The sequence below is a fragment of the Gorilla gorilla genome, chromosome 1 (genome assembly GCF_029281585.2).
Source record: "Gorilla gorilla gorilla isolate KB3781 chromosome 1, NHGRI_mGorGor1-v2.1_pri, whole genome shotgun sequence".
In the NCBI taxonomy this organism is placed as follows: domain Eukaryota; kingdom Metazoa; phylum Chordata; class Mammalia; order Primates; family Hominidae; genus Gorilla; species Gorilla gorilla.
This window is the reverse complement of record NC_073224.2, coordinates 121282556-121399457: the sequence shown is the minus strand read 5'-3', so window position 1 is coordinate 121399457 and position 116902 is coordinate 121282556. Positions and strand designations below refer to the sequence as shown.

The 116902-nt window shown below is 43.9% G+C and overlaps 1 protein-coding gene across 1 annotated transcript; it reads right to left on the bottom strand.

The window, feature by feature from the left end:
• Positions 1-8699: 8699 nt before the first annotated feature.
• Positions 8700-89587, bottom strand: PTGFRN (prostaglandin F2 receptor inhibitor). Its single transcript, XM_031014572.3, has 9 exons — positions 88913-89587; positions 57101-57469; positions 54089-54502; positions 49515-49895; positions 37354-37779; positions 31685-32104; positions 24708-24815; positions 14070-14375; positions 8700-12249 (listed from the first exon to the last, which is right to left on the bottom strand). The coding sequence occupies exons 1-9, from the start codon at positions 88959-88961 to the stop codon at positions 12083-12085; spliced, it is 2640 nt and encodes an 879-aa protein (XP_030870432.3). The 5' UTR covers positions 88962-89587; the 3' UTR covers positions 8700-12082.
• Positions 89588-116902: the final 27315 nt, after the last annotated feature.

The following is a 116902-nucleotide window of genomic DNA, read 5'->3' as shown; positions in this document are numbered from 1 at the left end:
CCCTACCATGTGCTGGACATCCATTAAGGACCTAATTAAGCTGCAGCCTTTGATCTGAAGGAGCTGCTGCTTGTGCCATGTGGCATGGTGGAGGTGAGCAGGTAAGAACTTGACTGTCACATAGGGATATCAGGGAAGGAAGAGGGCATGTCTAATCTGGAGAGAATGAATGGGAGGTCAGTAAAATCTTCAGGGGAAAGGTGGCATTTTAAAGTAAAATTTATTTTCCTAGTGAGAATTATAGTAGAATGGGGTACATTCTACAAATTCAGGTCTGGAAGCATCTAACTTTATCTATCTATCTTTCTATCCATCCATACATCCATCCATCCCTCCATTCACTCATCCATTCTTCTGGTTTTATTCATTAGCAATGATACCTAACAATTAGCCCCCAAGTGATGGTCAAACTACAAATATTGAAGTCTTAAGTGAAAGGCCCTGTACTTCCCTTTTCAAGATACTATGCAAGGCTTGGGGGATAAAAGAGGTGTAAGAGGGCCCTGCCCTCCAGGAACTTGGGATCTAGTTTAATAAACAGCTGAGATAAAAAAAAAAAAACAGCAGCCATATACGGCAAACATGGGTCTGGTATCCGAACTATAGCTCAGGCAAGAAATAACCTGAATTAATAGGCTGAAAAGGCAGGGAACAGTTGCAGTAGGTCATTCAGAAAAGCCTGGTTTTAAAGTTGGTCTTTGGACATCTGGTATGATGCAAATGGGCAGAAAGGAGAAGGACATTTCAGTGTGGACAAATACAATGTACAGAGACAGAGGCAGAGTCAGGGATGTGCAGATTGTATTTAGGGAACAATTAAAGGGCAGTCTGCCTAGGATGGAGATTTCGAACAAACTCTCCAGGCTACTAACTATAAAATCAGTGAGGCTCAAGTTACAGGAATTTATTCACCATTTTAGTTGCAGAAGTTGGGGGTCACCCCCCAGGCACCAACACTTTAAGCAAATGTGGTGAATGGAGTAGTTACTGCTGTGTAACAATCAGAAAACTTCGGTGGCTTGCAACAGCAAACATTTATTTCTGTTGACAGGCCTATGGGTCAGCTGGGTGGCTCTGTTAATGGGGCTGTGTCCTGCTGACAGGAGCTGGATGGTATAGGATGGCCTTGGCTTGGATGACTCAGTTCTCTTCCACATGTCTCTCACATCTCTCTGGCAGGCTGGACTGGCGCATTTTCATGGTAATGTCAGGGGTCCAAAAGAACTGGTGGAAACACAACAGCATTTTTTAAAGCTTCTACTTACATCATGACCACTACCATCCCATGGGCCAAAGCAAGCCACATGAAAGTCCAAAGGCAAGAGATGGGTTAATATATACTCTGCCTCTTTATGGAGGGGAACTACAAAGTGATAGAGCAAAGGGAGAGATTAACACAAACAAACTGAGGCCATCAATGCAATCAATCTGCCATGTGTACTGAAGAGAGAATTATTTTAGAAATAAGCATTGACCACAGAGACAATCATTGCCAATAATAGAGAGTATCCTGTATCCACAGAATATATATAACCCAGTAAATGTTATGCAATTTCTCATTCCTGGCTGTTGCCAAAATATTTTTTCTCTTTCCATTTCAGTGGTTTCATTTCTGCCAGAATTTAACATTGACAGGGTGATGTTGCCTCTTTTCTGGGGGGAAAAAAGAAGCTCTCTGTTGTCAAGAAAAAAAAAAAAAAGAAGAAGAAAAGAAAAAATAGAGCCAGCAAGACAGACAGTTATTCTTCTACCTTGGGAATTGTTGCATTGCAATTGTATCATTTGAAAGGAATGTAAAAATGTAGTTCCTGATTCAGATGGGGGGAGAGAGTACTGGACAAAGAAACCAGGAAGGTACTAAAGGAAAAATTCTGTTCTAGTTCCTGGGAGATTAATAAAAAGTTCTTTTTTTCAGGTTGATATGCTCCAATATTAGTTCCACAGAACCATAGAAATTGCAGGTATTATGTCCTCTGATCATAAGCACTCAGGCCCAAGAAATATTTAAATAGGGACCTTTTACATATCAGGCTCTGTGCAAGGCACTTTACATATACAGTCTTATAGAATACCTAATATCACTATGTGGTAGGTATTACTAATCCCATTCTACAAATGAGAAAACAGACTCAGAGTATATCAATATCATGGCTAGAAAATGGCGGGATTCTAAGGCTGCCTTCTCACTTTTGGTTCAGAGCTCTTTCTAACAAACCTTCTAGCTAGCTACTCATGATTTACAGGAGGCAGAATGTACAATAGTGAATGGCTGGAGGAGGGGGAAAAAACCCTAAGGGGTCAGCAGGAGGCTGATCATTATTTCACCCCTTTCCCCACTTGAGCTCTTTGAACTCAGGTCAAATTGATTACCGTTCCACAGGGCCCGGACTTGCCCATGTGAGGGAGGCCCTGAAGTTGAGCTTCACCTCTGCATGTGTATATGTGTATAACACCAAGCAGTCACACCACAAGAAGGGACCATAGTGATCTCAGTCAACTCCCTCATATAACAAAGGAAGAAACCGAGGCCTTGCATAGGCCCAGCTGGGACTTGGCCCCAGTGATGGAGGATGAAGTCCAGGTCCCAACTCCCCGGCCTCTTTGCCCTTCCTTCCCACTGGCCCAGCTTCACCAGGAGCTGATGAGTTAACCAATTCTGAAGAAGTTTTCAAGGTGGGTGACAACTCTTCCTACCTGTGAGGAAAGCATGAACTAGGTTTCTATGGAGGAGGCAAAGAAGCATGGGGTGCAAAATAGGACGAGTTTAGCTTCCTGGCAAAAGAGGAGAAAGAGAAACAGATGGGATCCTAGGCCATCTCCTGTTTTCTAAGTGAATACTTCCTTGGGAAGGGCTATTCCTTAAATTTCCTATGGAGGGTCAGTTGACAACAAGCTATGATTAAAAAAAAGTTTAGGGGAGGGGATCATAATAGGCCTTAAAGAGAGGCAGAAAGGAGGAGAGGAGACAGGAAGCTCCCTTTACCTAGACCCTAGATCCCTCTTATCCCCTTGGGGCCAGACACCCATCCGTTGCTTACTCAGTCCATAAAGAAGCTCAAGTGTCTCCTATCCTACTAAATAGCCAATTTTTACTCTAGTTCCAAATCACCTCCTTTTCCCTCCCATCTTCAAACTTCTGACAGTTTCCTGGTGTTCTGCGTTCTGTTTGATTTCCTAATTCTCACTGCCACTTTGGACCACTGAAATCTGGGCATGGGTCCACACAGACTTCCTGGGTCACAAAAGTGAACACTGCTCACTTGACCTGGTCTTTCTGTGGCATCAGGTGTGGCTGGCCATTGGCAAACTTGCTTGCAATTCTTTCCTTCCTCCTCCGACACCACTCTCTCCAGGATTTTCCCTTACCCCTTTGGAAGTTCTTTCTCAGTCTGCTTCTCACTGGTTTCTCTTCTCCAGGCCACTTGAAATTATTATCTTCTCCAAGGTTCTGTCTTCAGCCCTTCTTTTCTCACCCCACTGCATCTCATTCCCCATCTCTATATTGACAATCTCAAATAGATCTCCAACCCCAAGTTCCCCCTTAAGCTCCAGACCATCTAGCTGGTGTTGAGTATCTCCACTTGAAGGTTCCTCAGGAAACTCAAACTCGAGTCTAAAGCTGAAATCATTGTTTTCTGTTTTCACTGGTATTGTCCATTATGGTTGAATGCACCAGTATCAGCCCAGACCCATGGCTGGCCTCCATGCTTCACATCCACTTATGAAATCCTATCAGTTCTCCTTAAAATCTTTTATGAATTAATTCTACCCGTTGCCATCACAATTGAGAGCCTTGAGTTTTCATCTGGACTAATGCAGCCCCTTTGGTCTTCCAGCTTTGTCTCTCCCTGCTACTCGGCTGACAGAGTGATCTAAAATACAAACACAGCCATTAACTTTCCAAATTTTTCTTTCAGTGGCTCCAAAACATTTCTAGAGGATCAGGTCCAAACTTCTTGACATGATCTCTGTGAGCTGACCCTGGGGAACACTCTCACCACCCTATCCTTTAACTTTCAACCTTCAGGAATACAGAATCACTTATATTTCTCTGAATGTACCTTACTGTTGTTTCTTTCTTTTGCAAATGCTATCCCCTTTGCTTAGAATCTTGTCCCATTACTACCTGGTAAATGCCTATTCATGTAAAAATTTTAAAATTGGGGTTTGCATCTCCTATGTGAAAACTTTCTTAACATTTTGGATAGAAATCCAAAGAAAGGTTTATGCTATGTCAGTGAATTTCTGTAAGTTTACTTATTACATAGTAACAAAATGAATTATTTATACACTTCCCTGTCTTGTAAGACGATGAATTTCCTAAAAGAAGGGGCTAGTTCTTACTCATCTTTCTATGTATGCAACAAATACTTAACAAATGCCTGGCATATTCAGGCACTGAGACTGGTGTAATGATTTGGAACGTGCATAGACTGTGGAGTCAGAAAGATTTGGGTTCAAATCTTGAGCAAATCACTTGCCTTCTTTATGTCTCAATTTCCTCATTTATAAAAATGGTAACAATAACAGTAGAAACTTTCTTATCTGACACAATTTGGGCTGTTAGTTGATCAATTAAGAGAACATGTCAGGTAAACATGGGAATCATAAAAAGACTTCCATGGATCTTAGACATTTTATTTCTACCTCAACATATACATGCACATTCATTCACCAATCTCTTGACACAGGCCCGAGCCTTCCTGTTGAATATGGGTCTGCTGCCTGGAGTCTCTTGCCACTTTCTTGCATAAACCAAACCTATAATGTCTACTCTACAAATTTCAGGTTTGATTTTTTTAAAATGGAGTAAGAACTTAAGCATTTGTGAAGCCAATGGAGTGTAGAGTCCTCCCATGTTTCTGTTATCCTCCCCACCCCGCTCAATCTTTTACAGTTATTTTGCCCATACCTAAATTGATAGCATTTTTTTTAAAAGCAATTTGCTTTTATGAGTTTTTTCCAGAGAATTCATGTTTTTATTGATACCTCTTACTTTTTAAAATTATGGTAAAAAGCATAACATTAAACTTACCATCTTAATCATTTTAAATGTACAGTTTAGAAAGTATATTCACATTGTTGGGCAATAGATCTCCATAACTTTTTCATCTTGCAACTCTATACCCAGTATACACTAATTTCCCCTCCCCCCCAGCTCTTGGCAACCTTACTTTTCTACCTTCTGTGATACTTTATATGAGTGGAATCATACATGTTTGTCCTTGTGACTGGCTTATTTCACTTATGTCCTCAAGGTTCATCCACACTGTAATGTATGACAGGATTTCCTTGTTAAAGGCTGCATGATATTCCATTGTAAGTACATACCACATTTTCTTTATCTATTCATCTGTTGCCATCAACAAAAGGTCAGTTACCTCTACCGTTTGGCTACTGAGAATACTGTTGTGATGAATATGGGTATGCAGATACCTCTTTGAGATACTGCTTTGAATTCTTTTGGATATACACCCAGAAGTGGAACTGCTGGATCATTTGGTAATTCTATTTAGTTTTTTGAGGAAACTCCATGCTGTTCTCCTTTGCAGCAGCACCATCTTACATCTCCACCAACAGAGTACAAGAGTTCTAATTTCTCCACATTCTCAGTAACACTTGTTATTTCCTATTCTTTTGATAGTGGTTACCCTAATGCACGTCAATTGATATCTCATTGTGGTTTTGATCAGTGCTTCGCCTATGATTAGCGATGCTGACCATCTTTTCATGTTTGCTTTCCATTTGTATATCTTCTTTGGAGAGTTGTTTATTCAAGTCCTTTGCCCATTTTGTTTTAAATTTTTACAGATTTGTGGGGAACAGGTGGTGTTTGGTTACATGAATAGTTCTCTAGTGGTGATTTCTGAGATTTTGGTGCACCCATCACCTTAGCAGTGGACACTGTATCCAATGTGCAGTCTTTTATCCCTCACCCCACTCCTACCCTTTCCCCAGAGTCCCCAAAGTCCATTGTATCCTTCTTATGCCTTTGGGTCCTCGTAGCTTAGCTCCCACTTATGAGTGAGAACATACGATGTTTGGTTTTCCATTCCTGAGTCACTTCACTCAGAATAATGGTCTCCAATTCCATCCAGGTTGCTGCAAATGCCATTATTTCATTCCTTTTTATGCTTTGCCCATTTTAAAATCAGGTTACTTTTTATTGTACAACTGTTACTTATATATTCTGGATACTAGCCCCTTATCAGATACATGATTTTTAAATATTTTCTTCCATTTTGAAGGTTGTCTTTTCACTCTGTTAGTTTTTCTCCTTTGACATGCAGAAATTAAGTTTGTGTAGTCCCATTTGTCTATTTTTCTTTTTATTTTGTTGCTTGAGCTTTTGGTGTCACACCCAACATATTATTCCCAAATCCAAAGTATTACAGCTTTCCTCCTATGTTCTCTTCTAGGAGTTTATAGGTTTAAGTCTTATGTTTAGGTCTTTAATTCATTTTGAGTTAATTTCTGTAGATGGTGTGAGGTAAGGGTCCAGCTTCATTCTTTTGTATGTGGACATCCAGTTTTACCAACAGCACTTTTGAACACCCCTTTGGCATTCATATTTCATTGGTTTACATACTATTCAACAAACTTATTATAATCATAGTAACCAGTACTGTTGGCACAAGTAGGTTGGAGAATGCACAGAACAGGGTGGACTCAGGTGAGCATCACCTCTCTGGGTGGAGCTGAGCCACCCAGGTGTCTACAAGACTCAGTAGTCTACAAGCCCTAAGCAATGAGTGTATGCAGTAATCACCCCTTTTTATTTTCTGTTTATTGATGCTTTAACATCTGGGTCTTGCTAATCCTGGAGAGACTGCCCCTGCCAGGGCTAACCAATTCCTAGAGCTAGTTAAGGACTCTCCTGAGAGAAGCCTTTCATATGCAAACCAACCAATCCAGAGCCTATACTGCACAACCTCCTCCACTGAATTCTTGCACTAAGGACCACTACTCCCTTTCCCAATCACCCAGGATTAGGTACCAGACAACTAGGGACAACCCCTATGCCCTAGAGCTTGCTGAAATTATTCAACCTAGCCAATCCTAAGCCTGCCTACTCTGCTTCACCTATTCCTTCCTGCAAAAACCACAATAAAGCCCCGTGCCCATGTTTCCCCTGTGCCTTGACCCTGGTGCTTCCCTGCGCAGCCTCCCATGGTGGGTTATGTCCCTCCTCTTGGGCTCTATGAATATAACAAACTATCTTTTCTACGGCAATTGTCTCCTGATCTGTTGGCCCTGCCAAACCTAAATAATGCTAAAACTTTTATTTTAAAAGTGTGTCATACACACTGGTCTGTGGGTTAGAGGAAGTGAGTGGTATTTTTCAAATGATCCAGTTTTGTGAAGAACAGGCAAGAGTGCTTCTGCTGTAAATCCCTTTGGGTCACTTAAGATTGCAATCACATCTATGAGGTACTTGTCTTAGTGCATGGCACATTGTAAGAGCCCAATTCACAATTTGGTACTGAAGCCACAGCAATGAATGGTTCCTATCCTCCCATCATTTTCAGACTATCAGACCATCTGTCAAGGGAACTTCATTTTGCCTAGAGAAGGAGATGACCCCTGGGTCCTGAAAGAGAAGTACAAGTTAGGAGGAAGGAAGGCTGGATAGAAATAAGTTTCTAGGCAAGCAGATACTATGTGCCAAGGCCTACAGACAACTCAGCAGCAATTGTGCTTAGCACAATGCCTGGGCACACAATAAGTATGCAAGTAAGTTCCTGTTTTGTTTTTAATTTAGTTTAATTTAATTTAGTTTAATTTAGTATATTAATAACTTAATGTTATTAATATAAATTTAAAACTTAAATTTTAGGCAGGAATGGGTTCAGAAATAGGTGGAGGATTGCTAATGACCAGCTCTGACTGTGTCACCGTTGTGACATGAATGGAACCCTCCCAGTTCACTAAGAAGCATGCAATGATGGCTCATTTCCTAGAGCAGAGCATTAACTGTGCATTTACAAAGTGCAAGTGCCTTCTACATGCCTGGAAGAGTGCCAGTCATTGGGTAATGTTAGTGACTGGGACACAGACCCAGCCCTTGAATAACTCCACAACATGAAGTTGGTCCCTGGAAAGGACACAAAAGACAGAGAACGCAAACGAGGCCAAGAGGAGAGTGAATGGCGGAGGCCAGCCAAGGGCAAGCAGCTGTTCCAGGGGCCCGCAGGGAGTTGGGTTCTCGGTATTCACTCCTGCCCAGGCCTGCGGACGCCAGCGGCCTAGGGAAGAGGATTGTTTTTCTATTACAGGGGCTGCTACCTTCTGGACTGATTTGGCCCCAGACTGCATCATGAGTCAGAAAAACCACTCCGTTCCAGTCACGATATGGTCACAGAACTTTGGTGTTTCCTCAACTGCAGAGAGGAACAATATCTAACTTCTCTCTTTCCTGAGAGGAGTCCTGTAAGGTCATGGGAATTCCCTGAAAGAGCAGAAGACCTTCCGTAAACAATAGGATCCTAGCCCTCACCTTTCCACCTGGTGGGAACTTCAACATTGATCCCATCAAATCCATTTCTTCTCTTATCATCTGTGAAAATCTGCAATGCTTTTACAGGATTCAAAGAGATCAGAAGGTGCTAAAGTTGCTGCTGGAATCCAGTCACAATCCCTCACGCTGAAGATATGAAAGGATAACAGAGGCCAATATCAAGCTCCTCACACAACTTCAATTTAAATTAAACTTCCTTTAATGAAATAAAAAACAAATGGTGCATTGCATAATATTTGTGGTCACAGTATAAAACAATACAATTAGTTCATATAACATTGGATATGGACAAAAATACACAAGATCCTTTCTTTGTCTACGGAAAATTCTGCAGATCCTTATGTGCCACACTTAAAAAGAAAGTCAACGTTTTTTCTTCTAGGGATCTGCACACATATTTATCACTGAGAATTTGGTCAAACAGTGGAGGAGAACTTACCCAAATCCCAGTTCCCTTCTTCCTCTGTTGTCATCGGTGAAGCTAAAAAAAAGTTTTCTGAAAGTAGCAAGTTGTGTAGTATTGCTTATTATTCCTGCCAAAAAGGCTCAGTCTTTGGCTCACAGATGTCAGTGACAAAATCATGGCTGCAGGCAGTCTGCAAAGCAAGAAGCAAGGGCCACCGGGGAAACAAACGAAGGTCTGGGCAGGAGGGGCCTCCTCTACCAAGATCTCAGGGAGCCCCTCAGATGGTGAGGGTGAGGGGGGGAAAGACACTCAAATAAATACATTTTTAAATTAAAATTTAGCCCAGTTGGTGAGTCAGAGTTCTACTGTCCCATGAAAAATCTGAACAGTTGTTAAAAAGTTGATTTGCATTTTTTTTTCAAAGTGAAACGTGTATGTAAACATCATAAAGTAAACAATTTACAGGAATTTCGAGGCTTCTATCTGAACATAGCTTAGGCTCTTTCTGGGGCTATTTTTATGATTAGGAAAAAAATCCCAAACTTTTATAAAGTTCCTTTTTGTTAAGAAGTGCAATTCCACCTGTGTGAGACGCGGCTGGGTCTCTCTTTCATTCACACCAGTGCTGCTGGTAGGAACCTCTTCTAGAAGAGCACTTGTCGCAGGGGTGGGGTGGGGAGCCCTATTTGGTACAACAAAAGAGTGCATCTCACCACATTAAAAATACACATTCCTGGAAATTTATATCCCTAGAAGGAACTAGGTCCTTGGTACAATGCCCTGGGATTTCTCGCCCCTTCCTGCCAGCCCTCAGGTGACATGCAGCTTGGGCAGCCCAGTGGACATGGGGCAGGTGGGTGGAGGTCAATGCCTTAACAACTCCAGCCCTGAACTGCAGCATCAGTATGAAAGGAAAAGGTACAGTGTGTAAGCACCCGTCACATTTACCACCATCGAGTGTCTGCTGTGACTCAGTCCATGGTTTTACACACACCCGGTCAGGTCCAAAGCTAAGCACCCTTTCTTCCTACTAAGAAGGGCCTGTGCCAATAAAATCCTGAATCTCCTTTTAATAGATGCAAGGGCTGAAAGGGCACTGGCTGTTACTAATACAGCACCTGTTTAAATATTTGTTCTCTCTTTAATTCTCACTTGTACAATCACCTACAAGCTGCCTCTTCTGAAACAGCAGTTAGGATATGACATGCAGAAAATACCCAAATCTAGTGCCAACAAGGCCTCGTCCTCTTCCTCTAGTCACTCAGGCCCTGGTGGGGTATACCTGTTGCCCGTCTTCCACCACAGGCCCGGGCCAAGGAAAGGCTACTGTCAATGCAGAATCTAATGTTTCTACCATGTGCATGGTCCCCTTGGTGGGGAAAACTCAATGGGAATCTGCTTCCAGGGGCGACTCGGTGATAAGTGCAGAACCGGCTGTGGGGGAGCAGGGGGAAATGGTGAGCCAGGAGGAGCACAACTCATCCGGCCCATGGTGACAAAGAGCTGCACATGAATGGCCATCGTTTTGTATTAGTTTATTGCTCAAAACAAATGAATCTTTTTTTCCCCTTTGGAAGAGAGAGCAGTGTTAGATCCTTCAAAGTCAAGATAAAAGCAGAGGATTGCAATTAGGGCATGAGTCACCAGCGAGCCTCAGAAAACCCTACTGGGATGCTTCCGAAAGGCCAGTGCTGTGCAGGGGGCGAGACACTTCAGGGAGCGGGAGGCTCCGAGGACAGAGCTTTTGAAGCAGCAGCAGAAGCCTGGGATGTGGAAGATCTCTTCCTGTCTACTCTCCTATTCCTGATGGGAGCAGTCGGGCAAAGCACACCGCTCTTGACTCTGCTCTACAGGCCATTCACATAACAGCAAATTGCTGGGTTTCCTTCATGTCCCTATTAGGAAAGCAAAACATACCACAAAGTATACCCTTTCTCACTAACCCCCTGCAGTGGACCTTAAAATGACCTGAAGGACTGAAAAGGTCATAGAAAAAACATGGTGCTTCTAGGTAATTTCTGATTCCTTGAAGTCAGTCAGTCTTGCAAGTAGCAATTTGCCTTCAGGTTAAGGAGCCCAAGCAGCATGTGAAGGACATGGCATATCTGTGGGTCCCCCTGCAAGACTCTTGGTGACCAATGCCTTTGCCCCCCACAATGGGCAAGAGAGAGGAATAGTGGTGGCTTCTTTAGCCTAACTTGCACCTGGCACCACTCTGACCCTCCTGGCCCCAGCTGCATAAAAATAACTTCGTGGGATCCCTCTTCTGCTCTTCCTGGAGTCCCCTGAGGCACAGTGGCCTCACAACTACTGGAGCAGGTATCTGATCCTTTCCTTGTCCCCATCCTCCCCTTCCTTGCAGCCCTTCTTACTGCCCTGGACAGAGGTGGCTGTGTATTTTTCTTCATATTCATTCTTAAGGCTAAGGTGGCAAGATAAGGTGCTCAGTGGAGAGCCAAATTCTAGATTCCAGGGCCGCCATTTCAGTGCTCTCACAGAAAACAAATGCAAAAGAAATGGAAAAGGGGCAGAGAAGCAAAAAAAAAAAAAAAAAGCATTTGGGCTCAATAAGAAGTTATATACTCCAAGTTTGGATTTCAAATGTAGTCTAAACCCCTGAAAACAGGGGGTGGGGTAGGGTCGTAAAAGCCACAAATTAGCCTTCGGCACAGGTCTGTGTTGTCTGTCAGCCGGGTAGAGGGTGGCGCTCAGCAGCTCTCTGAACACGTGCCTCCAACGCGGAAGCTGGCTCTCAGGCGGGCAGGCACATTCTCACTGAAGATAAAGAACTCCGCATGCCATCACCCCTTCCTCACTACAACCCCGCGAAACAAAAGCTATAAACACACACAAGTCAGAGGATCTATAAACCAGTGGGAGAAAAAAAATTAGATGAAGGTTAACCATTAAAAAGCTGCAGTTGGGAAAACACACACTCGATTGTTACATCAGAAAGTGCCGTGGGAAGAAGAGCCGTGTGCTGGTAAACATGTCCGCGCTCAGAACTTGACATGCAGAAAAGAGAGAGCGCCAAGTCCCACCTGAGATTAGAGAGGACTGGTTTTTAGTGTAACACACTTTGTTTTAAAATATCACTGTCCTCTTCTTGCCCCAATTGCTCCTAGAACGTCCCTCTGTCACTCCCCTCCCGGGCCAGCCTAGTCCATCTCCATCGACATGAGCCTGCGGCGCTCGCGCCGTGTCTCCTGAACCTCCTTCTTACAACACCAGTGGGAGCTGCAGTACCCGATGAGACAGGACAGGAGCCCGATGACCGTGGACAGACCGACGCCGATCAGCAAGGGATACTTGAAGGCGTTCAGCACTGGGAGGGAGAGATCAAAGGGGAAGCCGGTCAGTGCTGCGAGGGAGGCCGCTTTGGGGGCACCCTCGCCTCCCTTCCCCACTGGAGCAGGATCTCCCGAGAGATAAGGTCTCATTCCTCCTGCATCTAGCACCTAGCACACCACTGGAGACAGGAGAAGCTCAGCCTTATCTGTCACAAAAATGAGCAAATGTCTTCCTACCCAGCTCTGCGGGGAGAATAAAAACCACAAAGAAGATTTCACTCGATGCCTTTGAATGTCAACTTGCTTTTTAGGGTTTTGGCAAGAGATTGATTTTTAAAAGTCAGTATAAGGGCACCTCACGTTCAGCAGCAGATGCATCCCTAAAAAAACCATGCATAAATCAATCCTATGCATCAAATAACTGAAGTGTACTAAGGGAGCTATTTTAAGTAACACTATACTAAATTATCTAGCAAAGTGAATAATCACTCCCCTGTTTGTTAAATCTGGGTTTTTATACGGAGTTACTTCAAGCAAGGAATTCCTAAGATGCAAAATATGGTACAGATGATTTAAGTGTCAGAAATGCACAAACACCATTTAGACTCCACCCTTGAAATCCCACCTTCCTTTCCCCATAAGTACCCATGCTCCTTGGGTGGACGCTGCCACTGGGCTAGGTGCCTTACGTTTGCTAAGGTTTAATTTTCGAAATAGCCCCATAGAAGACTATTATCCCATTTTACGAGAGAAAATGGATCAGAAAGGCTAAGTAGTCTGTGGAAGAGCTAGGGCTCCAATTTCCATCTGACTGATCACTAGGGAAACACTCAAAAAGGCTTCTACTCATCCTCGGAGGCCCCTGGACTTTAATTCTCTTTATGGAGTTATTTCGACTAACATGTACTTTCTGAAATTTTCCACAAAGGAGACATGTTTTTTGTAAACCAAGGAACAACTGTCCCCACTCTGGGATGCTCAAGAAACAAAGCTCTGACTGTCTAGTTAGGTTGACCCTGGTGTTCATTGTGGGCCAACGAGGCTGGGAGCTCATCCTCCCATCTTGGGGCTCCATGAAGTACCCACTCTGTGCCACTGACTCCAGAAGGAGTCTCTCTTTTTTTTTTTTTTTTGAGATGGAGTATCCCACTGTCGCCTGGGCTGGAGTACAATGGTGCGATCTCGGCTCACTGCAACCTCCACCTCTTGGGTTCAAGCAATTCTCCTGCTTCAGCCTCCGAGTAGCTGAGATTACAGGCACCCGCCACCACGCCAGGCTAATTTTTTTTTTCTTTTTTGTATTTTTAGTAGAGACGGGGTTTCACTATGTTGGCCAGGCAGGTCTCGAACTCCTGACCTCATGATCCGCCCGCCTCAGCCTCCCAAAGTGCTGGGGTTACAGGCGTGAGCCACTGTGCCCAGCCATGAGTCTCTCTTAAGAAGTAAAACCAGTGGTAGTGAGAGTAGCAGGTCCCTAAGCTATAGCCTCCCCTATCAACCTGAGCCCTCTCTCTCAAGGGTGCTCTCTGCCTGTGCCTAGCAGAATCCATGCCAATCCTCGGACACCGTAAAGCGAGTTTCTATAAATTTATGGAAGAGGCAAAGCCTTGAAAATTTTTCTAATAAGTCTTGAAAATTATTTATCAATGGTGACACTAGCACATAATAGCAAAGCTGGGGAAACTGCAAGGGCTGCTGGTGCCCTTCTGGGTGCAGGCTCAGGCCAGGTCTAGAAAGAAAGCAGGACGTGCTATGGCACATTCCTCAAACTGTGGCCACCTGGGTTCTGTCAGCTACAGCCTGGAACAAGAAGAAGACATTCCCAAACACTGAGAAATGTGGGTGACATTCTTACCATCCATCTTCACAGTTATAAAAACGGGCTTGGAGTGGATCTCTGCCTCCTTCTGCCAGGAACCTGTTGGTGACTTCACCCATGGAGTCACGGAACAGTAGTAGTTGCCAAAGTCCTGGTCCTCAGAGCCATGCACTTGCAGCAAGAATTCCAGCACACTCACGCGCTCCAGGCTGAGGTCGCTCTTCCAGTCCCTCCGGGAGGTGGTCACGATGCCCTTCCGATCCAGGGAAGACAGGAGCACAGGAGCCTTGTCCAGGCCAAAAGAGTGCACCGCAAACCAGGACACATCAAAGGCCATGTCATCTACGGATTACCAAGCCAAAACCCTGGGGTCAGTGCAATGGGCAGAAGTCATATGTATGGCCACATCCATGTATGCGGCCCTTACTACGTACGGCAAGCACAACACTACATGCCTTCGGTCTCACTGGATCCTCACAACAGCCCTATGATGAAGGCACTATCATACTTTTATTCTGCCATTATTGCCAGACTATATACCTGCTCAAGGTCATGTAGTCAGCAGGTAGCAGAGTGTGCAGCTTAACCCAGGGAGCACAGCTCCAGAGCCCAGCCTCTTAACCACTGCACTGCTGCCACCCAGACTAAGGGGCCACAGGAAGAAGAGTCAGGGCCAAAAACTGTCTCCCACAGAGAACACTGATCCGAAAGCTGGTATGCCAGGACACTGCAGGCTCTGCCTCCCAAAGAAAGCCAGCTCCTTTGACAGTTCAGGCAGAAGAACCCAAGACTGGAAGGACACTAAAGTCATATGGAACAAAATGTACATAAAATGAATTGCACCAAATTTAGAGTTATAAACAGTTTAGATTTTATTGTACACTATGGTTTTTCTTTCCTTGCAGAAGTGCTTAAGTTCAAAACAAGAGGAAAAAAAATGTCAAGCTGAGAAAATGGAACACAGTTTAACAGTCCCAGAGAGTAATGCTGAATCGTAAAGTACTCTGCAAAATTAAGGTTCTAACAGCCTCAAATAAATTAATATGGGCATAAGAGAAAGAAGACTTTGGCACAAGTGGTAATGGGAATGTGAAAACAGCACACATCATAAGCCCTTGACCTCTTCCCTTCACTGGTACCAACCATTATCAGCTGTGTCGGCTCTGAGATTCATCCAGCAACAAAAGACAACAGCCACGACACTGTTGTCTTAAATCCACTTGAGAAAGCGTTTTATATAAATGTCAAATAACACAATTTTTTGCCAAACAAGAGATAACATTTATTCATTTAGTAAAAATACACTAATAGCCTCAAAAAGCACATAAGGCAAATAAATTATTTTCAGATGCTTACATATTAAAAAAGTAAGCAGAACTAAAAGCAAGAATTTCTATGAAATTATCCAAATGATAATTCTTCCTTAGCTCACTCTAAACATGTAATATCTTCTCTTTTTCTCCCATTGACCCACTGTGGCACTTGAGCATAATTTTTTTTTTTTTTTTGTTCCCAGTGTCTCTCCAAGGAAACTAGCTCCCTGGGGGCAGAGGGAGTGCCATAAACAGCCTCATGCTCTCACAGTGCCAAGGGCAGAGTGGACACCCGCATCACTCTCGTCTTCAGTGAAAACTCTTAACTCAGTGCTGCTGTCACCTGCAGGTGCTGGGTGGTTGCTGAAGGCAAAAAGCCAAACCGGGTTCCCAGACTCTAAGCCCTGATCCGCGCTGTGCCTTATGGTGTGGGAGCCAGGCTCCAGGGCCAGGCTGCCTGGGCTAGCATCCCAGCACCAGCACTAATGAACCATGTGACCTGGGCGAGTTCCCCAAGTTCACTGAGACTTAGTTTCCTCATCTGCAAAATGAAAATGACAGCACCCAGGGTTAAATTTACCACATTTATTAAAATGCTTAGAACAGCACCTGGAACACAGTAAGTGCTCAATAAAAGTTGGTCACCATGAACAACATTATCTCCACAGCTCAACACACATGCTCCTACACACAGACCTGCTAAGGGGAAGGGCATTACCAGCTGCAGCAAATGCAGCTGGTGGCCAGTCCACCCCAGCTGGTGGGCTGAGCCTCTGGCCACTGCAGGTACTGGCTGTTAAAACTCACACACCTGTACCCTCCCCCTCTCCAGAGGCCGGGCTTAGGCTGATGGAAGCCGCCACCTGGAGGTTATGAACTGCTCTCGCTCCTTTGCTACTCAGCCTGTGGACAATGACTGACTAGTGAAGGGACGGAAAAGCCCAGTCCCCTTCCCTCCGGTGGGCCTACTCTGCAGTACACTCATGCTCCAGAACTCCCCGTGGGGAGGTGGACTTGCTCTGAATTCACACCTCGACTTGCCTTCTTCTCCAGCTCTATCTCAAGTCCCTCCCTCCCTCAGTGTTCTCCTGAGAACACTCCCTCAATCCATCACTCACATGCTTGTCTGTCTTTGCTTGCAGAGAACCTGACCTAAGATACTGCCTCAGAAGGGCCAAAGTCTGCTGTCCCCACCCCTGCTCAGCACAGAGGACCTTGGCCCACAAATCACTTATGCAACATGTCCTTCACAAAAGAGCATTCCCTCACAGCCCACAGCATGTGTGAGGAAAAACTAAATTACAACTTGTGTTTAATAATTCAGTATCTTCCATCCACACAGTCCAAGAGTGCAAAATTCTGGAAAACTGTGATCTGAAAGATAACAGCTACCTATAGCTTTTGCAATTAATTACACTGGAGGAAAAGGCTTTTATATTAAAGGCACAACTGGTGACCTATTAATTTACTGAGAAAGAGCATTTAAAGGATTTATTTTTGTGTGTATCATAAATGAACTTTAAGGGCAAACATGGTATCGCATTTTCCCAACTTTTGAAAAGGATTTTCCTCCCTTTTCCCCGGTAGTCTCTTCTACTTTTACATCACTTTCTCTTCGGAATCCTGCTTTCTGTCCTCAGTCTTCCCCATCTCAGGTACAGGGGTGGCTTCTCATTCCTCTTCCCCTGTGAATGGAGCTAACCAACTCCATGGATGTGGGTGGGATTGTTTCTTTTCCTTTTCTAACATCTCCCATAAACTCTCCTTCTGTTTCCTACCTCTAAAGATCAGCCATGTTCAGCTTCCCTACTAGAGCCAATTTTGGTTCAATCAACTAGTCCAGGGGTCAGTAAATTACAGCCTGCAGGCCAAGTCCAGCCCACCACCTGCTTTTGTAAATAAAGTTTCACTGAACACAGCTATGCCCATTTGCTTACATTATTATCTACGGCTTCTTTCACACTACAATGGCAGTGCTGAATAGTTGCCACAAAGCCCATCTGGCCCACAGGGCCAAAATATTTCCTACCCAGGTCCTTTACAGAAAATATGGCTGACCTGAACATTCAACTGGGAGTCCTGCAGGAGACAGATGTCCATCTGGATGGTGGCGGCATCCAGGCCTCTGCTTCCAGATGCTAGTGTTACCCAGTCCCCTGCTCAGGGGCTCACTGGATTCACTGCAGGCCACCGCCCTTTGCTTAGAGCTTGCCCCTTCATACAGAATGGAAAGCTGCTTTTAGTTTCTTTCCCAGGACACACTTCCAGCAGTCTCCACATAGAAACTTGTGACCTCTGTACAATTTGGCCTTTTCAAGCAGCAGATTTCTGCTGGCAGCCATGGCTCTGCTTGTGATGGGGTGGGGTACTACAGAGTGTCGAGGTCAAAGCATGCAGGAGACAAGGGAAGCCCATAGGGAATTAGGGTCTTCATGAGTTCTTTAGGAAAAGGCAGAGGTGGGTACAGTCCTGCTCAGTAGCAGAGATCCCCTGAGTGCATTTAATGTTCTTTCAAGTCTTAAGGGTCAAAGAGTGAGAGAGGGACATCAACTGGTCACTAAATGAGGCTAAGCAGAAAAGGAGTAAGACTGATGGGTCCCACAACTCTTAGGCATCCTGTTGGCAATGCTAATATGTAAATGCAAAGAAAAAATTTATAATGATTTCCTAAGAATTCTAACTACAATAGCACCCTCTGGTCACCAGCTACTCCTTTGCTCTGCATGTCTTCATAGCATTAATTGCTGGGATATTATAGAGCACTTTATTTCTTGCCCATGTCCTCATCTAGGTTGCCAAGCTCCATGAGGACAGACTTTGGGCATATTTTTATTATTATTATACTTTAAGTTCTAGGGTACATGTGCACAACGTGCAGGTTTGTTACATATGTATACATGTCCCATGTTGGTGTGCTGCACCCATTAACTCGTCATTTACATTAGGTATATCTCCTAATGGTATCCCTCCCCTCCAACCCGACCCCACGACAGGCCCCGGTGTGTGATGTTCCCCTTCCTGTGTCCAAGTGTTCTCATTGTTCAATTCCCACCTATGAGTGAGAACATGAGGTGTTTGGTTTTCTGTCCTTGTGATAGTTTGCTCAGAATGATGGTTTCCAGCTTCATCCATGTCCCTACAAAGGACATGAACTCATCCTTTTTTATGGCTGCATAGTATTCCATGGTGTATATGTGCCACATTTTCTTAATCTAGTCTGTCACTGATGGACATTTGGGTTGGTTCCAAGTCTTTGCTATTGTGGATAGTGCTGCAATAAACATACATGTGCATGTGTCTTTGTAGCAGCATGATTTATAATCCTTTGACCCAGTAATGGGATGGCTGGGTCAAATGGTATTTCTATTTCTAGATCCTTGATGAATCTCCACACTGTCTTCCACAATGGTTGAACTAGTTTACAGTCCCACCAACAGTGTAAAAGTGTTCCTATTTCTCCACATCCTCTCCAGCACCTGTTGTTCCCTGACTTTTTAATGATTGCCATTAAATCATTAAATGTGAGATGGTGTCGCATTGTGGTTTTGATTTGCATTTCTCTGATGGCCAGTGATGATGAGCATTTTTTCATGTGTCTGTTGGCTGCATAAATGTCTTCTTTTGAGAAGTGTCTGTTCATATCCTTTGCCCACTTTTTGATGGGGTTGTTTTTTTCTTGTAAATTTGTTTGAGTTCTTCGTAGAGTCTGGATATTAGCCCTTCGTCAGATGAGTAGACTGCAAAAATTTTCTCCCATTCTGTAGGTTGCCTGTTCACTCCGATGGTAGTTTCTTTCGCTGTGCAGAAGCTCTTTAGTTTAATTAGATCCCATCTGTCAATTTTGGCTTTTGTTGCCATTGCTTTTGGTGTTTTAAACATGAAGTCCTAGCCCATGCCTATGTCCTGAATGGTATTGCCTAGGTTTTCTTCTAGGGCTTTTATGGTTTTAGGCCTAACATTTAAGTCTTTAATCCATCTTGAATTAATTTTTGTATAAGGTGTAAGGAAGGGATCCATTTTTGGCTTTCTACATATGGCTAGCCAGTTTTCCCAACACCATTTATTAAATAGGGAATCCTTTCCCCATGTCTTGTTTTTCTCAGGTTTGTCAAAGATCAGATAGTTGTAGATGTGTGGTGTTATTTTTGAGGGCTCTGTTCTTTTCCATTGGTCTATATCTCTGTTTTGGTACCAGCACCATGCTGTTTTGGTTACTGCAGCCTTGTAGTATAGTTTGAAGTCAGGCAGCGTGATACCTCCAGCTTTGTTCTTTTGGCTTAGGATTGACTTGGCAATGCGGGCTCTTTTTTGGTTCCATATGAACTTTAAAGTAGTTTTTTCCAATTCTGTGAAGAAAGTCATTGGTAGCTTGATGGGGATGGCACTGAATCTATAAATTACCTAGGGCAGTATGGCCATTTTCATGATATTGATTCTTCCTATCCATGAGGATGGAATGTTCTTCCATTTGTTTCTATCCTGTTTTATTTTGTTGAGCAGTGGTTTGCAGTTCTCCTTGAAGAGGTCCTTCACATCCCTTGTAAGTTGGATTCCTAGGTATTTTATTCTCTTTGAAGCAACTGTGAATGGGAGTTCACTCATGATTTGGCTCTCTGTTTGTCTGTTATTGGTGTGTAAGAATGCTTGTGATTTTTGCACATTGATTTTGTATCCTGAGACTTTGCTGAAGTTGCTTATCAGCTTAAGATTTTGGGCTGAGACGATGGGGTTTTCTAAATATACAATCATGTCATCTGCAAACAGGGACAATTTGACTTCCTCTTTTCCTAATTGAATACCCTTTATTTCTTTCTCCTGCCTGATTGCCCTGGCCAGAACTTCCAACACTATGTTGAATAGGAGTGGTGAGAGAGGGTATCCCTGTCTTGTGCCAGTTTTCAAAGGGAATGCTTCCAGTTTTTGCCCATTCAGTATGATATTGGCTGTGGGTTTGTCATAAATAGCTCTTATTATTTTGAGATACGTCCCATCAATACCTAATTTATTAAGAGTTTTTAGCATGAAGGACTGTTGAATTTTGTCAAAGGCCTTTTCTGCATCTATTGAGATAATCATGTGGTTTTTGTCTTTGGTTCTGTTTATATGCTGGATTACATTTATTGATTTGCATATGTTGAACCAGCCTTGCATCCCAGGGATGAAGCCCATTTGATCATGGTGTATAAGCTTTTTGATGTGCTGCTGGATTTGGTTTGCCAGTATTTTATTGAGGATTTTTGCATCGATGTTCATCAGGGATATTGGTCTAAAGTTCTCTTTTTTTGTTGTGTCTCTGCCAGGCTTTGGTATCAGGATGATGCTGGCCTCATAAAATGAGTTAGGGAGGATTCCCTGTTTTTCTATTGATTGGAATAGTTTCAGAAGGAATGGTACCAGCTCCTCCTTGTACCTTGGTAGAATTCGGCTGTGAATCCATCTGGTCCTGGACTTTTTTTGGTTGGTAGGCTATTAAATATTGCCTCAACTTCAGAGCCTGTTATTGGTCTATTCAGGGATTCCGCTTCTTCCTGGTTTAGTCTTGGGAGGGTGTATGTGTCCAGGAATTCATCCATTTCTTCTAGATTTTCTAGTTTATTTGCGTAGAGGTATTTATAGTATTTTCTGATGGTAGTTTGTATTTCTGTGGGATCGGTGGTGATATCCCCTTTATCATTTTTTATTGCGTCTATTTGATTCTTCTCTCTTTTATTCTTTATTAGTCTTGCTAGTGGTCTATCTATTTTGTTGATCTTTTCAAAAAACCAGCTCCTGGATTCATTGATTTTTTTGAAGGGTTTTTTGTGTCTCTATCTCCTTCAGCTCTGCTCTGATCTTAGTTATTTCTTGCCTTCTGCTAGCTTTTGAATTTATTTGCTCTTGCTTCCCTAGTTCTTTTAATTGTGATGTTAGGGTGTCAATTTTAGATCTTTCCTGCTTTCTCTTGTGGGCATTTAGTGCTATAAATTTCCCTCTACACACTGCTTTGAATGTGTCCCAGAGATTCTGGTATGTTGTGTCTTTGTTCTCATTGGTTTCAAAGAACATCTTTATTTCTGTCTTCATTTCATTATGTACCCAGTAGTCATTCAGGAGCAGGTTGTTCAGTTTCCATGTAGTTGAGCGATTTTGAGTGAGTTTCTTAACCTGAGTTCTAGTTTGATTGCAGTGTGGTCTGAGAGATTGTTATAATTTCTGTTCTTTTACATTTGCTGAGGAGTGCTTTACTTCCAACTATTTTGGAAGTAAATTTTGGAATAAGTGCGATGTGGTGCTGAGAAGAATGTACATTCTATTGATTTGGGGTGGAGAGTTCTGTAGATGTCTATTAGGTCCACTTGGTGCAGAGCTGAGTTCAATTCCTGGACATCCTTGTTAACTTTCTGTCTCATGGATTTGTCTAATGCTGAGAGTGGGGTGTTAAAGTCTCCCATTATTATTGTGTGGAGTCTTAGTCTGTTTCTAGGTCTCTAAGGACTTGTTCTATGAATCTGGGTGCTCCTGTATTGGGTGCATATATATTTAGGATAGTTAGTTCTTCTTGTTGAATTGATCCCTTTACCATTATGTAATGGCCTTCTTTGTCTCTTTTGATCTTTGTTGGTTTAAAGTCTGTTTTATCAGAGACTAGGATTGCAACCCCTGCCTTTTTTTGTTTCCATTTGCTTGGTAGAATTTCCTCCATCCCTTTATTTTGAGCCTATGTGTGTCTCTGCACGTGAGATGGGTCTCCTGAATACAGCACACTGACGGGTCTTGAGTCTTTATCCAATTTGCCAGTCTGTGTCTTTTAATTGGAGCATTTAGCCCATTTACATTTAAGGTTAATATTGTTATGTGTGAATTTGATCCTGTCATTATGATGTTAGCTGGTTATTTTGCTCGTTACTTGATATAGTTTCTTCCTAGCATCAATGGTCTTTACAATTTGGCATGTTTTTGCAGTGGCTGGTACTGGCTGATCCTTTCCATGTTTAGTGCTTCCTTCAGGAGCTCTTGTAGGGCAGGCCTGGTGGTGACAAAATCTCTCAGCATTTGCTTGTCTGTAAAGGATTTTATTTCTTCTTCACTTCTGAAGCTTAGTTTGGCTGGATATGAAATTCTGGTTGAAAATTCTTTTCTTTAAGAATGTTAAATATTGGCCCCGACTCTCTTCTGGCTTGTAGAGTTTCTGCTGAGAGATCCGCTGTTAATCTGATCGGCTTCCCTTTGTGGGTAACCCAACCTTTCTCTCTGGCTGCCCTTAACATTTTTTCCTTCATTTCAACTTTGGTGAATCTGACAATTTTGTGTCTTGGAGTTCCTCTTCTCGAGGAGTATCTTTGTGGCATTCTCTGTATTTCCTGAATTTGAATGTTGGCCTGCCTTGCTAGGTTGGGGAAGTTCTACTGGACAATATCCTGCAGAGTGTTTTCCAACTTGGTTCCATTCTCCCCATCACTTTCAGGTACACCAATCAGACACAGATTTGGTCTTTTCACATAGACCCATATTTCTTGGAGGCTTTGTTCATTTATTTTTACTCTTTTTTCTCTAAACTTCTCTTCTCGCTTCTTTCATTCATTTGATCTTCAATCACTGATACCCTTTCTTCCAGTTGACCCAATCAGCTACTAAAGCTTATGCATTTGTCACGTAGTTCTCATGCCATGGTTTTCAGCTCCATAAGGTCATTTAAGGACTTCTCTACACTGGTTATTCTATTTAGCCATTCGTCTAATCTTTTTTCAAAGTTTTTAGCTTCTTTGCGATGGATTCCAACTTCCTCCTTTAGCTCAGAGAAGTTTGATCATCTGAAGCCTTCTTCTCTCAACTTGTCAAAATCATTCTCGGTCCAGCTTTGTTCCGTTGCTGGAGAAGAGCTGCGTTCCTTTGGAGGGGGAGAGGTGCTCTGATTTTTAGAATTTTCAGCTTTTCTGCTCTGTTTTTTCCCCATCTTTGTGGTTGTATCTACCTTTGGTCTTTGATGGTGGTGACGTAGAGATGGTGTTTTGGGGTGGATGTCCTTTCTGTTTGTTAGTTTTCCTTCTAACAGTCAGGACCCTCAGGTGCAGGTCTGTTGGAGTTTGCTGGAGGTCCACTCCAGACGCTGTTTGCCTGGGTATCAGCAGTGGAGGTTGTAGAACAGCGAATATTGCTGAACAGCAAATGTTTCTGCTGATCGTTCCTCTGGAAGCTTCGTCTCAGAGGGGTACCCGGCCATGTGAGGTGTCAGTCTGCCCCTACTGGGGGGTTCCTCCCAGTTAGGCTACTTGGGGGTCAGGGACCCACTTGGGGAGGCAGTCTGTCCGTTCTCAGATCTCAAGCTGCGTGCTGGGAGAAGCACTACTCTCTTCAAAGCTGTCAGACAGGGACATTTAAGTCTGCAGAAGTTTCTGCTGCCTTTTGTTTGGCTATGCCCTACCCCCAGAGTTGGAGTCTATAGAGGCAGGCAGGCCTCCTTGAGCTGCAGTGGGCTCCACCCAGTTCGAGCTTCCCTGCAGCTTTGTTTACCTACTTAAGCCTCAGCAATGGCGAGTGCCCCTCCCCCAGCCTCGTTGCCGCCTTGCAGTTCAATCTCAGACTGCCGTGCTAGCAATGAGCGAGGCTCTGTGGGCATGGGACCCTCCGAGCCAGGTGCAGGATATAATCTCCTGGTGTGCCGTTTGCTAAGACCATAGGAAAAGCGCAGTATTAGGGTGGGAGCGACCCAATTTTCCAGGTGCTGTCTGTCACAGCTTCCCTTGGCTAGGAAAGGGAATTCCCTAACCCCTTGCGCTTCCCGGGTGAGTTGATGCCTTGCCCTGCTTCGGCTCATGCTCAGTGGGCTGCACCCACTGCCCAACAAGCCCCAGTGAGATGAACCCGATACCTCAGTTGGAAATGCAGAAATCACCCGTCTTCTGCATCGCTCATGCTGGGAGCTGTAGACTGGAGCTGTTCCTATTCGGCCATCTTGGAACTGCCCCCTGACTTTGGACATTTTGTTCACTCGTCTATTCCCGGTATCTAGAGCAGCACTTGTATACCAAAGGAACTCAATAAATATCTGAATGAATAAATGAATGAAAGACACAAGAGAAGGAGCTAGACTCTGCCAGTGGGTTTCAAATCAGCCTGAAATAGGCCTGGAAGTGACCCCACTGACTGTCTTGACAGCTCAGATTCAAATGTCTGGATGTATTTCCAAACCGTCTAGCAGATAGATGCATCCACTCAACATGTATTTATTAAACACTTAATGAGTACAAAGTACTGGGCCAGGCAGTTAGGGGATAAATAGATAATCCTATCCCTAACCCACATCTGTGTAACACAGTGTGGATGATATGAGAAACATTTACAGAAAGCAACATGGAGAAGGGGTGAGGATGGAGTGAGGTACCTGGATCCAGTGCTGCTCCCTCGACAGTGATGATACAGAACAATTTGATCAGATCTCCCCGAATGACTGATGGTGTGTCTGAATGCACAGAAGCATTAAATATAGGACCTGGAAAAAAAGTAATGCCAGCCTCATTATTCTCTTTCATGCTTTTGTCAAATTCCATTCTTTGCACTCTAAGGGGCATCAAAATGTAGTTCTCTTCCCTGGGAACTGGTCTAGAAACTCATAAAATAGGTGTTCCAAGGTTGCCTCTCTTCTATTCAGAGAGACATGGGCATTAGGCACATCCAAGTAAGCTTCATCTTAAGATTACAACCAAAATAGAACTCTTCTGAAAGAATTACTTTTGCTCTGGCTTTTCTTTCTGGTGGCCACAGTGACCTCATTCAAAAGCTACCCTCCACCCTGGAACAGCCTGGGCTGGTTCTAGTTCAACATGGTTCACCTCTAGGCCAGGGTGGCTTAGGGATCAGAGGAACAGGGACTGAAGCAAGAATGCTTTTGGTCCCAGTGGAGTGAGTGGTCTCACTGCACTGTGCTGGGTGCTGGGGAAAGGGGCCCTGTTACCAAGAGGCTGAAATCTGGTAAGAAGACAGACATGCCAACAATGATATTTCTATGAGGTGTGGTGGTAGCACTCAAGGCACAGCTTCAGCATGCCAGGGAAAATGGAGGCAGCCTGGATATGCCTTTTTCCTTTTTTTTTTTTTTTTTTGAGATTGAGTCTTGCTCTGTCACCCAGGCTGGAGTGCAGTAGTGTGATCTCGGCTCACTGCAACCTCCACTTCCTGGATTCAAGTGATTCTCCTGCTTCAGCCTCCTGGGTAGCTGGGATTACAGGCACATGCCACTACGCCCCGCAAATTTTTGTATTTTTAGTAGAGACAGGGTTTCACCATGTTGGCCAGCCTGGTCTCGAACCCCTGACCTCAAGTGATCTGCCCGCCTCCCAAAGTGCTGAGATTACAGGTGGATATGCCTTTAAGAGACTACTGAGGTTGGGGAGGCTATGTGTTGTGGGAGGGTTGGGAGTATATGGAAACTTTCAGTACTTTTTGCTGAAAAGCTGGGAACCTAAAACTGCTCTAAAAAATAAAGTCTGGGCTGGATGCAGTAACTCATGCCTGTAATCCCAGCTCTTTGGGAGGCCGAGGCAGGTAGGTCACTTGAGCCCAGGTGTTCAAGACTAACCTAGGGAACATGGCAAAATCCCGTCTCTACAAAAATTAGCTGAGCACAGTGGTGCACACCTGTAGTCCCAGCTACTCAGGTGACTGAGGTAGGAGGAGGATTGCTTGAGCCTGGGAAGTTGGGGCTACAGTGAGTCAAGATCGTGCCACTGTCTCAATAAATAAATAAATTAATTAAATTAAAATAATGTCTGGTTAAAAAACAAAACAAAAAAACCCTACTCAAACTGGGTTTGTCTTACATGCCTCCCTGAGAACGCTGCAGGCAGAATTATTATTTTTAACTCACTTATGAATTCCTCTTAGGTGAGAACATTCCATAGCTTTCAGCTTAGCTAATCCTAAGAGTTCAATGTTTACTTTATCCCAACTCCTAAAATCTAGGAACAGGCAAACCTAAAAGAAATTCACAGAACATCAATGCTATGGGACTCCCCTTGGGTTTCCTGGGAAGCAATGATTGAAGGCCCTAGGTGCTGACTGTAAAACTCATTAGAAGTTAAGAATATAGGTATTACTACTTCTTGTTCAGATTGCCAGAAAGAAACAAGAATCCTAAAGTATCTTTTTTAAACTTGCAGAAGAAATGGCCATGACAGAGGGAGTAACATGATGAAAGGGCTATATTTTCATTTCGACATGATGACTAATAAGATGAATTCATCAGATTGCTTTCCTAACCAAGTATATAAATATTTTGTGTTTTCCTGGGAGAAAGGTAAAGGATGGTTATAGAATATTGAACCCTAGTGGGGGTTAGGCAGCTCTGGGTAGAAACTGCTGAGAGTTCTGATTATTCAGGGAACAGCAGGGGCGTACGTAACTCTAAGGGGATAAAGAATTGACAGAATGGCTGTTCCAGGAAACGGGGAAAGGGATGAAAGCAAAGACAAGGAAGCCTGACCTACTTCTGGACATCATCCCCTTCAATTAACTCAGCTCTCAGCCCTGGCTCCCTCGGGCCTTATACCCCGGACTTGCTCTGCCTGGAGCAGTGAGGTGGGGCAGGATCAGGCCAAACTGCCTGGAGTTGGCTCTGTGTGGTGACTGGGGACACTTATGCCATAGGCGGCCATCTGTCAGTGAGTACAGGTTAGCAGCAACCACGGTGAGCAAGGGCGGGCAGGGGGGTCACATTTTTCTCAGATTAGAAATTTCATGGTAATACACAGAACTACACTGAGGGGCTTTTCTAGTGCTCAGGCCCCTTCTAAGAGAACATAAAATGACAAAACATTAAGAAATTCTCATGGGTTTATCTCATGGATTATCTATTTAATTTGAAGCAGCAAAGAAGACTTACTTAATTCGAACAAATTTCGCTTTTTCTTTATGTTTCCAAAGAAAACCCAAATACCTCCTAGGTCACGTTACAGTTCTCACTTCCCCTACTGGACGTGGGAATCAACAGAGCATTTGTGCTGCAGCCCACAAGGCAGACAAGGACTGGGGAAAAGGCCTGCATTGTGGTGAGCTATTCACAGGAGTGGATTTCCTCCTAATGAAATCAGCAGCTCACTGTTAATATGGGTCATTATCCCAGGCTTAGAAATATTTTCATTATGGTCAATTTCTGTGGTAATTCTGTTTTTGTGAGGGGATTTGTCTGGTTAACTTCACAGATGACAGGGTATGGTACAGAGAGTTTAAATGAACAACCGGAGTCACTAGGGGTCCCCCAATTCCTAGTCTGCAGAGAGTACAGGAACTACTTAACTTTTAAACACAAACATTGACATAAACCATGTTCCAACCTTGGCCTCTAAAAAAAGCTGTTAGTGGCAGTTTTTTTAATGAAAGCAAAAGTTACAGACCATCTGCATGTCCATCAATAGGGTAATGGCTAAGCAAATTCAAGTATGTAAAGTCATCAAACGTGGTATTAATGTTTACCTAGAATTGGTTACAATATGGAAAGTGCTGATCTTATAACACTAAAGGGAGAAAAGCAGGTCCTAAAATTGTATGTACAGCTTGATCTCAAAGTCATGAAGAAAACATACAAGAAAAACATTCTAGGAAGATGAACAACACAAGTTAACAGTCTCTGGTAGGATGATGGATAAGTCTCTTTCCCTTCTTTCTACGTTACTATATTTTCAAATTTTCTATATATTACGAAGAAAAAAATTTATTATTCTTCTTTTAAAAGGCCAAAGCCTACACTATCATATTTAAATACCATTTTCCTCTTGACACTTTGAATCAGTAAAACCCAGCACTCAGTAGGGCCCCTTGGTTTTTAATACCAAAAAGCAGGTGCCCTGAAATCAGGGGACAGGAAGGTGAACATGGGAAGAACCCCTTTGTTGCGTGTCTTAAGGTATGTCACTGATTTTTAGGAAGCAAAGGCTGTTCAGTTTCAAATCAATGTTCGCTGGTGGCTATTCAGGGCTATAGTATTGTTCTGGGTGCTGAATTTGATGGCAGCTTCTCCTAATTGAAATGTGAACTGGCCATGACAACTCTGTGGATTAAATAAAATAAAACCTTAGGCAATCTATTCAACCTGGAAGCTACAGCGGTTTTATCTGTTATGCTGAGATTTAAAGAATTGAGGAATAGACTCAACATCCATTCCTCACCCAGAAATAGATACAAAATACTCTGTCTCCCCTTTTCCATATAAGAGTTTAAAAGAAAGATCAAATAACAAATGTAAAACAAGATGGAACAGATTCCTACAGACAGCAAAACAAATACACAAATAAAGGACAAAAACCACATAATAATCTCATCTCAACAGACAGAGAAAAAGCATCTGACCACATTCAACACCTTTCCATGACAAAAATACTCAACAAACTAGGAATGAAAAAAAAACTAAGAATGGAAGGAAACACACTAGGAGTGGAAGGAAACTTCCTCAATCTGATAAAGGGCATCTATGAAAATCCCACAGTGAACATGATACTTAAAGGTGAATGAGACTGAATGCTTTCCCCCTATGATCAGAAACAAGACAAGAATGTCCACTTGTGCTACTTCCATTCAACACTGTATTGGAGGTTCTGGCTGGGCAATTACTCGAGAAAAAGAAATAGAAGATATTCAGCTTGGAAGAGAGAAGTAAAACTAGTTCTATTCACAGATGACATAATCTTGTATTTTAAAAATTGTAACAAGTCCCCCAAATTTAGAATTAATTAGAATTAATAAACAAGTTCAGCAAGGTCACAGGATACAAGATCAATATACAAAAGCCAGTTGTACTTCTATGAAACTGCAATGAATAAACAAGCCGAAAAGTAAATTCAGAAAGCAATTCTATTTACAATAGCATCAAAAAGAATAAAATACTTACGATAAATTTAACAAAAGAAACAAGATCTGTACACTGAAAACTACGAAACACCATGGAAAAAATTTAAATACCTAAATAAATGGAAAGATAGCCCATGTTTATGAACTGAAAAACAGTATTGTTAAATGGCAATGCTTTCCAAATTGATCTACAGAGTTAACACAATCCCCATCAAAGTCCCAGATGCCTGGACTGTAGAAATTAACAGGCGGATCCTAAAAGTCACATGGAAGTACAAGGTATCCAAAATAGCCAAAACAATCTTGAAAAAGAACAAAATTGGAAGTCTCCAACTTCTTGATTTCAAAACTAACTACAAAGCTACAGTAATCAAACCATGTGATACTGGTATAAGAAGAGAAATCTAGATCACTGAAATAGAATTGACAGTCTAGAAATAAACCTTACATTTATGATTAAATTATTTTTGACAGGGGTGCCAAAACAAGTCAATGGAGAAATAATACACTTTTCAATAAATGGTGCTAGGACAACTGGCTATCTCCATGCAACATAATAAAGTTGGATCCCTTCTTCTTAACCACATACAAAAATTAACATGAATCATAGCCTAAAATGTAAGACCTAAAACTATAAAACTCTTGGAAGAAAACACAGGTGTAAATCCTCACAGCCTTAGATTAGGCAGTGATTTCTTAGACATAGCAAAAACACAAGCAACAAAAGGAAAAAAAAAAAAACAGATAAAATGGACTTCATCAAAATTTAAAAATTTGATGTTTCAAGAGACATCATTAAGAAAGTGAAAGACAACACACAGAATGGGAGAAGATACTTTCAAATAATAATCTTTATGGCAGCACTATTCATAATAGCCAAAAAGTAGAGATAGTCTAAACGTCCATCAACAGATGAACAGATAAACAAATGTGGCATATCCATACAATGAAATATTATTCAGCCATGAAAAGGAATGAAGTACTGATACCTGCTACAACATGAATGGACCTTGAAAACATTATGCTAAGTGAAAAAAAGCAAGTCACAAAAGTCCACATATAATATGATTCAATTCATATGAAACACCCAGAAGAGGCAAATCTATAGAGACAGAAAGTAAATTAGTGGTTGCCAGGGGCAAGGGCATGGGGGCATGGGAATGATTACTAATGAGAGTGGAGTTTCTTCTTGAGGTGATTAAAATGTTCTGGAATTAGATAGTAGTGATGGTTGCACAACTCTGTGAATATACTAGAAACCACTAAATTGTACACTCTATATATAGTAAATTTTATAGTATGTGAGTTATATCTCAATAAAGCTGCTATTAAAAACAAACAGATACACAATAAAGGAGGCCTATGCTTTCTCCAAATCTAAGGGCTTAAATCAATATTTACCCTTTAATTTAAAGGTCAAGAGATCTTAGAAGATTATTTCACTATATACCATAAAAGGCTATAATAATAGAAAATAATATTAATAGAAAAACTTTATTAGATTCTAGCTTACCTTTAATATAAATGCTAATCATTTAATTCAACAAATATCTTGCATTCATTGTACTGATTCAATTGATACCTGAATTTTTACAGATAAGTATTAATTTATACATTCAGAAATTTCTAACTAAAACCCAGGAACCCAGGGCAGAGTTAGTGAAAACATTTAGTATTAAACTCATAAATGATAATCCTTTGCATTGATATTCTAAATAAGATTGGGGTTTAAATACTTTTAAATCATCTTCCTACTGAAACACACACATACACAGACAGAGGATGTTAAAGATCTTCCACTTTGGCAAGTCATTTAACACCTTGGGAGGCTCAATTCCCTCCTCTCTTTCTTTACACTCCACTATGTTCCCTAAAGTATTTGAAGTAGCTGAGCTTCAGCTCATTTTCTTAAAATGAAAGCAGAAATGAAAACATACATTCATCAAAAATTTGTACATGAATGTCCACAGCAGCATTATTTGTAACAGTCAAGAACTGGAAACACCCAAATGTCCATCAACTGATGAATGGATAAACACAATGTGGGATATCCATACGATGGAATCTTATTCAGTCACAAAAATGAACAAAGCACTGATACATGCTACAATATGGATGACCCTTGAAAACATTTTGCTCCAAAAAAGAAGCCAGATAGAAAGGCCACATATTATATTCCATTTATGTGAAATGTCCATAATAGGCAAAATGTATAGAGACAGAAAGTAGATCATGGTTGCTGCAGAATGGGAAGTGGGGAATGGAGTGTGAATGGAGGGTATTGGCTAAGGGGTCCAGGTTTCTTTTGGGGTCATGAAAATGTTCTAAAACTGGTCGTGGTGATGATCACACAACTTTGTGAATATATGAAAAGCCACTGAATTACACACTTTAAACAGGTACATTGTATGGCATATGAATTGCATCTTAACAAAGCTGTTTTAAAAAATGAGGGCATCTGATCAAAACCCTAGGGTCTCTTCTAGCTCCATCTATGATTCAACAGGGCTCACTGCTCACCTGAGGTTTGGAAGTCTATCTCAATAGGATTGGAGAGACTGGTTGCTGCTTCTCGCCAAAGGCTGCCCCTGACAGGAGACCAGGCTGTCACCATGCAGCGGTACAGCCCTGCGTCTGAGACCTGAGTCTGGTACATTCGATAGCGGAACTCATCCTCCTGCACTTTTTCTAAAACAACGCCATCCACCCGTGATGCATCTGTCCAATTCTCCAGCTTCACCACAGAATCCTGGTCCAGAGAGATGATGTACTTCGTTTCATTGGGACTGGAGAGGTCGCCGACAGGCTTCTCAGCCGTGATGAGAACAGAGTAGCGTGGCGACTTAATATTCTTGGAAGATACTTTGCAAGTCATCTCAAATGTATTTCCTGCAGCAAAGAAAGGCTTTGGCTGCCTCGCCTTCACCACAAGCACGGAATCTGGAATGAAGGACCAGAAGGATGTGATTTCCAACAAGATCAGTTAAAATAAAAATGCAACTAAAAGCAAAATAACCAAGAAACAGAAATTTATTTGCAAATTGCCACACAAAAGCACCTATGAAAATCTGGAAACTCAGAAAGAAAATCATGTGTATCTATAAGCAGGCTAAAACCACCCCATTGGAAGTAATAGTCTGAAATGAATCAATGGGTGTCAGGAGAGAGGAAATTATGGTGAGAACTGGTTTTAAGGATTTTTAAGTCCTTAAGAAGTTTCACCAGGAAGAATCTGGGAACCCGCTATTGGTGCTCCAAAAGATGCAAGGCAGAGGACACTCCTATAAAGGTGGGAAAGACATGGTTGAACACAACACCATGACCTCCGAGCATACCATTTGCCTCTCCTCCCCAGGGGTCTGCTAAATGCAGGGGAAGTGCCCCTAGCTAAGCTAGCCTGCAGGGAGGAATGCAGCAAGGGAGAAATGAATTCTCCCTGTTTAATCATATGATAGTGACATTACAGAACAGATGTATTGCTAAAATGACTGTAGCGTATGTATTTGCAGATCTAATAATTTCCACTTGGTTTACACTTTAATTTCAGAAATGCTGTTTAAACATTTTGAGAGGTGTCTATGGCTACGCTAACTTTAGGTTTAAGTGGATTACTCCTTGTGTCTCTGTCAAAACAACAATGCCTATGCATGTACACATTAGAATTCATCTATTATAGTAGCACAACGTCAGGCACTTGGAAGGTGCTTAAATATTTGTTGAGTGGATGAATAAATGAATTAGATACATTCTTTTTATCCTTTAATAAGATGATTAATCCTATAATCCATCCAGTTACAAGATGAGATTTTTACGTTAGATTTTTTGGAACACTTGTTCCACCAAACCGATTAGCAGGACATATATATTATGAACTCTCTCCGGAACCACTGACTGCTGAGCTTCTACTGAGCCACCACATTCTTTCTTGACTTTCCTGTGAGTTCAGTCATTCATTCATCAATTTAAACATGTATTTATTGACAGCCTTCCATACTGCAGGTACTGGAAACGTAACGGTGAACAAATAAATACAAAAATCCCTCCCTTTATATGCCAGTGAAGGAAGACAAATGAAATAAACAAATAAAATATATGGTATGGTTATATGGTGATAAATGTTTAAGAGATAATAAGCAGCCAAGGAAGAGAAAAAGTGTGGATTTGTATTTGGAAGGAAGGTGTGTGTGCCACAACTGTAAATAGAGTGATCAGGGACATCCTCACTGAGGAGGCAACATTTTAAAAAGAACCTGAGCTGGGTGTAGTGGCTCATGCCTGTAATCTCACTGATTAGAGAGGCTGAGGCGAGAGGATTGCATGAGGCCAGGAGTTTGGGATCAACCTGGACAACATAGCAAGACCCCGTGCCTCTAAAAATAAAATTAAATAATTAGCCAGGCACAGAGCATGTGCCTATAGTCCCAGCTACTTGAGAGGCTTGAGTCCAGGAGTTTGAGGCGACAATGAGTTATGATGGTGCCACTGCACTCCAGCCTGGGTGAGAGAGCCTGGGTGAGAGAGCCTGGGTGAGAGAGCAAGACTGACTCTAAAAAAATAAAATTAAAATTAAAAATAAAATAAATAAAAAGGACCTGAAGGAGGTGAGGGAGCAAGTCCTATCTATCTTGGGAAGAGCATTCTAGGCTGATGGAACAGCAGGCAGAAAGCTACAAGGCAGGAGCACACTTGGTGTATTTGAGGAGCCTGGAAGGGCAGAGTGGCTGGATGGAGTGGGTGCTGGGGAGGGTGCTAGGTGAGGCCAGAAGGTAATGTGACCAGTTGGTACAGAACATCTAAGACCACTTAGAGGACTCTGGGTTTTGCTCTGAGTGAGATGGGGAGGCTTTGAAGGTTTAGAGCGAAGGAGTTTCAGGACCTGACTCATATTTAACAGGATTGTTCCAGCTGCCGTGTGCTAGGGCAGAGCAAGGAGACGATCTGGGAGGCCAGGGATGTAATCCAGGCAAGGGTGGCGCCATAAATGGCAGAGTGTGAAAAGTAGCCAGATTCTAAGTCAATTTTAACAATGAGGAGTCAAGGATGAAGGTTTTGGGCTGAGCCACTAGAACAATGGTGCTGGAGAAAGCTGGGAGAAGAGAGCTGGCAGATGTGATGGGAAGCGTCCTTTTGAACAGAAGCTTGAGATGCCTGTTAGTCAAGTAGTGTCAAGGAGGCAATGTAATATTGAGTCTGGAGTTCTGGAAAGAGATCCGGGGTAGACATGTAAATCTGGAGTCACTGGTGTCTAGATGGTATTTAAATTGATGAGATCAGAGACATCACCAAGAAGGTGAGGTTAAATAGAAAAGAAGTCCAAGTCCAAGGACTATGTCCAAAGACTATGTCCTGAGGTAGTCTAATGTTTCCGGGTCCAAAAAATGAACAGAAGCCAGCAAAGGAGGCTGAGAAATAGCTAATAAAGTTGGAAGAAAGCCCTGAGAAGGCAGTGTCCCACAAGCCAAGGGAAAAACCAAAGCATTCCCAGGAGAAGGGAATCACCTGTGTTAAATTCTGCTAAGTCAAAGGAAATAACTGACAATAGGATTTTCCAATATGATGATTACTGGCCATCTTACCACAAGCAGCTGAGGGGAAAGCCTGATTTGAGTAGGTACCAGAGAGAATGGAAGGAGAAAAACCAGACACACTGAGTATATATACATCAAATATTGTTGTTATAAAAGGAAAAAGTAATAAGTAGACAAATGGGTGTGGGAAACAGAAAGACGGATGAAGAAGCAAGATCAAGATTAGCATAAAAAAAAGGCGGGGGGGTGACTGGCACAGTGGCTCATGTCTGTAATCCTAGCACTTTGGGCGACTAAGGCAGGAGGATCGTTTGAGGTCAGGAGTTCAAGACCAGCCTGGACAACACAGTGAGACCCTGTCTCTACCAAAAAAAAATAGCCAGGCATGATGATAGAGGCCTATAGTGCCTCTAGTTCCAACTACTCAGGAGGCTGAGGTGGGAGGATAACTTTAACCTACCTAGGAGGCTGAAGCTACAATAAGCCATTATCATGCCACTGCATGTCAGCCTGGGTAACAGAGCAAGACCCTGTCTCAAAAAAAAAAAAAAAAATTAGCTGAATGCGGTGGTGAGCACCCGTAGTCCCAACCGCTCAGGAGGCTAAGGTGGAAGGATCACTGGAGCCCAGGAGGTCAAGGCTGCAGTGAGCTACAATCACACCACTGTACTCCAGCCTGGGCAACAGAGTGAGACCCTGTCTCTAAAAACAAAACAAAACTAAAACAACAAAAAATACCACAACCCTCACTCCCCCCCCCCTCTAAAAAAACCCAAGGAAACCTGGATCTAACAGCACATTGACAGACCAATGGGAAAGGTCCAGAAGCGAGAGAATTACCAAAGACATAAGAGAGAGCAGCCATGGTCTAAGTAGTGAGAGGGGCTGGCCTCTGCCAGGACATATGCCACGTGACCTGGTCTTAGCCCTGGGGCAGCGTGAATGGGAATTCTCCTGATTATTTCTACTTTTAGCAGAATAGGAAGCAGGGCCAACAGCTGAGAGAGAAGCTGTGGGAGGAGGTTTGCAGAGACAGAAGGTGGTATGCAGTAATCACTTAGGAGAGTGGGGAAATAAACAGACTAAGGAAATGTAGAATAATTCCCACGCAGTGCCAAGAGCCCACTTGTCACAAGTGACCACTACTTTAAAGGGAGACCAGTCAACATGTTTGAATGTTTCTCTCCAACCACATTAGCTCTGTGGGCACAGGTAGGGAGGCTGTAGAAAGCTGCCTTTGAACTGGGTTGCGGTTTGGCCACAGTCTAATGCAAACCGAGAGGGGAAGGAAGCTAGGGGTGTATGCAAGGGAGTGATTAAAACTGACTGGGAATTTAGGCTAGGTAACAGTAGGTGACCACATAACTTACCCCTACCTCCCAGCCTTAGCTCTGAGAATGAAAGAAGGTGCTATCATAATGTACACCATTCCAGGTGTACGCTGGACTACAAATGGGCACCCTAGTGAGAGAGACGTGAAGACACAATGGCAGTGAAGGACGATGTCAGGTGGTAGGATTAACAGATTGTTGGCCCCAGTAAGGTTGGGGGATTGTTGCTGGAGTACTAGACGGAGCGGTATAGAAAGACAGGAGATATGTTTAGAGAACAGGATGCTTGAAATTGAGACTGTGGAAGGGTTTCAGTTATCAGAAGGGAGACGGTCTAATGTAGCATATAAGCATGTAAGTGTAGGACCAAAATAGGATAGAGGACATGATGACTACAGAGAGGAGGACAAGCAACTGAGAATGACAGGATTAACTGTATTAGAGCTCGCCACCTTGGCTGCACATGAAAATCACTGTGGGAGCATTTAAAAATTCCAGTGCCCAGAATGCATATACTTCAGACCAACTAAAACAGAATTTCTGGTGGGACCCGCCTGATCTCGTCTGATCTTGGAAGCTAAGCAGGGTCAGGCCTGGTTAGTATCTGGATGGGAGAATTTCTGGTGGGACAAAGCACCAGCATTTTTTTTAAGTTCCTAGGGTGCTTCCAATTGTGACCCAGTGCTCTACACAGATACTGAAGTTAGCAAGATGGGAGCAGTGTCAGGCAGAGTGGCCATGAAACAAACGCTAACATCTTCAAAGAATGAACGGAGGACCTAGGAGGCAACAGGCAATAGTAACAAGAAGAGGTGGTATGGTGTGATGATGACACGAGATTCGAAGCTAGATATTTTTAGGAGTGAGCGAAAACGACCTGGAAGCCGCAGGGAGGATCAAGAAGGGCACCTGCCCCACACCTCTAGGCCCAGTTACGAGAAGTGTGGGAAGAAAATGGGCACCACTTAGGTGGGCTCTGGGGGAAACTGTCCTCAGAGAGGTAACGGTTTCTCCAGGGGAAATAGTGTCCTCAGAGTCATCATGTTTAACACAAGAAAGAGAAAAGAAACATTCAGAGGTAAAGTTCAGGAAACAAGAGACTTGGCTGATTGACAGTGAGTTGGAGAGGGACCTCTCTGGGGCTTGGGGACAGAGGAGGGGTGATAGTGAGTCCAAAGAGCACGTGCAACGGGTCGCATGGCGATCAATGTCCAGGACACACATTCCTAGTGTAAGTGATAACCTGCAGAGGGTGACTGTGCATCAACACACAGCGGCACGACTTAAGCAAAGACAAAACAAAAATGAATAACAAGAAAAAAGTTCCTACCTTCTAATGCCCAAAATATGTTAACAGGCTTGGAGAAGACATCCTTGCTTTTCACCCAGCTGTTGTTCCGCTGTTTGGTCCAGGCAGACACAACACAGTAATAATTGCCTCTGTCTTCCTCTGTAGTCCTTTGGATCCGGAAATTGAACGTGTCTGTATGTTCCTTAGAAAAAATAAAGTCTCCATCCTGGGCCCGCTGCTTGCTCCTCTCTCCATATTTTAGCGTCCAGTCCCCGTCCATGACTGCAAGCAGCTCGCTGGTCACCACATTGTCGCTGCGCCGGTTCATCCTGTAGTACCACGAAACCGTGAATCGGACATTCGCCTCCCCAGTCTTCGTGTCCACCACCCGGCATGCCAGCTCTGTGGGGTCATCCGCAAACCCGGGGACCTTGGAAGCATTCAGGTACACCTGGTAGTCTGGTTCTGAACGAGAGACAGAAAGGCCAGGATAGGAAAATAATTAGAGTAACATGGCAAGAATTAACAAAAGGAATGAGACAAGGACTGCTCTTGTTTTAACAATTAAATGCTTCTCCTGCCGGACTAGAGAGACAGAAATCAGTCGTTGCATTGGATAGGATCCTAGAACAGTGTTTTTGCAAAACTTGTAAAACACCGTTTCTCATACCTCCCACCCCAAGAAAACCTCCCAAGGACAGAAGCCCAATGTCCTCGGCCAGAATCTTGATCCTTCCATGGCACTGGGGTCTGCTGTCAGTTTCCCCAAGAGGTTAAGGTCTTCTGAGAAGAATCTCTTAAGAAGCTCAGTGTCCACCCCCTACCAAGATTGCTCTGGAATGCCAAGCAAGCCCACAGACCTCCAACACCCCCACTGGAACAGTATCGGAAAACCCCACCCAACAGTAAATTCCAGAACTTGAGGCCCATCAGTGGCACAGTGGCTCAGCTTCCTGTCATCCTTGGCCATGCCCTAAATGCAAGGCCCTCAGGTCATCATTCCCCCTACATATTTCTGTCCTCACTTTACCGTTCCTCTGACTTTTTCTGCGGAATCTGTGTTCAGTGGTCAATAAGCACTCCCATCCTCAAACTCTCCCACAGACATTCTCGCTACTGCCACATGTAACTCACCTGTGTCACTGTGAATCTTGCCCTAGTGAGCACCCCATGTGCCTGCAGAGAAGGGTGGGAGGGAAGCTAGCATTCTCCTAGCATCCCCTTGCCTCTGCCACAGTCCTGTTTCCACTGGGAGAAAAACCCCTCCTTCCTCTGGGGTTCACTGCATCAATTTAATCCATTTCTGCACCTCCATGGTTCTGTCCTCCTTTGCCCCAAGGCTTCCTCCATACCTGCCAAGGAGCTGATGTTGGAATCCTCTTGTGGCTTCCTCTCCTTTCCCCCAGCTCCTCTACACCTGATTACTCGAGGTTCTCCAGTCTCCACACAGTCTCACGCCACTGTGATCATGTGAGATGCACTACAAACTTCCACTTATTCTTCAATGTCACCTGGTCCTGGGTCCCCAGAAGGGATATACTCTGTGCTCCCATAAGCCATCTATGCACTTTTGTATGCCAGTTAGCCCACTCCACAATGACTCTTTGCTTATAGTCTCATCCTCAAGCTCCAAATACACTGCCTTTTATGCAGTAGGCACTCAGTAAATGTTTACTGCCTGAATGTTCAGGCTTTTAGAAAAGGCTACATTTTTCTTCTTCTTCTTTTTTTGTTTTTTTTTTTGGACAGTCTTACTGTGTCTCCCAAGTGGAGTGCAGTGGCGCGATCTCAGTTCACTGCAACTGCCTCCCAGGTTCCAGCATTTCTCATGCCTCAGCCAACCAAATAGCTGGGAATTCAGGAACACACCACCACACCCAGCTCATTTTTGCATTTTTTTAGTAGAGACAGGGTTTTGCCATGTTGGACAGGCTAGTCTCAAACTCCTGACCTCAAGTGATCTGCCCACCTCAGCCTCCCAAAGTGCTGGGATTACAGGAACGAGCCACCACACCCGGCCTATAAAGGGCTACGTTTTTCTTCCATAGCACTTTGCCTTCTGGGAGAAAAATACTACTACCTAAACAGAACTCTCCATTTATCAACACTATCTTTATCTGCATCACCTTGATCAAAGTTTGGTTTTATTTAACATTGTTTTCATTTATGACATACAGATTACAAACTGCTGAGGTCAAGGAACTTTTCTTGTGATTTACACTTCTAATGGAATTTATAACATCATGATTTCTCCAAGAATGATTCAGTGGACCAGAAAATGCAAAGAACTCAAAATCCTAATTCCTCAAATGTCATCTTCGCAAGTATTTAATTGCTTGTGCCCATCCATGGGAGTACATCGTACTGTGATGTGGACACCGTAGAGAAATCCACAGGCTGTGGGACTGCCAGGGCTAGAGAGGAATCCACTGGCCATCCTGACTGCTCATTTTACAGGCTCATATGCTGTCACACTGCTAGGGGATGTCCTGAACCTGGGCATGGTGCTAATACACCACACCACACATCACCCTAGCAAAAACTGACTGAAGGACACACACCACCCAACTGTGTTTACACCATCATATGCAAAAGATAAGGAATGCTCAAATTACTCCACATGTAAACTTTCATGTCGAATTCAGGATGCAGCAATGTGGGTGCAGAGCAGGATAACTAAGTCCATCTCATGTGGAAAGGGCAGATTTGCACCAGCTGTGCACAGAGCAAGACTGCCCCAGAACACTGAGCATCAACTATCTGTAGGCAGCAGCCAGCAGTGGCTCTTACATGGAGCCTCTAGTCCATTTCAAGCACAACACATAAGACCCTTCCTGTGTGGCATGAGACTGTGTGGGGACTGGAGAACCATAACCCTGAACAGCAAACTGTGAGGCAGCAGAGAACAGTGGTGAGGAGCTGAGGTCTGGAGCCAGACTGTGTTCAAATCCTGGTTCTGCCACTTACTTGCTATTGACCTTGGGTAGATTACTCAGATCTCTGGTGCCTCACCCATACAAATGGGGATGACAGTAACTAGCTCATAATGTTATTGTGAGGGTTAAGAGTTAAAATATACTGTACTTAAAATGCCTAGACTGGTGCCTGGTGTGTGTGTGTATGCAGGTACACACATATTCATATACACATACACGTGTATATATTTGTGATCACTATTCACAGTTCCCATTTCTGAGGGGAGAGCTTTAAAGAAGTTAGTGACTTGGCCACACAGTTCAAAAGTGGCAGATGGGAACGGAGCCCTGTCTTCTACCACCTTTCAAGTGCATCCTTAGCTCACAGATGAACCAAACCTACTGTCTTCTAAACTTCATATTTTCTAAGTTCCACTGACTGACACATGATTTTTAGGAATGCTGAGTGCAGTGCTGCCATGACACTAAGTTACTGCCACAGGGAATGTGACCCAGAAGACAGCTCCCTGCAGGCCCTCGCCTCAGCCTGACTGACCAGTGTGATCCAAAACACCATGAAGTTGCCTGTGGGGACTCCTCTTCTGTCTCCTCACAGGTGACAGACCCTTTGATCCTTAATGGTTTATTTCCACCCCTGTGCAGATTCTTTCAGAGTGGCACCTTTTCAAAGGCTGTCAAAATTATGATGAAAGACGGTAGATGTTCATTGCAGCATTATTCACAAGGGCCAAGATATGGAATCAACCCGTGTCCATCAACAGATGAATGGATTAAAAAAACATGGTATATATACACAATAGACTACTATTCAGCCATAAAAAAAAAAAAAAGAACAAAATCCTGCCATTTGCGACAACACAGATGAACCTGGAGGACAGTGTTAAGTGAAATAAGCTAGGCACAGAAAGACAAATACCACATAATGTCACTCGCATGGGGGAGGTCAAAAAGCTGAGCTCATAGAAACAGAGAGTAAAGTGGTGATTACCAGAGGCTGGGGGATGGAGGGGGAGAATGCTAGGCAAAGGACGCAAACTTTCAGTTAGACTGGAGGAATAAGTTCCAGAAATCTATTGTACAACATTGTGACTATAGTTAATAACCATGTATTGTATACTTGGAAACTGCTAAGAGAACAGATCTTCGACATTCTCAGAACAAAAAATTATAGGTATGTGAGGTAATGGATATGTTAATTAGCTTGATTTAGCCATTCAACAATGTATACATATTTCAAAACACCATGTGGTACACCATAAACATATATAATTTTAATCTGTCAATTAAAAAAACATGTTCGAGTGACTTGACTGACCTATTAGTGGTCAGATCACAGAACACACAGAAAAGGTGGTCAAAACTAGCTCCTGTGCCAATCACCTGGGCAGCTCTCTCTCTCCTCCCACTCCCTGGCCTGCTCACACCCCAAAGCTCACTCCCCCAGACATGAAAACCCAGCTCTTCCTTAGCCTCCAGACCCAAACACTGGCCTGAGCTGAGGTCTGGGCATTCTAACTGAGCATCCATGGCACCTTTACTACAGCACGCTCACAACCGAATTCACCTCACTCCACATCTGCTTCTGCAAACACACAAACACAAACACACACACACACACACACACAGTGAGCCAGCGAGAGAGAGAGAGAAAGAGAGAAAGAGAGAGAGAGAGAGAGAGAGAGAGAGAGAGAGAGAGAGAGAGAGAGAGAGAGTGCTAAAACCTTGTTCCAAACACAGCCAGCCCCACCTCCAAACTTTTCAACAACCATTCCTGCTACCACATTCCCGCCACTCATTCTCAAGGTCACTCAGTGTCAAAGGTGTGCCATCTTCAACGCTCTCCCTTCCCTTCCACCTCTCCACTCTGAGGGTTCCTAAGTCTCACACATTCTACCTCCTCAGTGTCTCTTCCATTTCTTTGTTCCCAGGCCTGATGCAGAGTAGACACTTTATGAATATTTGCAAACAGAAGTGAAAACCTCATGAAGAACACCTTCACCCTGGCCCTCACTCCCTCTAGCCAAGACTATAATAACAACCTCCCAATGCCACCTGACATGACTGACATGACTGCTCGGGCATCTGCTCCATAAACCTCCCGTGGCTTCTTCCCTCACCTACTGAGTTAAGAAAATGCTCCCCAGCCTGCCATTCGAGGCCCTCCACTGCGTGCACCCAGCCGCAGCACCCACTGCCTTCTCAACTCCACTCAGATGGCACCTCTCACCATTCCCTAGCTACTCCTATGCTTCCAGTTTCTCTGCCTTCCTTCCTGCTGCTCTGTCTGCCTCAGCACCTGGGCCACCTGCTCAATAAGTAGTTTAAATAATGACCGAAGAGATTCTTTCATTCTACTCCATTCTCCACCCTGAAATGAATCTGTTTGAATCCTACGTGCCCAAACAGAGCGGAATGAGAGTACGGGGGACTTGCACAATGTGTGCATCTAGCTATAGGAATTCCAGCTTGGAAGGAAAGAAAAATCTCTTCATTGACCTCAACAGTTGGTCTCTTCATTCTCTCTTAAAACTAACCTTAGGCCTCAGAAAAGGAGGCCTCAGTTTTAATGCAAAGGCAAACAAAAACAAGTGGATTCTTGGCTTGTGAACTTATGAGGGGCAGGTTCATTTGAACTATCCACCAGCCTTGTAGCTCAACTTTAGACTTACACTCCTGGAGAAGATATGATTCCACCATGTCAGAATGGTAGGAGTAGGAGCAGGTTCTGATTTCGTTTTTGTTTTGGTGCATGGACAGAGATTGTCCTTTAACATTGTTTTACAATTTTAAAAATGGTTTGCAGAGATTGTGCCCTTCTTCAAGGCCTGTCATGCACATACCTCTTCTGTGTATCCTCTCCTACTCAACGGAGAATGCCTCCTTTGAACTTGCATGTCACACTCCTATTTCGTATTCAACAAATCCCACCACCTGCCAAGCTCCCTGCTCTCTAAGGGTTTTATGTGAATCCTGCCTTGAACTTTGGTTATTTGTATGTATGTCTTATGGGCTTTCCACAGGACTCTTCCCAGGGCCAGGGACTGCCACCTTGATTCTCTGTACGTGCTGTGCATGCAGTGCCTTGTACATAAAAAATACTAACATACTGGCTGAATTGAACTAAATTTAATATTTTGCATTAAAATGCTCATTTTGGGCACAGGCATTTCACCACTGATTACTGCTACATTCTGCTTGATCTCATCAAGAAATCAGCTAAGAATGCAATGGTGGTTATGTTTAAAAACTACTTATCATTAAAGATGCATACTAAAGTGTTTAACAGTAAAACGACATGATGTCTGGGATATACTTTATACTCTTCTAGAAGAAAAAAGTGTGTGTTTTTGTGTGTGTGTGTCTGTGTGTGTCTGGTGTCTGGAATAGGGAAGAGAGATAAAATAAGATCAGCAAAATATTGATTATTGTTGAAGTTGGTGGTTATTTCTTCAACTGTGAATATTTGTAAATTTCTATTTTTAAAAGTTAAAAACAAACAACAACACACACTGTAAGCCCTCTCACAGAATACTGAGGCCAGTCCAAGTGCGGCATCACTAACATTCTGAGAAGCAGGGATCTGCTCCCTAATCTGGATGCCAGGAAGGTGTCTGCTCATGTCCACACCATCTCCCAAGCTATGCACAGACTCCAAAAGAGTGACCCTCCCCCAAAGAAAGGCTTTAAAAATAATGGCTCTTAGACTCCTTTGTCACAACTTTCAAAACAATGAAAAGCTTTCAGAATCACTGGCTAATTTGTAAAAACAAGTATTGTGGGCCTACTATGTGCAGGAGCCTGATCTAGAGATTTTCATACAAAATACCTCCTTTTACTCTCATGACAATTTTGTAAGGAAGGTATTATTATCCCCATTTTACAATAATAATGCTAAACAACGAGCATTTATCAAGGGCTTTCCATATGCCAGGCACCACACTATATACTTTCCTTGCATTTTCAATTAATCTCCATAACAACCTTATAAGATTGGTACTATTTTCATGTACATTTCCAAATGAAAAACAAACAAAAAGCAAAAGTTAGAAGAGCTAAGTTAGAAGACTAAGGCCTTGCAGAGTGTGTGAGAGCAGAATTATAGGACAGGCTTTGGCTCCGTGGCCTGGCTCCTACTATGATCAAATTGTGCAACCTCCTTACACATCCAGGTTACTAATCTTTCTCAAAGCCTGCTACGTCCCGGAAGACAAGAGTGATGACAACAGCTGAAGCACTAATCCTGAACTGTGTACAATAGGACCATGTTCTAATACCCCCTCTGAAACTTAGTTAACTTGGCACAGCTAATTACATGAATGGCTGCATGCACCAGTCAGAAGAAACAGAAGGAGTACTCAGCCTCTGCTGATGACAGGGTTTTATCATTTTGAATTGGGTGGGTACTTTAGAGGCAGCTGAGCATATTGACCAATCGTCAAAATGACACCACGATCATCATTTGTATAACAATTAAATATTCACCGACATTTAATGAGTGAAGGCTACAAATAAGGAGCTATTGTTGTTGGGAGGGGGTGGGAGGGGAGACTCATTACCTTACTGTGGCAGAACCATTATGAGGATGGATGGAGCACTAGCCATTTCAGAGCAATAAAAATAACATCATTTGAATGCAACATCTATGCCCTGCACCCAAAGAAATACTCATGAAGGGCCAGGCACGGTGGCTCACACCTGTAATCCCAGCACTTTGGGAGGCCGAGACGGGCGGATCACCTGAAGTCAGGAGTTTCAGACCAGCCTGGCCAACGTGGCGAAACCCCATCTCTACTAAAAATACAAAAAAAAATTAGCCGGGCATGGTGGCGGGCGCCCTGTAGTCCCAGCTACTTGAGAGGCTAGGGCAGGAGAATCGCTTGAACCTGGGAGGCGGAGGTTGCAGTGAGCCAAGATCGCACCACTGCACTCCAGCCTGGGCGACAGAGCAAGACTCCATCTCAAAAAAAAAAAAAAAAAAAGAAATACTCATGAAGTTTTTCTTTCTTCATCCTCATTTGCTCCTCCCAGAGAAGGAAAAGTGAATTACTAGCTTTGAGGGGGAGGAAAAGGGCTGGGTGTGGTCAGCTCAACCCCTTTCTCTAGCTCCTCTTAGGAGCAGCTGCTTTTAGGACACACATGTTCCTAATTCCTCTATGCTGGGCTCCTCCATGCGCTAAGACAAACTCTTAGGTCTTAACTGGTTAAGAACTTGGTGGGGAAGACCCTCAAACACTAACAAATCATCATCGCCACCACCAAGAAAATGCAGTGAGCATTTAAGAGCCAGGCACTGTACTAAGCACTTTATATGCATTATCATATTAAACCAGGAAACCAAAACTTACTTGGAAATGTTCATCGACACACCCGAGGCAACATACCTAGAAGGAGGACTAACACATGTCTCCTGACTCCAACACTTGGCCACGTGCACTTCTGCCTTCCAGAATAATCTTGGACAGACAGCTGATATTAGTTATCCTTAAAAAACCTACAGGTCTAAATCTTATCGCCTATAAATGGCCCAGAACTCTAAAGTTTCTACCAAGTACTTAGCAGATTAACAGCTCTTTTAAATAAAATAATTACCTTCGTTGCTGGCACATTGCTGAAGAGGGGCCAGTCCTTTAGTGGGGGAGAATGCAAATCAGGTTCTTAAGACTGAACAGCAGAACTCAACTCTGCCTCCTCCAGCTCTTATATCCAAAGCCTGTGGAACCCCTTCCAATTAACACCACAGAAGTCTGGTACTTGGGGCAGAGAGTTCAACCATGAACTGATTAGTATCCAACTCTTGCCAAAGGCTCATTTAAGACATCTGATAGCAGAAGGAGATGGCTTAATGTGCAGATTAACTAGCCATTCTGCTAGGTTCTCTGTTTTAGACATATACTAAATTGGATCAACACAAAGCATCATTTGTCCCCCATAGTAATTGAGCTTCTTACAGAAACCCTTCACACACTTAAGATTTATGTCCTCAGCTTTTATAGAGGGTGGATATAAGAAACATCCATTTAAACAATCATTTAGGGCCTTCTGTAAAAGAACAGTTGAAAGCCCTGTCCATTATGTTTTCCAATGCCCCAAAATGAAAAAGCACATGATAAATTCAATGCCAAGAGAAAGTTTGTCTCACTGAAAGAGTTAATGTTTTCCTTCCTCAGAGAACTGTATAATCACATCTTTTTTTTGTCTCAACTCTTCAGAACTTCAGAGGCAAATTCAGTGCTCAAATATAATAACTAATTCATACCAACCACCTTGCAATATCTATTCTTCTTTTACCCTTTTGATCTTGATTTTATTTTTATGTCTCCTGCTTTAAATTGTACCTCATTTTGCAAGCCAACTTAAATCTTTTTTTTCTTTCCCTTCAAAGTAGGACATACATTCTAAGTAAAAGAGGTTTTTTCTCAACATCCAAAAAATTATCATGATCCTCTCAATGGCTGCAAGTGCTCTGGACTTGCCAGGCCCATTCACGTCATTGCCCCGTCTTCCTGCTTAGCACAGTGGAACTCTAGAAGACCCCAATCAGCTTCAATCCCCTCACCTAGCTCAGTACACAAGCCCCAAGCAAATGAAGACAAGAACTACCCAGCTCTTAGGACTATGCTCTGGAGTTTCAGGAGTGAAGCTGAGTCCCAAGGCCAAAAATATTTTCACATTGAACATTTAATGCATATAAGCTCCTTAGTCCAGTGCCTGGCACACAGTAGATGCTCAATAAATGGTAATTATTCATTTTAATCTGTCAAGTGGCAAAACTGAGTTTTGCATTTTACCTGTGTAGCAAACCAACTCTCTCGAAAACTTTTCTGTGACAACATTCCAGAGTTACATGACCTAAGACCACCTGTATCAACAGAGTGCTTGTCAGGTTGTCTGTCTATCTTTTTTGGTCACTTCTCGGTTACCATATATTGGTCCCAAGTTGTATGTGGTATGGTATCCGTACGCATATACATGCACGTTACATATCTAGAGACAACCATGGAGTGTCAGGCCAGGCTCACTGACTTCTGGACAGAGTCCAGCGGGGAAGTCTTTGAGAAGGGTCTGCTGCTATGCTCATGCCCTACCCGCTCCTGACAAGTGTCCAAGTAGCTGTAATGGACTGAGTCATAGGCACAGGGAAGGAGGAGAAGTCTTCAGAGGAAGAAAAAAAAAAGAATGCAATTGTTTTTCATACTACTCGCTCTTTCATTAGGTTTACTCAGGGGCAAATATCTCTGAATATCCTAGGAGTTGAACATTACTGCTTTCTTAGCAATTCTAGCTTTCCTATGCACATATTTTAACAAAATCCATGTGTGGGTACTGGTTTATTTACCCATTCAGCTAATATTTATTGAGTGCTTATTACATGCAAAGCAGCAGGGAAGGTGCAGGTTCTATATCTGTTAGCATCAGTCAGGAAAAGCACACTGATGACTTTCACAATGGTAGTAGCACTCCAAAGGAAAACAAATGACGGGATCCTTTGGATAGTAACTGAGCCTTTTCCACAATTTAGTCTCTTTATTTCTTTTCACTCTCTGGAGAACACAGCTACCAACAAATCCCTTCCAGTTAAAGGAGCCCATTCCTCCTAGAGCTCCGCTCCTGTTGTCTGACAGTCCCTGCATATCCCCCCGGGTATGCCGGGATCAATGAACAAGTACTTCAAAGAAGCCTCAAATTGGAGTGCAAGCAGCACTTTCAATAAAAAAAAAAAAAGTCCTCGAGCTGGGATTCAGAAGTTGAAGGGGGAGCGGGTACGGAGAGCCAGTGCTGGGATTTGACAGCACCATACAATACACCAAGGATCAGAGCTGTGAGACAAATTCAGCTCCAGAGATGAAAAATCTTCTTTTGGTGCTGACAACATCTGTTTTATTTTGAAGGTTGCTAAGGAGAGTTCTAGCTGGGCCAACATTGTTCCAGTTCAGTACTTCATAGTGACTCTCTTGCATGGGGTTCAGACGGCAGGAATAAAAAGCTTGCCAGATAAACCCCGCTTCTTTTACTTTTCAGATATCAAAGGATTACTTTGCTAACAGGGCTGATGAACACCCTGCCTCGTCTCCATCGGAATCGGATTGTCCCTTCTGCTTACTCTCATTGCTCTTCTTCTCCCTGCCCCCTCTGTCTCCACCGGCCAACTCCCTATCTTTGCCAAATAAAGGCTTACTGGGGAGGAAAAAAAAAAAAGGAGAGTGAATATGCCACTAACCCAAGAGAAGATTTCCATGCAGAGATAAGGAATAGATAAGTATGAGTTGGAGGTCATAGCAGAAGAATCAGACAAAGGAGGAAATGGTTTCCTGGCCTTTAAAGATCTGTTTTGCCTGCTAATAATCAGAGCAATGCCAAATGCCTTTCTCAGGGCTCAGGCACTCATGGACAGTAGAGAGATCAAAACGGGGGAATGTGATGGAAGGCCTGTCCCATCTCTGTAATAATGGAGGTGGGGAGCGAAGCTTTCCACACCCAGCTTGACCCCATCCCTCCTTTGATTACTTGCAATTACAAGACATAACAAAAATTAGGAAAAGTTAGTGTACATTTTGCCCAGAGGGCAAACATTTAGGGAAAAAAGAGGTAGGGGAAAAGGAGCTTAGTATAAAGTAAGAGGACATGCCAAAGATCTCCACATACACGGCAGGTTGTTATAAAATGGGTGGCAAGGTGGTCAACACTTGAGAGCTACTCTGCTCTTCCACTGGGGAAATTACACCTGGGGGGAGAGCATCCACAAAACAAGCCTACAGAAGCAGGCGGGCCCTTTAGTTGTAACTGGTATATACAGATATATTGTGGGATTCCAGGGCGTGACGTGAAAAAAAAAATGCTTTCTAATAACTGAAGGAATTATCTTTCTGCATTGGGCTTTGGAAAAGCACCAGCTCCTGCCAGGGAGCACCTAGGAGTCTAAGAGAAACAAACGAAGAATGGCAGTGTTCTCCCTCCAACAAAGATTCATTTCAAAGAGCCATTCAGCAGTGCCCTGACCCTGCAAATGTCGACAACAAAAGGAAACTATATACTCTCAAATGAGGGTATTGAGACAACTGAGGCCACATTATCTAAACATTTCCCTTGCCTGCCAGATTCTATTTCATCCCCAGCTTGGGATCTATCTGGGCCAAAGCATGCATGAACCAACAGAAATAATGTCAAAGTCATGCAAAGCGCAGAGCCTCCTGAGATAACTCCTTCAGATAACTCCGAGGAGGGGTTAAGCTGAAGAGGTTAAGAGTCATTCTCCAAACCACTCACCTAGCCAGGTCACACCCACACCAGCTGGGGAAGACACGGCCTCTGCCACTTTGTGCCAGCTCCTGTTGTGTCCGGGTGCCCACAGGGACACGTGGCAGAAATAGTAGCCAGAGTTTTCTTTGCTAACATCCCGAACCAGTAAATGGTAGGAGCGTGCATCCACATGACTCAAAGCAACATGAGGCGAGCTGTGCACCAGGGAATCACGGTCAAGCCGCGCCAACACACGGGAGCCAGGTAGGGTGCTGTCAGGCATCCTGCTGAAGGACCACGTCACCTCGGGCCGGATGTCATCTGCTCGGTCTGTTGTGATGTTACAGGTCAGGTCCAGTTCCTTTCCTTCAGCCACAGACACATTCTTGGGCACAGCTGCTCGCAGAACTTGAAAATTAAAAACAAATACATCTAGGTAATCTGATTATGTTTGCCCCTTCTATTCTCCACCCTCTTTAAAGCATCTCCTTTTAAGTTCTTATTTACAGCATTAAAGTTAGAAGGCTTTGTACAGTTGTAAGTGCTTGAGAAATATTTAATGAATAAATTAACAGAACATACCACATTTCTTTTTATTTTATAAAAACAATAGCCGCAAACATTTACATATATCTGCTATATATGCCAGGCAGTGTTCTGAGTGCTTTACATATAATAATCCTCAAAACAACCCTAAGAGGCCTAATTTTACTGATGAGGAAATTGAAGCACAGAGAAGTTAAGTAACTTGCCCAAGGTCACACAGCTGATAGGTGGCAGAGATGGAATCCAAATCCAGGCTATCTGCCTTTAGAAACTCTGCTCTTCACTCTTATGCTATCTTTTGATAAGCAGTCTATTGAAGACTGTAAAACTAAAATTATACATCCTCCATGTGCATGATGAAACTTAGGTGATTTTACAGAAAAGGAAGACTTGCTTCTGACTGGTACATATTGTTAGCTGGGGGCTAGGCAATAGGGCAGCAGAAGTGAGGGTGAAACTGTCTAAGGGATAAAAGGGAAAAATCCTAAACAGAAGGGCCAGGAAAGTGAAACCAGACAATTTTCCTTGAGTCAAGTCTTCAAAATGTAATGTACTGAGAGTATAATTTATTTCTTAGACATTCCCACATAAAAGCCAATCATAAAACATATTCTAAAACAAAAACACGATGATTTTTGGATTATCTGCACTACTGTCCTTTCTCATTAGTGTGGATAATTAAAAGTAGACTATATTTAGATGAAGCACTGAAGTATTTGGTGTCACAGACTCAAGGCAGATCTAGTTCCAGCATTCCCCTGTCAAAGCTTTCACATGGAAACATTTTATTCTATTCAGAAGATTTTAAAAGAGCATCTGTAATCTGAGTAGAAAAACATCAACTTGTGAAATGTCCGGGAACAATTACTTAGATGACAAGTACCAAGCACTTCCCAGGGGATTCAAGCGGAGGCACAGCCCTGGCTTTCTAGCAAGTCGCTGGCATCAACGGCATGGCGCTGGCCCCAGTAAGCTCAGGGACCCAATTCAGAAAAGACCAACTCCAAAGCCCGTGCTCCTTGGCGTAAATTACTTTCATATGAATATGTCCAAAGCCTGACAATATTTCAAACAAATATTTCAAGTCAAGTTCAAGATCCAGCTAGACAGAAGACAGAAAATAAGGTGGGCACAGTACTAGAAAAGGGAATTTAAAAGTTCAATTTCTCCTTCCACCTAGTCTTCTAATTCTTTCTCTTGTTCATCTCTTTAAAAGGGCCAAAAGTAGCCTGAGTACGGTATCATTTGTGAGGACTAAGTATGGAAACTGCTGCCCTGAGCCAGGCTCTGCAGTTTGAACCATTCTACAGTCAAAGCTTGTGGCCAGAAACCCTGGAATCCTGCTGGAGTCACCTCTGCCAGGACTTCAGCTACTGGAAGTAAAAGACGACTCAGGAGGGAGTCGGGTCAGTGAAGAAGTACTTAACAAGCAGCTGTGGACTGTATGGATGGAGAAAACAGAGTCTCAGGTTCAGAAAATATTGGCAGGGATGTCTCTTCAGCTGTGTAGTTCACTTTGTAATTTTCTCTGTGCAAGTGGCTCAGTATCTTGTCACATCACTAACCAGAGGTCCCACACATTCTGGATTTGGGAGTTTACTGCTGAGAGACAGGATGGAGTAGGCTAAAGGGAAAAAAAGGACCAGTTCTAAGTATTTGTAATGAAAGAAGGGACCTCAGACAAAGCCTGTGGTGGGGCAGGTTCTGTGTCTCTGAATATAACTAAATCCATAAATCAGACAAAGTTTGCAGCAACCAGACCACTCCCATGACAGGGAGGAGGGGCTGGGGAGGAGGCTCCCTGACACATGGGTAGCACAGCTTCAGTCTGTGCCATTTATCATAACAATATGATAAGAATATATAAGCAGCCAGCTATGGATAGTGCAGGTGTGGACAAGAAGAGAAGGACCATCAGCCTAGTGTGATGGTTCTTAGCCTGGAATCCACAAAGAGAATTTAGAGTCTGTGAACTTGGATGGGAAAAAAACTTCATCTTTATTTGTATTACTCTAGTGTGATGGTTCTTAGCCTGGAATCCACAAAGAGAATTTAGAGTCTGTGAACTTGGATGGGAAAAAAACTTCATCTTTATTTGTATTACTCTGTACCTGAAATATAGCATCTCCTCCCACTGTGAAAGTAAGCAACAAACCAGTGTAGTATTACCTGTGTCTGGGACTACCCCAAATAGAAATCACATTACAGTTGCTGCAGATATCCTGAAATATCATGTATACTCATTACTATTCAGAAAGTACAGTTCTTAAGCCTGCCACTATCTTATTATCAATGCATTAATAAAGCACCATAATATTACTACAAAATCAATTTGCTTTACAAGTATTTTGATAACGATTTCTATATAATTATTTTCCTTTGTCATCTTGTGTACTGTATTTTATGAATTAAAACATGTTAATTCTGAGAAAAGGTCTGTAGGTTTCAAAAGGCTGTTGAAAAGTCTCATGGCACAAAAAGATTATGAACCCTGTCTCATCTGAGAGCCAGATATTACCTGCCTAATAAATTCAGTGTTCAAGTCTCTTAGCTAGATATTATAGGTCTCATGGTGTGTTTGAAACAAAAAATGTCTTTACAATTCAAATTCTTCCAAAAAAGCGTAAACTTTCTACACAGCTGAAACTCTTAAGAGTTGTTTGATGCAAGTTTAATATCTAGAGGTTTCTTAGGGCAGATTGCAGAGCGATCATTTCTGATCAGGAAGGTAACCTAAGTCCATCTGGAAAGCGATTTCTGCAGCCAGTGGAGCCCAGACTGACCAGTAATGAGCAGCTCCTCTCCTCGATGGCCACAGTCACTCAAGAACCTCAGACCTGCTTTTCCACCACCCACTTTTCCAAATCCAGGTTCTGTGCTGTGGTGTAAGTGCAGAGTAAAGAGCTCAGGACAATGCAGCTTCAGAGACAAAATACTCCCCCTGCATGTTGTTTCCTGCTTTCCTTCCCATCTGAGCAACAGAGCCACCACATATTCACATTCATGCTCAGGAAATGAGTCCAACAACCAAGGTCTTCCCAGTTTAAAAAACAGAAGGCAGCAGCAACAGCAGCAAAGTACTCTGAGATCTGAAGATGTCAGACTCGCAGAAAACCAAGGACATCCACTCATCCTGAGCAATGACATTGCCCTTCCTTGGTCTCTTTACACTGTCTCTGTGAAGCCTAAAGCTCCACAGGGCCTGGGAACAAGCCTCAAATACCTCTGACCCAAGGGCCCAGAACAGAGCTGAGCACACAGTAGGTCCTCCATTGATGCTGGCTGGACAATGAGTCAACAAGAGCATGTTTTCCTTTTATTTTTATGTGTTTTCTAAAATGCATGTTGTATTTTGTTAATTACTTCTATAATTGCAGTAGAGGGTTTGAAAAAAAAAAAAAAAGCTGATTCACAGACGACAGGACAAAGGGCTTCTTGTATAGACCCCAGGACTGGATGCTCCTGTGGTCTGTATGATACAGGAAAGCAAGAAGCGGCCCTGCCCTAGAGAGCTCCTTCCCCTACCAGGAAAAGCACATCTGAGGGGACCGAAAGGCAGGCCTAGAGGATACAAGTTAGATGAAAGGTTTTGGGATGAGCCAGGCACACACTCCAACAGCTGCAGAGAAAGGCAGGTCAAAGGACTCAGGAAACATCAAACCCGATAAAGTTTAGGGGCAGGGTGTGGCACCTTCACCCCAAAGCCCCACTGAACACCAAGCCCTACCTAATCTGGCTGAGGGACCACAGCACCTAAACTCTGAGTGAAAGATCTGCCTTCGTGTTATGTGCAGGCTGTGGCTTTCCACGGACATGAATTTAGATAAAAGCAGCTGCGAAGCAAAACGACAGGCATCCTCAGCACAAAACAAATGTAACCCCGCCCACCTCCAACCTCTCAACACCCTACTCCCTTCACCCCTAAAAATAAGGCCTCACATGGGAAGCAGAAACAGTTCTTGTCAGAAGGCCATGGGGCTCCCTGGCCCAGTTCTTTATACCACTATCATTAGTCACAAAATAACATCACCTATAACGCATCGTTTCCAGCTCACCTGTCGGCTGGATCACCACGGTGGCAATTTCCACGGCCTTTTCTTGGATTTCCTGCCAGTTGCCCTGCTCGGCGATCCACTCGCTGACGATACACCTGTAGGAGCCCTGGTCGGCAGACAGAGCCCGGGACACTGAGAGGCGGTAGGCGTCGCTGCCCACGGTGTCGAGGCGCACGTCCCCACTGTGGTAGCGCTGCTCGTACCCCAGGCCCGGGTGGAACCTGCCCTCGTGGGTCAGGGCGAGGACGCTCCGCCTGGCCGGGCCGCGGTGCACCTCCCACAGCAGCGCCAGGTGCGTGTGCAGCGGCGAGGCGGAGGCGGCGGTGCAGCGCAGCTCGAAGGGCTCCCCCTCCCGGAGGCTCAGGCTCGGCGGGGGCCGCGCGCTGGGGCCCACGTGCAGGGAGTCGGCCAGCACTGCGGAGAGAGAAAGCTAGGTCAGTAGCCCGTCCACACCGACCCCAGCCGGCAAGGGCCAGTCCACCGCTGCAACCACAGACAATTTCCTCCTCCCTTCCCCATTCCAAGACCCGGATGGGCACGTTTTCCCATTTGGATTCATCTGTAATCTCAATTGACTTTCTGACTTGAAAAAGAAAAATAAAGGTACCAAAAAAACCCCATGCTAGAAGTGGGTGGTAAAAACTCCCTGTGGGAGTCGTGCCTTGGGGATGTGATGTGCTTCTGCTACCCTTAAGGCAAGTTACTTTACCCCTCTGTGCCTCAGTTTCCTAAAAGGAGGATGACAACTGGACCTTCGTCATAGAGTTGACATGAGAGTTAAGTTAAACAGGGTAAGTTCCCAGGACCGTGCCTGGCACTCAGCTGTCATGATAAATCATTGGGTATGACTGTCAAACATTTCTTTGCTTAGGACCAGGGCTAGGCTAGGGAGCCTGCAGAATCTGCAGATAAGGTGACCTTCTAGACTTAAAGTAGCAAGATCCACAGGGGAGAAAGGATGGCATGAGCTGCCTGTGGCTTGCAGCCTGGGGAATGCCCAAGAATGTCTAGGGTGAACACAGCATATCCACATGATAGGAACAGGCCCAGGCACTTCTACAGAGTCTAGAAAAAGGGGACCGCGATCAAGGAAGTATGGGTGGTGTACTCAGGAAAAAAGCAGTAGATGGATACTGCTATTCTGGTAACCAGAAAGGGGGCCACTACCAAGCAGCAGGGAAAAATCTATCAGGCTTGTCGATGAGCTGGCTAAGAGGACCCTCCAACACCACTATTCATCATCTCTTGGTTTTTTTTTTCCCCCAATTCCATATTCAGAAACTAATTCAGTGTCCTTGAGAAGGGGCTATTCTAGATAACATTTAAAAGCTGCTACATTTTTAGGAGGACACATCCTGAAGACCCATCTCTACTGCAAAATAAATATAATGACCTTCTAGTACATGTATCAGTCTGTGAGTCTGGCTAATATGACTCAGTTCTCAAGGCCAGCTCATCTCTCAGAGCACAGATGAATAGTTTCAAAAGCCATGAAGCTGAAGGCCGGGCAGATCCTGGACCACACATGGCAACCATCAGAGGCTCCACCTGGGCAGCAGTCAGTCTCTCTCATGGTCATCCATTGCTTTCCTCACCCAAGAAAGGCCTCCTCTTGTGTCTCCTGCCTTCCAAAGACAGCAGAAGAGGCTGAAAGATACTGGAGGAGCGGGGTGGGGGTGGGGGAATTCTCCCCTTACTCTCCCTCCCACTCAAGAGGAGACTCCAAGGGGATACAAGGGTGCATCTGGCTTAATGAAAAGGTGGCATGTGGCATTATTTAGCTCCAATACAAGAGTGTCTTTTTCTAAATAACATGTTCGGGATTTTCTATAGGAATAAAGAGGTAGATGGGCTGTTTCATTACCTCCTTAATGGACAGTTTTATCCCCTGATGAGTCTAGTGAGGGAACAGTCTCTGAGCTATGGTAGGGTTCTACAAGTCATGAGGGAATGAATGCCTCAATCAACCCTCGCTTTTTATATCATCATGTGCATTTTCTACTTTCTGATAATTACATACATTCTGACCCAGACATAAATCCTTTTGGGAACAAGGCAGGGTACAAATAAATGCATAATTAAGTAACAATAACAACAATTATAATGTTTCTATTTTCTTAGCCCCAAATTAAAATGGTTTGTTCTTGCTTGTTTACTAATTAGCTGTGTGATTTTAGGAAAGTAATTAACCTATGCTCTTCCATTTCCTCATGTATAAATTAGGGAAATATTCTGCCCTATTTTGATTGGGTTCAGAGGATTGAATGTGTGAGTAAATCTAAAAGGACTTGGAAAATGAAACAAACAAACAAAACCCCCAAAACAAATCCCAAAACATTCCAGGTACATAAGGTGTAATATTTGCAAAGCTAGGTCAATAAGCTAGCAGAGACCACATTACATATAACACATAAAACATCTGGTACAAACAAGTACTTAAATCATGAAAGCCACAGAGAAAGACATGAACTTTGAAGTGCCTGTGATTCCCATAAACCTGAGCATCATTAACGTGACCATCCCCTTCCTGTCACTAACCACTGAATGCTTACATGGCACTGCTCTAAGGCTTTACACCTGGTAACTCAGCTGTCCTCACAACCTTTAAGGTTACAGAGGAGGAAGCTGAGGCATGTAACATGCCCACAGCCATGCAGCTGACAAGTAGTAGAGCCAGCAACTAGACTAAACAATCACAGGCAACCTGGCTCCAGAGCCAGCTCTCCAGCACCGCATCATGCTGCCTCCACCTCACTGGGCATAGGGTGGCTCAGAAGCATACTGGAGTGAAGAGAAAGGGCCCTCTGAGGTCATCTGGCCCATCCCCTGCCTTTAATCAGATAACAATGATTTTTAAATTTTAAGACATGATTATTTAAGACATGATTATTCCCCTGGACAGAGGAGGGAGCAGAGCCTCAGAGAAATTAAGTCTCTTGACAAAGTCAACCACAGCCCAGGGGCAGAGAAAGTTCTGGCCCCTGGCATAACAAGCCCATGTGAGGACTGTACCTTTAACCTGCACTGTGTCCTCATAGTTTCCCTGGACAGTGGCATCTGTGCTGGGGGTTGAACATTTGTAGTGGCCTTGGTCTGAAGGCTGGACATTCTTTATGTGGAGCTCCACGGCGTCGTTGGCAGTCCGCCTTAACAGGATCTCGCCCCTCTGCAGCCGCTCCTGGTACAGCTGGGCTGGGAACCCTACCTCCCAGGTGCTTGCAAGCTCCACAAAGCTGCTCCCCAAAGATGAGAAGCTCCAGTCAAAGTTTTGCTCGCTGGGGCCATCATAGTCACTGACGTTGCAGGGGATGACCAGCTCAGTGCCCACCACTCGAACCAGGGTCCCTGTGGGGACTCTCACCACACGCCCTCGACAAAGAGCTGCAATGATAAAAGATGAAAGGCAGGTCTTTAATCACAGAAAGTCTTCCCAGGACAAATGTGGCAAACCTGTGGATGCTCCTGCTCACAGGCATGGCAGAAACGTGACAGCCAAACTACTAGGGAAAATGTGTCTATGCAGAATGTTAAGCCTAACCCTTAAATAATGAGCCAGGAATGCAACCTCAAAATGAGCATCTCTCACACAACCAGTTTCCCAGGACCAACAGGGAGGAAGATAAGCATTAAAAGCAGGCTAACTGTAAACCTCAATAGCTTCTTCCCTCCAGTTACTATTTAACACACCCTAACCACTCAATGTGATGTAAAAATATTTTAGGTTTTGTGTGAAATAAAAGGGCACAGCCAGTCAAGTGTTTACATTTCTGCCCAGCCTATATCAGCCCTCATCCCTAGAGACCATTCCCTGGGGCTCCTGAGACCTGATTTACAATGACGGATGCCAATTTTTAAATCCTAGAGCAGCCTGCTGATAAAATGATTTAACTCCTGTTATCTGACATTGCCTATAAATTAATTTTAAAATATGATGATTTTACCAAGTATTAATTTTCTATTTTCTGGCTCATTTCCTTCTCTACTCTTTGTTCTGATCTAAATTCAGAATGAGGATGGGGAAGCACAAAGGGAGAGAGGCAGGTTGGTTGCTGGGTGTTCCTAGGAATGCAGCAGCTGGTTGCCGGGGATAAGCCCAGTGGACACAGGCAAGACTTCACTGGCTTTCCCTTCCCTAAGAGTGTGCAATTCCCAGCCCTCTCTGGTAGGGACCCTACAACTGGCACCTGTGAGTCCTTTAAGATGTCTTCATTGCAATGAACTTCAGCATGATTTTGCAGTGTATTTACTACCTGTTTAGCATTTCAATTGCACCAAATAAACACATATGGCTCCTTTGTGATGTTCTTGCAATAACATGTAAAAGAGAAAGCATGTCTGAAATCAAGAAGACCTAAGTTGCAATCTGAGAGACCTCTCTTACCTTTGACTTCTGCCACTATGAATTGGGACAAGGCAGCTTCACTGAGTTAATGAAATAAAATGTCTAGGTGAGAGTCTACCATGTAATAAGGGCTCCAGGAAATGGGAACCTTTTATTAATTTTGTATTTTTATCATGTTATAGGTTGAATTATGTCCCCGTCCAAAATTCCTTGTGGAAGTTCTAGCCCCCAGTACCCCAGAATGTGACCATATTTGGCAACAGGGTTGTCACAGATATAATTAGTTGTGATGAGGTCATACTGGAATAGGGTGAGCCCCTAATCCAATACGACTGTATCCTTAAAAAGTGGGTAATTTGGACACACACATGCCCACAGGGAGAAAGCCACATGAAGATAAGGCAGAGATTAAGTGGATATGTCTACAAGCCAAGGACCTCCACAAATTGCCAGCAAGCCACCAGAAGCTAAGGGAGAAGCGCGGAACAGATTCTCCCTCTCAGCCCTCTGCAGGAACCACTCCCCGACACCTTGATCTTAAGACTTCTGGCCTCTGGCATTGTGAGGCAATAAATGTCTGTTTAAGCAGCCTGGTTCATGGTACTTTGTTGCGGCAGCTCTAGCAAACTAATATACTACTGCCACTGTTTTTTCACTGGTTTAATTCATGTTTTGAAATTCTGGGTTCCCAGGAAAACGTGGGAAAGTTTGGAACTTCCTAGAGACTTGTTGAATGGCTTTGACCAAAAGCCTGATAATGACAAGGTCCCAGCTGAGGTGGTCGCAGATGGAGATGAGGAACTTGTTGGGAACTGGAGCAAAGGTGACTCTTGTTATGTTTTAGCAAAGAGAATGGCAGCATTTTGCCCCTGCCCTAGAGACCTGTGGAACTTTGAACTTCAGAGAGATGATTTAGGGTATCTGGTGGAAGAAATTTCTAAGCAGCAAAACATTCAAGAGGTGACTTGGGTGCTTTTAAAGGTATTCAGTTTTATAAGGGAAGCAGAGCATAAAAGTTTGGAAAATTTGCCTGACAATGTAATAGAAAAGAAAAACCCATTTTCTGAGAAGAAATTCAAGCCGGCTGCAGAAATCTGCAATAAGTAATGAGGAGCCTAATGTTAATCCCCAAGACAATGGGGAAAATGTCTCCAGGGCATGTCAGAGGTTTTCATGGCAGCCCTTCCCATTACAAGCCCGGGAGTGGAAAAAGTGGTTTCATGGGCCAGGTCCAGGGTCCCTGTGCTGTGTGCAGCCTAGGGACCTGGTGCTGCTCCAGCCATAGCTGAGAGGGGCCAATGCAGAGCTGGCCATAGCTTCAGAGGGTGCAAGCCCCAAGCCTTGGCAGCTGCCACGTGGTGTCAAGCCTGTGAGTGCACAGAAGTCAAGAATTAGGGTTTGGGAACCTCCTCCTCAATTTCAGATGTATGGAAACACCTGGATGAAAGGCAGAAGTTTGTTGCAGGGGCGGGGCTCTCATGGAGAACCGCTGCTAGGGCAGTGAGGAAAAGGAAATGTGGGGTCAGGGCCCCCACAAAGAGCCCCTACTGGGGCATGGCCTAGTGGAGCTGTGAGAAGAAGGCCACCATCCTCCAGACCCCAGAACGGTAGATCCACCAACAGCTTGCACCGTTCACCTGGAAAAGCCACTGACACTCAATGCCAGCCTGTGAAAGCAGCCGGGAGGGAGGCAGTACCCTGCAAAGCCTCAGGGGCGGAGCCTGCCCAAGACCATGGGAACCCACCTCTTGCATTAGCGTGACCTGGATGTGAGACATGGAGTAAACGGAGATCATTCTGGAGCTTTAAGATTTGACTGCCCTGCTGGATTTTAGAGTTGCATGGGGCCTGTAGCCCCTTTGTTTTGGCCAAATTCTCCCATTTGGAATAGCTGTATTCACCAAATGCCTGTACCCACATTGTATCTAGGAAGTAACTAACCTACTTTTTATTTTACAGGCCCATAGGCAGAAGGAACTTGCCTTGTCTCAAATGAGACTTTGAACTGTGGACTTGTAAGTTAATGCTGAAATGAGTTAAGACTTTGGGGGACTGTTGGGAAGGCATGATTGGTTTTGAAATGTGAGGACATGAGATTTGGGAGGAGCCAGGGGCAGAATGATATGGTTTGGCTCTGTCCCCACCGAAATCTCATCTTTAATTCCCACATGTTGTGGGAGGGACCTGGTGGGAGGTAATGGAATTATGGGGGCAGGTCTTTCCCGTGCTGTTCTCGTGATAATGAGTAAGTCTCATGAGATCTGATGGTTATAAAAAGGGGAGGTTCCCCGCACAAGCGCTCTTCTCTTGGCCTGCCGCCATCCACATAAGATGTCACTTGCCCCTCCTTGCCCTCCGCCACGATTGTGAGGCTTCCTCAGCCATGGGGAACAGTAAGTCCAATTAAACCTCTTTCTTTTGTAAATTGCCCAGTCTCGGGTATGTCTTTATCAGCAGCGTGAAAATGGACTAATATTCCTTGGCCTCCCAGGGTGCTGGGATTATAGCATTATAGCCACCATGCCCAGCCTACTTATGTTTCTTAAGGTAAAGGTAATTTCTGTCACTGGCAACTCAAAGAACGTTGAAACAATATATCACTACCCAGCAGTGACTAATTCTCTGAAGCCATCATTACCACAGTTCACAAAGAAATGAGGTGATCACTTTTTTACATTTAATTTTTGAGACAACCAGACAATTCTGAATCTCCCAATGAGATCTTCTAGAAGAAAGCATCACGGTGGAGACTCTTTAGAGGCAAAACAGCCTTGTGCTTAACCCTCTTGTGCCTCAGTTTCCTCACATGTGAAATGGAGACCATGGTCACCACCCTCCCTGAAGGCTGTGGTAAGGATTAAATGAGGAAATGTACTTACAGCACTCACGATCCCTGGCCTATGGCAAGGGGCTGTGGTTATGTGCTGGGCAGGCCACCTCTAGGATAAACCTGATCATAGTCATTCACCTTGCTTCCTTGGCTAGGTTTACAGAGGAATTTCCTAATGTGTTAATCTTTTCCATTCCTATCCCTTGTCAAGAAGCTGGCCAGGGTGGACAACCTACCCACAAGCATGAGAATGCATCCTTGTAAGGTCTCTATCTTTATCCTTAGTGATGAGAGCTTTAGAAACTAATTCATCTCCTTGTCTGAACTCTCCAATCCTTCCACAGGGCTGCCAAAATCATATTTTCCACATACAAATCCGATGTCACTTCACTGATCAAGTCTTTAATGGCTCCTTATCACCTATAGGACAAAATCAACCCATCAGCCACCCCCAGTGCTGTCACCCTGGCCCCGGCCAGCACCCGTCTCATCTGCATTACTGCAGTGTCCCTTACTGGTCTCCTGGCTTCCATTCTTGTTCTCTAGTCTCAATACAGCAAAGTGATCTTTGAAAAATTTAAGTTGGGTTATATCTTACTCTGTTCAAAGGTCTCCAATCACTTCCCATCTCATTCAGATGAAAGCTGAAATCCTTATAGAGGCAATCCTTACAGGACCTGGCCGTTTTTGTTTCTTGGACTTCCTGTCTGTTCCTCTTCCTCCACTATACTCCAGCCATGCTCTGCTCCCAACGTTTCACCTACTGCAACCTCAGGGCCCTTGCACATTTCCTCAGCCCAGGACACTCTCAGACATTCATCCCACTAGTTCCTTCACCAGCTTCAGATCCATATTCTAATGTCACCTTCTCAATGAGGCCTTTCCTGAGCACCCTAAAGTGGCACATCCCCATTCTTGCTCCTGCCAAATTTTCTCCTTATCAATTATTACTAAAATACTTTATGAACACTTATGTTTTCACTATTATTTGTTTTCTTTTTCTTTTTTCCCCAGTAGAATGTAAGTTCCATATGAGTAGTGATTTCTGTTTTGTCCATTGCTGAATGACAGTGCCTAGAACAGGACCTGGTAAAATAGTAGTTGTTCAATAAATATTTGTTAAATGAATGAATGAATGAATAAAAGACATATAAGACCACTCATGATCTGGCTCATAGCTACCACTTTAGCTTCATCTCCAACTGTTCTCCCACTCTCTGATGCTTCTATCCCACAAAACAAACATCTCTTCACTTTCTGGAAATGCCATACTCTCTGGTGCTTCATGGCCTCTGCTTTCATGCCTCCATCACCTGGAATACCCTCTCATCCATCTCTTCACCCTCTTGTAAGAGGCAGCTGCAGCACCACCTCCTCTGTGAAGCCTTCCCCAACTCCCCTAGGATCACTTAGGTACTCCTTCCTTCATGTTCCAACTCAACCTGCAAAAGTACCTTCAACATTGGCTATATGATAGCTCCACTGGGAAAAGTAAAGCAGATATGAACAGATGCTTGAAAGATCAAATTCTAATCTGAAAAGATATAAACCTGAGCACTGTCTTGCATGCAGAATTAGGATGTCCCCTCATCCATGCAAATCAAGATTTTAAATTTTGGTAACAGAATTTCAAATTGCCACCAAGCAATCTGGTATTTAGCACAGATTTCTTGTAATATTGTTAAATAACAGCTAATGATATTTAAAAATAAATATAACATGGAAAAAATAGAGCATATGGCTCTTTTCAAATCAAAAAGAATATCTACATAGCCACATGTTGCCAATTTTTGTCAAAACCTTTTGTAACAGTTGATAACTGAGGGAAAAAGAGGAAAAGAAAGTTTTCCTCTATTTTTCCAAGTTCTACCAGTGTTTCAAACTGAAGGTCCCAAACACTTCTTTACCTGAACTGTATTAGTTTAGTTCCCCATTAAAATGCCGCTACTAAGTAACAATCTTGAATTATGGCTTCATTTGTTTTCAGGAGTCAATATAAGAAACCTTCATATGAAAAACATTTATCAGCCTTAAAAGTCCTATTGAGGACACTACTGGGTTGTTCAATGACACAAAAATTCACATAATAAAATTCCATTAAAATTTAATACCAGAAAAAAAAAATACCTGTTGATGGACCATTGTACATTCTTTCGAAAAAACAGGAACTACACAGGTTTCTCTTACCTCTCGGGGCAGTTACCACAGCCTCAGAGTACCTTTGATACCCAAGACAAAATAAGGGCACTTTAACTCTCACCTTCGTGCAGTGTTTACGTATATGTATGTGTATTTCATTGGAAGTTGACTCAAATATTTGGGGGTGGTAAGCAGAGTTTAAATTTCAAAAGACCAATAATTGAGATTTCTACTTTTAGATTTTTGCTTTTTGCTATCATAGAGTAGCTAATATCAGATCACTCCCCACCCCCTGCCCCCACCCTCACTCCCACTACAGAAACCATAAAAGATAGATAAAAGCTAACTGAATGCAGTGGTGAGCAACCAAGGCAGCCAGGCTCAAGGGTCCAAGCTCACAGAAAGATACTGAAGTGGACTCAACAATACCCACTGCCTTTTCTCTTCAGATATTTGCTATTTTTAAGTGGTGCAGGCTAGAAAGCAAGTAGAAGTAAGTAACTCAGAGCTTCCAGCACCTTGTGGGGCCAAGAAGACAACTGAAGTTCAAGGATACTAAGAAGGTCAGAGTTTGAGGTGCAAGATCCTAGGAAAAAAAGGCAACAGCAGAGAAGTGAGCTTGACATACTACATTGTTTTCCCCCTCAAGGTAACTGACATGAAAGATACATTGAAGAGTATGGGGAGGTAGTAAGTGGCTGAGAAGCTAAGCAGAAAATAAACACTAGGGGGCTAAAGGTTAAGCAAAATTTTTGACCATTTCACAATATGGGGAAACAAAAACTAGAATTCTGGGTCCACAAAGGAAGGTGGTAAACACTCAGATTCTCAGTTACAACCCTGGAAGGGCTATGCTCTTGGAATAAGAGCAAAGCGGAAAAAGCAACTAGCTCTCATCAAGACTAAAAGACAGTCTCAAAGCATCTCAGTTCCTCATGGATAAAGATGAGCTTCTCTTACTCTACTGGCCTGTTACGAAAAAAGTAAATCTTCTCAGATAGAAGATGACATCATACAGAGCCACTACAATTTTTCAGTGCTCAGTTAAAACTTACCAGGTATTCCAGATGACAGAACCAAATAAACAAAAACAAAAGAGAAAAAATAGACAATAGAAACAGACCTCCAGGGATCCAGATATTGGTCTTATCAGACATAGACTGTAAACTAACTATAATTAATTTACTAAAGAAATAGAAAACAGGATTTCACCCAAACTGAAATATATTGAAACAATCAAATTGAAACTTTAGAACTAAAAAAAAAAAATACAATATCCGAAATTAAGAGGTCAATAAATAGGTTTGGCAGCAGATTAGATGCAGCACAGAAGTCAGCAGCCAGGCACAGTGGTTCTTGCCTATAATCCCAGCACACTGGGAGGCTGAGACAGGAGGACTGCTTGAGCCCAGGGGTTCAAGATCAGCCTGGGCAACATAGTGAGACCCTGTCTCTAACAACAACAAAAAAAATTAGCCAGGCATGGTGGCACACATCTGTAGTTCCAGCTACTCAGGAGGCTGAGGTGGAAGGACTGCTTGAGCCCAGGAGATGGAGGCTGCAGTAAGCCATGACTGTGCCACTGTACTCCTGCCTGGGCAACACAGTAAGACCCTGTCTCAAAAAAAAACAAAACAATCACAAAAACAAAACAAAATAAAACAAAAGTCAGTAAACGTTATTCAAACTGAAGCCCAGGGTATAAAAAAGAACTAAAAAAGCCAGACAAGAATCTATGAGACACGGTAAAAAGGCCAAACATATGTGTCATAGAGGCCCAGAAGGACAGGGAGAGACTGTAGTAGAATTAGGCATAATTTTTGAAGAGATAATGGCTAAGACTTTTCTTAAACCAACAAAAGACATCATGCCACAGATTCAAGATAAGATATGTATCATAAACAGAATAAATACAAATAAAACCACACCTAGGTAAATCATAGCAAAACTACTGAAAGGCAGAGAAAGGAACAGGAATACAACTGATGGCTAACTTTCAACGGAAATGATGCTCATGAGAAGACCACAGAATGACATCTTTAAAGTGATGAAAGGAAGTAACCGCCAACCTAGGATTCTATACAGAGAAAAAAAATCCTCAAATAGGAAGGCAACATAAACATGCTTTCAACCAATTCTCAACAAGGGAAAAAGAATTAATTGCACCAAAAATAAATACTAAAGGGGGTTCTTCAAATAGAGGGAACATAATCCCACTTGAAATCATGGAAATGTGAGAAGGCAAAGTGAGCAACAGAAAGAATAACTATGTGGGTAAACCTACTGAATATTGACTATAAATACAATATTAGTAATGTCTTCTGGAATTCAAAATATATACATAATTAAAACATATGACATCAATAGCAGAAAAAGTGAGGGGAGGGGTGGAATACATTGGAGCTTAAATGTTGTAAGGTCTTTCATTATCCTGGAAGTGGTAAAAGGATCACTAGTAAACACTAACAGATCACTGATACGTGTTCTAATCTCTAGAGTAACCACAAAAATGAAAGACTGAACAACAAGCTAATCAAAGACCCCATAATTTCAGCTAAAATCATATAAGCATTTCTCATAGTATTTATTTCATGATGTATTCAGTTTGATTTACTATCAAGTCTCCCAGTCTCTCTCCACAACAATATTAGAATTGAGTAAGAGGAAGAATAATAATGTACAGTGTTTCTTACATGGCATGCACTGACTGAGCCAGGCACTATCCACAAATTGTCTTAATCCACAGAAGACAACCATAAGGTAGCTATTACCACCCCTATCATAGATATGAGGAAATTGAGAATCAAAGAAGTTGAATAACCTCCTGAAGGTCATAACAGCTATAATGTGAGGGACTCAAACCCAAACTTGATAGTGCAGCATAAGCCAAAGATGGGATGGATTTGGTTTGCCTTCAACTGCATTATATATTATCATCCTGTTGATTTTTTGTCTTTAATCTGAGTAGGAAAAAGAAACAGCTTAAAATTCCCTATATTTCATATTCTCCATGGGCAATGGAACCAAGATAGGCAGCAAAGTAACACAGAAATGAGTCATTGAAAGAAGAAATATTATATATTTTCAATGTGAAGTAGATAGATGAGAGAAATAAGAGAAACTGGATTGTTAAAAATTTCTTCAAAAATTTTTCTGATGTACTACCTTTGTTATTTTAAGTGATACCAACTTTAACACCACACATATTTATACTCAAAAATGGTGCAGAGAACTTTATTCCAAAATCATACAGGAGGGACTTTTAGAAGTCCTCTGCTCTGACTTCTCAGCAGTAGAAAATTAACAACCAAGAGTTAATTGTTTCCCGATTACCATTTCCCTACCTCTGGAATACTCAAGAAAGTAATTAAATGCCTTCGACTTTCTTCTATCAGGTGGAATCGATGGGAACAGGTAGAAAAAGGCAAGTTCTTCAAAGTAAACAACTACTCCTGCAATGTTTATTTAAATAAGTGCTATTGCCAACCATGAGGAATCATTAAGAAAGACAAGGCAATGAAGACTACACTTCATTTATCTATGCTTTTCCACCTCCTTCTGATATCCATGGGAAATGGATTTTATTTCTCAGGTTATCATCAACATTATTCTAAATCAAGACCTGCAGAGTATAGCATATTTGCTAAAAATTCTTCCAATTGTTTCTATTTCTGCTCAAATTTTATTATTTCACTGAGCTGCCTAGAAGCAAACAATCTGACTTTCCAATCTGAACCATTTGTAAGATAAGTATCAGCAGTTATTGAATCCAGTGGTACAGGTGAGTTGAAATGCTGAAACTAAAGAGCTTATGGTTTTCAGCATGCCTTGTAAATGGGTGCCTAATTCCCACTTCCCGAGTCCTTACAAGGCTTTTAGGAGAGACTCGGGGCCTATGGATTGCCACATGGAGTTCCCAGTCCACATGTGAGCTAGAAATGAATGCACAGAAAGTCAAACTTATAAAACCTTATAGTGCCTTTACTGGAGTACCTGACTCAACAAATGAAAAACCTTTGTCTCCTCAAGTCTGCCACTGAGAGGTCTGACAGGAAAGGATCATGCCAACTTTCATCTAGACAGTCCCTAAGTCATGAAAATGCAGCAAGGCACATTAAACAAGCTATAGCCAGCAGAGAACGTGTAATAAAGTCACATATGGCAGAACTTCAAAACCCCATCCAGAAGCAAATAAGGTTCTACTAGAACAGTGCTTATAATCATTAAAAAAAAAAAAAAAAAGAAAAAGTTCACCTAAGACCTCACTGAGATACACTAGACAAATGTAAGATAAGATAACTCATTCAACACACAGCTACTGAGCAAAAAGTCCCTGTGCTAGGTGATAAGTGAGAGTGAAAGGTTAGTCAGCTTGTGGATCTTCTTTTAAGGCACGTATGGTATGCTAAGAGTCAGGAGGTGTGTAACAGTGCAAACTGTCATACAGGCTGTATATCCTTTATTCAAAACGTTTGGGACCAGAAGTGTTTGGGATTTCAGATTTTCAAATATTTGCGTTCTTACCAGTTAAGGATTCCCAATCTGAAAATCCAAAATCCAAAGTGCTCCAACGAGCATTTCCTCTGAGCATGACCTCTGAGAAACGTATCAGTGCTCAAAAAGTTTCAGATTCTGGAGCATTTCCAATTTTGGATTTTTGAATTAAGGATGCTCAACCTGTATAAGGAAGGATATAAATAATCAAAGAGATGCACTAACAGGTGCCTCAGGGGTCAAAAGAGAATGAGGACATTTCCATCCAAAGGGATTCATAAAAAGCTTCATGCAGTGTCAATATTCGAATTTGGCCTTTGAAAAATGGTTGGATGAGGGGGAGGTTTAACAGAAGACATGAAGGAGGAAAGTGACCAGAGATAAGGGGTGTAGCATAAGCAAAGACCTAAAGGAGCCATGGGGGACACAGGCAGGTAGTGGTGAAGATAGGGTGACTAAAACAGTGTATCAAGAGCAGACTGGAGAGGAGACATGGAGGCCCAGAGATCATTCAGGGACCCTCTATCAATGGTGGGGAGAGGTAATAAGAATGAAAACAAGGGCAATGACGGGAATCAAAAGGCAGCAGCTCTGAGAGCCACAACAGAGGAAGGGTCAACTGGTAGACCTGTGAGGGGAGACAGAAGCCAAAGGGAAGCTAATCACTGGTGAAATCTATTTTCTTATAGTAAGATTTTGACCAGTAGAAATGTCCACTGGACAGTTGGAATGGAAACCCCTAGAAGATATTTGAGCCTAACATCAATGTGGAGTCACATGCACGGAGGGAGGGGGGGTAAAAAGGAAATCTGCCCAGCAGTGAAGATGTGGGAGTCGATGACACCACCAGGAGACAGATTACTGTACAGAAAAGAGGGAATGGGACAAAACCACAGCAAAGTCCTATGTTTAAGGCATGAGCAGAAGAAAAAGAGTCAGCACAGAAAAAAGAAATAGTAGCCAGTTAGGAAGAAAACCAGGAAAGGCTTATGCCCTAGCAGCCAAGGGATGCAAGAATTTCAAGAAAGGGTTTGAAGTAACACTTACTGTTTCTTTATGAACATACTCATCTACTTGCTCCTGGCAGACTGCAAGCTCCTTTAAAGCAGGAGCTGTTTCCTACCCATATCTGCATCCTGCACAATATCTAAAGCAGACTCCTACTATATGCCTTTGTTTGAAAAAAATGAACAACAATGTCAAACATGCAGAAAAGTCAAGGAAGGTGGGTGCTGAGAAAAGAGAAATGAACTGATGGCTAAGTAATCACTGGCAACCTCCAGGAAGGCGCATTTTCAATGACGGGTATGGGATCTGGAAAGTAAGAGCCAGGAGAGAAGGAACAAAGATGTAGGGAAGAGAAGGCACAACCATGAAAAAGGCACTGAAGCAGCAAGCAGGGGGTTCATCCTGCAAAGTCAGCCAGTCAGTCCCCCAAAGCACCTTCTAGGCACTGGGGACACATGGCCACCAGTCCCTGCCTGCAAGAAAACTGTGTTCTAGGAAAGAGACAGTGATGAAGTAGACCCACTGACAAATGCTATTCAGTTAAAATATGACAATATGAAGTGTGGTCAGGAAAGGCCTCTCTGAGAGGGTCATGTCTGAGTTTAGACCAGAATGACGAAGAGACAGTGATTGAAGCTCTGGGGCAAAACTGCTCCAGACACAGAACAGCAAATATAAAAGCACTGTGATGGAGCAAGCTTGGGTGTTTAAAGTACAGAAAAAAAAGATCACTGTGACTGATCACAGTGAATGAGGGGGCAGGGGCCCTGGATTCTGGTTGAAATGGGAAGCACATCAACGAGAAAATCATAGAGCCTACTTTCTTTGTAGAAATTTCAGTCTGACTGCTGTGGGAAAGACAGATTATATGGGGCCAATTTGGAAGCAAGGACACCAGCATGGGGGAAGTTTCTGTAGACCAAGCAAAAGCTGATGAACACCGGCCTTGGTTGACAGTGGTGGTGACTCTCAGGAGTAGTCAGATTCAGGACTTAACTTGTATATGAATGAAAAGACAAACTGACTTTTTGAATGTGGGGAATGAATAAGAGAGCAATCAAGAATGATCTAGGCTTCTGGCTTGAGCATCTGGCATACAGGGTGATGCCACTTACTGAGACAGCAAAGTAATTAGAGGGAAGCAAATCTGTACCAAGGAAAGCAAGAGTTGTCTTCTGGTCATTTTAAATGTGAGGTCCCTATCAGACACCAAGTGGAAGTGCAGTGGAGTAGGCAGCTGGATGTTTAAGTCTGGAGCTCAGTGGGGAGGTCCAAGCTGGAGATACTCACTAGAGAGTCATCAGCACACACAGAGTATTTAAAGCCACAGGTTGCCTGGGGTCACTTAGGGAAAGAATACACATAGTGAGGAAAAAGAGCCAAAGATAGAGCCCTTACTTTTTTTCAGGTTAGACAGAGAAAAGGAGTAAAAATATTAAAAAGTTTTGAGGCAAAAGCTTGAGGTTTCTTTGCTTGGTCTCTATTGTCTCAGTAAAATAGTAGAAAGGAGTTCAGATGCTAAAGATCCTGACAAAGGTTTAGAATAAGCATCAGAAGAAATATAATAGGAAACCATCACAAAAGGAACACAAAGGAGAGCTGAGCTGCGGTAAAGATGCCAGGACTTTGCTGGAATCTCAGATGGGCAGACTTTGAGATTTTCCCCAGCAAGATCATAAAGTTCAGGCTTACAAACTACGATTGGTGTGAATTACTGAAATGTAATACAATGTGAGGTCTGGCAAAGAAATATGACAGAGGGTCCCAGGTTGTTAACAAGCTCACTGCTGAAATGCTGACCACCAGAGTCTACCCTGGATTCAGAGCCAAGTAAAGTGAGAATGGCCTGATGGACTGAAAAGGAAGAATGTTCAAAATCAGGGAATCACAATTAGGATGAAGAATAGGTTCAACAGATAGGAGGGAATCTGAAAGGAGTAAAGCAAGGAGGTTGTGGTCACAGAGGGAAATATCAGAGTTGACAATCAAAAAGGTGAAAGAATACTAAGTGATGACAAGGCCCAGGTGTGGCCATTAAATCTCACAAAGTCTGTTATTTTCTCCAGGGGCTAAAATTATCACAGCAGGCACTCTCTGAGTCCTTGTTAGCCTGTGCCTGGCTACAGAAACACGAGGCAGGGGCAGTGTGACCAACAAGCCACAGGGGGTAAGAAGGGTGGTCCAGAGACTTAAATCTTGTTTCTAATTGACATTTACATGACAGTTCTGGCTCTAATGTTATCTATCCTGCCATTTATATCTGGAAATCTTCTTTCAGCCTTCATACACATGTTCTCCAAATCAAACAAGATTAGAAAGGAGGCGACAAAGACTTTGCATTTCATCAGTACTGACAGGCTCTTCACAGTCAATGCAACTTTTCTTAGTTTTTGCTGCCAAGACAACCATTACCTCCTGCATCACACCTGTAATCCCAGCACTTTGGAAGGCTGAAGTGGGAAGATGGCTTGAAGCCAATAGTGCAAGACCAGCCTGGGCAACACAGATCTCGTCTCTATAAAAAAAAAAAATTTAATTAGCTGGGCGTGGTGGCATGTGCCTATGGTCCTAGCTATTTGGGAGGCTGAGGCAGGAAGATGGCTTGAGCCTGGGAAGCAAAGGTTGCAGTGAGTCATGATTGCACCACTGCACTCCAGCCTGGGCAACAGGGAACAGGTCGAGACCCTGTATCAAAAAAAAAAAAAAAAAAAAGGTAAGCAAGGCAGAAAGACATACAGTGCCACCAACAAGTGAGGAACAAAAATGCACGGTACTTCTTCAAGACTGGATCATTAACTAACTGAATTCCTTCTTACTAGTAAAGCACTAGATCATATAACTATGACATTGCTTCCAGTTTTGTGGCCTTTGAGAGATCCTGGGAGGCCAGAACCATGTCAAACCTTTAATTCTACATTATGAAATTATGAGGTTTTGTCACCTGGCTAAGCTGTAACTACATATCCCAGAATCCTCTTATCTGTGTAGTTCCAGGTTAGGGTTGGACAAAATAGAACTTCATGTCAGATTTGGGAGATGGAAGTCAAGCGGCAGCCAGTACTTTGGTATATGGCTCGTGGTTAAAGGCAGTGTGGGACAGATGTTAAGGTGCTAGTAGACACCCGTTTGTCCTTGCTCTTTCTGCTCCTGTTTTCTTCCCAAATGCTATTCTTATGGACCAACATGACCCCAAGACCACTAGATGCTTGGCTGCAATCTCGGAGCTAAGTGATTACCCTTCTTCAGAACCCTAAACCAGCCCACTCTGCCTGGCTTCCAGATTCCTCTTCACGCTTCAACTTGTCCACCTGCCAGTGCTTCAAGACAGCTGACTAGTGACTTTTCCCTGATACTTTAACTCTCCTTTTTAGGCCTTCACTTCTCCAACTCCTTCCATAATTGTGTAAGGTCTAATTCCTCTAATACATGTGTTATTCCACAATATTTATAAGGGTTCTGCTTCCCTAATGGAATCCTAACACAGTAAACCAAGTATTGAGTAGACAATTTGCCCTTAAAGACTCAGTAACCGGCAAAAAAAAGACACCTTACATGCATAGCATTGCTTTATAGTTTGCAAATCCTGTTCATATGATTTAATATTCAACCTTGAGAGTATTAAATAAGGAAACTGAGGTTCCGAGAAGTTATGTGACCAAGCGATAATAAAAAAAAAGATGCAAAAACCACTTAGAGGCAATCTGTACTGATGATTAACCAAAATAACTCAATAAACATGAAATGATTTAAACAATTCTCTGTCCAAGGACCAGAGATAGAAAAGGCTGAGGCAAGATCTATCCACAAGGTTTATTTTAGCGCATTCTATAAAATTAACAGCTGCTAGAGGCCCAAGCACCGCTCAGCATCCCTCCCTGCTCAGCCATTTTCAATCCTCTCCACGTTCAAACTGGCCAACATCATCTGCCAAGTTCTGTGTGAACACCTGGTCCTCTTTTTAGCCTCTAGTTTAAGAGAATGGGAGATTCATATTGTGTTTAAACTTGCATATGAGCATAAAAGGCACCTGAGATAATTGGGGAAACTCCCCACCAACCCGACTCCCTTCCTTGGGCAGCTCTGTCCTCTCTCCCCTTATTTGACTGTTCCCTAGATCCACTGTCTGCTCCTCCTTTGCCTCATCCATCCCTCCTCCCCAACAACACTTTAAGCCTGCCCTTCTCATTTGTAGACACAGTGCTAGAAGCCATGGGTGATGAACGGTCTATGCCGAGCTTCCCTGATGAGGCTCAGTAAGGAGTACAGTGTTGTTTAACAGTTTGGCTTGCAGGGAATTAAATTAAAAAAGACTCTGGGTTCACATGCCCTTTAAGGAACACTTTAACTACAGTCTGATACTTCATTCCTTCATTCAGTATTTTTTTGCTGCACGCCTACTGTGTGCAGAACCACATAATCATGGAAAGTTGATGAGCTAACACCTGGCCAAGTGTCAGAGTCGATAAAGATGAAACAGTATGTTGACTTATAGAAAAGTTGGAAGGAGATGAGTCCCCAATAAGATGAGGACCTTTTAAAACATCAAGTAAATAAAGGAAAGGAGAGACCTCCAGCTTTTTAGGGTAGGCAGAATCAGGAAAAAACAGACACATTCATCTATGATGTTAGACTTAAGCTCCTTCAGGTGACACACGGGCTCTTTACACTCAGGACTTTCTCTCCAGTCTCAATCCTTTCCCTCTAAATGACCCTACAACTCAACCCTCCACACTAGCTGCAAAAAGTCTTCCTCATTTATTAAAAACCAATATCCTCTTATGAATGGTTTTATCTTTTTTTTTTTTCTTTTTTTTTGAGAGGGAGTCTCTCTCTGTCGCCCAGGCTGGAGTGCAGTGGCAAAATCTCAGCTCACTGCAACCTCTGCCTCCTGGGTTCAAGCAATTCTCATGCCTCAACCTCCGAGTAGCTAGGAGTAAATGTATGTGCCACCATGCCCAGCTAATTTTTGTATTTTTAATGAAGACAGGGCTTCACCATGTTGGCCAGGGTGGTCTCGAACTTCTGGCCTCAAGCGATCCGCCCGCCTCAGCCTCCCAAAGTGCTGGGATTACAGGTGTAAGCCACAGCGCCAGCTGGTTTATCGCTTTCTCTGTGCTCTTCCCTCTGCCTAAAGTAAACTACCCACCCCTTCTCTGCCAGACAAAAACCTACTGATCATCAGGACTTAATGAGTTCAAATGAGTCCAGCTTGCTGAAGGCTTTCCTGATCCTTCCCCACCTCAGCCCCCAGCTCAGGCAGAGTTTAGAAGGTGCCCACTGCGGGTCTGCTTGCCACCACGATCACCTGGAGCCAACTGCCTGTCAGCCTCCCTGTGAGACTCTGGAGGGACTGCTCATCACCACACCCCCAGCCCAGCAGCATGCCTGCTGATGCAGTGACTGTGATCACTCCTATCTCAATGAGCTTCTGGAATGTTAGGGCCAGAATTGATCTTTGGATCATCATCCAGGGGCTTAACAAAAAGTACATAATGTCATTAATTTCAGAAACAGCCCTTCATCAATGAATTTTCAAAAATAGCCCTTCACCAGGCTCAATACAGAAAGCGCAGAGCATGTGGCTGGGGCAACTGTGACACACAGCGTCAATCAAGGGACCAGTTCTCAGCACCTTGGGAAGTGACACAATCTCAGGATTCTAAACCCCAAAACTCACCTCATCAATTTTATTTACACTCTTCTTTGGGGCTAGTAAAAACCAACTATCTGGGTGCTTTGGATCCTTACAAAAGTCCCCAATCCAGACATGGCACTGATGCCTTTAAAACTACATGCAGGTTGGGTGTGGTGGCTCACGCCTGTAATCCCAGCCCTTTGGGAGGCTGAAGCAGGTAGATCACGAGGTCAGGAGTTCAAGACCAGCCTGGCCAAGATGCTGAAACCCCATCTCTACTAGAAATACAAAAATTAGCCGGGCGTGGTGGCAGGCACCTGTAATCCCAGCTACTCAGCAGGCTGAGGCAGAGAACTGCTTGAACCTGGGAGGCGGAGGTTGCAGTGAGCCGAGACTATGCCACTGCACTCCAGTCTAGGCAACAGAGTGAGACTCCGTCTCAAAAAAAAAAATACATGCACAGGTAGAGACGAGACATAGGTAGTGATATAAACAGGTACAGGAGATCATACTTACCTTTTCTGCAAAAACACCTCTGCCTAAAGTACTCCCAGAATGCTCTCCCTTTTCTTTAATGTTCAGTTTGTTTCCCCTTTCGTTTAACAATCCTTGGATGACACTTCGTCCATGCCACCTCTCTTCCTGTGTGTGTGTCATCCTCCACATTTAGACTGGTTGCTGGAGGAGTCAAAGGACTGTGTCGATCTATGTTTTTAGGTGCCCCCAGATCCAGAATAATGCTCGACATGGGGCAGATAATAAATAGTGGTTATTAACTACGCAGTGAGACCAGGCCCACGCTACAGGCGGCAGTACTACTGCCCCTTTGCTCAGATGTGGCTCAGTGTGGGCTGCTCCCTAGAACCGTGATGACAAGCAGATGATCCATGGTTTGAATGAACCCAGCCACGAAGCACTTGACGCATACACTGGGACTGAAGAAGTCTGCTTCTCTAGACTATGACCAACCAGGACGAAGCCCAAGAACGGAGCCTATGCCATTCTGGGGTGGAAACGGTTGTATCAATCCTGCAAAGGGAAGGGGTGGAGGCAGTGGAGAAACAATAATGAGAACTCATGAGTCATCTGTCTTCCACCCAAGCTGCCAAGGAAAAAAACGAGAAAATCCACAGGAAGAAGAATGGAGACTTTTCTCACCCCTTCTTTTTCATGTATAGATTTCATTTTTTCCTACTCTACCACAAAAACCTGTCTTAGAAATGAAGTCACACACAATTCTTTCCAAACAAAAGAAGATAAATAAGCACACATAAGAAAGACAGTAAAAAGGACACATAGATATCTTCTGCCCCCATTATAACTTAACGTCCACAATTTTAAATATATATAATATATACACCTTATAGGCATTTTTCTAAGCACATACGTTAATTCAATTATTCAAAGATTCAAGTTCCTACATGCTGGGGTAAGCAAAAACAGACATGATCCCGCTTTCGAGCTGCTTACGGTTGGGTGAGACACACAAATGCTCATCCTAATAAACAGATCATCACAAACCGATGGCTGTGCTCTCACGGAAGGTGGCTGAGTGACAGCCCATCACCAAGAGCTGACGCAGGCTGGCCCATGCTGTAGGCGGCAGCACTCCTGGGTCCAACATGTCCTCATTTCACTGAGGAAATGAGGCTTTACTTGAAATCCAAAGAATCAAATAACTGGAAATAATTCCAAGACAAATAAATAAACCAAAGAAAGTGTTGTGTGCATCTATCTTCCAGTCGTTTCTAAGGACTGGTGGGAGGGGTACTTGGGAAAACCTCAAGAGGGGTCACCAACACTTGATTATGTGCTCAGTTTTCACACTTCTTTGTCTTGAGGCCCAAATGCCTTAAATGAACATACCGGACAGAAAGCAGAGCTTGCCTCATCACTGCTGTTTTCTAATGACCCAAACTCACATCCTGCTGCATGATAACTACCTTGCAGCCTGTGGTGTGAGCTAACTCGGTGCTGGAATGTGGGGTCCCTGAGGGTACCACTGGGCAGCATATGCCACCTTGCTACCTCTGTGGCCCTCCCTAGATGGGCTAACAAAGGTACCTTCCCCAATTATTTATGAGCCACGTATGACACTAGGCTTCCTGGGATTCATACTACTGTTTCCGCTGAAACTTGTTTGTGGGATAAATGGTAATGAAAGTGGGACTCCGATGAATAGATCACATGATTGCATAAACCTTGTTTCCATAGAAAACCAACTAAAATTCCCATCATTGCTCTAAAACTTATGTGTCTCTTATCAGGTCACAGTCCTTTGAAATGCTCTGATAAACTATCTGGGGGGAACATCAGTAATTGTTTTGTGAGCTGTTTTTCTCATAAGAAACAACCAAAAATAGGATTATGGCCTGACTTATCACCTTAATTTAGCAGGCTGGCTTCCTGTAAGCTCCAGCGGACCTCTCCAGCCTCACACATGCCGGCTCTTAGCTGCTCTGTGGGCGCTGGTGATGCTGCCAACATCTTTCAGGGTGACTTTGCTCACATTCTTCTCCACCAACCTCCCTTCCCCAGAGTTTAATATCCATGTCCCCTAAGGTCTCTATTACTTTTCCAGCTGAAGTTAGCTAATCCCCAAATGGGACACCAACCTGTACACATTTATCTACTCCCACCTCTGAGAAACCGTACTGCCCACTTTCATACCTGAAATGCATTTCCTCCTGCTCCTGGCTCCCGACTCTCCAGCCCCACCTGCTCCATGGAACTTTTCAATAATAACAGCCCCTGGCCTCAGTTTCATCTCTATAATTGTGACAGTCCCATATGTACAGTGATCTAATAACTCATTCACCCAGGCCTTTAAAAAAAACACCTATGATCCATTCTGCCATTCACTTATAACTGGTTCCATTCCATTTTGGACTTTGTAATCTTGCACAATGTCAGAAACAGAGTCAATATTCCCTTAATGCTGCGGAAGTACTAAAAAAAAAAAAAAGATTACAAAGCAAAGTAGCAATGTCCTGTATTGAAAAGTAAAGTTGGACACAAATAATTTACTCCTTCAAGGGTCATAACTGTTTTTACTTTGACTAATGTGACTCAGTACCCTGTGCTGTGTCATGCCGTGAGTTACACACTATGGTCTTAACTTGGAACTTACTGTAAGGATTTCTCAATCAAAGATGATGGACTGTAATGTCTTCTAATAAATAAGAAAACGTTTCAATGCGCCAGCCTTCAGAAAATGGGAAAACGAATAGTTGTGCCAAAAATGTGTGTGTTTTTTAACTCCTCGCTGCAACATAAGCAAAGTAGTGTACACTGGACAGACACCAAATCAGCTAATATTCTCTTCTCAGTACATCCTAAAGGGATAAGCCTCAAAAATATCTGCATCCAAAACCACTGAGATGAAATCACTAGGCTTAGCAGCAGCATCAACAGTAGCACCTCAAAGTAGCCAGGGAGGGCCAGGCAGCAGCCAAGATGCAGTAAGGACTGAGCTCATACACATAAGTTTCTTCTGTAACATGTAGACTTTCTAGAATGTATCCTTTTAGTAGGTGGTATTTATCCAGCATCATTTTGAACCTTCCTTGTTCAGACCAAAGCAATGAAAAGGAAGAAATTCCCCAAATACTAGGGGCACATTTTTTAGCCAGCTGAGTCTATTGGTTGGAGATATCAGAATTTCAACTCTTCGGCTGGGCGCGGTAGCTCACACCTGTAATCCCAGCACTTTGGGAGGCTGAGGCAGGCGGATCACTTGAGGCCAGGAGTTCAAGACCAGCCTAGCCAACATGGTGAAGCCCCGTCTCTACTAAAAATACAAAAATTAGCCCGGTGTAGTGGCACATCCCTGTAATTTCAGCTACTTGGGTGGCCGAGGCATGAGAATTGCTTGAACCCGGGAGGCAGTGGTTGCAATGAGCCAAGATTGCCCCACTGCACTCCAGCCTGGGCAACAGAGCAAGACCCTGCTTCAAAAAAACAAAAGTATTTCAACTCTTCTACCCTTCAGGAAGGGTGTAAAAGCCAAAGTAGTAGCAATATTTATACACATCTCAAGATGTCTGTGTCTCTTCTCACTGTGGTCTGGGGCATACTGGGAAAAGGGCAACCTGTGGAACATCTTCCAGGCTCTTTCCTAGGCTGAAGGGAGAAGACGCAAGTCACATTTGTGAGGGCTGAGGCTTGATTGGTCAGCCCCAGCTTACTCATGGCTGATATCCTCAATCAAAACTTGCACACATAAAAAAAAATCGGTAATGATAAGAAACAGTCTGTCATCTAGAAATGGCTTATTGGTTTTACTGTTTCTGTGACTTCCCCCAGGGGTCTGCCTGAAAGCCCAGTTAGCCTGGCGGTGGGGACACTTCTGTACCCTAGAGAACCACAGGGAAAGATCCTTAGTGCGCAGGAAATGGGCTGCAATCAGGCAGCAGTCGCGTACACAAGGACCAAACAATTTCCAGAGCCCTCAGAGGCACCAACCCACTGTTGTGAAGAGGCACCAGCCAGGTGAGAGACAACAGGCACAGGCTGCAGAATCATAAGGAGTGCTCGGAAGATGGGCAGGAAGCCAGGGCTGGGCCAAGAGGCCACATGGCCAACAGCAGGGGTCAGCATGAATTCAAAGAATTCTGGAGATGGAAGGGGAGACCTTTGGGATCAGCTAGCCCAACCCTTATTTTACAGGGGCTGAGAGCTATTCAGCAACTTGTCCAAGGTCACAAAACTAGTGAGTAGAAGGACAAGGGCCAAAATCCAAGCCTCCTGTCTTGAAAGACAAGGAAACAAATGTTATTACAATTTAGCTAATTATATCAATTCCTTTCAGTGTTTTCAAAGATATATTTTGACTAACATGGAAAGACAGACTAGTGTACTGTGGTTATGAACCCACACTCTGGAGCCAGACTACCTGGGTTTGAATCCCAGGTCTGCCACTTACACTGTGACCCTGAGCAAGTGACTTCACCTCTGTGACTCAGTTTGCTCATCTATTAAATAGGGGTAACAACAGTGCCTACTCTCATGGGGCTATGAAGCCTCCTAAATAAGTTCATCTATGGAAACTGCATTTGCTGGTTCCAGCTGCTGGGGAGGCTGAGGTGGGAGGATCACTTGAGCCTGGGAGGTTGAGGCTGCAGTGGGCTATGACTGCAACATTACACTCCAGCCTGGGTGACAGAGACCCCCTCTCTTTAAAAAAAAGAAAAGAAAAAAAAAGCGTAGTGCCTGGCACAAAATAAATGCTACAAAAAAGGTAGACAGGAATTTATTGGGAAGGAAAGAACCCTCATATTGGTTTCTCTTGCATCGCACCTGGTCCCCAACCCCCAATTCATCTTAGTCATAGGTTACTGCCTTTTCCCCACAACGCCTAGGGCTAATGCTTCTAAGTCACACCCCTCTCTCCTAATCCATTCAGGCCCAACCCAGTCAGATATTAGCTCAACCAGCCAAAATGGTGGAAGAGGCAGAAACTCTGAATAAATGCTTATGTCACTACTAGCCATCCAGCCTATCTCCCCTTAGATCTCTGCTGCCAAAACCCTGAACTCAGAAGTTACCTCTCTTGATCCTCACCTCCTACTTTCCTAGACTACCCACTCCCTTGCACCTCAGAATCTGCTTTTATGCCATCATCATGCCCTCCAGGCCCTCAAACCTTCTGCAGGTGCATCAAGCCTGGAAGCCCCACTCACCTGCCTATCCCACGTGTACTCCTTGGCTAATCTTTCCTGTGATGTTCTCATCAGTTCCCTCGGTTCCTTTATCACTCATCCTTCCACTCTCATTCCATGGAGAGACCACATGATGCTGTCCCTCCTAGGCTGCCAAACTTGGTGGGATAAAGCCACGAAACTAGGCCCACTGCCTTTACTACAGACCTATGCTATCCTCCATCCTTCACTGCTAACTGAATGACTGTCACATTCCCATGGGGTCCAGCCCCAGCCCACTCTCCTCCAGCTCAGACTCTGACCATGGCTTTGCCTCAGTCCCACTGAGAAAGCCCAGACTACCAAGTAATTTGTATGCCAAACCTCCTCCAGACATGCTTCTTAAACTTTAGCATGCATTTGAATCCCCTGGGGATCTTGTTCAAATACAAACTTTGATTCACAAGTTTGGACCTGAGATTCCCCCAGGTGCTGCCAATGCTGGTGGTCCACAGAACACAGTTGGGGTAGCAGAGTTCTAGGAACTTACATACACTAATGTTTGCATTCTTCTAAATATATTGTTTTTAATCTTCATGGAAAAACCTCCAAGAGAGGTATTATTCCCATTTCACAGAGACAGAAAGTGAGATTCAAAGAGGTTAGAAAACCTGTCCAACGTTCACACTGAGGGAAGACAGGATTCAAATGAAAGGCTGATTCTGAAGCCTGAATCCTATTTTTTCCTCTTTTAATTGGGAGATGAAGTAAGGCTGGAAGGGTATAAAGAACAGAAGTAGATTTTAAAAACACACATGTAATGGTTTATTTGTAATACAAACTATTAAAATCTTCTTAGCTAATGTGAATAAGAGAAAGATGAATTATAAAATGCAAGAGTCCCTGTGCTAGAGATTCTGCCTAACAGCCAAAGACCTAAAAGCTATCAGAGAGTAAGTTAATTCCACCAATCAACACAGAAGAAGACATCCAGAGGGACACAGAGGAAACTTTATATGTGTGCAGATAAAGAAAGGGAACATACAGGCCGGGCGCAGTGGCTCACGATATTTTGGGAGGCTAAGGCAGGAGGATCACTTGAGGCCAGGAGTTTGAGACCAGTCCGAGAAACACAGCAAGACCCTGCCTCTAGAAAAAAGATAAAAAATTAACCAGGCCTGGTTGTGCAGTCCTAGCTACTCAGGAGGCTGAGGTGGGAGGACTGCTTGAGCCCAGGAGTTTCATGCTGCAATGAGCCGTGATTGCACCACTGTAATCCAGCCAGAGTGATAGCGTGAGACCCTGTCCTAAAAAGAGAGAGACAGGGAACAAGGGAACATATAGAAAACCTCTAACTAGCATGTCTGGGGAAGCTTTGGGGCTACTCTTAGGGCTGAAAAGTCTGAGATCACTGCAGAGACTGCATGCCATATCACACTGCTCTCTCCATGCTCTCCTCTCCCTCTCCCTTCCCTCCTCTCCCTCTCCCTTCCCTCCTCTCTGGCTCTTCAAGGCTAGGGCTTCTATTTGCACCCCAACCCCCCTGTGCCAACTTCTCTGGAGTCCACACCCAGTAGTCATGCCTGCTCACTGCTCTTCAGCCTGTCCTTTGCCACCAGAGTCTCCCAGCTGGCCTGTGGGCCTGCTTAGAGACGCCTGGATCCTGTTTAAGTTGATCTGGTTCTGCCGTGCCCTGAGCCACTACCCTCACAGTGGTCTTCTGCTCCACACCACTTGAAAAGGTGGGCGATCGTTTCTGACTCGGAGTTCCTTCCCCACCCCACCCACTTCTCAAGTTCTGTGATTTCCCTTCCTCCTTCACTGGGCATACTTCACAGTGCCCATATCCAAGGGCTTCTCTGTCTTTATCCTTCCAGTTCTGTAGCAGCATGTGACCAATCCCTCTTTAACAAGTCCACTCACACCCATCTCTGCTTGGCTTCCGACAGCGTGCTCTCCCAGTACTTCTCCCGTTCCCTGACTACTCCTAGAACTCTCCCTTTCATTTCCTGTCTCCTCACTGCAGGCATTTCCAAGAACCTGCCCTTGACCCTCATCTCAATCGTCCACTTTCTGACATCTAGTGCATTTTGTCCAACTCTTTGAGGGCAGATCTGAGTCTGCTCTGCTCATACAGCAATCCTCAGAACAATGCCCGGCGTGTAATAGTAGGCGCTTGCTCAATATTTGCTGAATAAATGAGCTGCTAGCTGTGTTACTGAGCTTCTCACCTTGCATCTTCAAACAGCTCATTCCAAAGCTAGGGCTAAAGGGCTGTAGTTCACCAAGTGAAGGAGAGAACTGCCATCCTTCGTCAAATCATGGCACACACAGGAAATGATAATATCTGTATAGCTCTCTGGGTAAGCAGGCCTTTGGATTTAGAGGCAGCCCCTGCCCTGTGGGTATCAGTATCATGACAACCCACCTGAAATCCATGTGAGTCCCTTACTGAGGCCCATAAGCTGGGGAGTTCTGTCTAGTCCAGCTCTAAAGAAGAGCAAGGAAGAGCCATTATCAGAATATTCTTGGCTTGGAGTCACTTTTAAGCTCCAAGAAGTAACTCATCTGTCTGCCCACTATCTCTATTTCATTAGGATTCCAAGGTAGCACCCACTCTGAAATGTGCCTGGAACCCTTAGGCACAATTCCACTCTTCACTATTCTAAGCCAAATTCATCCTAGACAGAGCAACAGTAGCCACGGGTTCTTCTCCACTCCTATGAAATACCCCAAGTGAGGTAAATATTTTCACATTCCAACTGCTTGTAAAGGTGTGAAACAGGATGCAATTAAGGTCCCAGAACATTTTACTTAAACTTGAACCATGCTGCTTAGTGACACAATACAGAGTATTGTGGAGAAATCAGCCTTCAAAGAACACAAGCGAATGCACAGAGCCATGATCTCCAGCCTACTGGAAACACATATTGCTGGGACACGACAGTGTTAACTTCTGGGTCTAATTCTGTTGCTTCCCAAAGACTACAGTTGGTGTGGGGAGAAATAGTCCAAGATCGAAAAAACCACTGACTGTGCCAACTGCAGCACTTCACCTTTTCCAGAAGATAAATTATGAAGAATTTTTGCCAGTTCAAGTTATTTTCCCAAAGCAGAATCAAATGACCCTTGCAACCCTGCCTTTAAGAAACCAATGCAATTAAACAAAACAGCTATGAACTGCCTGGACAGCATCCTTCCAACTTCATTTGATAAAGTGAGATGCAGACACACATCGACAGACAAGCACACACCTTATTTAACTGTCAGACGCAGTGCCAACATGAAAATGTACATTCAATCTATGGGGGGAAAATCAGCTCAGCAGCTCATCGCTAAAACAAAATAGCCACATAAATGCCGACTAGCCTGCTGCCTTGTAAGGAATGATCACTGACAACTAGAGTTCCTATTCAGCAGGCTAATAAGAATAATTATAGCCAGGGCAGGCATTAATCAGCTTGGCAGATACAGGAATTCTGTTAACAAGGCTAAAATAAGTGCCAAAGAATCTCTGAAGGCCACAGCACTTCAAAGACTGTTAAAGCTGGATGGATTCACTAGGGTTCCTCCCACTGGCCTTCCTCCTCCTTCAGTGCTTTCCAGAGGCAGTTGCATTTCGGACCGTCCTCAGAGCCGGCATGGCCACCTGCTAGGGTTGCAGAGATGCCACACCTCTGAGGTGCATGCTGGCACTGCCCTTCCCTTCAGGAAGTGTACCTGGGCTGCACTAATCCTGGATCCTCCTATTTTTAAATGCACTTTCACTTTCAAACCACTATCATCTTTCTTCACCTAAGCTAATCTCAAGCAATACGCAGCATAAGGTTTAGCGAACATTAGTAAACTTTTCCTTAGCAGAGACAGAATGGAGTCCTGAGATCAGATCCTAGGTCTGCTAGGAAGAATCTGTATGTCTCTAGACAAGTTAACTAACTTTTCTGGGCATCAGTTTCCTTATCTGTAATAAAGACAAAATAATAGTGACTTTCTCAAAGTATTGCTGTGAGGAATAAATACCAGAATGTACGTCAGAGCTTGACGCTTGATATGCAATCGAGAAATAGTAGCTATTATTAGTCTGTGCCTATTAGGTGCAGAGCCTTGTACAGAAGCTATGAGGAAAAAAAAAAACCAAAATACTCAGTATGCAGAGACACACACACGTTAGACAGGAGTGGCTATGCCTGGGCAGGAGGGTGGACACATTTTTTTCCTTTTTTTTTTTTTTGAGACAGGGTCTCGCTTGGTTACCCAAGCTGGAGTGCAGTGGTGTGATCATGGTCCCCTACAGCCTTGACCTCCCAGACTCAAGTGATCCTCCCCACTCACCCTCCCAAGTAGCTGGAACCACAGGCACATGCCACCATACCCGGCTAACTTTTCTTATTTTTTAGTAGAGATGGGGGTCTCACTATGTTGCACAGGCTGGTCTCGATCTCCTGATCTCAAGCAATCCTCCCACCTTGGCCTCCCAAAGTGCTGGGATTGCAGGCATGAGCTGACGTGTTTAGCCCAGATTTTTCTTTTGACCTTATATCCTTTATAAGTAACACAGAGACTGTTAGCTGTTCCCTCAAAATCTGTCTTTCCCTTCTTCCATAGTAGCTGGCACATGGCTTCCCAGCTTTCCTTACAGCTAGTGTGGCATGGGCCCAAAGTCTCTCCAATAGAACGTGTGCAGAAATGATGTGTGCCACTTTCAAGTCTGACCCACAAAGACTCCAAATATTCTACTCCACGCTCTTTCCTCCTTTGTAGGGGCTGGAATGGTGATGACGACTACCAAAGTGATCTTAGAAACTGTGAGTTGAAGACAGCAGAACTGCCACCAGCTGGGGAGCCAGAATGACTGTGTAAAGCAGGGTTCCCACCCAACCCTTTCCTCTGAAGCATCTCCCTCACATTGTTATATAAGACACATCTATTGTCTGAACCACTATGCTTTGAGTTTGTTAGAGCAGTTTAGCCTACCTGATTAATACAAAGTCCTTTTATATTATTTGAATTTTAAAATACAGATGTAATGCTTTTGACACTTAAAAAAGTATCTCAATAGATTTGCAAAAATAAAGACATAAATAAAGAGAATGTGTTAATCCCACCCTACAATCTCCATGCCTTGTACTCTCCAATTCATGTTGCACTAGTTGAGGGTTTATCCTCCTCAACACATTACCCTGTCCTGTTAATCTCGCCCTACAAACTTTTAATGGCTACCCATTCCCACAGATAAAATGACATATATAAGTATTCAGTCAGCCAATATGTATCAAACAACCAGTATGAGTTATATATCCTATTCGTAATAGGGACATTGTAGTGAACAAAATCAATGTGGCCCCTGCCCCCAGGGGAAACAATCAGAGTAGGGAACAATTACATACAATGAAGGAAATATATGCTCTGATGACAGGGCACAGACTGGCTGGCAGCACCCAGAGCACCAACAAATCTACCCCTCCCAGTCCAGACTCCTTAGCACAGCATGCAAAACCTACAGGATCTATCCCAAACCCACCTTTCCTCCCCTGTTATTTCCTCCTCCCCCAAATAATTGCACCCCCATTATTTCCTCCTCCTCCCAGCTCCAGCTACAGGGAACTTACGTGCCATTTCTCAATGAGCCATGTACTTTCACTCATCCACACTTTAGGCTTTTCCCCAGAGCCCAGAATGCTCTTCTATCCTTTCTTTCAAAATTCTAATTATCCTCAAGGCTCAACTCACATGTCACTTCTTCAGCAAAACCAGCCCCAACCCCCAAGTCAAAATTAATCATCCCCTTCCTTGTTTCCCACACTTGGTTTCCATGTCAGGTATTTCATTCAGTCCTGTGGTTAGCTATTTTATTCTCTGTCTACTCACACCCACAAGCCGCTTAGGGAGATGCTGTGTCTTTGTCATTTGTCTGGGACTCCCAGTATTGAACACACAGTTGCACACAGAGTGGCCACTCAAGAAATGCCACATTGAGTGGACGGGCAAGACAGGTCAGACACAGGCAATGGATGTGAAACGTGCTCTATGCGGCTGGGTGGGTTCTGGTGTGATCATGGTAGGTAGGCTTAGGAAGGCTTCATGGAGAAAGTGAGTTTCAAGGGAAAAAGGAAATATTAATACACAGGTAAGAGGTGAGAAGTAGAAGGGGCCAGAAGGTTTAATATAGTCTACATAAAGGAGAGCAAACAGGTTAGTTGGAACGAAGTGTCTGAGCCAGAGAACACCAGAGGGGAGGGACACACGAGGGGCAACATCTCCTTGGAGGAAACTCATAAGGACCCAGTGAGAAAGGTGGGAGCCCCAAAAATGATCATTTAGGAAAAGGATGAGCTTAAAAGGGAGGCTGGAGGAAATAATCAACCAGGAAGACACCAACTGTGCGGGAAACAATCGGGACCTGGGCTAAGACAGTAGCCGTAGAAACAGGAAGGAAAGAAAGAAGCTGGAGTCTGTGGTACGGGGAGAGCCAACAATTGAGAGACTACGTGAATGTGGAGGTCAAGAAGAGCAGCGATACCACGATTATACCCAGGTTACACCCCAGGAGGAAAGATGATCTTGTTTATCAACATATTACATTTCAGGGATCAGTACAGTGCCAGAGCAGTGTAACACAGCGAGACCTTCCCAGAGGTCAGGCTGAAGCCACACCGAGTGAGATTCTGTGACAGCAGAGTTATCAGGAGGGTCATCAATGGTTCAGAGAACTGTTAGGTGAAAAGGTACTGGCTGGTGACACCACAGAAATTCCCTGTGTAATTCATAGGAGGCATCCAGCCAGGACAGGATATGCTGGAGTACAATCAAGATTTCCCCAAGCTGTGCTTTCCCCACTTCTATTTTGTTTTTGTCAGTCTCTCTTTGCCCCCTCCCCTCTTCTCCCTTCATTATGATTACTCAAGGGCATTGTTTTCAAAGTTCTACCTCATCCCACCCTCATAACTGGTACCCAGGTTGTTCAGAGAACTGCACAACTCTAGGGGGAGTCATTCACACAGACTACAAAGTGAACAGCAGCTCCCGAAGTTGTACAGTGCACAATCTGTGCAAACCTAGGCCATGGCCCTGCTTGACCCAGACACATAAAGTCAATTAATGTGTGTGGACTATAACAGCAGTGCGCCACTAACATACAACTTACAAGGGTCCCAGAGTGAAAAGTAAAGATTAAAAGCACTACCACCGGGTGTGGTGGAGCATGCCTGTAATTCCAGCACTTCAGGAGGCTGAGGTGGGAGAATCACTTGAGCCCAGGAGTTTGAGGCTTCAGTGAGCTGTGGTTGTGCCATTGCACTCCAGACTGGGTGAAAGACTGAGGCTTTGTTTCAAAAATAAAAATAAAGCACTAGGATCAGGGACTATAGAAAAGATGCAATAAAACTAAGTGGAAGATCTGGAAGCTTTCTACACATGGGCTGAAGCTGAAGCAATGTGGCTGGACGAGCTCTCTGAGGGAGTCAGTTCAGAAAATCCCTTCAAGGTGAAGGAAGAAAACACAGCAGCCAGCAAGGCTGGTTCATCAGCAGCAGGAGTCATGGGGGTTAGAGCAGTGTGGGCCCCGGTGTCCCCAGCAGGGGAGTGGCTGTAGAAGGCCTCCTCTGCAACCCTCTGACCATAAGTGCAGAGTAATCATTTGCCCTGTATGCAGCTGGGACCTGAATGGCACGGACACCGCACATCATGCGCTCTGTGAAAGACTCAGAGCCGCCTTCTCTAGGGGCTTGGAAGAGAACCCCAGGCCAGGTCACAGGAATCATCTTGTCCTGGTTGACACTGACAACAAGGATCCAAGAATATCAAAGCATTTAAGAGTCGGCCCTGGGGTACCATGGTGGGCACTTAATAAACATATTTCCGTGGCTGGCTAGGATCACCATGTGGATCTACGTGAAGATGGTGTCTGTGTATGGAGTGAATGGAAAATGGAGAGGGAAAAAACCCACAAAAGATTCCTTGGGTGGGGGGAGGGCGCTGGGCCAAAACCTCACGGGGCACCCAGGGTTTCCGGAGGGTGGAAGACGAGGGGATAGTAAGGGAGGGAAAGTAACAGGTAGAAAAAGTTGGAGAAGCCAGGCTCTTAGGTCTTTGTGTATAAATACGCAGCTAGGCAGCTTCAAGAAAAGCTAAAAGAAAAGACTGAGGCAGAAGATCTAGCCACGACGAAAATGACGGCAGGACTCGCCCGCCGATTTCCATTGTAACGCTCCAGGCCACCCTGTGACCTTCGTGGAAGGAAGTTGGAGGATTCTCTCGCTTCCCTGGAAAGGCAACTCCGCGCGGGTTGGGTGAAGAGCGACCCGGCCGGCGGCGGCTATGGCGGGGCATATCAAAGGCTCACATTTCCGCTCTCGAGCCGAGGACCCGGGCCGGGACCGCAGCACCTTCCGGGCCGGGAGTTCAAGGTGAGCCGGGCTCCCGGCGGCCAACAGGTAGGGAGACCTGGGGAAAGACGGCCCCGGGCCACTCCCCCCGGCACATGTTGGGGGCGAGGCTCGGCCTGGCGGAGCGGCCACTTGCACCCCGCGCGCGGGGCCCGAGCGGATTCGCGCCAGGCTCCGGGCGGCCCCGCGGCCGTTCCCCGCCGGGCCGAGCAGCCCGCGCACCCCGGCCGGGTTTCCCCGGAGCAGCCCGGGCACCCTCGGCGCCCCAGGCCGCGCGCTGCAGCCGCGCCCCGCCGAGCCCTCCAGGGCCCCGCCAGTCCCCCTGTGCCCCGCTGAGCCCCGCGCACACTCACCCAACGACAGGAACGCCAGCAGCAGCGGCCTCGAGGCCAGGCGCCCCATGCTCGCCCGGCGGGAGCGACTCTCCCCCTCCTCCTCCTTCCACGCCGCCTCTCCTCCTCCTCTTCTTCCAGCTCCGGCTGCTCCAGAGTCGGCGCTCCTCCGCCTGGGCCGCGCGCCTGCTCCGCTCTCCTCGCGAGCCGATAAATCCCAGCGCTGGGGCGTACGTGCGCCCCTGGCTCCGCTCGCTCCCTCCCGCCTCCTTCCCTCCCTCCTCCAGCCGGCCGGGCCCGGGAGCCGGCCCCGCCGATCCGAGTGTGCAGCCCCGACCGCTTCCCGAAAGCAGAAGGGAAGAACCGCAGCGCCCGCCCGCGCCTCCCATCCGGCGCTTTGCCAGCAACAAACACAAACTTTCCCAAGCCCCTCCCCGCTCCAGGTAACGGAGGAAGAGCCGGGGCCACCCGCTTAAAGGCGAGGAGGCGTCGGAGCCCACCCTGCCATCCCCTCTGGGCCCCCACCCCACGAGAAACTTTCCTCCGACCTTTAAAAGTTGGCCTGGGAAAGACTCGTCTGGAAATCCCATCGCTTTAGCCCTATCCCGGGACACCCCGCGTTCCATCACGCTGGAGTCACCCACGCGTGTCTAGTCTATCCTCAGCCAACTCTCCGCTCGTTCGGCCTCTCGTCCTGAGCTAAACACCCCACCAACCAGCCGCTTGGCCTATGCCAAAAATTATGCAGATGGGAGCGAAGGAGCTGAAAGGACTTTTAAAGGCCACGGATTCCAACCTCTACCATACAGAGGCCTTAAGTGTTTCGGTGAGGTGCCCAAGGATTCACAGGGAAGGGGCAAAATCAGAACCCCGCTCTCCTGACTCTGCCTACTCCCCGGTGGCTAGGGTGGGCTTGCCTCCTTCCTTACCCAGCTCCCTCCCTCTCCTCGGCGCCTGTGGCACTGATTAGAAGAGCACCCCACAAAGACACCCATTTAAAAAACAAACAAAACCCAAGTGTATTAATAGCTATAGTACTTCATATAGAATGTACTCTTAAGACTTCATATTTATTGCTCTAAGTGGACACCACTGGTTGCCAATAAAGACTCATTTTTCCCCTACAATAGAGTTTTGTGCTTTTGATTTGAATACAAAAGGCCCGACTTGGTTGGGAGAAATGGAGCATTCCTTGCTTGAAACTTAGCAAGCATGATTCAAACACGCAAGGAGCAGCACTGGTGCCCACTGCCCGTCACTGGGCTTTCATTCACATGCAAAACGGATCGCAGATGCTTATGCGGAAACTGCCCACACTGGGGAAGAACACTGCTTTTACTCTCATGCATCCGTCTTTCAACCAACAAATGTTTCTTATTTCCCCACTATCAAATGTGTGATTAGCCAGGTATCTTTGGAAAGAGACTTAAAAATTCATTCCTGGTGGTGCAACGTTATTGTACTTAATGCCACTGAATGGTACACTTAGAAATGTTTAAAATTGTCAGGCCTGGTAACTGGTACTTGTAATGCTAGCTACTCAGAAGGCTGAGGTTGTGGGGGCAGGGGGAGGCGGGGGCAGGGATGGTGTTGCTTGAGGCCAGGAGTTTTTATTTGTTTTGTCTTCTTTCTTTCTTTCATTTTTGAGACAGGGTCTCAAAATGAGGATCTGTCACCTAGGCCGGAGTGCAGTGGTGCGATCAGGGATCACTGCTGCCTTGACCTCCCAGGCTCAAGCAATCCTCCCACCTCCACCTCTCAAGTAGCTGGAACCACAGATGTGTGCCACCACACTCTAGCTAATTGTTTTTATTTTTTGTAGACACTGGAGTCTCCCTATGTTGGCCAGGTGGGTCTCGAACTCCTGGGCTCAAGCGATTCTCCCGCCTCGGCCTCCCAAAAGACTGGGATTACAGGTCTGAGCCACTGGGCCGGCACTTTTTCTTCTTTTTCTTTTTTCTTTCTTTTTTTTTTATTTGAGGCTAGAAGTTTGAGACCACTTGGGCAACATTGTGAGACACCGTCTCTAAAAAAAAATTTTTAAGGTTAAAATGGTAAATTTTGTGCTATGTACATTTTACACAATAATTTTTTTAAAATTTATTTCTGCCGCCAAGCCTTTCCTGGTTCTGTTCATACACACTGTAATTCCTTTCTCTTCCCCATCCCAATTCTTCCCTAGAATCTCACAGGGAAGTTTCCCAATTTCATTCAATCAACCTTGAATTCAAGCCTAATGTTAGGCCTTGGAAGATAGTGGAGCTCCAGAGAAATGTGAGGCCTGGCACCTTCAGAAGCTCAGATTTCAGCTCATCCTCCATCTTTCCTTTTCTTAACCACCCAGAACGCTTAATGTTTGAACCACACATTGTGGCACTTGGTCACATTCAGTTTAGCAAAATGTATACACTACCCCCATCTCTGTCTAATAATGCATGGGCCTAAGAGGCTCTCACATTTTCACCTTGTATCCCACCTTATGGCAGAGTAGATGTTTTAAAAATTCTTTTGTTTAATAAACAATGTGTGTCAGGGACTGTGCCTAGCACATGGTAGGTCCCAATGTATATTTATAGAGTGAATTAATGGCAGACACTGGGCTAGATCCTGGGGGTACAGGGATGAAGCAGACAGTTCTTGCCCTTGAGGAGTCGACATTTTGTGCATTGTGATTGCATATGCAAGGTAGAGTTGTGACACCACAAGGGAGCGGCCAGTCCAGGAGGAGCCTGTCAGAGAAAGCTTCACAGAGGGGATGACTATGCAACGAGTCTTGAAAAATTGGTAGGTCTTTAGCTGTGGAGTGTAAGGATAAGCTTACAATAGATGTTGTGTATTTAATATGATAGAGATTCTTCTCACCTCACCCACCCCCAGGTATTATTAAATTAATGGTGTATCTTACAATCATGGAAATAACAGTGGTTAACCATTGAAATGATGAGAATAAATAAAATTGTCTAGGTAAGGCAGGTAGAATGAGGACTGAAGTGGGTAGCCTGCTGGTGGCTGGCAGTTAACTGTCATGGGAGTTAACCAAAGAGCCATTTTGTAGCAAAAAATAAGCATAAATTAATAACTCTAGACTGTTGGTTATAACCACCACACCCTTTGCACCTTCCTGACTACCAATGGATAAAGGAAGAAACACAGCAGACTGGCACAATTTGTTAATTCATGACTCTGGAATCTGATGATGCTTTTACTATGAAAGATATTTATTTACCAGAGTGAGTAACCTTCTATACAGGTAAGGCTTTTGCCCCAACCAGTTGTTCTCCTATCTTAGTCTATAGGCTTGCCTGGGGCAGGAAGACTCACTCTCCAGCAATTCTAATTGATTCACGCCTACCCCCAGGGAGAGTACGGACATGGGTTTCTTTTCTCCAATCATAGTGCCCCCAAGGGGCACTGGTCACAGCAGTCAGACATTATGGTCTTTTGGTCACACATGTCTTTCTGCAGGTGATACCCCTAAAACCTCACAAGAGTCCTCATACTGTTACGCCAAACAAGTTTTCCCTGCTGAGATCAGGCAAAAACATCATCATATTATTTAACTTTGTGAATGAAAATGTTAAAAGATTCCCAGTGAATGAAATTGCTGATTGTTCTAAGATTCACCTAGACTTGGAGTCGTTGGCCCTGCCACCTCTGGCAGCCTGTACACGCACACAGTCCAAATGACCCCGACCCCTACCTACTTCAGCAGGGGCTCAGGGGAAGGAGTATATTCCATGGCAACATTTCATTCCACTAATCATTTTCACTCACAATCTTCCTTGTTCTGTGTCCAGATGTATATTTTCCCAGTTAAAGTTAAACAGAGATTACTAAACAAAAAGAAATTTAGGATTATATTATAGAATTAGAAAATGAAATTAAAAGTTAGAAAGGGAGGGGTGGGAAGAGGAGGCCTTTATTTCCCCACGAGTGAGAGTCCTGCAATACTGGTGAGATTAGTGGGGAAGCTGTAGAATGCTCATGTGACAAGTTTGAAAACAGCAAGGGACCTCATCTGTTTGGTATGGGCTAAGCAGGGTCCTGCCTGAGGGCTGGCTGGTCCTGCTCGTCACCACCCAACTATCAATCCTCCCCATGTTTTCTTCAGCCCTAAAAGACTAAAGTGGGACATGGTGGAGAAAGTGTTCTTAAATGACTTAGAGCTGTTCCAGATTCCACCTCCACCAGGCCAAAAGTGTCTCCCTGGGAACCTACCCCACATAGCATCACGCCTGCAGGAACACTGGGGTGGAGAAGTGTGAGGAGAAAATAAGGAATTGGACGGAGGTGAGCCTTTGACAATAAAAGCTCTCCCCAAGACTGAGGCTATTTCCTATGTTACGAGCAGACAGGGCCCTTGCCCTGGAGGGGCTTATCATCTAATTTAATGCATGAAAAACCTGGAATACAGTGAAGGACGGGGAGGAGATGGAAACCACAAGAGCAAAGGAATTGAAAGAAAGGTAAATGGATAAGAGAGACACAAGCCATTATGTGTTGTATTCTGCAAATATGCCATCATCTGGGCTGAAAGTATCTCTTCAAATGAATGGAGACAGCAGTCCCTTGTGCAAAAGAGGGGCTAACACATTAGAAATAGTTGCAGGCGCTATGGATGTTGGAGTAAGTTCTTTACCTAAGGTCAGGGCTGCCAAGTAGGATGCTGCCCAAGGGTGCCCCATCGAGCCAACATTGTGCCCTGTCTCTGACCTGCTATGCCCAGGAGAGGCCTTTATCACCTCACAGGAAGGGAGTTTTATCTCAGTCTTCACACATAAATTGGGAGGGGGAGGGAGGGAGACAAGGGTGAAGATGTCCTCTTCCTTTCACCATTTCCCCACTTGCCTTTCTCACCCCACGTGAGCTGCACTTCTGTGTTCAACTAGAATATTATCTTAAGTTCTAAGCATTATATTTTAAAAACAACATTTACAAACTAAAATGCATACTGAGTAGGGAGGGTTGCTAGCCAAAATACAGAATGCCCAGTAAAATTGGAATTTCAGATAAATAAGAAATATATTTTTAGTATAAGTATGTCCCAAATATTACACAGAGCATACTTAACACTAAAAATGTATTCATTGTTTATCTGAAACTCAAATTCAACTGGGCATTCTATATTTTTATCTGTGAAATCAGGCAACCCTCATCAGGGGAAGAGTTACCTTATATGGAAAGAGGTTCTTCTGGAAGACTTGGAGAAGACAACAGGGAGCTCTGAGGAGCTGTCTTCAGTTGTTTTGAAGTGTTGCACTTTAAGGGAGGGGTAGACTTTGATTCGAAGTCTTAACTCTGAGTCACTGTGTAAAAATTGCTAAGAGAAAAAATTGGCCTAGTTTGTGATAACCACTTAGCTCAGTGATGAGGAGAGTTAAATTATACGGTGGTATCCTCTCCTCTCGAGGTAAAATGTTTACCTCCAAGGCATTAAGGCCCCTCTAAGGGGACATTAGGTGGAGCCATGGACAAACTGACCTTGGAGGAAATCCTTTCCAATCTCAAGATTTCGAGATTTACCTAAATCCAGCCAATTCTCTTTTCTAGTCCATCTTCCAAAGTTCAGTCTTTGTCCTTGCTGCACTTCTCTGTCTCTAACTTAGGGCTGAGCCATAGGTGTGCTGTGCAGCACTAGAGAACAGAGAAACTCATAGACAGATGACATGGCTTTAGTATGAAAAACTGGGATTACAACTCCTGCTCCCTGTGTACTCTCCACTGGAGAGGACTCACAGATCGATTGTTCTAAAACGGAGCCATCATTTTGGTAGACATGGCTCCATTTTTTATCTACTTTATAACTCATAATCCCCTTCAGCCAGTCACTTGTTGCCCAGATACACTTTGCAACATTTTGCAACTTTGTCTATCTTGGAGGATGTACATGGAATGGCATTTTGCACAGTCAGCCATGTCATGGGTACTTTAATGAATGGTTGTTCATCCACCTGCAGCAGAAGCAGGTTTGTTGCACCTGCTTTAATATTTTTTCCAGCTTAAAATTATTGTATCCATGCTTTATGATATAAACTTTATGAGGTTTCGATCACCCATTGACCTCTGGGTTGGAAGGCAAAGTTACTTTCTGAGGAGAATCTAGGGCGCCCTCCCCATTAAAACACCGAAGGTCCACTTCTGAGTCACAGCTGGCTGTCCTGATGTGGCCCCACCTAGAAAAGTCATCATCTAGATGAGGATTTCAAACGTACTGCCCCTCAATATTTTTTTAAATGCTCAGCTGGGAAAAAATAGTATTTATGGAAGATTATTGAAGTAAATGCAGTCGTACATTTTTCTAGACACCCAAAGATCTACCCCTAAGTTATGAATTAAGTAGAACATCAGTAAGCTTAGTACCTGGATATACCATATTGGCACCCTCATAAAGTTGCTTTTACTGAATTGCATTTTGTCATGATACCATCAGCCTATACTGAGGGATGTCCTAAGAAACAGCTTTGTGCGCTTTGTCGTTTTGTTTCCCAGAAGGACAGGTTTACACATGCTCTTCGTTAAATCAGGCAGCAGCCTCTCTGCTTAGGATGCATGGAGGAATTTTACTCTCATCTCAGTACCACAAATAGTTGTGCTTTTCCTTAGTGACTAGTTTCTTTTTTCGTATGGAGTCTGTAAATATTGTAACTGATAGTATTTTCCTTTTCATGGTAGTGATTGGGAAGGTTATGTTCAATTCTATGACCTCCCTCTAGCAAATGAATAAAACTTTTTTATTTTTTTTTTGAGACAGAGTCTTGTACTGTCACCCAAGTTGGACTGGAGTGCAGTAGTATGATCACAGCTCACTGCAGCCTCGACCTCCTGGGCTCAAGTGATCTTCCCACCTTAGCCTCCCAAGTAGCTAAGACTACAGACATGCACCACCATGCTCAGTTAATTTTTTTTTTAATTGGAAAGTATCTCTTTAATGATGTCACATAAGATTATTAGGTTCTATCCATATTAAACAACTTTAAGTTTTGCAATGGTGAAGGAATAAAAGAAAATATTTGAGATAAGCCCTGTCCACAGTCCAACAATCACACTTTTTTACATGTCTATATATAATATACCCAAAGGTTGTGTCTCCATTGTTTAACCCCTTCCTCACCTCTCAGGAATGGGCACAGAGAAGTTTAGCCTAACTCACTGACAATGAAGGCTCTTCAGATCTACATGAAGTTTGAAATGTTTGTCTAGAACTTTATGATATGGTATCTTTATGCATGTAGGATTTGGAGTAAATAAAACTTAATGTAACCTATCTTGAAATTTGACATTCTGATTTTAATTATTTAAATGTTTAAATCATTTAACAACAACTTCAATTTGGAAATATAATATTCACTTTTATTGGCACAATCACTTCCTGACTACCTCATTCTAACTACAATAATGTCCCCCACACGCTATTACATTTTCTTCCTCAAAATTCACTTGCCATTTTTGTTGCTCATGGATATAAGTGATTTCGTTGGTTGACTGTTCACATGATCTTAAACACTTAACTGTAATGCACATGTTGTAAGCTATAGAGTGGGCTGGTTATCAAAGCCCACTTTGTAAATGGAATGGCTTTTTATATTTGTAACTGGTAGTTTTGCTGTTGTTTTGGGTGTTGATCATCATTGATACTAACACAGTCTATAGGCATGGTGGCTTTCTACATTGCTGCTTGAGTGAATTTAATGTCTGCATGTGCTTTTAAATTCTGAGTAAATATTTAGCACAGTTCACTCCTTTCCATGAATTTTCCCTGTCACATATTTCTGCTTAATTTGATTGTATTTTGATATGTTTTAATATTTTGTATACAATTAGTACACTTCCTCTGTGTAATTTTATTTAGAAGTTTTTTGAGCATTAAACCATTAAGCTAGGATAGATGTCATTTGTTCACACTTTCTTTTTCTTTTCTTTTTTTTTTTTTAATTGATCATTCTTGGGTGTTTCTCGCAGAGGGGGATTTGGCAGGGTCATAGGACAGTAGTGGAGGGAAGGTCAGCAGACAAACAAGTGAACAAAGGTCTCTGGTTTTCCTAGGCAGAGTGTTTGTGTCCCTGGGTACTTGAGATTAGGGAGTGGTGATGACTCTTAACGAGCATGCTGCCTTCAAGCATCTGTTTAACAAAGCACATCTTGCACCACCCTTAATCCATTTAACCCTGCGTGGACACAGCACATGTTTCAGAGAGCACAGGGTTGGGGGTAAGGTCATAGATCAACAGGATCCCAAGGCAGAAGAGTTTTTCTTAGTACAGAACAAAATGAAAAGTCTCCCATGTCTACTTCTTTCTACACAGACACAGCAACCTTCCGATTTCTCAATCTTTTCCCCACCTTGCCCCCTTTTCTATTCCACAAAACCGCCATTGTCATCATGGCCCGTTCTCAATGAGCTGCTGGGTACACCTCCCAGACGGGGTGGTGGCCGGGCAGGGGGCTGACCCCCCCCCCCCACCTCCCTCCTGGACGGGGCGGCTGGCCGGGCAGAGGGGCTCCTCACTTCCCAGTAGGGGCTGCGGGGCAGAGGCGCCCCTCACCTCCCGGATGGGGCGGCTGGCCGGGCAGGGGGCTGACCCCCCCACCTCCCTCCCGGACGGGGCGGCTGGCCTGGCGGGGGCTGACCCCCACCTCCCTCCCAGACGGGGTGGCTGCCGGGCGGAGACGCTCCTCACTTCCCAGACGGGGTGGCAGCCGGGCGGAGGGGCTCCTCACTTCTCAGACAGGGCGGTTGCCAGGCGGAGGGTCTCCTCATTTCTCAGACGGGGCGGCCGGGCAGAGATGCTCCTCACCTCCCAGACGGGGTCGCGGCCGGGCCGAGGCGCTCCTCACATCCCAGACGGGGCAGCGGGGCAGAGGTGCTCCCCACATCTCAGACGATGGGCGGCCGGGCAGAGACGCTCCTCACTTCCTAGATGGGATGGCGGCCGGGAAGAGGCGCTCCTCCACTTCCCAGGTGGGATGGCGGCCAGGCAGAGATGCTCCTCACTTTCCAGACTGGGCAGCCAGGCAGAGGGGCTCCTCACATCCCAGACGATGGGCGGCCAGGCAGAGACGCTCCTCACTTCCCAGACGGGGTGGCAGCCAGGCAGAGGCTGCAATCTCCGCACTTTGGGGGGCCAAGGCAGGCGGCTGGGAGGTGGAGGTTGTAGCGAGCCGAGATCACTCCACTGCACTCCAGCCTGGGCACCATTGAGCACTGAGTTAACGAGACTCCGTCTGCAATCCCGGCACCTCGGGAGGCCGAGGCTGGCGGATCACTCGCGGTTAGGAGCTGGAGACCAGCCCGGCCAACACAGCGAAACCCCGTCTCCACCAAAAAAATTCGAAAACCAGTCAGGCGTGGCGGCGCGCGCCTGCAATAGCAGGCACTCGGCAGGCTGAGGCAGGAGAATCAGGCAGGGAGGTTGCAGTGAGCCGAGTTGGCAGCAGCACAGTCCAGCTTTGGCTCGGCATGAGAGGGAGACCGTGGAAAGGGGAGAGGGAGAGGGAGAGGGAGGAGGGAGGAGGGAGGAGGGAGGAGGGAGGAGGGAGGAGGGAGGAGGGAGAGGGCATGCTCAGTTAATTTTTAAATTTTTTTTTTTGTAGAGACAGGGTCTCCCTGTATTGCCCAGGCTGGTCTTGAACTCGGGCTTCAAGCAATTCTCCTGCCTCAGCCTCCCAAAGTGTTGTGATTACAGGCATGAGCCACAGTGCCAAGCCTTGAAGAGGACTTATAGCATGAGTTTTGCATAACCTCTAGCATAACCTTCTAGCTCCTAGTTTGGCATAACTCTAGTTTTGCATAACCTTCTGGCTCCTCCTTACCTTGCCATCATTATTTTCCCTTTCCCTCATTTACTGTTTTTTCATTTTCATTTCTTTTATTATGTTCATGCAGTTGCACAATGCAGCAACTCCTTCTTACTGTAAAATTCTAGTGCACTCCTCCTGCCCTTCAACGGACATTTTAAATTCTAACTCCTCATTTGCCGATTAAATGCAATGAGGTAATAATCACAATGAGCTCTGCTTCCAGGGAAAGACTGGAATGTGATGAGGCTGTGTCAGCCACCCTAGAACTCAAGGCAAAGTGTGATGAGAAAGGGCACTGCCATCCACTAGAGTCACAGGAGCTCCTGAAAGGATGTTGTTTCCAAGAGCAGCAGATAGTTGCCTCTCCTAACCCTAGAAAACTGCACTGCTCATCTGTCTGCACTGGGTTAGCAAATATTAGGGTTCATTTGCTTTCTCTAAGCACACAGTGGTTGAAGGCTGGAGTGGCCTGCGTGTCCAGGGCAGATGAATGGGAGTGTGCCCGATTCTATGCAGTCAACAGCTCAGGTGGTATGGTCCAGCCAGCACCAAGCCGCTTATGGCTCCTGTGTACTCTGCCATCTCCTGCTGTCCCCTCCCTCAGAAATGCCTTCCACATGTCACATGGCTACTCCTGTAGGTTAGGTTCCCTTGAAAGCAAAGCGTGAGACACTGATTTGGCTGTGAGTTCTTTATCTGGGAAGTTATCTCAAAAAGCAGTGTTGAGGGAATGGGAGAGCAAGTCAGGGAACAAGAGAAAGTCAATAAATATGTGTTATTGAGGTAAGCACAGCTGTGAACAAACTGTGTAGAATGTGCCTTCGAACTGTCCCTCAGGGGACAAGAGGCTCAGGTATTTACTCCCTGATTCTCCTGCCTCAACAGCTGAGCTTGGCCCCTACGGCATTCACTCCTCCTTGTCTCCTGTCTGTACCTGTCTGAGTCTAGAGCCCTGAAGCAGACAAGTGGAGAGACAGATACGTGTGAGGTGGGCCACTCCAGCATACTCTGAACTGTCCACATGGCTGCATGGAAACCCCAGGAGGGGCCGAGGGATACAGCTACTCATTACTCCCCCAAGAGCTCTCCCTGTTTCCCTAGCTTCTGTCTCCACCGTGTCCATGTCACCAGTTCTGCATCTGATGCTTGTTTCAGGGTTGTGTATCTGTACTAGTTTATGTGTCTGTTTCCTCTACTAGAATGAAAGTAGAGGCTGTGTTCCCCTCAGCTTTGTTTCCCAGGCACCTAGCACAACGTTCGAAACATAGTAGGTCTGCTTAATAAATGCTTCAGCTATACTTAGAATACTTCTGCTTTGATCTCTTTTATATATTGGAGTGCCACATAAAATTTTATTTGAGGAAAAAGTCATCCAAAACCACTGATCTAGCCCAACCCGCTCATTTTACAGATGAAGCATCTGAGGCTCAGAGAACCTAAGTAACTTCTCCAATGTTACACAGTATATTAAAATGATTATGGAATATTAAAATGACTTCACAAAGTACATCAAATGCAGACAAGGGAGCCGACTGGAGTTACAATGTGAATTATTAGCACTTCAAATGGAGGTTTGTGCTTGATTTTCACCAGGAAATTGCTTAAAATAAAATAGCCTGGAAAGCTCCTGAGCTCTGATTAAAGAAGTGAATGGCTTGAGTGAGGCTTTCTTCTCTAGGGGAAGATATTCACCCACTGTAAACACATTTTCAGGTAATGTACCAAGAACTTTGAATCAGAATGAACTCATTTTGCATTCTCTTCCTCCAACCTGTTCATCTAACATGGCAGCTATAGGGATAGTAGCATTTTTTCATTTGTAATTTAAAAATGAAGTCTGGCATGTACTACCATCTCAATAAATTGTGTTAGGTTGGCTGCCATTATTTTTAATTGCAAAAACCACACTTACTTTTGCACTGACCTAACAAAAGTCCTCTCCCAGACCTGCCCCTTTCCTGTGCTGCCTTCCTGCCCCTAGCCCATCCTTGTGCTGCAGCGTTTGACACATGTGTGGCATACAGAATGCCAGGGACAGCCAAAGCTTATGATGAAAACCGAGAAAAACAGAAGCGTACCACTTCTCACTGTGTGCTAGTATTAAAAGAAAGGTGAAATTTTTGATATTGGGGTGGGGGGTGGTGTCCTGTGAGTCGTGGAAACTAGTCATTCCTTCCCAGTGAGAAAGTTAGGATTTATTTGAACAGACATACTCATATGAAACCTTTCTTATTTGCCCAGACATGGGTCAACATTGCTCCAGAAAAGAGTGGCTGGTGTAACATTTCCATGATCCTTGATGCCATGATGAAAAAGCACTTGGTGAGTGTGTGGCAGACACCTGTTCCTCATCTGTGTGGCCCATTCTCAAAGTGTTCCTTCTGACACTCATCTGAGCCAAATGATGAAGAGCGATTCAGTGAAATTTTTCATCAAGCAATGCAGAATAAAGGTTGAGAGAAGCAGACGTGGCGTCACAGACCCTGGGGGAACATCCTGGCTCTGCCAGTTACAAAAGCTGCTGACCTGGGGCAAGTTATTTAACCTTTCTGTGTGCAGTTTCCCCATCTATAAAATGGAGACAATGTTTATGGCAAAGGATTATTCTGGGGATAACTGAGAAAGGATTTTAAAAAGTATTTATGTAGGCCAGGCACAGTGGCTCATACCTGTAATCCCAGCACTTTGGGAGGCTGAGGCACGCAGATCATTTAAGCCCAGGAGTTCAAGACCAGCCTGGGCAACATGGCAAAACCCAGTCTCTACTAAAAATACAAAAAATTAGCCAGGCATGGTGGCATGTGCCTGTAGTCCCAGCTACATGGGGGCTGAGGCAGGAGAATTGCTTGAGCCCAGGAGGAGACTGCAGTGAGCTCTGATCATGCCACCTCACTGTCGCCTGGGTGACAGAGTGAAATCCTGTCTCAAAATAAAATAAAATAAAATAAGTATTTATGTAATAGAAGCTGTTGGGTTGTCTCTCAAAATTGCTTCCACCTCTACCTCCATCTTGGCAGACAACCGTCTACCAGAATACCAATGTGTCCCATTCCACAGTGTGGTGATATCAAAGGAATCGGCTCTCCTGCTAGGGGCTATATTTCCAGCTCCCTTTCCATCTAGATGTGGCTGCATGGTTGGTTCTTGACAGTGAGTGTGAGGAGAAATTATATGTGTAACTTGGATAGAAGGCAGGTTGAGAAGTAGTTGTGTGGCTTCTCCATACTTTATTCCTTGGCCTGCTAGTTAGAAGCAGAGGCCAAAGATAACTGAGCCACAAGATGGAAGAGAAATAAGAGTCCCTGAATCTCCACATGGAAGAAAGCTGCCCCCAACAGGAACATCTGCATTGTTCTGTTATGGCAGGGAGAAGTGAGTTTTGATGATGTTAAGACACTGAAATATGGGGGCTTACTTGTTACATCTGCTACAGCTACCCTAAGTCATACACTTCCCTTCCTCTTTGAATTTTCTTCTTCTTCTTTTTTTTTTTTTTTTTTTTTTTTGGAGAGTCAGGATCTTGCTATGTTGTGCAGGCTGGTCTTTCAACTCCTGGACTCAAGTGATCCTCCCACCTTAGCCTCCCAATGTGCCGGGATTATATGCCTGAACCACTGTACCTGACCACCTCTCCTGTTTTCTAACAGAACCTCAATGTTATTGAGGGGTCCACCCAACCTCTATTGAGCCATCTGCCTCAGGGGAGACCGGCTGAATCCCTAGTCTGAGTGGGTGATTCCTGAGTGCCCTATGCCTGAGCACTACAGGGTCCTAAACTTCAATTCTTCCAAATCTTATTCCTTGTCAGTGATCAGCTTAAGCATGAATATATGGGGAAATTCTGGCTAATGAGATGTGAGGAAAAGTCTTCTGGGAAGGATTTGTAGAAAGGTCTTCTTTTTCCCTTTTCTTTTCTTTTCTTTCGACACAGAGTCTAGCTCTGTCGCCCAGGCTGGAGTGCAGTGGCATGATCTCAGTTCACTGCAACCTCCACCTCCCCGGTTCAAGAGATTCTCCTGCCTCAGCCTCCTGGGTAGCTGTGATTACAGGTGCCCACCACCACATCCAGCTAATTTTTGTATTTTTAGTAGAGACGGGGTTTCACTGTGTTGGCCAGGCTGGTCTTGAATTCCTGACCTCGTGATCTGCCCGCCTTGGCCTCCCAAAGTGCTGGACTGCAAGCATGAGCCACTGCACCCGGCCAGGTCTTCTTTTTCTTATATTAATATAGCTACTCTAGCTTTCTTATGATTATCACTTTTTTAAAAATTGTTTTTGTTTTTTATTTTTAGCTTTATGTAGGTATAATTTACATATGATATACCAATTTAAGCATACAGTTTGATGAGTTTTGACAAATGTAGACAGTCATATAACCACCACCACAATTACGATAAGGAATATTTCTATTTCCTCCAAAAGTTCTCTGTGCCGTTTTGTAGTCAGTTTCCTCCCTCCGCACCCAGTCCCTGGCAACATCTGATCTGCTTTCTATTACGATAATTTTGCCTCTTCTAAAATTTCATATGAACTGGATCCTCCAGATATATGGCTTTTTTCACACAGCATAATGCTGTTGACATTCACCTACATGGTTGCCTGTGTCAGTGAATTGTTCCTTTCTGGTGCTGAATAGTATTCCGTTGTGTAGTTACAACACATTTGTTTATCCACTCACCAGGTGAGGCATGTTTGGGTTATTTCCAGTTTAGCCTATTATAAATAAAGGTATTATGAACACTTATGAGCAAGTTTTTGTGCAGACATATATTTTCATTTCTCTTAGGAATAAACCTGGGAGTGGAATTGTTGAATCATAGGGCAGGTTTATGTGTAAGTTTTCAAGGAACCACCCAACTATTTTCTAATAGTTAGGAATATATTGTTTGGCATTTCCACCACAAACATATGAGAGTTTCAGTTCTTCTGCAACCTTGTCAATACTTCGTATTGTCAGACATTTTAAATTTAAGCTATCCTAATGAGTGTATAATTATGGTTTTTATTTGCATTTCCCTAGTGACTAATTATGTGGAACATCTTTTCATGTGTCTTTTTGCCATCTATATATCTTCTTTGGTGAAATATCTATTAATATATATTGCCTATTTTTAAATTGGATTGCTCTTATTAATGAGTTATAAGAATTCATTATATATTTAAATACAAATCTCATCACATACATGTTTTGCAGATTTTTTTCAGATTCGTGTTTGTATAGTATTTTTTTTTTTATTCTTTTACCTTTACCTATCTGTCACTTTATAATTAAAATGCAGTTTTAGTAGACAATACACAATATATAGTTGGGTTTTGCTTTCTTTTTTTTTTTTTTTTTTTTTTTGAGACGGAGTCTTGCTCTGTTGCCCAGGCTGTAGTGCAGTGGCCCCATCTCGACTCACTGCAAGCTCTGCCTCCCGGGTTCACGCCATTCTCCTGCCTCAGCCTCCCAAGTAGCTGGGACTACAGGCACCTACCACCATGCCCGGCTAATTTTTTGTATTTTTAGTAGAGATGGAGTTTCACCGTGTTAGCCAGGATGGTCTGGATCTCCTGACCTCGTGATCCGCCCACCTCGACCTCCCAGAGTGCTGGGATTACAGGCGTGAGCCACCGCGCCTGGCCGGGTTTTGCTTTCTTACCCTTCCTGACAATCTCTAACTTATAGTTGAGGCATTCGAAACATTTACATTTAATGTGATTTCTTTTCTTTCTTTCTTTCTTTCTTTCTTTCTTTTTTTTTTTTTTTTTTTTTTGTAGAGACCGGTTTTTGCCATGATGACGAGGTTGGTCTCAAACTCCTGGCCTCAAGTGATCTGCCTGCCTCAGCCTCCCAAAGTTCTGGGATTCCGAGCATGAGCCATCACATTCAGCCTAATGTAATTTCAATATTGTTGAGTGTTTAAGTCTATGATACTAATGTTTTTTTTTGAGATGGAGTCTCCCTCTGTAGCCCAGGCTGGAGTGCAGTGGCGCGATCTTGACTCACTGCAACCTCTGCCTCCCAGGTTCAAGTGATTCTCCTGCCTCAGCCTCCCAAGTAGCTGGGAATACAGGTATGTGCCACCATGCCCAGCTAATTTTTTTTGTATTTTTACCAGTAATGGGTTTTCACCATGTTGGCCAGGCTGGTCTCGAACTCCTGACCTCAAGGGATCCACCCACCTCGACCTCCCAAAGTGCTAGGATTACAGGCATGAGCCACTGCACCCAACCGATACTGATATTTTTAAAGTTTATTTTAATTTTATTTATTTGATTTTTATTTGTTTTTACAGACGAGGTCTTGCTCTGTCACCAAGGCTGGAGTGCAGTGGTGCAATCATAGATCACTGCAGCCTGGAATTCCTGGTCTCAAATGATCTTCCCACCTCAGCCTCATGAATAGGTGGGACTACAGGCACACACCACTGTACCCAGCTAATTTTTTAATTTTCTTGTAGAGGCAAGGTTTTGCCATGTTTCCCAAGCTGATCTCAAACTCCTGGGCTCAAGCAATGCTCCTGCCTCAGCCTCCTGAAGTTCTGGAATGAGCCACTATGTCCAGCTGATCCTACTATTTGTCTTGTTTCTTTTTTTCTTTTTCTGCCTTTTTTTTGGATTGTGTTGTTTTGTTTTTTAGTGTTTCATTTTATCTCTTATTTTAGCTTTTAGCTATATTTCTTTGCTATTCTTTCTAAAAGTGGGTCCTAGGCCAGGCATGGTGGCTCATATCTGTAATCCCAGTACTCTGAGATGCTGAGGCAGGCAGATCACTTGAGGCCAGGAGTTCGAGACCACCCTGGCCAACATGGCAAAACCCCATCTCAACTAAAAATACAAAAAATTAACCGGGCATGGTGGCACATGCCTCTTATCCAAGATACTTGGGTGGCTGAGGCAGGAGAATCACTTGAACCCAGGAGGCAGAGGTTGCAGTGAGCTGAGATCATGCCACTGAACTCCAATCTGGGTAACAGAGCAAGACTCTGTCTCAAAAAAAAAAAAAAAAAAAAAAAAAAAAAGAAAAAGGTGGGTTCCATGCTTACAATCTGCATCTTTAACTTGTGGTCTACCTGTACATCATATTATACCAGTCATGTATAATGTGAGAGCCTTTCTTTTTTTATTTTTTCTTTTTGAGATGGAGTCTCACTCTGTCGCTCAGGCTGGAGTGCCGTGGTGCGATCTCAGCTCAATGCAACCTTTGCCTCCCAGGTTCAAGCGATTCTCCTGCCTTAGCCTCCTGAGTGTCTACAGGTATGCACCACCACACCCGGCTAATATTTGTATTTTTAAATTAGAGACAGGGTTTCACTATATTGGCCAGGCTAATCTCTAACTCCTGACCTTGTGATCAGCCTGACTTGGCCTCCCAAAGTGCTGGGATTACAGGCATGAGCCACCACGCCTGGCCAACATTCTACTTTCATTTCCTCTTCCCCTCCTTTGTTGCTGTTGTTTTCATTCATTTTTCTTCTACAGATGTTGTAAATATCAGACTACATTAGTGTTATTTTTGTTTTAGTCATTTCTCTTTTTTAAAAATTTCAAAATAAGAAAATAATATCTGTTATATAAATCCACATGCTTACATTTCCAGAGCCCTTTATTTCTTTGTATAAAGAAAGTACCACATTTCACCTGGTACTGTTTTCCTTCCACTTGAAGGACTTCCTTAACATTTCTTGTAGTGCATTTGCTGGTGATAAATTCTCTCAGCTATTATTTACGTGAACATGTCTTTATTTTGTCTTTATTTTTGAAGGATACATTTCCCCTGGATATAGAATTCTAGTTTATAAGGTTTACTTTTCTTCCAGCACTTTATAGATGTCATTTCCATTGTCTTCTGGCTTACAGTGTTTTTGACAGGAAGTCAGCCATCACTACTATTTTTGTTCTCCTGTATACAAGGTGTCCCTTTCTCTAAGTACTTTAAAGATTTCCTCCTTATTGCTGGTTTTCAGCAATTTTATTATGATGCATTTTGCTGTGATTTTATTTGTGTATATCCTGTCTGGGGTTTATTAAAAACTCAAGATCTGTGGTATAAAATTTTCATCAAATTTTGAAAAAATTGGCAATTACTTCAAAAAAAATTTTTTTGCCTCCACTACCCCTTTTTCTTCCTGAGACATCAATTATATGTATGTAAGTCTCTTGATATTATCCCATAAGTTACTGTGGTTCTGTTCATTGTTTTTCAGACTGTTTCCTGTTTGTGCTTCACTTTGGATAGGTGTTATTGCTGTCTTTGAGTTCATTGATCTTTTATTCTGCAGTGTTGATTATGCTGTTAAGTCCATCAGTGAATTTTTCATTTCAGATATTGTATTGTCAGAACTAGGGGTTCCATTTCATTATTTTTACAGTTTCCATTTATGTCTTTCTCATCCTTATATTTTACCTTGAACTCTTAAACATATTTATAATAGCTGTTTAAATTATTTTTTAGAAAATTCCATCATGACTGTCACTTTTAAGTCTGTTTCCATTGATTTTTCTTCTCATATGGGTCACATTTTTTCTGCTTCTTTACATATTTTGGTATCTATTGTATGCTAGGCATTATGACTGTTATACTATTGAGTATCTAGATTTTGCTGTCTTCCTTTAAAGAGTGATGAGCTTTGCATGGATAGTTACCTTCATATCAGCTTAATTATTCTGAGGATTGTTTTTAAGCTTTGTTAAGGAAGAAAGCCTTTACTCTAGGGCTGGTATAATCTTACTACTAAGGCATGATCTTTCTGGGGACTCTACTGAATGCCCAGGTGTTCAGTGATAACTCTCCACCTTAGCTGACTGGAATACTAACAGTTATCATTCCTGTGTGAACACTGGGAATTGTTCAGTTTACAGATCTTCAACGATTATTTTATTGCCAGTCCTTGTGCAGTTTTAATCCAAGTCTATGCAACTTAGTATTCATCCAAAGATTTACAGGTTCTCTTTATGCATATTTCTGGGGGTTCTTTCCCTGTGTAGCTTTCTCCTTTCCAGTATCCTCCCCACAACATTCCAACCTCTACCTCCCTGAACTCAGATCTCAATCTCCCAAACTCAGAGAGCCTGCTGTGCTCTGCTTGGGATGTCCTAGTGCTCTGTGGTCCAGAAAGTACCCCCAGGAAGGGAGTTGGGCAAATATCAGGCTCATCTAATCTGTTTCCCTTCTCTCAGGGATTACCCTGTAATGCCTGTGTACGATGTTGGAAAACAGTTGTTTCATATATTTTTTCCAGTTTTCTAGTTGCTTTGGCAGGAGGGCAAGTTTGATACCAGCTACTCTTTCATGGTCAGAAATGGAAGAGTCTTTTTTTTGGAAACGGAGTTTTGCTCTTGTTGCCCAGGCTGGAGTGCAGTGGCGTGATCTCGGCTCACCGCAACCTCCGCCTCCCGGGTTCAACTGATTCTCCTGCCTCAGCCTCCCAAGTAGCTGGGATAGTTCAATCCCAGGCTCCCCCTGACTTCAAAATTACACTGTTATTTAGTCTTCCTAATGTAGATGGTCTGTGGATTTAATCTAGATTATAGGTTTTTTTACTTAAAAGAACCCATTGATTAATGAAAAAAGTACCTTACAGGACACCTGAATGTTTGCCCAGACTTAGGGAAAAAGAAAGTTATAATCTGAATCCTGCATCCTAACTTTCTGCCTGCCTATTTCCAAGAAGAAAGATGTGTGTGCTGCCTGCTAGGGTAGCTAGCTTAATCATAATAAAGAATACCTGAACGGGAAAGCTAAGCAAGCAACTGAGAATTAGAGTTAGGTCTCCAGAAACATCAGAAGTGCAGCAATGTCAAAATATACAGCCTGGGAGTGTCACCAGGGCCACATGAGCTGAAGGAAGTTTTCAAGTCAGCGTCAGTGACACAGGAGATGAGAAACAACAGTGGCTGGGGAGAAGCCCCCAAGACCCATGTCATGATCCTATTATGGTCAAGAACCTGAAGGTTGTTAGTTTAGAGATGCTAGAAAGAGCCCATGGTCTCTAAATCTTACCCTGTCTCTACCAGGAATGCCAAGACAAGAGCAAAACTCTGTCTCAAAAAAAAAAAAAAAAGGAATGCCAAAGTCATCTTTTTTGAGACAGAGTCTCGCTGTGTCGCCCAGGCTGGAGTGCAGTGGCACAATCTCAGCTCACTGCAACCTCTGCCTCCTCGGTTCAAGCGATTCTCCCACCTCAGCCTCCTTAGTAGCTGGGATTACAGGTGCCCGCCACCACACCCAGCTAATTTTTATACTTTTAGTAGAGATGGGGTTTCACCGTGTTGGCCAGGCTGGTCTCAAACTCCTGACCTCATCCACCCGCCTCGGCCTCCCAAAGTGCTGGGATTACAAGCGTGAGCCACTGCGCCTGGCCCAAAGTTATAGTTTTAAGACTTGGGGAGATATAAAAAATGGAACACATTGTGGTGGCATACAAACACAATAAATCTCCTAGTAAATTCTTACCCTAGCCACTTAGTGTAAGTGAAGTTTCTGAGGGCTATTATCAGTGGGGAGGAAAGGAGAGAGGGAACTCGGGAGCAAGGAAAGAAGACGGGGACTGCTGAGGTGGGCAAAATGCCCGGCGCTGGAGCTCTATGAGGCAAACATCACCACTGCATCCTTCTGCAATGTTCAACTCTAGAACAGGCATAAGGCTAAAAGGGCACATTTCTGTTCCTAACTGGCACCTTTCCCATAGAAGTTAGACAATAACTGGAGTGAGTGATAAGTGAAAACATTACCAACCAAGAAGAGGGCACCTGGAGGGTGTGTGTGTGTGTGTGTGTGTGTGTGTGTGTGTGTGTGTGTGTGTGTGTGTGTGTGTTGAAGGGGTGGTGAGAAGGAAGGAGACTCACCCTTCTCTCCTCCAATCCCAGAAACCTGAAAATGACAATAATTTGGGTAGAACTGCCTTCAGAAATAGGAGTAGACAAGAGAAATCTAGGCATGACTGATGAGTAAAAAGAGCAGCAAAAAGTGCATTAGCCATAAATGAGAACATGGAAAAATGGAAACAGTGAATTTGTGTGTGGGGGAGGGGAGATGATTATAGATGATTTTTTAAAAGTCTGTTATTCCAATAAATAGCTTTTTAAAAAAAGACATCCTGTGTTTGAAAGTCAGGTTTCTGTCTGGATATTCCTGAGTCTCCCATTCCAGGAATGTAACTCCCTGCCCTACAGGATGGCAGCACTTTAAATTAATCCTAAGAACAAAGAAGGGAGACTTTGCCACATTTTAATGGCCTCCAGCTGCAGACCAGCCCCTCCCCAGCCTTGGCCTTAGCCGCACCCTCTGAGTGTTCTGCTTTGGTGCTCCCCGAGGTTTGGCTGCCTCTGAGATCAACCCCCTGGAAAATGTTATGGCTGGTGTCACCATTTGCAGAAACCATCCAGCCTCTGGTATGAGGAGTCTTGCTGGCTTTGCTCTTCCCGGGTTCTCCTGTGATGAGAAACCCACGCAGCTTTGATTCAGGGCCATCTCTCTTCTCAGCAGCTGTAGGGTCAGCAGAGAGACTTTGCTGACAGAGACTCTGATAAGTTATGACCTGGGCTGGTTGGTCCAGAAATCTGAAGGCCTGACAGTCCCATCCACTGGCCCATCCAGCACAGATGAAATGATGCAACATATAGCTCCCTCCAGCTTCACTTTCACAACATCTCATAGGGAAGGTACAGCCAGCAAAACCCATTTCATAAATTACCAGATTCAAAGGTCACTCCCATGTTCTCCCAGCAAGGAGAATCTAGATTCTTAAATTATTTCCTATATTACAAACGATGAAGTTTTTAAATTTAAAAAATTAAATGAAATGGTACGGTGGTTCTTCAAAAAATGAAAATAAAATTACCTTATTATCTCGTAATTCCATTCTGTTTTATTTACATCGTATTTACATTGTATAATTCCACTTCTGGATCTATACCTGAAAGATTTGAAATTGAAAGCAGGTACTTATACAGATATTTGTATTCCTATGTCATAGCATTACAATAGTTAAAAGATGAGAACAACTCAAGTATCCATCAATGGATGAGTAAACAAAATGTGATATATATACACACACACAATGGAATATTATTCAGCCTTAAAAGGGAATGAAATTCTGATACCTGCTACAACATGGATGAACCTTGAAGACATGCTACATGAAATAAACCAAACACAAAAGGACAAATGCTGTATGATTTTACTTCTATGAGGTACCCAGAACAGTTAAATGTATAGGGACAGAAAGTAAATAGTGGCTACCAGGGGCTGGGGAGAGCAGAAGGATCAGGGAGTTAGAGTGTCAGTTTAGGATGATGAAAAAGTTCGGCCAGGTGCAGTGGCTCAAGCCTGTAATCCCAGCATTTTGGGAGGCCGAGGCAGGCAGATCACGAGGTCAGGAGATTGAGACCATCCTGGCTAACACGGTGAAACCCCGTCTCTACTAAAAATACAAAAAATTAGCCAGGCGTGGCAGCGGGTGCCTGTAGTTCCAGCTACTTGGGAGGCTGAGGCAGGAGAATGGTGTGAACCCGGGAGGTGGAGCTTGCAGTGAGCCGAGATCATGCCACTGCACTCCAGCCTGGGCAACAGAGCCAGATTCTGTCTCAAAAAAAAAAAAAAAATTTCTAGCAAAAGGTATGGTGTTGGTTGCACAACCGCATGAATGTATGTCACTAAGTTGTCCACTTAAAAATTGTTAAAATGGTAAGTTTATGTTATGCATATTTTACCATAATAAAAAATGAAATGTAGTAAGTAACTAACTCATTCTGTCTGGAAGTATTTATGGAGAATTTATTCGCCAGCACTGAACTAGACAGAACACAAAAGAGAGTAAACAATCTGACTGCCCCAGGGAGGTTGCCATCCAAGGTGCTAAATATACAATCTTGCCAAACTGCCCTCATTTCTTCCTAGACCCTGTCAAGAGAATCCATGGATAAAAAATCCATTGATTTCTGCAAGATTTATTTTTAGCCTTGGTCCCCTCTACTCAGTCCCTTTTCCCATGCTTACGCACATCTATATGTACCCATATGAACACTTGTAACACTGTGATATAGTCACTGGCCTGTATATTCATCTCCTCTTCTTGACTCTCATCTTCCTAATTCACCTGTCCCTAGACTCTAACACCGTGAATGCTGTGCTCCTGAGTCAGGTAGAGAATGCGGGATGGAGCTTGCCACTCGAAGTGTGGTTTGAGGACCAGCAGCAGCAGCGTCCCTCGGGAGCTTATTAGCAATGCTGACTTTGACCCACTCCAGACCTATTTAATCAAGGTCTGCACGCTAACTGGATCCCCAGCTGACCTGTATGCACATTCCGGTTTCAAAGCCTTGGGTTAGAGGCTAATACAGGTAGATGGTGAGCTTGTGTTTGGGCATGTGAGTTCACACATGCTTTTTATGGAGTCTGACCTCCCCAAGAGGAGGCCCTAAATGGTATCCTCTGAAAACATCCTCTCTGATCACTCACTCTAGCTCTAGGCTCGCCCACAGCTTTGTTCCAAAACGGTGGCTAAACTGGGCTTATGTAAGAAGTAGAGGAAAATGAGCCACAGTAAAGAGAGGATCCCAGCCTGCCTGGGTGGGGCAATGGAACCATTGCTACTTCCTCAGATCAAATCTTATTACCACAGCAATATTTTCATGGCAAAATCCCTTGCAGAGTAGATTTCTAAATTCCAGCTTACTTCTTATTTCAAAAAAGAACATCAAAGATTCATATGATTTTGAAGGCACGCAGTTAACAAACATTTGTTAAGCTTCTACTTTAATTCCTTTCACAGAAGAGCAAGCCAAAGGCCGAGTGAGTTTGGAGATGCCTGCTGTGATTTGCCCTCTAGGATCAGGGCTAGACCAAAACTGCGAGCATCCTGGAAGGCTAACAAGTTGGTGCCCCTTAAAATGGATTTTTTTTTTTTCTGAGACAGAGTCTCCCTTTGTCACACAGGCTGGAGTGCAGTGGGGTGATCTCAGCTCACAGCAACCTCTGCCTTCTTTGTTCAAGCAATCCTCCTGCCTCAGCCTCCGGAGTAGCTGGGACTACAGGCATATGCCATGATTCTCAGCTAATTTTCAAATTTTTAGTAGAAATGAGGCCTCTCTATGTTGGCCAGGATGATCTCGAACTCCTGAGATCAAGTGATCCACCCGCCTTGGCCTCCCAAAGTGCTGAGATTAGAGGCGTGAGCCACTGCGCTCAGCCTCAAATGGATATTTTTGAAATATTTGTTCAACATGTATTTAGTGACTTCAGAAATAAACTGATTTTCTATTAATAAAAGTTCTATGTTGAAACAGATTATTAATTTATTCCCAGCAGCCAAAACAGAGTCCGGGTACTGATAAAACTTGGCAAAATATTTTTCCCTTTTCTGATGTTCTTATTCTTGCTTCAGCTTTCCTTTGCAATTTTCTAAACAAGGCAACTTCATGATAGGAGTATGAAAGGACTTAAAATGTAAGTAAAAATAATTAGATTACTTGATCTCAGTAAGTAGCACTATTGGGGTTCAAAACCCTATTAGGTTTCAAAACTTAAGCAATTGTGATTTCCAGTTTCAGGGTATGGTTGCATCAGGCCTCTTACACATGGACATGGTACATCTGCATGTGTTCCACAAGGATAGATCAACTCTGGAAGAGTGGTTTTAAATTGACCACTTACAGGTGCTGTGTCCTGGGAGAGAAACCAATGTTCACATGACTGGGGGGAATTAAGTGGAGTCATTCAGATTTATATCCATGGTGTTCTGGCACCCTGGGCAGTTGTTTGTCTGGATCCTCTTAATCCAGCTTGGACTGAAATTCAGATGCATCAAGGCATATCTGGAGGATTAAAGGGGCAGGCCACCAGAGACTACTTAGATGGAGGGCCAAGAAGAGTTGGAGAAGAGGCTATTGGAAAAGGAGTCATCCTAAAGAAAGAGTCAGACGCAGAAACTTGTCTCAGTACCTCTTGTTCTCTAACGAGAGTTCTTCCTGCCCCAGGACAACAGTAGGGGCTGCTGGAACATTTCCTGACCCCCTCCCCTTCCCCTTATCCCTGCAGAACATTTGAGTTGACCCAAAATGGTGGCTCTGGCACTGAGCACTAGTTCCATCTTCCCGGTTGCAGGCACCAGCAGTAAGCCATCATGGGACTGATGGAAACCAAAGAAGGAGGGGAGGGGAAAGGAGGACCACAGGGCAGCTGAAAGGGCTTGTTCATGAGCATGCACAAATCTTCCTAGGGTCTTAAGTAGGAGAGATTGAGGCTGACTTGGGCGCCAGCAACAGTGGTCTGAGGGTGATTCTGTTTATACTTTAAAGCTTGTTTGTTCTGATAGAATAAGCAATAAACCAGGAGTCATGACCTCTGCTCTTTCCTAGTTGGGTGACTGTTGGCAAGCCAGCGACCTCTGAGCATTTGTTTCTTCATTTATAAAACAGAGCATTAATAACTGCCTAACCTCCCTGTATTCAGCCATTCTTGCATCGCTATAAAGAAATACCTGAGATTGGGTAACTTATAAAGAAAAGAGGTTTAATTGACTCATGTCATGGTTCTGCAGCCTGTACAGAAAGCCCTGGGGCATCTGCTTCTAGGGAGGCCTCAGGTAGCTTTTACTCATGGCAGAAGGAAGCTTGTGTGACTTGTGGCCAAAGCAGGAGCAAGAGAGAGAGTTGAGGGGAGGTGCCACACACTCTCTAACAGCCAGATCTCACGTGAACTGAGTGAGAGCTCATTTATCACCAAGGGGATGGCTGAAACCATTCATGAGAAATCCACCCCCATGACCCACACACTTCCCACCAGGCCCCACCTCCAACAATGGGGATTACATTTCAACATGGGATTTGGGTGGGGACAAATATCCAAATTACATTATGAGAGTATTGAGTTTCATGTGATATAAAGTATTTGAAAGTGTTTTGTTAACTATAAGTGAAAGTAAGGTGTTATTATTTTAGCCTGAAGAAATGTCAACTCCCAAGGTCAGAGCCTAGGCGAAAGGGGCTGTAGACAAAGATGAGAGTGACAACTAGGAAGCTCCTATTAGAGATTTTACATTTGTTCCAAGAGAGCTAATAAACAATGTGGGACAGCCGGCAACAGGTGATTTGCACAGCAGCATGAGTGAACGGTGCCCCGCTGGAGCTGTGAAACATGGCAGCTCAGGTTCTTTGGACCCCAGGTTTCTTCGTATTGTACTAAAACTTGATTGTGCGTTTGAATCACCTATACTAGAACACACTGTGTGGGACTATCAGTGGGGGTATCTGTTGTGGAGAAAGAATCTAAGGAAGACTTAGAAAAGATGGGCATAGTCTGTTAGTAGATACATCCACCTCCATATTACCCTGAGTGGTGGCAGAAAAAAATTTAACCTAAGCTCTCCCAGACCATCATGTCATATCCTGTCTAGAAGGAGGCTTTCCCAGGCAGGGAGGAAACCCACTCAGCATTCTGAAGTTTATTGCCATGATGTCATAGTCTTGGGATTTTCAATAATAGACAAGCAACTTACCAAGAAACACAGGTTATGGCATGCAGTGCTCCAACAGGTTCTGGCAATGCAAACCAATGTGGAGCCTTGGGTATCAGAAAGGCCTCTGTGGGAAATTAAAACGGCCTTGGTTATGTTAGAAACTGCTGTTAGCCTCACCCTGGTGGATCCTATCACAATGGAAATTTGGGATGTTTTCCCAGCCTAAATGTGGTGTGCTTTCCTTGGAAAGGAATACTACAGAATGCTGTGCTGATCACATTTAGACAAAAAGCATTGCAGATATTTCCTTATTCCATACAGAAAGCCTTAGCAGTTAAATCTGAAAATGCAGTCTTGGCAGGCACTGCTGGGGTTCCTGGAAAGCCATTCAGTGCAGACACCTGGGACCAGATCCTAGGAGTAGCAGCGAGGTATTCCCTTCTTCTGCTGGCCAGTGACAGCTGCTTTGTGGTTCATCCCCCAGGGTCCTAAATGGTTCAGTTTTAATCAAACAATCCTCAGTCATCAAAGTTCCTTTAAGCCCTACATTTCTGAGTCTGTCATCAAATATTCATTGAGCAACTAAGTAATCAAGGCACAATCCTTAGTACTGTAGAATGGATATGGTTCCTTCTTCCCATCCCCCTGTCATCCCCAGAGCTTATCTATTTGAAAGGTCAGTGAAAAAGCTAGGTAACTATATTCTCATTTATTTACCATCTTCTGTTAACACATTGCAAGCACATTATTTTTCCAGTTAACTGAAGCTTATTCCATTGAAGTGCCAAGATTTTATTTGAATCTGTTTTGATGGAAATATTTTCAAAATGTACTAAACAACTGTTTTCTTCCAGTGATTGTACAGAACATTGTTACCTTGAATATTCTAGGGTTACTATTTATTTGCAACAATTTATTCAAAAAGTATTTATTGAGTGACTGTTATTGGTTGGGCACTCCTAACTACTAGGAAAACAGTGGTGAAGATTATATAAATCCTGCCCTCCGGGAGCTTCCAGGTAACGAAGGAGACAGAGAAATTAGCAGGCAATTGCCCTATGGCAAACCACTGCCATGATAGGGTAAACAGAGAGGAACATTTTCTATAAAACCTCCAGGTCAGAAAATGACTCCAAAGGGGTGCCCTGCAGGATGAGGACTGGAGTACCAGTAAAAATTAGTTGAAAGGAGAATGAGGAAGTTGAAGGGAATACTCTGGAAAGAGGGAATTGTAAAAGCAGACATCGGCAGGCAACATGGAGCTTGAGGGAAAATGCAGAGAGGACTAGGGCAGGGCGCAGGGTTGCGGGTGTCCTGTGGCGGTTTGTGCAGGGCAGTTGGTGCAGACACGGCTTGGGGAAGGTGACATTAACAGAGCATGGACATGAAGAGCCTTCTGTGCCATTGGATACAAATTGGATCTTCATCTTCTTTCCACCTGTGTACAGTGCAATTTAATTAATCAATGAACAAATATTAATTGGCCACCTACCAAATGCCACATGATAATAATTGCTAACATTGAGGGCTTACTATATGCTAGGCATTATACTATGCACTTGCATGGATTAATTTATGTAATCCTTGTGAAGTAGTGATTAATCTTATCCCTATTCTATGAAAGAGGAAATTGAGGCTCCAAGAACTTAGGCAGCTTGCCCACAGTCACACAGCTCATCTGGGGCATATTGTGCTATGTGGCACAGGTGATGAGTATGTGAGTGAGATCCTTGTAGAAGTACATGGCATTTTTATGGCCTAGCCTCAGAAA

Excerpts from the sequence above, each read along its gene's own strand:
- PTGFRN (XM_031014572.3), bottom strand. The coding sequence starts at position 88,961 with ATGGGGCGCCTGGCCTCGAGGCCGCTGCTGCTGGCGTTCCTGTCGTTG. Across the intron at positions 57,470-88,912 it reads GCTGGCGTTCCTGTCGTTGG|CTCTTTGTCGAGGGCGTGTG; the intron begins GTGAGTGTGCGC and ends TTATCATTGCAG. Across the intron at positions 14,376-24,707 it reads GGGAGCAGCACTGGATCCAG|ATGACATGGCCTTTGATGTG; the intron begins GTACCTCACTCC and ends GGTAATCCGTAG.